Source organism: Corylus avellana, chromosome 8, assembly GCF_965113065.1.
Source record: "Corylus avellana chromosome 8, dhCorAvel1.hap1.2, whole genome shotgun sequence".
Lineage (NCBI taxonomy): Eukaryota > Viridiplantae > Streptophyta > Magnoliopsida > Fagales > Betulaceae > Corylus > Corylus avellana.
The window spans coordinates 20,815,143-20,936,184 of NC_142497.1; the positions used below are offsets into that span (position 1 = coordinate 20,815,143).

Sequence of the window (121,042 nt, forward strand, 5' to 3'; positions counted from 1 at the left end):
TTTTAAAAAAAAATGAATTTTTTTTTTTTTTTTTTTTTAAAAAAAAAAAACGAAATGTTTATAATTTTATTTTTTAAAACGAAAATTTTTATTTTTATTTTTATTTTTTAAAATGAAAAATTATTTTTTTTTTAAACGGAAATTTTTGTTTTAAAAAAATTATAGAAAAAACGAAATTTTTCAATTTTTATAAAAGAAATCAATTTTTTTTTTTTTTCAATAAGAAGGATTTAAAAAAATAAAAATAAAAAAAATAAAAAAATAAAAAAATTTGGCCACCCCTTGGAATTTGGATTTTATTTTTTTAGTTTTAGTTTTAGGGTTTTTTTAGTATTTTTTGTTTTTATTTTACTAAGGGTAGTTTTGTCATTGGGGAGAACATTGACAATGGTTTGGTAATTTGAGAGGGACATTATCAATTCACAATTGAAAGTTTGGGAAGACATTGTTAATTGGGTGGTAGTTTGAGGGGGTATGTGGACTTTCTTTTTTTCTTTTTTTTTTTTCCTCTTGACTAAAGTAGATTTTTAATGTAAAGAATCTAAAAGTTTGATTCATTAATAAAATATAATATTTAGTTAAAGTGTAGAAATATTTAAAGAGTTCAATATTTAGTGATTTTGAAAACTGGCTAGCTAAATCAACTAAATAATTAAGTTTTTTTAAAAAAAGGTCAATGTGAATGCTGTAATACCTACCTCCACCAAATTATGGGCCCTTGAAAATGTCTTGAATTAAGCATGACATGGAAATATCCCACTGCCAATAAATTGGGAGTAGGAAAGTCATGAGGAATAAATAGATCGAGGGGACAAATAGGAATTGGTAGGTGATTTACAGGACTTGACCTTAATTTCCTCTCATTAGCCCCTCAACTCCCACTTTATTCATAATCTGTACCTACCTGGAAATAAATTTTAGCTTAAGCTTCCATGCTCCTCTGTTGACTCTCATTTCTTCCCCCAACTCCAAGGCCACGTTTCTCAAAATAAATTTGTTAGACGCTGGTTGGAAACAGAGCCACCAACACTCCATATATATAGATTTCATTACCTCTTCAATTCTTAACTCTACGAGCTAGTGTCTCTTAATTACTACAGCCTCCCTCCAAATGAGAATTCCCTTCTTTTCATGGCTCTTCTTGGTGCCCATCTGCTGCACACTTTTCCACAACTTCTCTACCGTCTTTGCGGTGTCTCACCAATGTTTGGACAATCAGCAATTCCTATTGCTCGAATTGAAGAACACCCTTGTATTCGATTCTACTTGGTCCACAAAACTTGCTAAGTGGAACCAAAGTGTCGATTGCTGTTCTTGGGAAGGCGTAACCTGCAACGAGGGACGTGTTATTGGTCTCGACCTGTCCTTTGAATACATCTCGGGTGGACTTGGCAATTCAAGCAGCCTCTTCAGTTTTAAGCACCTCCAAAGCTTGAGTTTGGCTTATAATGACTTCAACAATTCTCATATTCCACCACAGTTTGGCAAGTTGGTGAATTTGAGTTATTTGAGTCTCTCATATGCCGGCTTTGCAGGGCAGATTCCTCTTGCGATTTCGCGCTTGACAAGGTTGGTCACTCTTGATTTATCTACCTCTTATTACATCCATCAACTGAAACTTGAGAATCCAAATTTAAATGTGCTCGTTCAGAAACTTTCGGAGCTTATTGAACTTTATCTTGATGGTGTATTAATATCAGCACAAGGTAATGAGTGGGGTCAAGCTTTATCATCTTCACTTCCAAATTTGAGAGTGCTGAGCTTGTCAGAGTGCAATCTTTCAGGCCCTATTGATTCCTCCTTACAAAATCTTCAGTCCCTCTCAATTATTGATTTGTCTCGTAACAATTTATCTGCTCCAGTTCCAGATTTTTTTGCAGATTTCAAAAATTTGACATTCTTGGATTTCAATTGGTGTTACCTGAATGGAAAATTTCCTGAAAAGATCTTCCAGGTTCCAACGCTACAAACGCTTAAGTTGTTCTATAACCCTCGACTTGAAGTTTCTTTCCCTGAATTTCCTCCAAATGGATCTCTTCAAACCATGGTACTTAGCTATACAAATTTTTCTGCGTCAGTACCACCCTCTATCAGTAACCTTAAAATGTTGTCAGGAATATATCTTGCACAATGCAATTTCAAAGGATCAATTCCAGACTCAATTTTGAGCCTCACACAATTGGTCGATTTGCGCTTGTCACACAACAATTTCAACGGATCAATTCCAGACTCAATTGCAAGCCTCACACAATTGGCCTATTTGGACTTGTCATACAACAATTTCAACGGATCAATTCCAGACTCAATTGCGAGCCTCACACAATTGGTCGATTTGCGCTTGTCAGGCAACAATTTCAACAGATCAATTCTAGACTCAATTGCGAGCCTCACACAATTGGTCGATTTGCGCTTGTCAGGCAACAATTTCAACGGATCAATTCCAGACTCAATTGCAAGCCTCACACAATTGGCCAATTTGGACTTGTCATACAACAATTTCAATGGATCAATTCCAAATTTCGGGATGTTCAAGAATCTGACTTTCTTACTGCTTGGTAATAATCATTTGTCTGGTCACATTACTTCCACTCAGTGGGGAGAACTTTTGAATCTAATTTATCTTGACTTGAGCGGCAATTCATTGAATGGGAATATTCCAATTTCTCTATTTTCCCTTTCATCATGGCAAGACTTAGATCTTTCGCACAACCAATTTTCTGGCTCCCTGAACCTTACTGTGATTCAAAAGTTTAAAAGTCCTTCAAAGCTTGATCTTTCATACAACAACTTCTTGGTTGAACTTAATGGTTTTAACATTTCGTTAACCTCATTCCCCCAATTTTACCACTTAGGGTTGGCTTCTTGCAAGTTGAAAGTATTTCCTGATTTCTTGAGAAACCAATCCATTTTAGAATATCTAGACCTTTCAAACAACCAGATCTATGGAGAGATACCAGCAAGCATCAGTCAATCCCTTGCCAACACTTTCTTCTTGTCTCTTTCAAGTAATAAATTATATGGAAGCATCCCTAGATCAATATGCAAAGCTACAAATCTTCAACTTCTAGATCTGTCTAATAATTCCTTCAGTGGCACAATTCCCCAATGCTTGATTAAGATGAGCCGTATACTTGGGGTGCTGAATCTAAGGACAAACAACCTCAATGGCACAATTCCTGATGCATTTCCAGATAATTGTTGGTTAAAAACTTTATATCTCAATAAAAACCAACTAGAAGGGGGGCTACCAAAATCTTTGGCCAATTGCAAACGGTTGGAGGTCTTGGACATTGGGAACAACCACATCAAGGGTACCTTCCCATTTTACTTGAAGAACACATCCATGTTGAGGGTTCTTGTTTTGCGATCTAACAAATTTTACGGGTCCATTACTCATCCAGAGCCTAATGCCACCTGGCCAATGCTTCAAATTATAGATGTGGCTTCAAACAATTTTACTGGTAACCTTCCAATAACACTTCTTTTGACTTGGATGGCAATGATGAATCGTTCACATGAGGCCCAATCAAGGCTAAGTTACCTTGAAACCCAAGTGGCTGGAATTTATTATCGAGATATGATAACAGTTACTATCAAGGGTTTAATGGTGGAGTTGAAGAATATCCTAGAAATCTTCACCACTATTGACTTTTCTTGCAATGGTTTTGATGGTCCAATACCTAAAGAAATGGGAGAACTCAAAGTGCTTCATATTCTCAACTTGTCGCATAATGCTTTCACGGGCCAAATTCCATCATCTTTGGGGAAATTGACAAATCTTGAGTCACTAGACCTGTCAAGCAACAAGCTTTCTGGTAAGATTCCTATGCAAATTGCCGATGGTCTTATTTTCCTATCAGTTCTCAACCTTTCCTTTAATCAGTTGGAGGGAAAAATTCCATTCATCAAGCAATTCGCCACATTTTTGGAAACTTCCTTTGAAGGGAATGAAAGATTATGTGGCATCCCTTTAAAATCACACTGCACATATGAGGAGCCGCAATTGTCACCTCCAACATATGAAGAAAAACATTGGAATTCTGGAATTGTGATAGAGTGGAATTACATAAGTATTGAATTGGGATTTATTTTTGGCATTGGAATTATCATTGGGCCGCTTATGTTTTGGAAGAGGTGGAGGATATGGTATTACAAACATGTTGACCACATTCTTTCCAGGATCTTCCCTCGATTATATCTTGGAAAAGAATACCATAAAAATTGGAGACACAGAAATCAGAGGCGGAGGCACTAGTCATAGTTATGCAGCACAATACCTCCAGGTTTATCATTATTAATTCTAGTCGTTTTGGTTTCGGTATTAAGCAAAAAAAAAAAAAAATCCATGTAATTCGATGCAAGTATTGTCTTATGGTATGATATTTTGTAATTGGCAAACTATATTACTCAACTATGCACTTGTTTGATATTATTTTTTTGGGGACTACTTACGAGGCGTACATGTCATGCGGAGGAAAAATTGGCCATGCTTTCACATTTGCGTGGGTCATTGCTTTCAAATTCCCCTGTCAGAAGAGAGGTATTTATAAAGTATGTGATTAGTCTAGGAAAACATAACTAATAGTGTTTCCTTTTGAAGGTTTGACTCCTTTTTTTTCACTGGCAAATTGTAATCATGTTAATTGACCAAACACTGAAATTCACTGCTTAAAGGCCAACCAACCATGTTTATGCACGAAGTCAATGCCCAATACCCTTTGCTTTCTCTCTCTTGTTTAGAGAGAGAACCTCTGGAAACCCTTAGGGTTTTTTCCTCAGCCGCCTCCTAGTGAGGTCTTTCTCTCCGCCTTGTGCGGGCTTTCCGGGGTGGAGGAAAAGGTTTTTCCTCCACTCCCCTCCCCTTCTTTGTTCCCTCTTTGCTGTATTTTTTGTTTGGATTTCTTGTGTTTTGTTCTCTTTTTCTTGTGTAGATTCGAAGACCGCCGCTGCTCTTCTCTCCCTCGTCGCTCAGCCTGTCGTTGCCCAGCCTGTCGTTGCCCAGCCTGTCGTCGTCCAGCCTCTCGCCGCCCAGCCTCTCGCCGTTCAGTCCATCCCTGTCGCCGTCCACTGCCTCGAGGAAGTTCCTGGTTGTGGATCTGGTTTTTGGGGGTTTAGATCGGGTTTTTTCAAAATCCGATCTACTCTTCCTCGCCGACCCATCCACCAATCGAGGCTTTCCACCATCTTCCCTGGCCTCCTAGCTTCCTTCTTCCGCCAGCCGATCCTCGATCAGTCCACTGCTTGCCGGTGGCCGATCTGTTCTTCGGCAGGCTACCACCGCCCCTGCCCTTGTTTTTTGGTGTTCTTTGTGCTTGTTTTTGTTGTAATTTTATTTCTGTTTTACTGTAAATTTAGTTTTAGTTTGCTGTTTGTATTGTTTTTTGTGGGTTTTTATCTCCTTGCCTTGACTTGGTTTGATTTTGAGGAGGAGATTGATGTTGGTGGTCGTCCTATGCCGGCTCATTTTTGGTTTTCTGCAGTGCCTACTTTTCAACAGCCATTTAACAGTGGTTGTTGGTTTGCCCGCAAAGATCTCTTCACGGAGTTTCTTTGCAATTTGCACCGCCTTGTGCGGTTCTGGAATAGGCCCGGCTTGCTTATGATTCTTTTGGGATCATTGGCAATTACCATTGCCTGCTGTTTGGTCCTTTTGGACTGGATCCAGTACTTGTTCTTGTATTTGCACTGTATTTTACCATTTGGGCTTTGTTGTTGGGGTGGCCTTCCCTCTTATTTTTATTTTTGTATTGTTTTAGTTTATTTTGGGTTTATTGTTGGGGAACTCACCCCTTTTTCGTTTTCAGGATCTCTCACTTTTTCTTCCGTTCGGATCAAAAGTGGAAAAGATCCTTCCCTGTAGCCCTTTCCTTATTCAATTAAAAAAAAAAAAAAAAAACCATGTTTATGCACAGGGTGGATTAGCGCCCAGCTCGATCTCTTATCAAAATTAAATAGGGTTGTTTATCTTTATCCCACATAACCTGATTCCTCTCTCCATAGAATCGGAGGAAATAAACATTTTTAGTGATGAGGCTTGATACCAGGAGAATGGGTTGGGTAAGGTTACTGTCATTTAGTGGTTTGGGTTTAAAATTTGGGATATGGGGAACCCAACAAGAGTCCCAAATTGGAAGGGGGGAATATGGGTAAATTCGTAAGCAAGCGCATGCTTCAACATGAGGTTTGGAGTTGAGAATACTTTCCCAGACCCCAAGAGCAGCCTCCTGGAATAGTTTCTGATATTTAACTTTCAGCAGGATTAGAAATAATTTTCTAGCCAAGTTTGGCAATGAGAGCATTGTTTTGACCCTTCATGGATCTGATGCCTAGCCCACCTAGGGGTCGAGGTAAACAGATGCAATACCATGACTTGAAGCAGAGATCCTCCTCCAAGGATCTCACAACCTAAAATAAAAAGGAAAAGGGATTTCCTTGCCTAAGGCCCTTGGAGGAGGAGAAGTTGCCAAAGCGAGAACTATTAATGAGGATGGAAAAGGAGGCGGATGTATTGCACTCCTTCATCCACTTGGAGCTGAAATCCCAAGTATGAAAGCCCATTCTATTCTGTCAAAAGTCTTCTTCATATCGATTTTTATGTCCATGAGCCCTCTGCCTTTTTTGTATTTCAAAGTGTAAAGCAACTTTGATAGGGTATAGATGGTGAACAGTGGAAGGGCAATGTCGCTTGGGGACTAGGGTTCAACTCTTTTAGGAATTTCCCATCCCTAAAAAAAACTTTATACTAAGTTAAGGACCTCTTGTTTCACCGTGGCCCGGTAGGATTTAAAGAAAAAGGCTGTAAAACCATCTGATCCAAGGGCTTTTGTGGAGCCTAAGTTGCAGACATGTTGTCCTCCTCAAAGATGGCAGGTTCTAAAGGGTTTATAAGGGCTTCATTTGGCAAACAACCCAAAATTTTCCTAAAACATTTTCCTAAAAGGTCAACTTCAAAACATTCTTATAATTTATATCACATCAATCACTTTTATTACTATTCAAAACACCCATTACAAAACATAACTTATTATTTTTCCTTACACAAAATTCAAAACTTATTTCTATTTTATATTACATCAATAATTTCTTATTACTAGTCAAACAAAAAATCCAATACACAATCCTTTACCAAACGGGCCAAGATTTTCAGAGAAGTCAGGGAAGGAAGAGGAGAAGAGGGTTTTGAAGTGTGATTAAGAGCAAGTTCCCACTTCTGTCTGAGAGCCAAGTTTCATTTGAGGCCTTGAGGAAGTCGATGGCATTTTGTATCCTTCTAATGATAGTTGAAGTGTGAAAGAAGTTTATATTAAGATCCTTACAGGCTAGCTAATAACACTCTCTGGAATTACTTTTCCAGAGGACTTCCTCTTTTTGAGCAGTTCATCTAGGTCAGTCTTGAGGGCCTGGTTCTGGACCGTGGGGGGCTGCTGTTGGATCTAGTCAAGTTGGTCAGTATGGGATTTGATTTTCTGGTGGATGTTCCCAAAATGAAAAAAAAAATTTCCACACCTTTAAAGCAGAATTTTTTTTTTTTTTTTTTTTTTTTTTTTTTTTTTTGTTTTAAACCTTTAAAGTAGATTTGAGTGCTTTAAGTTTTTTATGGACAGTTAAAAGGCAGTGGAGCCAGAAACCCTTCAAGTGACAATCAAAAAGAAAAATCGGTTATGGGAAGTCTGCAAATGCAGAGGTTAAGTATGAGAAAAATGGAAGCTGCATAATAATACAAAGTTCTCATGTATTGAAACGTCGGATACTTGAATAATCACATTCCAGCAACCAGAATACGGTTTGACAATTTTTCAAGCATACTTGAATAATCACATTCGCATGTCTTGGAGCATGCTACAATTATGTTTAAAAGCGTAACATTTGTATGAAAAGCTGATTAACACTTTACTCTTGGGAGACCAGAATCATGTCAAAAAGAAACATGGAGGAGAAGAAATTAAGAAAAGAAGGCAATAGAAACTCTAATTGCTTATACTAGCATTTGCTACCACGCAACATTTGCAATGCCCAGCAGTAGTACTATTGCAGGGCTTATAAATATTCATCAACTCAAACAATTTCCCCGTGGAGTCTATGATGTGTAGCCATTTACAGACCAAATGTATTTGCTCACCAAAATTTCAGTGAGAGAGCTTTGACAATCATTTTAAATCAAAATTCTGACTTTGCCACCACCCTAAATAGCAATTGGCTGCAAAATGACAAGTCACTAAGCTCCTTCTGAAGAGAGAATTTTCGGTATATATATAACTCATACCTTCAACACAGAGGAAGAGATACTAGATTTTCAACTTATGTTTGAAGGAGCTTATGATCCAGCCTTTCCATCTTCACAGCGCTTTGTTCAGAATTAGAGTAAATGCATTCTGCAAGCAAGGTGTCAACACAAGAATGATGAGAATTATTTTTGTTCGAGAGCAGAATCTGTTAAGTATGACTTGAATTAAAAGTCATGGTGGGACCCAATGTTTTGTCTCCTTCTTCAAGTAGGAGAGGTTTTTTGGTTCAACCGGTTTACTCCTTTTGGGTTTAGGAGACTTTTGTCCAAGTTTGATTTGGAGTCCTTCTCCTATGTGTAATTGGACTCCTTGTTTGACTTATAGTAGAAGTCCTAGACCAACATGTAAAAGGAGAGTTAAGCTTCTATATAAGGAACAAAGCACAAGGTGAATTTGTGTGTGCCAAAAACGTGAAGCACCAAAGGGAGGAGAAAATAGAGAGAATTTGAAAGAAGGAGGTACAAGGGCAGCAAGGGTGTTTTCTTCTTGGTGGTTTTTGGGGGAGCCAAAAACAAGTGATTAGAAGAAAAAGGGTGCTGCAGAGTGAGAGAAGAAAATAGAGATCAGCCGCCATCCGTTCCAGCAAAAGAAGAGTTTGTACATCTGTCTTTTGTATTCTATTTTGGGAATAATCTTTCTTGTGTGATAGTGAGATTTTGGGTGTATTGGGGCTTTGGGATCTGAGTGATTTTCTCTCTACTACTTTTGTACTCCATCTTTTGATAGTGGATTTTCTCCGGGTCGTCTCCGCCAGTGGATGTAGGCTTGTTAAGCCGAACCACTTAAATCTTTGTGTCGTGTGTGATTGCCTAATCTTTGTTATTCCGCATTCTTCTTATTTTTCGCATCTCACGGGTCTTGGGAAATAGGATTAATTTCCTAACAGAATCAAGTGATGACACAATATAAATTAGAATTGAAGAATAATTGTGGCAAGCCCATTACTAAGCACATGCCATTCATCATATATAGTTGTAGCTTTTCATATTAACATAAATTGAAACACACAGATGTTTCAGAAATGACCAAGTTTGCAAGACAAAGGTGGTAGCAAGAAACTCACATTAGCAAGTCTAAGGTGCAATGCACACTGCAGTGTTCACAGATTTGTTCAAGTGAAGTTTGACTTTTTGTTAAGAATTTGGAAAGAACACATTAAGGTTTCATCAACACTCATCATTGCACCAGCATTATCAAATTCGCCACAATAGTTAGGAGCAGAGAATATTGTTACAAGCTGCCTCTCAGCAAAGAATTCATACCCCTCCTCAACAACCTGGAACAATATGCATCCTGGTAAGCTACTTGAGTGCAAAAAATAGGGGCAAATAAGGGACTGTCACTAACCTGATGTGCTCGACAAACGAGGTCCATATCATTCTTCATTAAGAATTCTGACACTTTATCTGGACCAAAGGTGTAAGAGACTCCACGGTCATTCATTCCCCAGCCTTTGACATCTCTACTAGGATCCGACCAAAGTAAATCACAAAGCAAACCAGAATCTGGCACGTCAGTTGGACGAGGTAAGTTCCTGATTTGATCTAAATTTGTTAGATCAGGGGAGAGGCCACCATGCATGCACAATATTTTATTGTCTATGAGCGCGGCCACAGGAAGACAATTAAAACAATCAGCAAAGGTTTTCCAAAGTCTTACGTTGAACCGGCGTTTACATTCATCATAAAATCCATATATCCGATTAATTGAAGCACATTCATGGTTCCCTCTCAAAAGAAAAAAGTTCTCAGGGTATTTGATTTTATAGGCAAGCAAAAGGCATATTGTTTCTAAACTCTGCTTGCCACGGTCCACATAGTCCCCTAGGAATAAATAATTGGCATTAGGAGGAAAACCCCCATGCTCAAAAAGCCTCAGAAGATCAGAATATTGTCCATGAATATCACCTGGTAAAAGAAAAAAAAAAAAAAAAAAAAACAAATATTAGTATTCACTTCTTTTGGTAAGTATAAAAACTAGTGTTCGCTTGACTTGAAGGGAGATAAACGTGATACATGCAGAAGAACAATCCAAACCCCCATCATAGAAACAACAAAAGGTAGCCCAGTCAAAGGTTAAGCATTGTTTTTAATATGTTATCTAAATTAGCATGAAAACAAACAAACTTCTATATTTAGGTGATAAAAATACATCAAGATATACAGAACGCATCTGCCAAATGGCATACTCAAGTAGAGAATATTAAAAAACAATCCCAGCTCCTGGAGTTAATCCTATTAGAAACCTACTTTAAAAACACAATTTAACATTTAGCACACCCTAATTACGTATTCACTTTTTAATGGAGGCTATTTAGTAGAAAACAAAAAATTATGTAGGGTACGTCACCGTTTCAGTATTACCAGGAACTCTCTCCCTAGTAATGGATCCCATTTCCCATGCTTCCAGCTTCTAAAACTTGTGGCAAGATGTTTTGGCAACTTCAGGGATAACATGCGGTGAAATCTGGAGCTGTATTCTTTGTTTCCTACCCTTGTATCACTATAATATTTGTCATTTATGCTTTTTTTTTTAAGTACTAATGTTATAGAAATGAAAAACTAACACAGCCCTCATACACAAAATGTATGCAAGGTAGACAACCATCAAAGGTGTCCAAAATCTAAAAAATTTACAAGGTTTAAAAAGATTCAAAAATGAGGAAGAAGGACCATAGACTACAATCCAATCTAAGAGGGATCTCATAAAAGTGAATTTTAAAGTGTTGGGTTTTGAATTGCCAAATTCAGTGACAAAATACATTCATCTGCAATCCCGTCAGCAGTGCATACATACGAGGTCTTGTGTCAAGAGAAGACCTAGAAGATGTGGTTAAGCTTAACCAATCATAATAGAAGACCTATATGATATGGTTAAGTTTAATCAAATCGGAATTCTTTAATTAGAGTTAAAATAGGATTTGATTAAATTTCGTATCCTGCACATGTATTAGTATTCGGACCATAACTTTCGGCTCACGAATCGGATTGAGATGAAACCAGCGACATTGGAAAGCTAACACAAAATTCTACAAATCTTTGTGAAATAAGATTTTCAAAATTCGAAAGTTAGCTATGCCAAAATCATCTCGCAAGATAAGAAAGAAAATTTGGATGAATCCTATTCCAACTAGAACCAGTTTTTCTTCCCATTTCAACTAGTACTAGGTTTTCTTGTAGTCTATATATAGAGAGCTGTTATGCACGAAATTGTAAGGAATTCCATATAAGAATTCCATGTGCTAAGAGAGCGTTTAAGATATTGAGTGTTAGGGTTAGTCTCTCTTAGAGTTAAAGGTTGTGTCTTCATCACAAATCATATACAACCGAAGTCTACCGGAGTTCCGGTAAAGGAGATCAAGTAGAAGGATTGTGCCAGATGTTCTGGAAAGGGCTACTGCGGTAGAAGTCAAGTGGGTCGCTTGTCTTATGCAAGGAAGTGTCAATTGCAAAGGTTTTGTAAGTGTGAACTTCTTGTAATCCTTATTCTTTTATAGTTGATTGATTTCCTGGGTTTGGCTGCCCCGGAGAGGTTTTACATTTTAGAGAGTTCTCTAAATGGTTTCCTCTTCGTAACCAAAATATTTGTGTCTTTGTGATCTATTGTTCTACATATTTTGGTTGTATGATTATTTAATTTTTAATTCTGCGTATTATTTGCATACACCTATTCAACCCCCTTATTGGTGTCGTTTGGAGTCGTATTTAGAATTTTCAATTGGTATCAGAGCGGGTTCACTCTGTCAAAGGATTAAATTCCTGAGTATGATCCTATATACTTTCTAGATGTCCCAAACTCTTGATTGTTTTGAAACTATTATGTCTTCTGATAAACAGTATTATTCTGATTATGATTCTGATAATGAAATTGATCTTCAGGAGACTTATAATTTGTTGTTTGTGAAATTCTCTGAGTTACAAGTTATTAATTCCAAGAATCTAAAGAAACTCAAAGAGGCTGAACATGATAAAGATGAGCTAATTGGTGAATTGAGTGATTCTCTTGATTTGTGTAAAACATTGAAATCTGAAAATCATGATCTTGCTAATAAAGTTGAGTCATTAGAGAATGAATTAAAGGAGTCCAAAACTCTATTGGAAAAATTCTCTAATGATAATCTTGACAAAATTTTGCATACCCAAAAATCTACTTGTGATAAACCTGGGATTGATTTTGACAAGATTATTGCTCATTCTTCTAACCTTGCTTCTTCTTCCAAGAAAGTTTTTGTTGAAACAGAAAACTTGGAAGAGCCATTGGATAAAGATAAGCTAGTTGTTGTTCACTCTTCAAGAAGAAGAGGAAAAGAAGTCTTAAAGAAAAAGAAGAAAACAACTACTGCGACCTCAAGAGGTAAGAAGGGTAAGAAAGGTAAGTACTCTCGTGTTGAGCACTTTTTACCTAGAAGCAACTCCAACTTTGTTTACCTTGCAAGGAACCAACCTTCTCAAAGGTTCATTCCTACATGCCACCATTGTGGGATTATTGGTCATATTAGACCAAATTGTTCTAAGTTGAAATCCCAAAGACCTTGGAATAAAAAGGTTGCTCCTAAGAAAGAAAAAGGTGGTGTAGAGTCATGTTTGTCTAGATCTAAGTATATGTATATCCCTCTTCATATGAGATAAGCTTCTCCGAAATTTGTCCCTACCTGCCATCATTGTAGAAAAGTTGGTCATATTCGACCTAACTGTTTTAAGTTGAGACCTCGTGAGCATAAGAGTGAGAATTCATATTCTAGGAAAGGTTTTGAGGGGCTATGCATAATGATGAAGGGAGTGTTATCTAGGTTAGATGAGTTTGACAAGAGTCACAAATCTGTACCTAGGGTTAAGAAGGTTTGGGTTAGGAAGGTCGATACCATTCACCCTTTGAGGGGGAGTGGTAGTGAACTCACCTAAAGTAAGGTGGTCCATAACATGCTTAGGATTGGTTGTCTTGCATATTTCTTCATATCCTAGAGCATGTAGCATTCATTGCATTGCATTGCATTTATTATTATTTTTTTTTTTTGTTTTTGTTTGTTTTTTTTTAATTTTCAGTTTTGCATATATATGCATTGCATTAATTTTGTGCATTTTATTTTAAAAAAAAAAAAATCAAAAATTCAAAAAGACAAAAATATAGTTTTTAGGTTGTCTCCTTATTTTTGTCATATGCACCTTGATAGTCCATAAATTTCTCATGTATACTTCATGGATCCAATTCCTTATATCTCAAAATGTGCTTACTATACATGGGATGAATATTTATTAATGGACTGATTTTTTTTTTGGCCTAAGCTTATGCTTCTATGGTACATTTTACCTATGCTTGAACTCTTATGCACATTTAAGCTTAAATTGAGTATGATTTTGGCCTTAAGGGTGAGTTATGTTAGGCAACCATATGAAGAAGATTGACTAGTTGTGTCTATCAAATTGACCAAATGCTAGTTGAACCTAGGACCTAAAAATTCCAGCATTCCTCTAATTTGGTTTAAGCACTAAATTATTAAAGACACATTCTCAAAGAGAAAAATAGTGAAACAAGAAAACAAATGAACATATTCCAAAAGGAATCTATTTCACTATGTCTTATTTGTGCTCAACTTGTCCCTATAGAAATAGTCGTGACCATATTCATTGTGGAAAGAGACGGTCACTACCGGACAATGTTTGAGTATGTACTATTACTACATGGGAAGTGTATTGGATGAGGGTGACACGGCCCTAGCAAGGTTTGACTTTTGTTTAGATATACATGTCAATCTTCCCATGAGGTAATTTACGTTTTTACTTGCTAGCCTATCCCCTCACCGTATGAGTTCTTAATCTTACTTGATGGTTAGCTTTCACACACAACACACAAGCATGGGTTGAGTGGAACATGTTGCTTTGCTTATGTTGAAGAAACTTTTGTTTCATATCTTTTTATTCTCATGCATATTTTGGACATTATGAGATATTACCGGATAATCACTGCTTAATATATGAGTCTTTTATGTTTTATCATGTGTGTATTTGGCATTTTTCTTATGTCATACATTGAGGGGGAGAATTTTTTTTATCATAATCTTGCATTTCACTCATTATGCATTCATAGTTTTGATCATGTTTATGTTTCTCTGACTTTTCTTGGGCTTATTGGTGTTTTACTGCCCTTTGTCCATTCATGACAAAAAGGGGGAGAGAAAGTTTTAGAGAGTGCAGACTGGGAATAGATAGAACACCATAGATGATTTTGATTTTGATATACTTGTTGCATCTATGAAAGATTTTTGTTTTGTTTTTTAACAGATTTGGTGAGCTATTCATGATTATATTCTATTCAAATCTGTTATTTTATTGGTACATTGGGTATTTTTATTCCACATACGTTTAATATGTTTTGTGAGTGTTTCAGGAAACAGGAGTTATCTATTCAGATGTATCTTGTAAATTTTGTCACAGAATTGTCAAAGGGGGAGTTTGTTGGGTTTTGAATTGCCAAATTCAGTGACAAAATACATTCATCTGCAATCCCGTCAGCAGTGCATACATACGAGGTCTTGTGTCAAGAGAAGACCTAGAAGATGTGGTTAAGCTTAACCAATCATAATAGAAGACCTATATGATATGGTTAAGTTTAATCAAATCGGAATTCTTTAATTAGAGTTAAAATAGGATTTGATTAAATTTCGTATCCTGCACATGTATTAGTATTCGGACCATAACTTTCGGCTCACGAATCGGATTGAGATGAAACCAGCGACATTGGAAAGCTAACACAAAATTCTACAAATCTTTGTGAAATAAGATTTTCAAAATTCGAAAGTTAGCTATGCCAAAATCATCTCGCAAGATAAGAAAGAAAATTTGGATGAATCCTATTCCAACTAGAACCAGTTTTTCTTCCCATTTCAACTAGTACTAGGTTTTCTTGTAGTCTATATATAGAGAGCTGTTATGCACGAAATTGTAAGGAATTCCATATAAGAATTCCATGTGCTAAGAGAGCGTTTAAGATATTGAGTGTTAGGGTTAGTCTCTCTTAGAGTTAAAGGTTGTGTCTTCATCACAAATCATATACAACCGAAGTCTACCGGAGTTCCGGTAAAGGAGATCAAGTAGAAGGATTGTGCCAGATGTTCTGGAAAGGGCTACTGCGGTAGAAGTCAAGTGGGTCGCTTGTCTTATGCAAGGAAGTGTCAATTGCAAAGGTTTTGTAAGTGTGAACTTCTTGTAATCCTTATTCTTTTATAGTTGATTGATTTCCTGGGTTTGGCTGCCCCGGAGAGGTTTTACATTTTAGAGAGTTCTCTAAATGATTTCCTCTTCGTAACCAAAATATTTGTGTCTCTGTGATCTATTGTTCTACATATTTTGGTTGTATGATTATTTAATTTTTAATTCTGCGTATTATTTGCATACACCTATTCAACCCCCTTATTGGTGTCGTTTGGAGTCGTATTTAGAATTTTCATAAAGAAAGCACGAAGGTCTCGCAATCCTCAAAGTGGAGACGATTCCTTTCTCTCAAATGTTTCACATTAAGAACGAAGGAATAAATTTATCATTTATGCTTAAAATATTACATAATAGTGTAACACAATATCCAATTTAATTTATGCCTTTTAAGATCTACTCATATGAATAATCGCCCAAAGACATTTCCCACATTTCTTCATGTCAAGTGTCAACCTTCCCAGTCCATGACTTCTGTCTCCACTGAAGTCACCTATACACCTCAAGTAGGTTATCACACTGATCAATTTCAACGTGTCTGCTATAAGCACAACCCAATAAACATGGAACCTTGACAAATAGAAGCATATTGCCTAACTTCAACCATAGTTAACCACCTACTCTCACGACCTTTATATAATAGCGTATGTGTTTTGAGACTTAATTTCATCATAACCATGGTCTATCAAGCACACTAAGTCCAACGTAACCCACAGGCCCACTTTAACAGAATGAACCAGAGCATCAATATATGGAACAACAATGTCAATTATGGCAAACAATATCAGATGAGACCATCTAAAACCAACCACTACCTCTCCGAGAATTTCGGTTAAAGAATCGTTTCTATTTGGTATAAAGGAATCCAAATGATGATTTTGATACATCGTAGGGAAATAAAATAAATAATAATCAACTTTCACTTTTTTATATGTAGTAAAAGTTGTAAAAGCAAACTCTGTTTCACAATTTTGGCAAATATCACCAGAAACTCATGTATTGTAGTCAACACATTCAAGACAGGAAAAAGCAATCTGTTTTAAGAAATAAGGTCGAAACATAGCATGTTTCTATTGAGCTGTTGATGGTATATATGCTTCGCTCTTAGAAGCAACTAGTTTTTGCTTCTACATAAAAGCAGGTTTCTGCCTTATGATTTCAGAAAATTACTCTTTACAGTGCATAGTCAACTGGAAAAGGAGAAAGTACATTTTCAAGCGCTAATCATATGATACCTTAATGTGCTGTATCAAAAATCTCGACGATTTTTTCAACCAAACTCTATATTTTTCATTATGTAATCACTTCCATGCTATGAGATAAACATGTCATAATTCCGAAGACCCTCATTACAACCTCATCTGCACCTCCAAAGAAGATCAAAATTCTGGCAAAGAACATCCTCAAAGAAAAATCAGCCTCAGTTCTCTCTTCTTCACTTCATAGATTTGAAGGCTCTTCTAGCAAACTTAATAAAATAGACCTGGTTCACCACAACCACCTCATTGATGATAGAAGACTCTCTTGTACGTGGGTACCATAAATGTGATATAGCTTCTCTCTTTCTTCCTCTATGCAGTTGCCTTTCGACAAAACTTTCTCTAAAGCAGATTAAGACTCTGAACACTTTACACTTACATGTAGCATCCTCCATCTCCTCAAGTCCCCATTCTTTTCATGGCTCTTCTTGGTGCCCATCTGCACACTTCTCCACAACTTCTCTACAGTCTTTGCTGTGTCTCACCAATGTTTGGGCAATCAGCAGTTGTTGTTGCTCGAATTGAAGAACACCCTTATATTCAATTCTACTACGTCTACAAAACTGGCTAAGTGGAACCAAAGTGTCGATTGTTGTTCTTGGGAAGGCATAACCTGCAACGAGGGACGTGTTATTGGTCTCGACCTGTCCTTTGAATACATCTCGGGTGGACTTAACAATTCAAGTAGCCTCTTCAGTCTCTAGCATCTTCAAAACCTGAGTTTGGCTTATAACGACGTCAACTATTCTCATGAGATTCCATCAGAGTTTGACAGGTTGGTGAATTTGAGTTATTTGGATCTCTCAGCTGCTGGCTTTGCAGGGCAGATTCCTATTGCGATTTCGCGCTTGACAAGGTTGGTTACTCTTCATTTATCTACCAATTACATCTATCAACTGAAACTTGAGAATCCAAATTTAAATGTGCTTGTTCAAAACCTTTCGGAGCTTATGGAACTTGATCTTAATGGTGTATCAATATCAACACAAGATACTGAGTGGTGTCAAGCTTTATCATCTTCATTGCCTAATTTGAGAGCGATGAGCTTGCCATACTGCAATCTTTCGAGCACTATTGATTCCTCCTTAAGGAATCTTCATTCCCTCTCTATTATTAGTTTGTATGGAAACAATTTGTCTACTCCAGTTCCATAATTTTTTGCAGATTTCAAAAATTTGACATCCTTGGATTTCTCTTCTTGTGAGTTGAATGGAAAATTTCCGGAAAAGATCTTCCAGGTTCCAACGCTACAAACGCTTGTCTTGTCATATAACTCTCAACTTGAAGTTTCTTTGCCAGAATTTCTCCCAAATGGATCTGTTCGATACATGGAGCTTAGCTATACAAATTTTTCTGGGTCATTACCACCTTCTATCGGTAACCTTAAAATGTTGTCAACATTATATCTTGACCGAAGCAATTTCAACGGACCAATTCCAACCTCAATTGCGAGCCTCATACAATTGGCCTCTTTGGACTTGTCAAACAATAATTTCAATGGATCAATTCTAGGCTCAATTGCGAGCCTCACACAATTGGCCTATTTGAACTTGTCACACAACAATTTCAATGGATAAATTCCAAATTTCGGGATGTTCAAGAATCTGAGTTCCTTATATCTTTATAATAATCATCTGTTTGGTCAAAATAATTCCACTCAATGGGAAGAATTTTTGAATCTACAATATCTTGACATGAGGGGCAATTCATTGAATGGGAGTATTCTAGTTTCTCTACTTTCCCTTCCATCATTGCGAGAGTTAGATCTTTCACACAACCAATTTTCTGGCTCCTTGGACCTTAGTGTGATTCAAAAGTTTGAAAGTCCTTTAAAGCTTGATCTTTCATACAACAACTTGTTGGTTGAATTTAGTGGCTTTAACATTTCATTAATCTCATTTCCCCAATTTTCCTACTTAGGGTTGGCTTCTTGCAAGTTAAAAGTATTTTCTGATTTCTTGAGAAACCAATCTAGTTTAAGATATCTAGACCTTTCATACAATCAGATCTATGGAGAGATTCCAGCAAGCATCAGTCAATCCCTTGCCACCACTAGCTTATTGTCTCTTTCAAGTAATAAATTATATGGGAGCATCCCTAGACCAATATGCAATGCTATATATCTTGGAGCTCTAGATCTGTCTAATAATTCCTTTAGTGGCACAATTCCCCAATGCTTGATTGAGATGAGCGGTACACTTGAAGTGCTTAATCTAAAGACAAACAATCTCAATGACACAATTCCTAATGCATTTCGAGTTAATTGTGGTTTACATACTTTATTTCTCAATAAAAACCAACTAGAAGGAGGGTTACCAAAATCATTGGTCAATTGCATTGGGTTGGAGGTCTTGGACATTGGAAACAGCCACATCGAGGGTACCTTCCCATTTTACTTGAAGAACACATCCTCGTTGAGGGTTCTTGTTTTGCGAGCTAACAAATTTTACGGGCCAATTACTCATCCAGGGCCTAATGCCACTTGGCTGATGCTTCAAATTATAGATGTGACTTCAAACAATTTTATTGGTAACCTTCCAATAATACTTATTTCCACTTGGATGACAATGGTGAATAAGGTCCAATTATAGCTCAATTACCTCCAAATTGAAATGGGTAGTTTGTACTATCAAGATACGGTAAGAATTATTAGCAAGGGTTCAGAGGTGGAGCTGGTGAAGATCCTAACAATCTTCACCACTATTGACTTTTCTTGCAACAGTTTCGACGGTCCTATACCTGAAGAAATTGGAGAACTCAAAGTTTTATATAATCTCAACTTGTCGCATAATACTTTCACGGGCCAAATTCCATCATCTTTGTGGAAATTGAGGAATCTTGAGTCACTAGACCTGTCAAGCAACAATCTTTCTGATAAGATTCATATGCAACTTGCCGATGGTCTTATTTTTCTATCAATTCTCAACCTTTCCTTCAATCAGTTGGAGGGGCAAATTCCATTCATCAAGCAATTTGCCACATTTTTGGAAACTTCATTTGAAGGGAACGAAAGATTATGTGGCATTCCTTTAAAATCACACTGCACATATGAGGAGCCGCGATTGTCACCTCCAACATATGAAGAAAAACATTAGAATTCTGGAATTGTGATCGAGTGGAATTACATAAGTATTAAATTGTGATTTATTTTTGGCATTGGAATTGTCATTGGGCTTCTTAAGTTCTGGAAGAGGTGGAGGATATGGTATTACAAACATGTTAATGACATTCTTTTCAAGATCTTCCCTCGATTGTATCTTGGAAAAGAATACCATAAAAGGTACAGACATAGAAATCAGAGGCCAAGGCACCAGTCATAGTTATGCAACGCAATACCTCCAAGTTTATCATTATTAACTCTAGTTGTTTCGATTCGCAATTATGCAAAAAAAATAAAAATAAAAAACAATCCATTTAATTTGATGCAAGTATTGTCTTTATGGTATGATATTTGTAATTGGCAAACTTATATTACTCAACTACGTACTTGTTTGATATTATTTTTTCGGACTACTTATGAGGCGTACATGTTCTGTTTTTGGTTTTTCTCTCTCGTTTTGAGAGTTCGGTTTGTTGGTGTTGTAGTTGCTTCTGCAACTTGAGTTCTTGTGACTTCTTTGGGTATGTTTGGTTCTTTAATTTAATATTTTCAGGTAATATAAGACTTTTTTTTTTCCCCCAGTTTAATGGTTGGAACATGGTACGTATTTTATCAATTGATATCATTCTCACTTTTCCAAAAAAATAAATAAATAATATCCCCTGTAAGAGAGGTATTTAGAAAGTATATATGTGATTAGTCTAAGAAAACACAATTAATTAGGCACTTTAGCATAAGCACAATAGTGTTTCCTTTTGAAATCCGAGAAAATAAATATTTAAGAAGGATATGCTCTATTCTCCAAAGCAGAAGCTTGAATCTGTCATTGAGATTAAGCTTCCTGAGAGCTTTCCAATTTGAGAAGGTCTCTTTGGTTAATTTGGAGGTGGTAGGCTGATTTAGTGGAAAAGTTTCCAGGTGAGTTATGGACCCAAATGAGCTTGTCAGGGATGGCAAGGTGGGAATTCTGAGGTTAAGAATGTTTTGAGCACTCTTGGGGTTCAAAAAGGGAGTTGACTAAAGAGGGGAGCAGGTCTTTGTGGAGGGGTTGATGAGGCTTGATACCAGGAGATTGGGTTTGGTTAGGTTACTGTCATTTAGTGGTTTGAGATCCTCCTCCAAGGATCTCATAACCCAAAATAAAAAGGAAAGGGGAAAGGGGATCTCCTTGCCTAAGGGATAAAAGCTGATTGGTTGGGGGCAATGATTTTGGGAAGGATAACTTTAAAGCCGTTGCCCAAAATTTTTTGTGATGGTTTTGTCACTTTTGTGGATCACATTGGCAGAGGAGAAGGATCCTCTCCATTTCACTTGAAAGTCCATTTAGTGTATTTAGGAGGGTATAATTGTCCTAAAAAATTTGTTTAAAAACTAAATGGACAACTATGCTCCTCTAAATACACTAAATGGACCATCTCCATTTCAAGTGAAATGGAGAGGATCTATTTCCCATTGCAGAGACTGATAGGTATAGATGGTGAACAGTGGAAGGGCCATCTTGCTTGGGGACTAGGGTTCAACTCTTTTAGGAGTTTCCCATCCCTAAAACAACTTTATACCAAGTTAAGGACCTCTTGTTTCACCGTGGTCCGGTAGGATTTAATGAAAGAGGCTGGAAAACCATCTGATCCACAAGGGCTTTTGTGGAGCCTAATTAGTTCCAGACATGCAGCTTGGTGAATTTCTTCTTCAGATGGGATGGCACATAGGAGAAAGTTATCCTCCTCAAAGATGGCAGGTTCTAAGGGGTTTATAAGGGCTTCATTTGGCAAACAACCCAAAATTGTCCAAAAACATTTTTCTAAAAAGTCAACTTCAAAACATTCTTACGTGCTATATCACATCAATCACTTTTATTATTATTCAAACAAAAAACTCACTACAAAACATAACTTTCTATTTTTCCTTACACAAAATTCAAAACTTATTTCTACTTTATATTATATCAATCACTTCTTATTACTAGTCATACAAAAAATCCAATACACGATCCTTTACCAAACAGAGCCAAGATTTTCGGAGAGGTCAGGGAAGGAAGAGGTGAAGAGGGCTTTGAAGTGTGATTAAAAGTAAAACTCCCACTTCTGTTTAAGAGCCAAGTTTCATTTGAGGCCTTGAGGAAGTCGATGGAATTTTGTATCCTTCTAATAATAATGGAATTTTGCTACCACCCAAGTAATGAACTTTTCCACAAGAAGCCATGCGAGCAAGGCATCTTTTGAAATGCCAACACCTCTGTCATTGCATGTGAGAAATGTGAGTGGTATTCCAACATTTCCAATGCTCAGCAGTAATACTAATGCAGGGCTTATAAATGTTCATCAACTCAAAACAATTTCCCCGTGGAGTCTATGACGTGCAGTCATTTACAGAACCAAATGTATTTGCTCACCACAATTTCGGTGATCAGAGAGCTTTGACAATCATTTTAAATCAAAATTCTGACTTTGCCACCACCCTAAATAGCAATTGGCTGCAAAATGACAAGTCACAAAGCTCCTTCTGAAGACAATATTTTCGGTATATAACTCATACCTTCAACACAGAGGAAGAGATGCTAGATTTTCAACTTATGTTTGAAGGAGCTTATGATCCAGCCTTTCCATCTTCACATGCTCTTTGTTCAGAATTAGAGGAAAGACATTCTGCAAGCAAGGTGTCAACATAAGAATGATGAGAATTGTTTTTATTAGAGAGCAGAATCAAGAGATGAAACAATATAAAATAGAATTGAAGAATGATTGTGGCAAGCCCATTACTAAGCACATGCCATTCATCGTAGTTGTAGCTTTTCATATTAACATAAATTGAAACACAGATGTTTCAGAAATGACCAAGTTTACAAGACAAAGGTGTTTAGCAAGAAACTCACATTAGCAAGTCTAAGGTGCAATGCACATTGCAGTGTTCACAGATTTGTTCAGATGTAGTTTGACCTTTTGTCTCCTGGCTTAGAATTTGGAAAGAACACATTAAGGTTTCATCAACACTCATCATTGCACCAGAATTATCAAATTCGCCACAATAGTAATTAGGAGCAGAGAATATTGTTACAAGCTGCCTCTCAGCAAAGAATTCATACCCCTCCTCAGCAACCTGGAACAATATGCATCTTGGTAATCTACTTGAGTACAACAAATAGGGGCAAATAAGGGAATGTCAGTAACTTGATGTCCTCGACAAAAAATAATCCTATTGGTTTGAAGTAATTCATTTGAAACACTAGTATTATGACATTATTAAAATATTTAATTGCTCCCAAAAAAAAAAAATTGTAATCAGGCAAGCAATTGTTGATTCCAAAACTTGGCTCGAGCAAGAAACCTAATTACCTAAATAGGCATTTGGGTAGACCTACTCAAACAGGTGAGTCTTATGAAAAGCCTTATAAAATATTAGTGACAGTAACTAAAGGCCACATCTTTTTGAAATAATGAGCTTTTTAATCCTATATTCAGAATCACTAACCTTCTCAATTCAATTTATCATGATGGTGGCAGTCCAGGAAACAGAGCCAAATGCCAAAATGGTCATCTTTGGGGGACTTTACCCACCTCAACACACACCATAAATTCCCTTATTTTTTAGGGCTCTTCTCGGTGCCCTTGTGCACACTTTTCCTCAACTTCTATGTTTTTATGGTGTCTAGACAATGCTTTGAAGGTTCTTAACCATAATTTCCTCCAAATAGATCTCTTAAAATGATGTCAACAATAGATCTTGTGGGATGCAACACAATTGGAATATTTGGACATGTCACATAACAGTTTCAGTGGATCAATTCCAATTTTCAAAATGTGTAAGAATCTGGCTCTAGTAAAGCTTTATGATAATCATCTGTTTGGTCAAATTGCTTCCACTCAGTGGGAAGAATATCATTTCCCCTGTATAGAGAGCTATTTACAAAGTATGCGATGATCAGTCTAGCTAGGAAAGCATAATTAGCATAAGAGCAATATTTTTTCCTTTTGAAAGTTTGAGACTTCTTTTCACTGGATAATTTAATCATGTTAATTGACCAAATTAGAATTCTGACTTTGCCACCGCCCTAAAAAGCAATTGGCTGCAAAATGACAAGTTACAAAGCTCCTTCTCAAGACAATATTTTCGGTATATATATAACTCATACCTTCAACATAAACACCAGCCAGAGAAATTCATAAATAAATGCGAAAATAAAATAAAATAGACAAATGATTTTTACGTGGTTCGGTCTATAATTTACATCCATACATAAAGTCTTAAGGGCTATATTATGCTCTTCTCTTCAATGAATATCTTTTACAATATATGGTGCTCCTATTGAAAGGAGAATTGAGGTATATAAATTTGGTAATCAAATCAAAGTAATTTGATTACCATCAAATCTAATTACAATAAAATCAATCAGATTTTATGATACAACAAATTTGATTATAGGAGATTACAATCAATTACAATAAAATCAAATTAAACTATTCAATTATTTTGTAAAGCGCCAAAAAAAAAAAAAAAAAAAAAAAAATTCCACCAATCAAAAACATAACATATATATATATGTCGTTTTTGAATTAGTTTGTTTAATGCTATTTTACTATTTTATGAGTTTCATATTGTTGGACCATTTTCCCTTATGAGAATTGCTATATTTCTTTTTTACTTTCTGAACAACATGCACGGTTATTGGTTAGGAATGTTGACCTCTTTATACAATAAAAAAGAAATTTTATTTGAAGATGAGTTCCAGGCTGGATCTTTGATGTTGTATATCCAAAGAAAAATAGATTCGAGGTTTACTACAGATTCATTCATAGCTGATTTTTGGGATATAAAAAAATGTTGGGTTCCATTTTAATAGGAGTTTGCGTTAAAAATTGAAATATATTAAGAGAAAATTATTTAGAGTCTCCTCTATCTTAATAAATTTTTTATTCATGCTTTTGCCTCATAAGAAGTTTTAGTTTGCCCTCCTTAAACGCAAAGAATCCCTTGTAGCTTTGAAATCTTTGCCTGCTTGATAATTCTAATGGTGTGAACAAAATCAATGGTGAAAAATATATATGGTCGTAGAAAATATTATCCTATTGGGTAGAAGGAATTAATTTGAAACAGTACTAATTTTAAATTATTATAATAATTAATTATACGAAATGAACAGTTAGCGGCAAGTTCTTTAATGTTAAATGAGTGCTTATTAACATAGCAAAATATTGTTCGGTTGTTGTAGTTAGTTAGACCTGATCGAGGAATTAGTTTGTCAATTGTGAGTTGTTTTAAAATCTTAATAAATTGAAGCATACGTATTGTATCTTTAAAAAAAAAAAAAAAAAAGCATATTGTAGTAGGGCTGTCAATTTTTTATATGACCCGCAAACTCGACATAAACTCAATATTAAATTAAAGGGTTAGGCTTGAAGAGTCTGACTCGTTTAATTAAATGGGTCTCGTTATGGTTAACTTATATATTCTTATACCTATATCTCGACACAATCCGAATTCAACACTCGACATAAAGGCTGACACTTTTTTATATAACCCACAAACCCAACACAAACTCACTACAAAATTAAAGAGTTATGATTGACCTATATAGTCTTATAACTTATGACTTGACACAACTCCAATCCGATACGCGAACATGAATTGTCACCTTTAATTATAGAAGTCATTAAATTTCAATCGAAAATTCTATCTCAACAAGTTACATGACCCCTAGGTGGAAATTAAGCTTGAGTAATAAAACTTTAGTTATGCCTTGAGAGAAGGAGTAAGGACTTTTTGAGTAGTCACTCTTGGCTGACTAACTGATAATAAATGCAACAAAGACAATAAAAAGTCATGTTTGGTATGCTGATCCGTCTACTTTGGGTTTTAAATCTTATCTCAATTCAAAAGCGATAGACTAAGAGAAATAAATTTTATCTCCATGCAAAGACTGTAAGCTTTGAGTCTCGATCATACATGTAAATTGGCTTTTAAGTTGGATAGGGCCCATGATGTCAATTATTTGTGACTAATAAATAAGGATGGCTTAAAGTCAATCATTATATAAATTCTCACAAAACCAAATTAGGCGACAAATACTGGTGAGTGGTGACCTAAATTATTTGGATAGATGTGGAAAACTTTCCATAAGAAGCATGGGGTAATAATATAAAAAGGATTAGAGTTTTCTTAAAGTCATCTCAAATGTGATGAGGCATTTAAAATCGCCAATAGATTAAAATTCAGTAATGATCATCTCAAATTCAATGGTGATTTTAAATGCTACATCACATTTTGGATAACTCTAAGATGACTCTAGTCCTTCTTATATCATTACTTAAAAACATGATATCGAGTAGTCTTTATAACTCTCATCCGGACGCCTGTAGCATATAAAACAAGCAATGAAACATCAATACAAAAACATTGGAAAATATTAGGATATCTAACGGAGGCTTTTTTTTATCACATTTTGGTAGTTTACTTTATTAAACGATCACCTCTATCACTTTATGAGATTTTATTGAAATTGGCTACTTGAGAGTTTTTTTTTTTTTTTTTTTTTAATTTATATTTTTTCCATAATTAATTAGCTGCAAGTTCTTTACTTGTAATTGTAAATGAGTGCTTGTTACATAGCCAGAGGAATTAATTTGTCAATTGAGTTGTAGTTGCCAAATCTCTATAAGAAGGCACTGCAGCATTTTGTACAAGTGGAAGAAAATAACAAACCCTTTTCTTCGAGGTTTCAAGTAGAAAGCCGTTTTCTCATTATTTCCCTTCCATTTTTATACCTTAAAGATCAACAATCACATTACAATTCTATGCATACTCACAAAATTAAGTACTAATTTTGAAGCACTTAATTACTAAAGAAATTATTCTTATAATCTTGATTTTGTGAAAAAAAAAAAAAAAAAATTAAGTGGTTGATTAAATAGTAAAAGTTTCATATGAGATAATATTAGATAAATGAATAATGAATTTAATATCATTCAATTCAAACCAACCAAATCAACTTCAACTTAGAATTCTATCTCAATAGTTATGGTATCCTTTCATAGAAAGCCCAAGTCGTAATACTTTATTGATGTTGTGACGGAAGAAAACGAGTAAAGACTTTGTGAGTCTACTCTTAACTGACTGATAATAAATCCAAAGACAAAAAATATAAGGTCACATTTAATATGTTGGTACATGCACTTTGGGTTTTGAAGCTTATCTCAATGCAAAAACGATAGACCATGAGAAATAAATTTGATGTCCATGCAAAGACTCCATGCTCAAGTCTCGACCATACATATAAATTGCCGTGTTAGTTCGATAGGGCCCCATGATGTCAATTAGTTGCGACAAATAATCAAGAAGATTTTATTTATTTATTTTTTATTTTTTATTTTTTACATGTCCACACGAGGGAAGGAGGATGAGGGATTCGAACTAGTAACCTCCACTTCATGAGGCGTGCTCTACAACCGATTGAGCTACTCCTTGAGGACATCAAGAAAGCTTTTATAAGGATGATATAAAGTCAATTCTTATATTGCTTTAGCCAAAAATTCAAGGTTTTTCAATATTTTTCTTTTTATTAAACAAGAAGGAAATGTAGGAGTGTTACGGAAGTAGAATTAACGGTAGGCAAACAACGTTGGCACGACACGAGATCACTTACAAGCACTTATCTTATGAAGCTCATGAAGTTATCTTAAAGTTATCTTTGCAATAGCTTAATTAAATATCCTAGAGTAATAATAGTTTAATTAAGGGGAAACTTCACTGAAGACCCCTGAATTTGTACTCGATTTGACAAACCCCCCCATAAACATCAAAATCTCTCAATTTAGTCCATTGAACTTTCAATTGCTCTTAATTTGAACCCTTCCGTCAAATTTAGCCGTTACAAATACCAAAAAAGACCAAAATATTCATGATTTTCATTTTTTTAAATAAAAAAGTTTTGAAATTAAGGGTAAAGTTGAAACTTTATAAAAAAATTCAAGGGTATAACCGTCAAATCTGATGGAGTGGTCCAAATTGATTGCAATTGAAAGTTCAGGGGACTAAATTGAGAGATTTTAAAGTTTAAGAGGGTTTGTCAAATCATGTAGAAGTTCAGAAGTTTTCAGTGAAGTTACCCCTTTAATTAAATAATGAGAGTTATCTTCAGTTGTTATCTATTAGTTAGTGTTTCGACTTTCAATTAATAAAGATGGAAACGGAATTAATCTCAAACCTTGTATTTGCAAAATATCTAAAGTCTCTCAAAATATAAGGTTGAGGAAATTCTTCCAAAACATCGGGGAATTTATCTTCATAGAAATATCTCTTATTAGTGGAGTCCAATTAGTTTAGTTTCGTATATAAGAGCATTCACATTGAGGTCTTTACTTTTCGCTTTTCTATAAAATTCTAACAAAACCCACAAAACATGTTATTTAACAAACTCTTCACTCAATGTTAAATTTAACTTCATGTTTTAATACTCTTCAAATACAGAGATCCCAAAAGTGACAATTATTCATTTTTTTACTGTTCTTTCTCTTTCATACTTTTTTCTTTCTTTAAATAATAAAATTTGTTTCATTAACAAAATATAATATTTAGTTGAAGTAAAGAAATATTTTGAGAGTTTGATGTTTACTATTTTGAAATCCGGCAAGCTAAATCAACTAAATAAATTTAAAAATGAAAAATGAAAAAGGTCAATGTGAATGTGAATGCCGTAATACCTCCACCATATCATGGCCCTTGAAAATGTCTTGAATTAAACTTGACATCGAAATCTCCCACCGGCAATAAATTGGGAGTAGGAAAGTCATGAGGAATAAATATAGGGGACAGATAGGAAGCATGGTAGGTGATTTACAGGACTTGACCTTTCCTCTGATTAACCCTTCAGCTCCCCCCACATTCATCGATAATCTTCAAATAAATTTTAAGGGTAATTTTATTAAAGATCTTTAGACCTTTATTTGATTTGATAAATACTTTCAAATTTTAAAATCTCTTAATTTAGTCCCATAAACTTTTAATTACAATCTATTTGGACCCCTCCGTTAGATTTTAAACATTAAATGACGTTTATACCCTGACTTTTTTATAAAATTCCAACTTTACCCTTAATTCCAAAACATTTTTTTTTTATTTAAAAAAAAAAAGAAGAAAGAAAGCGAAAAGCAGTGATATTTTGGTCTTTTTTGGTATTTCTAATGGCTAAATTTGACGGAGAAGTTCAAATTGAAAGCAATTGAAAGTTCAGATGACTAAATTGAGAGATTTTGAAGTTTAGGAAGAGTTTGTCAAATCAGGTGAAAGTTCAGGGGTCTTCAGTGAAATTACCCCTAAATTTTATTTGAAGATGAGTTCTTGGTTGGTTCTTTGATGTTGTATATCTAAAGAAAAATTGCTGCGAAGTTTACTACATATTCATTCATACATAGTTGATTTTTGGAATATAGAAAAATGTTGGGTTCCATTTTGATAGGTACTTTCGTTAAAAATTGAAATATATCAAGAAACAATTAGTTAGAGTCTCCTCTGTTTAAATAAATTGTTCCCATAAGAAGTTTTAGTTTGCAGTCCTTAAATGCAAAGAATCCCTTGTAGCTTCTAAATCTTTGCCTACCTTGATAGTTGATAATTCTAATTGCGTGAACAAAATCATTGGTGACAAATATGGTCGTAGAAAATATTATCCTATTGGCTAGAAGGAATTTATTTGAAACAGTACTAATTTTAATTATTATAATAATTAATTACTCAAAAAAATAAGTAATTATACGAAATGAACAGTTAGCGGCAAGTTCTTTAGAGGAATTAGTTTGTCAATTGATCGAGTTGTTTTAAAATCTGTATAAATTGAAGCGTATTGTATCTTTAATATATATATATATATATACTGTAGCCGGGCAGTAAATTTTTGATATATTCCGCAAACTCTACACAAACTCAACATGAAAATTTAAGAGTTAGGCTTGAAGAGTCTGACCCGTTTAATTAAATGGGTCTAGTTATGGTTAACTTATATATTCTTATACCTATACCTCGACACAACCCGAACCCAGCACGCGACATAAAGGCTGACAATTTTTTATATAACCTACAAACTCAACACAAACTTACTATAAAATTAAAAGGTTATAGTTTACCTATATTGTCTTATAACCTATGACTTGACGCGACTCGATTTTGACACACGAACACAAATTGTCACCCCTAATTGTAGAAGTTATTAAATTTCAATTGAAAATTCTATCTTAACAAGTTATGGTACCCCTAGGTAGAAAGCTTGAGTAAATTGAAAATTCTATCTCAACAAGTTATGGTACCCCTAGGTAGAAAGCTTGAGTAAAACTAATTTAGTCTATTAGGTGGTTTTGAGCCTCTCTCAACCCTAAAAGCTAGTTCAAGAGGTGGGGTTTTCCCTCACACTTATCAAGTGACCACGAGCCCCTTCCACAACCGATGTGAGATAAGCCCAACAATTTCTCCTCACACATCGGACCCTAGGTCAGAGTAGAGACAACCCGTTTCTCCCGTAAATTGTTGGGTCGAGGCTTGTTGGTTGAACCTAGGCTCTAATACTAATGTTGGGTGGTCTTAGGCCTCCCTCAATCTCAAAAAGTAGCTCAAGATATGAGGTTTTCTTTCATACTTATAAACTGACCATCAGTTTCTTCCACAACCGATGTTGAATAATCCCAACATAGTTGAGAATAATAGTAAGAACTTTTTGAGTAGTCACTCTTAACTAACTGACTGAAAATAAATCCAAAGACAATAAAAAGTCAAGTTTGGTATGCTGATCTGTCTACTTTGAGTTTTAAATCTTATCTCAATGCAAAAGTGACAGACTATGAGAAATAAATTTTATCTCCATTCAAAACCTCTAAGCTTAGAGTCTTGATCATACATGTAAATTGCCTTTTAAGTTCGATAGGGGCCATGATGTCAATCATTTGCGATTAATAATCAATAAATTAAGCTTATATAAGAATGACATATAGTCAATCCTTATATAAATTCTCGCAATAGCAAATTAAGCGACAAATACAGTTGGCCTAAATAATTTGGATCGATGTGGAAAAATTTTCCACAAGAAGCATGATACCGGATCGTCTTTGTGGCTCCATCCGGACGCCTGTAGCATTTAAAACAAGCAACGAAACATCAATAAAAAACTTAGGAAAATATTAGGGATATCTAACATACGCCTTTTTTTTATCACATTTTGGTAGTTTGATGTATTAAACGGCCACGTCTTATTACTGTATGAGATTTTATTGAAATTGGCTACTTGAGAGTTTTTTTTTTATTATTATTATTATATTTTTTCCATAATTAATTAGCGGCAAGTTCTTTAGCTAGAGGAATTAATATGTTAATTGAGTTGTAGTTGTCAAATCTGTACAAGAAGGCACTGAAGCGTATTGTACAAGTCAGTCATTGGAAGAAAATAACAAACCCTTTTCTTCGAGTTTCAAGTAGAAGGCCGTTTTCTCATTATTTCCCTTCCATTTTTATTCCTTAAAAATCAACAATCACATTACAATTCTTACAATTCCATCCATACTCACAAAATTAAGCACTAATTTTGAAGAACCTACTAAAGAGTTTATTCTTATAATCTTGATTTTGTGAAAAAACAAAAATTGATAATTAAGTAGTTGATTAAATAGTAAAAGTTTCACATAAGATAATATTAGATAAATGATAATGAATTTAATATCATTCAATTCAAACCAACTAAATCAATTTCAACTTAAAATTCTATCCCAACACGCTAATGTTATGGTATCATTTCATAGAAAACCTGAGTCATAATACTTTATTGATGTTGTGACATGAGAAAATGAGTAAAGACTTTTTGAATACACACTCTTAACTGACTGAGAATAAATCCAAAGAAAGAAAATAAAAATCACATTTAATACGTTGGTCCGTGCACTTTGGGTTTTGAAGTTTTATCTAATTAATGCAAAAACGATAGAACATAAGAAATAAATTTGATCTCCATGCAAAGACTCCATGCTTGAGTCTCGACCATACATGTAAATTGCCTTGTTACTTCCATAGGGCTCCATGATGTCAATTATTTGCGACAAATAATCAAGAAAGCTTTTATAAGGATGACATGAAGTTAATCCTTATATTGCTTTAGCCAAAAATTGAAGGTTTTTCAATATTTTCCTTTTCATTAAACAAAAAGGAAATGTAGGAGTGTTATGGAAGTAGAATTAACAGTAGGTAGACGACATTGACATGACACGAGATCACTTACAAGTACTTAACCTGTGAAATCTTGTGTTTGTAAGTAAAAGATTTAAATTCTCTCGTAATATAAGGTCGAGGAAATTCTTCTAAACCATCGGGAAATTTATCTTCATAGAAATATCTCTTAGTAGAGTCCAATTAATTTAGTTTACTATATAGGAGCATTGAGGTTTTTATTTTTGGCTTTTCTCTAAAATTCTAACAAAACTCACAAAAAATGTTATTTAACAAACTCTTCACTTAATGTTAAATTTAACTTCATGTTCAAATACATAGAGCCAAAAAGTTAAAAGTTACATACCTCCTCAAACTATCACCTAATTGACAATGTTCTCCCCAAACTTTCAACTGTGACAATGTTCCCTCAAAACTACCAAAACATCATCAATGCCTCCCCCAAGGTTAACAAAAAAATAAAAATGCCCCTATATATTTTCCAATAAGACAAATATATCCCTATAAATTCGAAGAAAAAAAAATAATAATTTTTTTCTTTAAATGAAAATTTTAATTTTAAAAAAAAAAAAACGATTTTTTTAATTTTTTAAAAAAAAAACGAAATTTTTGTAATTTTATTTTTTAAAACGAAGATTTTAATTTTTTTTAAATTCTTTTTAAAAGGAAAATTTTTTTAAAAAAAAAGTTATAGAAAAAACAAAAAATTTCAATTTTTATAAAAGAAATCAATTTTTTTTTAATAAGAGGATTAAAAGTTTGGCTTGGATTTTATTTTTTTATTTTTTATTTTAGGGTTTGTTTTTTTTTTTTTTTTTTTAGAATTTTTAGTATTTTTTGTTTTTATTTTACTAAGAGTATGGTTTGATAGTTTGAGGGAGACATTGTCACAATTGAAAGTTTGGGGGTACATTGTCAATTGGGTGATAGTTTGAGGGGTATGTGAACTTTCCTTTTTAATGTAAAGAATCCAAAAGTTTGATTCATTAATAAAATATAATATTTAGTTAAAGTGTAGAAATATTTAAAGAGTTCAATATTTTGTGATTTTGAAAACTGGGTAGCTAAATCAACTAAATAATTTAAAAAATAAAAAATAATAATAGAAAAAAGGTCAATGTGAATGCTGTAATACCTACCTCCACCAAATTATGGGCCCTTGAAAATGTCTTGAATTAAACATGACATGGAAATATCCCACTGCCAATAAATTGGGAGTAGGAAAGTCATGAGGAATAAATAGATCGAGGGGACAAATAGGAATTGTTAGGTGATTTACACGACTTGACCTTAATTTCCTCTCATTAGCCCCTCAAATCCCACTTTATTCATAATCTGTACCTACCTCGAAATAAATTTTAGCTTAAGCTTCCATGCTCCTCAGTTGACTCTCATTTTCATAATACACTTTTCAGAGTCTTCCCCCAACTCCAAGGCCACGTTTCTCGAAATAAATTTGTTAGACACTGGCTGGAAACAGAGTCACCAACTCACCATATTTATATATATATATAGAGAGAGAGAGAGAGAGAGAGTGTCTCTTAATTACTACAGCCTCCCTCCAAATGAGAATTCCCTTCTTTTCATGGCTCTTCTTGGTGCCCATGTGCACACTTTTCCTCAATTTCTCTACTGTCTTTGTGGTGTCTCACCAATGTTTGGACAATCAGCAATTCCTGTTGCTCGAATTGAAGAACACCCTTATATTCGAATCTACTTTGTCTGCAAAACTAGCTAAGTGGAACCAAAGTGTCGATTGCTGTTCTTGGGAAGGCGTAACCTGCAACGAGGGACGTGTTATTGGCCTTGACCTGAGCAGTGAATCCATCTTGGGTGGACTTGGCAATTCAAGCAGCCTCTTCAGTTTTAAGCACCTCCAAAGCTTGAGTTTGGCTTATAATGAATTCAACAATTCTCATATTCCACCACAGTTTGGCAAGTTGGTGAATTTGAGTTATTTGAATCTCTCAAATGCTGGCTTTGCAGGGCAGATTCCTCTTGCGATTTCGCGCTTGACAAGGTTGGTCACTCTTGATTTATCTACCTCTAATTACATCTATCAACTGGAACTGAAACTTGAGAATCCAAATTTAAATGCGCTCGTTCAGAAACTTTCGGAGCTTATTGAACTTTATCTTGATGGTGTATTAATATCAGCACAAGGTAATGAGTGGGGTCAAGCTTTATCATCTTCAGTTCCAAATTTGAGAGCATTGCACTTGTCCAGTTGCAATCTTTCTGGCCCTATTGATTCCTCCTTACAAAATCTTCAGTCCCTCTCAATTATTGATTTGTCTCGTAACAATTTATCTGCTCCAGTTCCAGATTTTTTTGCAGATTTCAAAAATTTGACATCCTTGGATTTCAGTTTTTGTTACCTGAATGGAAAATTTCCTGAAAAGATCTTCCAGGTTCCAACGCTACAAACGCTTGACTTGCTCTATAACCCTCGACTTGAAGTTTCTTTCCCTAAATTTCCTCCAAATGGATCTCTTCAAACCATGGTACTTAGCTATACAAATTTTTCTGCGTCAGTACCACCTTCTATCAGTAACCTTAAAATGTTGTCAGGAATATATCTTGCACAATGCAATTTCAAAGGATCAATTCCAGACTCAATTTTGAGCCTCACACAATTAGTCAGTTTGCACTTGTCACGCAACAGTTTCACCGGATCAATTCCAGGCTCAATTGCAAGCCTCACACAATTGGTCCATTTGGGCTTGTCATTCAACAATTTCAACGGATCAATTCCAGATTCAATTGCGAGCCTCACACAATTGGTCTATTTGGGCTTGTCATTCAACAATTTCAACGGATCAATTCCAGATTCAATTGCGAGCCTCACACAATTGGTCAATTTGGCCTTGTCAGGAAACAATTTCAACGGATCAATTCCAGATTCAATTGCGAGCCTCACACAATTGGTCTATTTGGGCTTGTCAGGCAACAATTTCAATGGATCAATTCCAAATTTCGGGATGTTCAAGAATCTGACTTCCATATGGCTTGATAATAATCATCTGTCTGGTCAAATTAACTCCACTCAGTGGGAAGAACTTTTGAATCTGGAATCTCTTGACTTGAGCGGCAATTCATTGAATGGGAGTATTCCAGTTTCTATACTTTCCCTTCCATCATTGCAAGAGTTAGATCTTTCACACAACCAATTTTCTGGCTCAGTGGACCTTAGTGTGATTCAAAATTTTCAAAGTCCTTCAAAGCTTGATCTTTCGTACAACAACTTGTTGATTGAATTTAATGGTTTTAACATTTCGTTAACCTCATTCCCCCAATTTTACCACTTAGGGTTGGCTTCTTGCAAGTTGAAAGTATTTCCTGATTTCTTGAGAAACCAATCCAGTTTAGATTATCTAGACCTTTCAAACAACCAGATCTATGGAGAGATACCAGCAAGCATCAGTCAATCCCTTGCCTACACTTTCTTCTTGTCTCTTTCAAGTAATAAATTATATGGGAGCATCCCTAGATCAATATGCAAAGCTACAAATCTTCAACTTCTAGATCTGTCTAATAATTCCTTCAGTGGCACAATTCCCCAATGCTTGATTGAGATGAGCCGTACACTTTGGGTGCTGAATCTTAGGACAAACAACCTCAATGGCACAATTCCTGAAGCATTTCTAGATAATTGTGATTTACAAACTTTATCTCTCAATAAAAACCAACTAGAAGGGGGGCTACCAAAATCTTTGGCCAATTGCAAACAGTTGGAGGTCTTGGACATTGGGAACAACCACATCGAGGATACCTTCCCATTTTACTTAAAGAACACATCCATGTTGAGGGTTCTTGTTTTGCGATCTAACAAATTTTACGGGTCCATTACTCATCCAGAGCCTAATGCCACCTGGCCAATGCTTCAAATTATAGATGTGGCTTCAAACAATTTTATTGGTAATCTTCCAATAACACTTCTTTTGACTTGGATGGCAATGATGAATCGTTCACCTGAGGCCCAATCAAGGCTAAGTTACCTCGAAACTTATGTGGATGGAATTTATTATCGAGATATGATAACAGTTACTATCAAGGGTTTAATGGTGGACTTGAAGAATATCCTAGAAATCTTCACCACTATTGACTTTTCTTGCAATGGTTTTGATGGTCCAATACCTAAAGAAATGGGAGAACTCAAAGTGCTTCATATTCTCAATTTGTCGCATAATGCTTTCACGGGCCAAATTCCATCATCTTTGGGGAAATTGAGGAATCTTGAGTCACTAGACCTGTCAAGCAACAAGCTTTCTGGTAAGATTTCTATGCAAATTGCTGATGGTCTTATTTTCCTATCAGTTCTCAACCTTTCCTTTAATCAGTTGGAGGGAAAAATTCCATTCATCAAGCAATTTGCCACATTTTTGGAAACTTCCTTTGAAGGGAATGAAAGATTATGTGGCATCCCTTTGAAATCACACTGCACATATGAGGAGCCGCGATTGTCACCTCCAACATATGAAGAAAAACACTGGAATTCTGGAATTGTGAAAGAGTGGAATTACATAAGCATTGAATTGGGATTTATTTTTGGCATTGGAATTATCATTGGGCCGCTTATGTTTTGGAAGAGGTGGAGGATATGGTATTACAAACATGTTGACCACATTCTTTCCAGGATCTTCCCTCGATTATATCTTGGAAAAGAATACCATAAAAATTGCAGACACAGAAATCAGAGGCGGAGGCACTAGTCATAGTTATGCAGCACAATACCTCCAGGTTTATCATTATTAATTCTAGTCGTTTTGGTTTCGGTATTAAGCAAAAAAAAAAAAAAATCCATGTAATTCGATGCAAGTATTGTCTTATGGTATGATATTTTGTAATTGGCAAACTATATTACTCAACTATGCACTTGTTTGATATTATTTTTTTGGGGACTACTTACGAGGCGTACATGTCATGCGGAGGAAAAATTGGCCATGCTTTCACATTTGCGTGGGTCATTGCTTTCAAATTCCCCTGTCAGAAGAGAGGTATTTATAAAGTATGTGATTAGTCTTGGAAAACATAACTAATAGTGTTTCCTTTTGAAGGTTTGACTCCTTTTTTTTCACTGGCAAATTGTAATCATGTTAATTGACCAAACACTGAAATTCACTGCTTAAAGGCCAACCAACCATGTTTATGCACAGGGTGGATTAGCGCCCAGCTCGATCTCTTATCAAAATTAAATAGGGTTGTTTATCTTTATCCCACATAACCTGATTCCTCTCTCCATAGAATCGGAGGAAATAAACATTTTTAGTGATGAGGCTTGATACCAGGAGAATGGGTTGGGTAAGGTCACTGTCATTTAGTGGTTTGGGTTTAAAATTTGGGATATGGGGAACCCAAGAAGAGTCCCAAATTGGAATGGGGGAATATGGGTAAATTCGTAAGCAAGCTCATGCTTCAACAAGAGGTTTGGAGTTGAGAATACTTTCCCAGACCCCAAGAGCAGCCTCCTGGAATAGTTTCTGATATTTAACTTTCAGCAGGATTGGAAATAATTTTCTAGCCAAGTTTGGCAATGAGAGCATTGTTTTGACCCTTCATGGATCTGATGCCTAGCCCACTTAGGGGTCGAGGTAAACAGATGCAATACCATGACTTGAAGCTGAGATCGAAGCAGAGATCCTCCTCCAAGGATCTCACAACCCAAAATAAAAAGGAAAGGGGATTTCCTTGCCTAAGGCCCTTGGAGGAGGAGAAGTTGCCAAAGGGAGAACTATTAATGAGGATGGAAAAGGAGGCGGATGCATTGCACTCCTTCATCCACTTGGAGCTGAAATCCCAAGTATGAAAGCCCATTCTATTCTGTCAAAAGTCTTCTTCATATCGATTTTTATGTCCATGAGCCCTCTGCCTTTTTTGTATTTCAAAGTGTAAAGCAACTTTGCTAGGGTATAGATGGTGAACAGTGGAAGGGCAATGTCGCTTGGGGACTAGGGTTCAACTCTTTTAGGAATTTCCCATTCCTAAAAAAAACTTTATACTAAGTTAAGGACCTCTTGTTTCACCGTGGCCCGGTAGGATTTAATGAAAAAGGCTGTAAAACCATCTGATCCAAGGGCTTTTGTGGAGCCTAAGTTGCAGACATGTTGTCCTCCTCAAAGATGGCAGGTTCTAAAGGGTTTATAAGGGCTTCATTTGGCAAACAACCCAAAATTTTCCTAAAACATTTTCCTAAAAGGTCAACTTCAAAACATTCTTATAATTTATATCACATCAATCACTTTTATTACTATTCAAAACACCCACTACAAAACATAACTTATTATTTTTCCTTACACAAAATTCAAAACTTATTTCTACTTTATATTACATCAATAATTTCTTATTACTAGTCAAACAAAAAATCCAATACACAATCCTTTACCAAACGGGCCAAGATTTTCAGAGAAGTCAGGGAAGGAAGAGGAGAAGAGGGTTTTAAAGTGTGATTAAGAGCAAGTTCCCACTTCTGTCTGAGAGCCAAGTTTCATTTGAGGCCTTGAGGAAGTCGATGGCATTTTTGTATCCTTCTAATGATAGTTGAAGTGTGAAAGAAGTTTATATTAAGATCCTTACAGGCTAGCTAATAACACTCTCTGGAATTACTTTTCCAGAGGACTTCCTCTTTTTGAGCGTTCATCTAGGTCAGTCTTGAGGGCCTGGTTCTGGACCGTGGGGGGGCTGCTGTTGGATCTAGTCAAGTTGGTCAGTATGGGATTTGATTTTCTGGTGGATGTTCCCAAAATGAAAAAAAAAATTTCCACACCTTTAAAGCAGAATTTTTTTTTTTTTTTTTTTTTTGTTTTAAACCTTTAAAGTAGATTTGAGTGCTTTAAGTTTTTTATGGACAGTTAAAAGGCAGTGGAGCCAGAAACCCTTCAAGTGACAATCAAAAAGAAAAATCGATTATGGGAAGTCTGCAAATGCAAAGGTTAAGTCTGAGAAAAATGGAAGCTGCATAATAATAATACAAAGTTCTCATATATTGAAACGTCGGATACTTGAATAATCACGTTCCAGCAACCAGAATACAGTTTGACAATTTTACAAGCATACTCGAATAATCACATTCGCATGTCTTAGAGCATGCTACAATTACGTTTAAAAGCATAACATTTGTATGAAAAGCTGATTAACACTTTACTCTTGGGAGACCAGAATCATGTCAAAAAGAAACATGGAGGAGAAGAAATTTAGAAAAGAAGGCAATAGAAACTCTAATTGCTTATACTAACATTTGCTACCACCCATTTCCAATGCCCAGCAGTAGTACTATTGCAAGGCGTATAAATATTCATCAACTCAAACAATTTCCCCGTGCAGTCTATGACGTGCAGCCATTTACAGACCAAATGTATTTGCTCACCAAAATTTCAGTGAGAGAGCTTTGACAACCATTTTAAATCAAAATTCTGCAATTGGCTGCAAAATGACAAGTCACAAAGCTCCTTCTGAAGACAGAATTTTCGGTATATATGTAACTCATACCTTCAACACAGAGGAAGAAATACTAGATTTTCAACTTATGTTTGAAGGAGCTTATGATCCAGCCTTTCCATCTTCACTGCGCTTTGTTCAGAATTAGAGGAAAGGCATTCTGCAGGCAAGGTGTCAACACAAGAATGATGAGAATTATTTTTATTAGAGAGCAGAATCAAGTGATGACACAATATAAATTAGAATTGAAGAATAATTGTCGCAAGCCCATTACTAAGCACATGCCATTCATCATATATAGTTGTAGCTTTTCATATTAACATAAATTGAAACACACAGATGTTTCAGAAATGACCAAGTTTGCAAGACAAAGGTGGTAGCAGGAAACTCACATTAGCAAGTCTAAGGTGCAATGCACACTGCAGTGTTCACAGATTTGTTCAAATGAAGTTTGACTTTTTGTCTCCTGGTTTAAGAATTTGGAAAGAACACATTAGGGTTTCATCAACACTCATCATTGCACCAGCGTTATCAAATTCGCCACATAGTTAGGAGCAGAGAATATTGTTACAAGCTGCCTCTCAGCAAAGGTTTTCCAAAGTCTTACATTGAACCGGTGTTTACATTCATCATAAAATCCATATTCGATTAATTGAAGCACATTCATGGTTCCCTCTCAAAAGAAAAAAGTTCTCAGGGTATTTGATTTTATAGGCAAGCAAAAGGCATATTGTTTCCAAACTCTGCTTGCCACGATCCACATAGTCCCCTAGGAATAAATAATTGGCATTAGGAGGAAAACCCCCATACTCAAAAAGCCTCAGAAGATCAGAATATTGTGCATGAATATCGCCTGGTAAAAGAAAAAAAAAATATTGGTATTCACTTCTTTTGGTAAGTGTTCGCTTGACATGAAGGGAGATAAACAAGATACACGCTGAAGAACAATCCAAACCCCCATCATAGAAACAACAAAAGGTAGTCCAGTCAAAGGTCATTAATGAAAATTCTAAAACGACTCCAATTATCACCTACTCACACGTCTAGGAGTTTTACCGAAAATATCCAGAAAACAGATCTAACTTAGCAGTTAAAAAATCAACCAAATACTGATATGAAATATGCAATCAAGAACACAGAAATTTGGTTACGAAGAGGAAACCATTTAGAGAACTCTCTAAATGTAAAACCTCTCCGGGGCAGCCAAACCCAGGAAATCAATTCACTATATAGAAGAATAAGGAATACAAGAAGAATAACAAAGCCTTTGACTCTTCCTTGCACACGACAAGTGACCCACTTGACTTCTACCTCAGTAGCCCTTTCCAGAACATCTGGCACGATTCTTCTAAAAGATTTCCTTTCACCGGAACTCCGATTGGCTTCACGTATTTTCTCTTCAACAATAATCTAGAACGAATTCTCTCTCTCTAAGCACCCAGATATTTGCTCAATAAAATACATCCTTGTAAATGTAGCAAAATCGGGTTTAAATAGAAAATAACCCTAATAAGTCAGCCAGGTCCGGACCCTGCAGATCTGAGGTCCGGACAGGCCTCATAAAATGCACTTTCGGGAAATGGGGTCCGGACCCGGATTCTGGAGGTCCGGACCCGGACTGTCCAGTCTTCATCAACAACTCCGATCGATGGGCGTTTGTGGTCCGATTGAGCTGAAATTTTGCAGGGACGTTCATAACACATGAATCTACATTATGAACGGTGGAGATTGGATTCTGAGCATTCTATATCAGTGTTTGAGCCGTGAACAGTAGCATCTGCATTTTGGAACTGAATTAAGTCAACACAAGAACTAACAATTAAGTATTAGCACGAGTATTAGCCTCTTCCACAACAGATGTGGGATAACCCCAACAATCTCCAACTCACATATCGGGCCCTGGGTCGGAGCAGCGACAACCCGTTTCTCTAGTGGACTGTTGAGCCGGACTTGTTAGTAAACTTGGCTATGATACCATGTCAAATACTCAAGGTGAACAGAATCAAAGGAAAACAGAGACTATGCTATATGGAAGAAGAACAGAGTAGGAGAAAAGAAGAAGCAAGTAGATGCAGAAGAAGAGAAATTCTTCATTAGCAAATAATCTCGTGAGGTTACAAGTAATGGAAAGAAAGCTTATTTACAAGCTTCTAATCAAGCAACTGAAACTGTATATCAGCTTAACAACTTGAACTAATAACTAACTCTGAGCTAACTAAACTAACTAACTTACAAACTGAAAAAGTTAGTTTATTTAGTTTATACAGGTGCTAATATTAAGCATCGTTTTTAATAAGTTATCTAAATTAGCATGAAAACAAACAAACTTCTATATTTCGGTGATAAAAATTTATCAAGATATACAGAAGAACACATCTGCCAAATGGCGTACTCAAGTAGAGAATATTAACAAAAATTCCAGCTCCTGGAGTTAATCCTATCAAAAACCTACTTTAAAATTACAAATTAGCATTTAGCACACCCTAATTATGTATTCACTTTTTAATCAAGGCTCTTTAGTAGAAAACAAAAAATTATGTAGGGTTAGTCACCGTTTCAGTATTACCAGGAACTCTCTCCCTAGTATGGATCCCATTTCCCATGCTTCTAGCTTCTAAAACTTGTGGCAAGATGTTTTGAGGGAATGTTATCAATTGAGTGGTAGTTTGAGGAGAAGTATGTGAACTTTTCCCGTTTATTCAAATATTTGAAAGTTGATAGTGCAAATGGTAAAAATTTCGTATATAATAATATTAGATAAATGAATAATACATTTAATATTATTCAATTCAAAACAACTAACTCAATTTCAAGACAAAAATCTATCTCAACACAATCTGGTATTCGTTCGGAAAAAGCCTAAGCTATAATACTTTATTAATGTGGTGATATAAGAAAATGAATAAGGACTTTCTAAGTACCCCTTCTGAGTTACTACGATAAATCGAAAGAAAGACAATAAGAAGTCACATTTGGTATGCTGGTCTGTCCACTTCAAGTCATGAAGCTTATCTCAATGTAAAGACAACAAACCATGAGAAACTCAGCAAAGACTCCATTCTTTGAGTCTCCATGGTCTTCCATGATGTCAATTGTTTTCAACTAATAATCAAGAATGCTTTTATAAGAATGACATGAAGTCGATCTTTACATAAATTTCACAAATTAGGCGGCAAATGTTAGTGACGATATATATATATAAGTTAAGACTAATATCTTTTCTCCTCATCAAAATCAACCGACAGCAGCAATATCCAAAAGATATGAGAAAACTTCTACAGCACAATGCAGCAGTACGCCATCTTGTCACAGCCAACCGACATGTGTAATATCAAAAGAAAAATTACAGCAAGGATAGGATTTGTTTGTCAATTTCTAATATTGTACAGAGAGGATAAGATATGTTTCTCGATTTCTGATGTAAAAATATTGTTATAAATACTACAGCCTTTCCCTCGTTTGAGATAGGGGCAAAACACCACAAATCCTTGAACTCTTACAATATATATACACTTTCAGAGTCTTCCACCAAGCCCACATTTCTTGAAATAAATTTGTTAGACAGTGGCTGGAAACAGATCCATCAAGTCTTCCTGGGACCTTTCTGGGACACACACACCCCCCCCCCCCGACGAAACACTATGAATGTCACACCTCTTCAATTCATTAATCAACGAGTGTCTCTATAGCCTCGAAATGAGAATTCCCTTCTTTACATGGCTCTTCTTGGTTCCCATCTGCACACTTTTCCTCACTTCTCTACTGTCTTTGCAGTGTCTCACCAATGTTTGGACAATCAGCAATTCATATTGCTTGAATTGAACAACACCCTTATATTCAATTCTACCATGTCCACAAAGCTTGCTAAGTGGAATCAAAGTGTCGATTGCTGTTATTGGGAAGGCATAACCTGCAACGAGGGGCGTGTTATTGGTCTCGACCTGACCAATGAATCCATTTTGGGTGGATTTAACAATTTAAGAAGCATCTCGAAAACCTGAGTTTGGCTTATAACTACTTCAACAATTCTCAGATTCCATCAAAGTTTGACAAGCTGGCAAATTTGAGTAATTTGGATCTATCATACGTTGGCTTTGCAGGGCAGATTCCTAATGCAATTTCACGCCTGACAAGGTTTGTTACTCTCAAGTTATCTTCCAATTAATATTCACTGAAACTTGAGAATCCAAATTTAAATGAGCTCGTTCAGAACCTTTCGGAGCTTATGGAACTTTATCTTAATGGTGTATTAATATTCGCACAAGGTATGAGTGTTGTCCAGCTTTATCATCTTTACTGCCAAATTTGAGAACGTTGAAATTGTCAAAGTGCAATCTTCCGAGCCCTATTGACTCCTCCTTATGGAATTTCAATGGATCAATTACACACTCAATTGTGAGCTTCACACAATTGGTATATTTGGACTTGTCAAACAACAATTTCAAAGGATCAATTCTAGACTCAATTGCGTGCCTCACACAATTAATTGATTTGGACTTGTCGAACAACAGTTTCAACAGATCAATTCCAGACTCAATTGCGAACCTCACACAATTGGTCTATTTGAACTTGTCATACAACTGGAGCAATTCCGGACTCAATTGCGAGCCTTACACAATTGGTCCATTTGGGCTTGTCATACAACAATTTCAAGGGATCAATTCCACACTCAATTGCCAGCCTCAAACAATTGGCCCATTTGGGCTTGTCATTCAACAATTTCAAGGGATCAATTCTAGACTCAATTGCAAGCCTCACACAATTGGTCCGTTCGAGCTTGTCATTCAACAATTTCAACGGATCAATTCCAAACTCAATTGCAAGCCTCACACAATTAGTCTATTTGGACTTGTCCAACAATAATTTGAAAGGATCAATTCCATACTTAATTGCCAGCCTCACACAATTGGTCCATCTGGACTTGTCAAACAACAATTTCAAAGGATCAATTCCAAATTCAATTGCCAGCCTCACACAATTGGTCCATTTGGGCTTGTCAAACAACAATTTCAAGGGATCAATTCCAGACTCAGTTGCCAGCCTCACACAATTGGTCTGTTTGCCAGCCTCACACAATTGGTCTGTTTGGGCTTGTCATACAACAATTTCAAGGGATCAATTCCAGACTCAATTGCGAGCCTCACACAATTGGTCTATTTGAACTTGTCATACAACAATTTTAACAGATCAATTCCAGACTCAATTGCGAGCCTAACACAATTGATTGTTTTGGACTTGTATTGCGAGCCTCACACAATTGGCCTATTTGGGCTTGTCATATAACAATTTCAGCGGATCAATTCTAGACTCAATTGTAAGCCTCACACGATTGGTCTATTTGGGCTTGTCAAACAACAATTTCAATGGATCAAGTAAAAAATTCTATGGGAGCATCCCTAGATCAATATGCAATGATACAAATCTTGAACTTCTAGATTTGTCTAATAATTCCTTGAGTGGAACAATTCCCCAATGCTTGATTGAGAGAAGTGGTTCACTTGAGGTGCTAAATCTAAGGACAAACAACCTCAATGGCCCAATTCCTAATCAATTTCCAGATAATTGTAGTTTACAAACTTTATCTCTCAATAAAAACCAAGTATAAGGAGGGTTACGGAAATCATTGGCCAATTGCATTAGGTTGGAGATCTTGGATATTGGAAACAACCACATCGAGGGTACCTTCCCATTTTACTTGAAGAACACATCCATGTTGAGGGCTCTTGTTTTGCGATCTAACAAATTTTATAGGCCCATTACTCATCCAGAGCCTAATACTACCTGGCCGATGCTTCAAATTATAGACGTGGCTTTAAACAATTTTATTGGTAACCTTCCAATAATACTTCTTTCCACTTGGATGACAATAGTGAATCCTTCAACTAAGGCTGGGTTAAGTTACCTCCAAACCCATGTGGGTGGAATTTATTATCAAGATATGATAACAATTACTACCAAGGGGTTTAATGGTGGAGTTGAAGAATATCTAGGAAATCTTCACCGCTATTGACTTTTCTTGCAATGGTTTTGATGGTCTTATACCTAAAGAAATGGGAGAACTCAAAGTGCTTCATATTCTCAACTTGTCAAATAATGCTTTCACGGGCCAAATTTCGTCATCTTTGGGGAAATTGAAGAATCTTGAGTCATTAGACCTGTCAAGCAACAAGCTTTCTGGTAAGATTTCTATGCAACTTGCTGATGGTCTTATTTTTCTATCGGTTATGAATCTTTCCTTCAATCAATTGGTAGGGCAAATTCCATCGATTAAACAATTTGCAACATTTTCGGAAACTTCCTATGGAGGGAATCAAGGATTATGTGGCTTCCCTTTGAAATCACATTGCACATATGAGAAGCCACTATTGTCACATACAATATATGAAGAAAAACATTGGAATTATAGGACAGTGATTGAGTGGAATTACATAAGTGCTGAATTGAGATTTGTTTTTTGCTTTGGAATTGTCATTGGGCATCTTATGTTTTGGAAGAAGTGGAGGATATGGTATTATAGACATATTGACAACATTCTTTTCAGGATCTTCCCCAAATTGCATCTTGAAAAAGAATATCATCACATGCGCAAATTTAGATATCAGAGGTCAAGGCACTAGTCATAATTATGAAGCGCAATGCCTCTTGGTTTATCATACATGATTAACTCTTGTCGTTTTGGTTTCACTATTAAGCAAAACAAAAAAAAGTGGATCCATGTAATTGGATGTAAATATTGTCTTTAAGGTATGCTATTTGTAATTGGCAAACTATATTACTTAAGTGCTTGTTTGATATTATTTTTTTGGGGCTACTCATGTGGAGCAAAAATTGGCCATGTATCACATTTGCGTCGGTCAGTGTTTCAGATGTGCACACAACATCGTTAGAGGACTGCAAGATGACTTGTACATATGAATTGCATGACCATCCCTTTGACACCTGAAGTTCGTAAACTGTTGGTACTGTTTGAATACCATCGTTGTTTGATCATCAGCTAAATTGAGGATTTTTTTTTTCTTCCTAACTCACAGGTATGTTTGGTTCTTTAATTTAATATTTTTCAGTTTAATGTTTGAAACTTGTTCTGTCGATTCATATAATTCTCACCTTTCCAAAAGAAGAAATATCATTTCCCCTGTAAGAGAGCTATTTGGAAAGGATGTTATTAGTCTAAGAAAACATAATCAATTATTCACTAAGCATTTTCATGCATCAAGTAGATTAAAGTCCCGCTCTTAACATAAAAAATAGGCCAGGGTTGTTTATCCCACAAAACCCGATTCATCTTAGCCTGACATATACAATCCCACTTGTCATTGACGACAAGCAGGTTGCCCCATAAAATGTGATTGCTAATTAAGAAATCCATTCTCCCATTGTCCTGATCATAAATCTTACTTCTTATTCTTAGGCTTCGGCGTAAAATAATTTCGACAAAATGTGGAATGCTTTGCTTCTTATGATCAACTGAAAGGGCATCTCTCAATTTTCTCATCTTTATCATACTTGGATTTATCGAACGATAATTTACATTCCTTTATACCAGCAACCATCCGGCAGTCCCTCGCCTCCATTAAATACTTGATTCTTTCAAGTAATAAATTCAATGGGACCATCCTTTGATCAATATGCAATACTTCAATTCTTGAAGCTCTAGATCTGTATAATAATTCCGTTCGTGGCACATTTCCCCAATGTTTGATTGAGATGAGTGGTTCACTTGAGGTGCTAAATTTAAGGACAAACAACTTCAATGGCACAATTACTTATGCATTTTCAGATAATTGTGGTTTACAAATTTATATTTCAATAAAAACCAACTAGAATGAGGGTTACCAAAATTATTTACCACCGCCCAAACTTCGTGGGGACTCGACCGGGACATTGATTGCACCCGATCGGGACATTATCGAAATTTAAAGTTTAATATAATTAAATGAAAAAATATTAAAAAAAAAATTGAGATTTTTTGTATCAAACACTCAAGAAAATGTTTTCGCTAAAAACTTTTTATTTCGAGCAAACAAAGTGTCAACACAAAGTTAGAGGAGAGGCATTCTGCAAGCAAGCTTTATAACCTTGTAACATTGTTAATTATTTCGCATGCTTTAACAGCCAAATCATATTTTCTGGTTGCTTCAAGTTTGGCAATGTTAAAAGATGGGGGCATGAGCCGGTCGGGGCCACAACCCCATCTATATATTTAGTCAGACATAAAACAAATTAGGCCTCAACCCACCATCTTAATTTATGCTACTCATTCACAAAGGAAATAAGGCGCCACCTTCTGGAAATAATGAGCTTTTTAATCCTCTAGTCACAGTCACTAACTATGTTTAATTTGTGGGACTTTACCCACCTCATTCTCAACACACAAGTACGCCATAAATTCCCTTATTTTTACTTTAACAACATGCACAACTATTATGTCTTTACGGTTTGATTGACACAATAGCGCATGATCAATGTGCGAATGCCTTAACACCGTGGCAATGTTTCTGCCTTAATTAAAACCTTTTTTTAGATAATATAATTTTTCTACTTTGGTGTGTTTGGGGTGGCTAAAAATTAAATTCAAAAAAATATATTTGGTTGGCCAAGGCAAACAAGTTGGCTAATGGGGTGTATTAATATAAGTCACCTGAAAAATAAAAAATCTTCAAAGTGAGGTGGTCGGAAATAACATTAATTATGAGTTGATCATCACTAACTGGTTGGAACAAGATCCTCTCTAGTCCATTTTGGACTGAAGAATATTCAGTTAATGGCTAAATCTCTCTAGAGAGATCATGAGGCCATAAATGAGACATCTATACCATGAATAAAAAAATATTATATATATTTTAAAAATAATTAAAAAATAAAATAATAGTTTTTTTTTTTTTTTTAAAAAAAAAAAAAAAAAAACATAATTTCCCGGACAAGCCATTGGGGGTGGCTTCAACCACCCCATGGCCCATGGGGGTGGATCGGCCACCCACAAGTGCCAAATCTTTTTTTTTTTTTTTTTTGATTTGGTCCTTCGGGGTAGCCAGACCACCTTCAAGGACGAAATCAATATCTACATTTTTTTTTTTAATTTGGGCCTTGGGGTGACCGGACCACCCAAGGGCCATGGGGTTACCCTTTTATTTTTTATTATTTTATTTTATAATAATATATATTATTTTATTATTATTTTTATTAATGAAACAGATGTTGATTTTATGATTGTTTTATGCAGCTTGTCATTATGCCTTTGTCACGAAATTAAAGCTGGAACTTAATTAAGAGGCATGTTGCGTGCATATGCATTTTATTAGGGGTGCAAAGGCGGTTACAGTTAGCGATTATTGTCAATAACTTCTAACCGTAACCGCCTTAGCGGTTAGTAGATTTCACTAACCGCAACCGCTTTAGCGAAATAGATAACCACTCGCTAACCGCTTTTTTAAAATTGAGATTTTTTTTGGTGCTTTTTGGGCTTATTTTTTTGGGCTTTTTTTTACCCTCATTTTTTTTTCTTGTATTTTTAATATCTTCTTGGGCCCAATTAATATAAAAAGAGCCCATATTGAAAAATCAAAAATATTTGACCCAAAATTTACATTTACTTATACTTTAAAAAAATTTCCTTAAATATTAAATCATAACCGGTTAACTTTTTTTTAAAAAAAAAAAAAAAATTCAACACAACATACAAAAAAAAGTTTAGAATTCAGACAACTGTCACAACATATAAAAAAAAATATAAAAAAAGTTCAACACAAAGCATATAAAATAAGTTCAAATAAAACATTAAATGATACAAATAAATACATTAATACTTCAATTGTGATTATAAGTAACACATTGTTAAATCTAATGTCGATTACTTAATTTGATATTATATAATCATATAGTCTCATTAAATTTTATCATATGATTCATATGATTAATTATTTAAATTTTTATCATATTTACTTATAATCTTTTTTCTTTGAATTGAACTTAATATCTAATGGTAAATGGTAATGTTCAAACTCCTAAATCCTAAATTTCTAAAGTATCTAATAATGCTTTAATTAAATTGTAGACTTGTAGTTATAAGTAATATATTGTTTAATTCAATTGAATCAATTGTGATTATCATTGTACATGAATCATATGATTAACTTGTAGACTTATGACTTATGAGTTATGTCATATTATATATGTATTATTTATTATTGTATAATCATATGATTTAATGATCAAGTCATCATGTGATATAATCATATCAATTATAGTGATAATATATAAATTACTAAAATTATAATGATAATACATTAATACTTAAATTGTGTTTATAACACATTAGTCATTGTTTAATCCAATATCAATTACTTAATTTGATATTATACGAATCATATCATCATTGTACATTAATAATATGATTCACTTGAAGTCTTGAATAAAATATTTGAATTGTCATTGAATCATATGATTAAGTATTGATATTATACATTTATATTATTCATATGCATATGTAGAGTTATATAGACTTATAACATATATAGACTTATAAGTTTATAATATACATTGGAAATAAGTCTCTAGATATTTAATTGTTGTATTAGTATGAATTGGTATACTTATGAGTTATGTCATATTATATATGTATAATTTGTTATTATATAATCAAATGATTTAATAATCAATCTCATGTGATATAATCATATAAATTATAGTGATAATATATTAATACTCAAATTGTGATTTAATTATCTTTTTAAAAAATTTTGATTTAATGATCAAGTGATTATGTTATATGTATAAATATTTTTATAATTATAATTATAAAAATATATTATATAAAAAGGCGGTTAGCGGTTAGCGGTTACGGTTAGTAAACCCAATAACCGCTAACCACTAGGCGGTTATAGCGGTTAGGCGGTTAGCGGTTAATACGGTTAGAGCGGTTAGCGGTTAAGTTCTTTACTTGTAAATATTATAAATGAGTGCTTATTACATAGCCAGAGGAATTAATTTGTCAATTGAGTTGCAGTTGTAAAACCTGACGTATAAGAAGGCACTGAAGCGTATTGGATAAGTCATTCATTGGAAGAAAATTACAAAACCCTTTTCTTCGAGGTTTCAAGTAGAAGGTCATTTTTCTCTTTGTTTTCCTTCCATTTTTATTCCTTAAAAAAAAATAATCACATTACAATTCATAAAATTCCACCCATACTCACAAAATTAAGTACAAACTTTGAAGCACCTACTAAAGAATTTATTCTTATAATCTTGATTTAGTGAAAAAAATAATAATTAATTAAGTGGTTGATTAAATAGTAAATGTTTCATATAAGATAATATTAGATAAACCAACTAACTCATTTTCATCTTAGAATTCTATCTCAACACGTTATGATATCCTTTCATAGAAAGCATGAGCCATAGTACTTAATTTATTGATGTTGTGACGAGTAACAAGGAGTAAGAAATTTTTGAGTACCCACTTTTAACTGACCGAAAATAAATTCAAACAAATAAAAAAATAAAAGGTCACATTTAATATGTTGGTCCATGCACCTTGAGTTTTGAAGCTTATCTCAATGCAAAATCGATAGACCATGAAAAGTAAATTTGATCTTCATGCAATGCTTAAGTCTCGACTAAACATGTAAATTGCCCTGTTAGTTCGATAGGGCCCATGATGTCAATTATTTGCAATTAATAATCACGAAAGCTTTTATAAGGATGACCTGAAGTCAAGCTTTAGCCAAAAATTGAAGGTTTTTCAATATTTTCCTTTTCATTAAACAAAAAGGAAATGTGGGAGTGTTATCCACGTAGAACTAACACGAGATCACTCACAAGCACGTATCTCATGAAGGTCATGGAGTTATCTTAAAGTTATCTTTGCAGTAGCTTAATTATCTTAAAGCAGTAGTAGTTTCATTAAATAAAGAGAGTTATCTTCAATTGTTATCAATTAATTAGCTGTATCGTTTTGTATCTTTAACTTTTCATTGTATTATTATTTAAGGACGTTCAATTAATAAAGATGGAAGCGTAATTGATCTCAAATCTTGTGTTCGTAAAATATCTAAATTCTCTCACAATATAAGGTGGAGAAAATTCTTCCCAACCATAGGGGAATTTATCTTCATAGAAATATCTCTTAGGGCTTGTTTGGGTGTGCCTTTAAGAGGCCTAAAAGTGCGTTTAACACTTGTAGTGGTGAAAAGGCGGGCGGTTATTAACCGCACTAATCGTTAACTGCTAACTACTTTTGAAGGCGGTTATGGCATTACGGTTAGTCGTTTAAGGTTTTTTCAAAACCACTAACGGTTAACCACTAACCGCCTATATATATATATATATATATATATATATATATATATATATATATATTTGGAAAAAATATAAAAAAGCCCCCCAAACTACCAACCGTTTTCGATTTAGCCCCCTAATATTTCAAAAGTAATAAAGTAGCCCCAAAACTACCAAACTATTGCATTTTGGCCACTCCATTAGTCAAAACCGTCAGTTTGGACGGAAACTGCAAAACGACGTCGTTTTGTTATGGGTAAGTAACTACAATGCCCTTTTATGAAAAAAAAAAAAAAAAAAAAAAAAAAAAAAAAAAAAATTGGAAAAAATATAAAAAAGCCCCCCAAATTACAAGCTGTTTTCATTTTAGCCCCCTAATGTTCAGAAAATGATAAAGTAGCCCCCCAACAAAACGACGTTGTTTTAAATTTCCGTCCAAACTGACGGTTTTGACTAACGGAGTGGCCAAAATGCAATAGTTTGGTAGTTTGGGGGCTACTTTATCACTTTTGAAACATTAAGGGGTTAAATCGAAAACGGCTAGTAGTTTAGGGGGCTTTTTTATATTTTTCCATATATATATATATATATAATACATGAAACGATCTCTTTTTCGTGTTTAAAATTTTAAATGAGTGCTTATTTCATAGCAAAGTATTGTTCTTTGTTGTAGTTAGTTAGGCTTAAGGAATTAGTTTGTCAATTGAGTTTTAGTTGTAAAATTTGTATAAGTAGGCATTGAAGCGTATTGTACCTTAAAAAAAAAAAATAAAATAAAATAAAATTGTAGTAGGAATATCGATTTTTGATATAACCTGGAAACCTGACATGAACTGAACATGAAATTAAAAGGTTAAACTTGACGAGTTTGGCCCATTTAATTAAATGAGTCAGGTTATGGTTAATTTATATATTCTTATACTTATGCATTGACATATTCGACACGACACAAACCAAACACGCTACATAAGGGCTAGCAATTTTTTATGTAACTTATGAGCCCGACACAAACTCAATACAAAATTAAAAAGATTAGGGTTGACTTGTATAGTCTTATAACTTATGATTTAACACGACTCAAATTCGATATGCGAACACGAATTACCACCCCTAATTGTAAGAGTCATTAAATTTCAATTGAAAATTCTATCTAAACACATTATGATACCCCTCGGTAGAAAGCTTAAAGTAATATTACTATAGTCATGCCGTGACGAGAAAAAAGGGGTGAGGATTTTTTGAGTAATGACGCTTGACTGACTGACCAAAGAAAAACAATAAAAGTCGGCAACCCCATTGCTATGAAAAGGGAGCTCAAAAGACTTGGGTTTTCCGCTCTTCCTCCCTCCTTAAAGTAATATTACTTTTGTCAGGCCGTGACGAGAAAAAAGGGATGAGGATTTTTTGAGTAGTGACGCTTGACTGACTGACTAAAGAAAAACAATAAAAGTCGGCAACCCCATTGCTATGAAAAGGGAGCTCAGAAGACTTGGGTTTTCCACTCTTCCTCCCTCCTTAAAGTAATATTACTTAGTCATGCCGTGACGAGAAAAAAGGGGTGAGGATTTTTTGAGTAATGACGCTTGACTGACTGACCAAAGAAAAACAATAAAAGTCGGCAACCCCATTGCTATGAAAAGGGAGCTCAGAAGACTTGGGTTTTCCACTCTTTCCCCCTCTTTAAAGTAATATTACTTTTGTCATGCCGTGACGAGAAAAAAGGGGTGAGGATTTTTTGAGTAATGACGCTTGACTGACTGACCAAAGAAAAACAATAAAAGTCGGCAACCCCATTGCTATGAAAAGGGAGCTCAGAAGACTTGGGTCTCCCACTCTTCCTCCCTCCTCTGTGGACTTTCATTTTCATAATACACTTTTCAGAGTCTCCCATGACTCCATTGGTAGTTTTTTGTAAAAGTTGTGTTGGTTTATAATTTTTTTTTAAAAAAAAAAAAAAAAAAAAAATCATTCATCCAAAAATAAATAAATTCATTCACCTTCAACATATGAGAATTTAAAAAAAAAAAAAAAAAAAAAAAAAAAAAAAAAACTCAGGTATGTTTGGTTCTTTAATTTAATATTTTCAGGAAATTTAACACTTTTTCAGTCTAATGGTTGTAAGATATGGGTCTCGATCAATGATCATACATGTAAATTGCATGTTAAGTTGGATAGGGGCCCATGATGTCAATTATTTCCAACTAATAATCAATAAAGCTTTTATAAGGATGACATAAACTTAATCCTTATATAAATTTTATAAAAGCAAATTAAGCGAGAAATACTATTTGGATCGATGTGGAAAATTTGCAGAGAGAAAAAGGTTACCTATGAGAAAAAGGCATGCTATGAAAGGAAGCTCAGAAGACTTGGGCCTTCCACTCTTCCTCCCTCCTCTGTTCACTCTCATTTTCATAATACACTTTTCAGAGTCTTCTACCAAGGCCAGGGCTTGTCGGCCATTTCACCAAATAAATTGGGTGTTGATAAATCAACACAAATTAGACTTATTGACCATACCTTTTTAGCCTTGTGTACAAGGCAAAGTGTCCCTTTTCACTGTTCAATTTAGATAAATTTACAGACCGATCATGTAAATTAATCACTTTAATTACTTTAGTTTCTTTCTAATTACTTGGAGCATGGCTTATGATACCCATAAAATTAGTGTATATAGACAGAAAATGGTCATTCGGAACTTTATGCAAAGGATGTTTCAATTGATCTGGGCGTCCACATGATTACCATCTCCTGTGTTTTTTTTTTCTTTGTTGAGACTTTAAATACTTATCCACGAACTTTTGCTTATTGGTTTTGTTACTTTTACTATTTCATCAGTCTCTCGTAGAAAATAAACAAGCAAGAACTATAGCACAAATAAAAGCAAGTAAAAGGTAATGGAGGTACAAAAAGGTAATTAGAGTGACTACTATGTCTAGACGTAATTATGATAACATTTTTCTGTTGGAAACTACATATGAGGGATCTAAATAATGAGAACCGCAGATGATTAATCAAATTCACTTGAGTTATTGTCTAACCCAGTATGATCAAGACATCAATAAGACCTAAAACGACTCATATTAATCAGTTTAAAAAGTACTCATTACGAGAGTTGAATATGTTTTTATCTTGTTCAAATGAATAGTATTATATTTATTTTTTTTTTATCTATATTTTTTTATGGTTATATAAATGGAATATTATCAATAAAATTCAAAGTGGACATGAGCAAGTCATGTGATCAATTTTTCATCCAAACTTACACGGATATTAACATAGTGGCTTTTTTGTCACATTTTGGTAGTTTGATGTATCAAACATCACGTCTATCACTTTATGAGATTCTATTGAAATCAAGTAGTTGAGGCTTTTATATATATATATATATATATATTAATTAGCGGCAATTTCTTTTCTTGTAATTGTAAATGAGTGCTTATTACATAGGCAGAGGAATTAATTTGTTTATAGTTGTAAAATCCGTATAAGAAGGCACTGGAGCGTACGTTTTGTACAAGTCATTCATTGGAACAAAATAACACAGAGAACAGATCCTGTTCAAGTAGAAGGTCGTTTTCTCATTATTTCCCTTCCATTTTTATTCCTTAAAAATCAACGATCACATTACAATTCTTACAATTCCATCCATACTCACAAAATTAAGCACTAATTTTGAAGAACTTACTAAAGAATTTATTCTTATAATCTTGACTTTGTGGAAAAAATTAATAATTAAGTGGTTGATTAAATAGTAAAACTTTCATATAAGATAATATTAGATAAATAATAATGAATTTAATATTATTCAATTCAAACCAACTAAATCAATTTCAACTTAGAATTCTATTTCAACACATTATGGTATCCTTTCATAGAAAGCCTGAGTCATAATACTTTATTGATGTTAAGATGCGAGAAAATGAGTAAGGACTTTTTGAGTTTCCACTCTTAATTAACTAAGAATAAATCTAAAGAAAGAAAATAAATGACCACATTTAATATGTTGGTCCGTGCACTTTGGGTTTTGAAGCTTTATCTCATTAATTAATGCAAAAACGATAGACCATGAGAAATAAATTTGATCTCCATGCAAAGACTCCATACTCGAGTGAGTCTCGATCATACATGTAAATTGCCCTGTTACTTCTTCCATAGGGCCCCATGATGTCAATTATTTGCGATAAATAATCAAGAAAGCTTTTATAAGGATGGCATGAAGTCAATCCTTATAATATTGCTTTAGCCAAAAATAAAAGGTTTTTCAATATTTTTCTTTTTATTAAACAAAAAGGAAATATAGGAGTGTTATGCAAGTAGAATTAACAGTAGGTAGCTAGACGACGTTGGCATGACATGAGATCACTTACAAGTACTTATCCTATGAAATTTTGTGTTTGTAAAAGATTTAAATTCTCTCATAATATAAGGTATTCTTCCAAACCATCGGAAAATTGATATTCATAGAAATATCTCTTAGTAGAGTACAATTAGTTTAGTTTCTTATATAAGAGCATTCACATTGAGGTTTTTATTTTTGGCTTTTTCTCTAAAATTCTAACAAAACTCACAAAATATGTTATTTAACAAACTCTTCACTCAATGTCAAATTTAGTATTCTTCACTCAATGTCCCCCCAAGGTTAGGAAAAAGATAAAAATGCCCTTATATATATTTTTTTCTAATAAGACAAAAACACCCCTATAAATTCAAAAAAAAAATTATTCTTAATTTTTTTTAAAAAAATGAAATTTTTAATTTTTTTTTTTTAAAAAAAAAAACGAAATGTTTATAATTTTATTTTTTAAAACGAAAATTTTTATTTTTATTTTTATTTTTTTAAATGGAAAATTATTTTTTTTAAACCGAAATTTTTGTTTTAAAAAAATTATAGAAAAAACGAAATTTTTCAATTTTTATAAAAGAAATCAATTTTTTTTTTTTTCAATAAGAAGGATTTAAAAAAATAAAAATAAAAAAAATAAAAAAATTTGGCCACCCCTTGGAATTTGGATTTTATTTTTTTAGTTTTAGTTTTAGGGTTTTTTTAGTATTTTTTGTTTTTATTTTACTAAGGGTAGTTTTGTCATTGGGGAGAACATTGACAATGGTTTGGTAATTTGAGGGGGACATTATCAATTCACAATTGAAAGTTTGGGAAGACATTGTTAATTGGGTGGTAGTTTGAGGGGGTATGTGGACTTTCCCTTTTTTTTTATCTTATTTTTTTCTTTTATCTTATTTTCTTTCCTCTTGACTAAAGTAGATTTTTAATGTAAAGAATCCAAAAGTTTGATTCATTAATAAAATATAATATTTAGTTAAAGTGTAGAAATATTTAAAGAGTTCAATATTTAGTGATTTTGAAAACTGGCTAGCTAAATCAACTAAATAATTAAGTTTTTTTTAAAAAAGGTCAATGTGAATGCTGTAATACCTACCTCCACCAAATTATGGGCCCTTGAAAATGTCTTGAATTAAACATGACATGGAAATATCCCACTGCCAATAAATTGGGAGTAGGAAAGTCATGAGGAATAAATAGATCGAGGGGACAAATAGGAATTGGTAGGTGATTTACACGACTTGACCTTAATTTCCTCTCATTAGCCCCTCAACTCCCACTTTATTCATAATCTGTACCTACCTGGAAATAAATTTTAGTTTAAGCTTCCATGCTCCTCTGTTGACTCTCATTTTCATAATACACTTTTCAGAGTCTTCCCCCAACTCCAGGGCCACGTTTCTCGAAATAAATTTGTTAGACGCTGGCTGGAATTACTACAGCCGCCAACAACACACCATATATATATATATATATATATATATATATATAGATTTCATTACCTCTTCAATTCTTAACTCTACGAGCTAGTGTCTCTTAATTACTACAGCCTCCCTCCAAATGAGAATTCCCTTCCTTTCATGGCTCTTCTTGGTGCCCATCTGCACACTTTTCCTCAACTTGTCTACTGTCTTTGCGGTGTCTCACCAATGTCTGAGCGATCAGCAGTTGTTGTTGCTCGAATTGAAGAACACTCTTATATTCAATTCTACTTTGTCCACAAAACTTGCTCGGTGGAACCAAAGTGTCGATTGCTGTTCTTGGGAAGGCGTAACCTGCAACGAGGGACGTGTTATTGGTCTCGACCTGTCCAGTGAATACATCTCGGGTGAACTTAACAATTCAAGCAGCCTCTTCAGTCTTCAGCATCTTCAAAACCTGAGTTTAGCTTATAACGACTTCAACTACTCTCAAATTCCATCAGAGTTTGGCAGGTTGGTGAATTTGAGTTATTTGGACTTGTCATACAACTATTTCAATGGATCAATTCCAGGATCAATTGCGAACCTCACACAATTGGCCTATTTGAACTTGGCAGTCAACAAGTTCAACGGACCAATTTCAGACTCAATTTCGAGCCTCACACAATTGGCCCTTTTGAACTTGTCATACAACAATTTCAATGGACCAATTTCAGACTCAATTCCGAGCCTCACACAATTGGCCCATTTGGACTTGTCATACAACAATTTCAACGGACCAATTCCAGACTCAATTGCGAGCCTCACACAATTGGCCCATTTGAACTTGGCATCCAACAATTTCAACGGACCAATTTCAGACTCAATTCCGAGCCTCACACAATTGGCCCATTTGGACTTGTCATACAACAATTTCAATGGACCAATTTCAGACTCAATTGCGAGCCTCACACAATTGTCTCATTTGTCTTTGTCAGAAAACAATTTCCACGGATCAATTCTAGACTCAATTGCGAGCCTCACACAATTGGCCCTTTTGGACTTGTCATACAACAATTTCAATGGATCAATTCCAAGATCAATTGCGAACCTCACACAATTGGCCTATTTGATCTTGGAATTCAACAATTTCAACGGACCAATTCCAACCTCAATTGCGAGCCTCACACAATTGTCTTATTTGTTTTTGCCATTCAACAATTTCAATGGATCAATTCCAGACTCAATTGCGAGCCTCACACAATTGTCTCATTTGTCTTTGTCAGGCAACAATTTCCACGGATCAATTCCAGACTCAATTGCGAGCCTCACACAATTGTCTCATTTGTCTTTGTCAGGCAACAATTTCCACGGATCAATTCTAGACTCAATTGCGAGCCTTACACAATTGTCTTATTTGTCTTTGTCATACAACAATTTCAATGGATCAATTCCAAATTTCGGAATGTTCAAGAATCTAAGTTATTTACAGCTTGATAATAATCATCTGTCTGGTCAAATTAATTCCACTCAGTGGGAAGAACTTTTGTATCTGGATTCTCTTGACCTGAGCGGCAATTCATTGAATGGGAATATTCCAGTTTCTCTACTTTCCCTTCCATCATTGCAATTCTTAGAACTTTCACACAACCAATTTTCTGGCTCCTTGGACCTTAGTGTTTTTCAAAAGTTTGAAAGTCCTTTAATGCTTGATCTTTCATACAACAACTTGTTGGTTGAACTTAATGGTTTCAACATTTCGTTAACCTCATTCCCCCAATTTTCCTCCTTAGGGTTGGCTTCTTGCAAGTTGAAAGTATTTCCTAATTTCTTGAGAAACCAATCCAGTTTAGACTATCTAGACCTTTCAAACAACCAGATCTATGGAGAGATACCAGCAAGCATCAGTCAATCCCTTGCCACCACTACCTTCTTGTCTCTTTCAAGTAATAAATTGAATGGGAGCATCCCTAGATCAATATGCAAAGCTACAAATCTTCAACTTCTAGATCTGTCTAATAATTCCTTCAGTGGCACAATTCCCCAATGCTTGATTAAGATGAGCCGTATACTTGGGGTGCTGAATCTAAGGACAAACAACCTCAATGGCACAATTCCTGATGCATTTCCAGATAATTGTGGTTTACATACTTTATATCTCAATAAAAACCAACTAGAAGGGGGGCTACCAAAATCTTTGGCCAATTGCAAATGGTTGGAGGTCTTGGACATTGGGAACAACCACATCAAGGGTACCTTCCCATTTTACTTGAAGAACACATCCATGTTGAGGGTTCTTGTTTTGCGATCTAACAAATTTTACGGGTCCATTACTCATCCAGAGCCTAATGCCACCTGGCCAATGCTTCAAATTATAGATGTGGCTTCAAACAATTTTACTGGTAACCTTCCAATAACACTTCTTTTGACTTGGATGGCAATGATGAATCGTTCACATGAGGCCCAATCAAGGCTAAGTTACCTTGAAACCCAAGTGGCTGGAATTTATTATCGAGATATGATAACAGTTACTATCAAGGGTTTAATGGTGGAGTTGAAGAATATCCTAGGAATCTTCACCACTATTGACTTTTCTTGCAATGGTTTTGATGGTCCAATACCTAAAGAAATGGGAGAACTCAAAGTGCTTCATATTCTCAACTTGTCGCATAATGCTTTCACGGGCCAAATTCCATCATCTTTGGGGAAATTGACAAATCTTGAGTCACTAGACCTGTCAAGCAACAAGCTTTCTGGTAAGATTCCTATGCAAATTGCCGATAGTCTTATTTTCCTATCAGTTCTCAACCTTTCCTTTAATCAGTTGGAGGGAAAAATTCCATTCATCAAGCAATTTGCCACATTTTTGGAAACTTCCTTTGAAGGGAATGAAAGATTATGTGGCATCCCTTTAAAATCACACTGCACATATGAGGAGCCGCAATTGTCACCTCCAACATATGAAGAAAAACATTGGAATTCTGGAATTGTGATAGAGTGGAATTACATAAGTATTGAATTGGGATTTATTTTTGGCATTGGAATTATCATTGGGCCGCTTATGTTTTGGAAGAGGTGGAGGATATGGTATTACAAACATGTTGACCACATTCTTTCCAGGATCTTCCCTCGATTATATCTTGGAAAAGAATACCATAAAAATTGCAGACACAGAAATCAGAGGCGGAGGCACTAGTCATAGTTATGCAGCGCAATACCTCCAGGTTTATCATTATTAATTCTAGTCGTTTTGGTTTCGGTATTAAGCAAAAAAAAAAAAAATCCATGTAATTCGATGCAAGTATTGTCTTATGGTATGATATTTTGTAATTGGCAAACTATATTACTCAACTATGCACTTGTTTGATATTATTTTTTTGGGGACTACTTACGAGGCGTACATGTCATGCGGAGGAAAAATTGGCCATGCTTTCACATTTGCGTGGGTCATTGCTTTCAAATTCCTCTGTCAGAAGAGAGGTATTTATAAAGTATGTGATTAGTCTAGGAAAACATAACTAATAGTGTTTCCTTTTGAAGGTTTGACTCCTTTTTTTTCACTGGCAAATTGTAATCATGTTAATTGACCAAACACCGAAATTCACTGCTTAAAGGCCAACCAACCATGTTTATGCACAGGGTGGATTAGCGCCCAGCTCGATCTCTTATCAAAATTAAATAGGGTTGTTTATCTTTATCCCTCATAACCTGATTCCTCTCTCCATAGAATCGGAGGAAATAAACATTTTTAGTGATGAGGCTTGATACCAGGAGAATGGGTTGGGTAAGGTTACTGTCATTTAGTGGTTTGGGTTTAAAATTTGGGATATGGGGAACCCAAGAAGAGTCCCAAATTGGAAGGGGGGAATATGGGTAAATTCGTAAGCAAGCGCATGCTTCAACATGAGGTTTGGAGTTGAGAATACTTTCCCAGACCCCAAGAGCAGCCTCCTGGAATAGTTTCTGATATTTAACTTTCAGCAGGATTGGAAATAATTTTCTAGCCAAGTTTGGCAATGAGAGCATTGTTTTGACCCTTCATGGATCTGATGCCTAGCCCACCTAGGGGTCGAGGTAAACAGATGCAATACCATGACTTGAAGCTGAGATCCTCCTCCAAGGATCTCACAACCTAAAATAAAAAGGAAAAGGGATTTCCTTGCCTAAGGCCCTTGGAGGAGGAGAAGTTGCCAAAGGGAGAACTATTAATGAGGATGGAAAAGGAGGCGGATGTATTGCACTCCTTCATCCACTTGGAGCTGAAATCCCAAGTATGAAAGCCCATTCTATTCTGTCAAAAGTCTTCTTCATATCGATTTTTATGTCCATGAGCCCTCTGCCTTTTTTGTATTTCAAAGTGTAAAGCAACTTTGATAGGGTATAGATGGTGAACAGTGGAAGGGCAATGTCGCTTGGGGACTAGGGTTCAACTCTTTTAGGAATTTCCCATCCCTAAAAAAAACTTTATACTAAGTTAAGGACCTCTTGTTTCACCGTGGCCCGGTAGGATTTAATGAAAAAGGCTGTAAAACCATCTGATCCAAGGGCTTTTGTGGAGCCTAAGTTGCAGACATGTTGTCCTCCTCAAAGATGGCAGGTTCTAAAGGGTTTATAAGGGCTTCATTTGGCAAACAACCCAAAATTTTCCTAAAACATTTTCCTAAAAGGTCAACTTCAAAACATTCTTATAATTTATATCACATGAATCACTTTTATTACTATTCAAAACACCCACTACAAAACATAACTTATTATTTTTCCTTACACAAAATTCAAAACTTATTTCTCCTTTATATTACATCAATAATTTCTTATTACTAGTCAAACAAAAAATCCAATACACAATCCTTTACCAAACGGGCCAAGATTTTCAGAGAAGTCAGGGAAGGAAGAGGAGAAGAGGGTTTTGAAGTGTGATTAAGAGCAAGTTCCCACTTCGTCTGAGAGCCAAGTTTCATTTGAGGCCTTGAGGAAGTCGATGGCATTTTGTATCCTTCTAATGATAGTTGAAGTGTGAAAGAAGTTTATATTAAGATCCTTACAGGCTAGCTAATAACACTCTCTGGAATTACTTTTCCAGAGGACTTCCTCTTTTTGAGCAGTTCATCTAGGTCAGTCTTGAGGGCCTGGTTCTGGACTGTGGGGGGCTGCTGTTGGATCTAGTCAAGTTGGTCAGTATGGGATTTGATTTTCTGGTGGATGTTCCCAAAATGAAAAAAAAAAAATTTCCACACCTTTAAAGCAGAATTTTTTTTTTTTTTTTTTTTTTTAAACCTTTAAAGTAGATTTGAGTGCTTTAAGTTTTTTATGGACAGTTAAAAGGCAGTGGAGCCAGAAACCCTTCAAGTGACAATCAAAAAGAAAAATCGGTTATGGGAAGTCTGCAAATGCAGAGGGTAAGTATGAGAAAAATGGAAGCTGCATAATAATACAAAGTTCTCATGTATTGAAACGTCGGATACTTGAATAATCACATTCCAGCAACCAGAATACAGTTTGACAATTTTTCAAGCATACTTGAATAATCACATTCGCATGTCTTGGAGCATGCTACAATTACGTTTAAAAGCGTAACATTTGTATGAAAAGCTGATTAACACTTTACTCTTGGGAGACCAGAATCATGTCAAAAAGAAACATGGAGGAGAAGAAATTAAGAAAAGAAGGCAATAGAAACTCTAATTGCTTATACTAGCATTTGCTACCACGCAACATTTGCAATGCCCAGCAGTAGTACTATTGCAGGGCTTATAAATATTCATCAACTCAAACAATTTCCCCGTGGAGTCTATGATGTGTAGCCATTTACAGACCAAATGTATTTGCTCACCAAAATTTCAGTGAGAGAGCTTTGACAATCATTTTAAATCAAAATTCTGACTTTGCCATCACCCTAAATAGCAATTGGCTGCAAAATGACAAGTCACAAAGCTCCTTCTGAAGAGAGAATTTTCGGTATATATATAACTCATACCTTCAACACAGAGGAAGAGATACTAGATTTTCAACTTATGTTTGAAGGAGCTTATGATCCAGCCTTTCCATCTTCACAGCGCTTTGTTCAGAATTAGAGTAAATGCATTCTGCAAGCAAGGTGTCAACACAAGAATGATGAGAATTATTTTTGTTAGAGAGCAGAATCAAGTGATGACACAATATAAATTAGAATTGAAGAATAATTGTGGCAAGCCCATTACTAAGCACATGCCATTCATCATATATAGTTGTAGCTTTTCATATTAACATAAATTGAAACACAGATGTTTCAGAAATGACCAAGTTTGCAAGACAAAGGTGGTAGCAAGAAACTCACATTAGCAAGTCTAAGGTGCAATGCACACTGCAGTGTTCACAGATTTGTTCAAATGAAGTTTGACTTTTTGTTAAGAATTTGGAAAGAACACATTAAGGTTTCATCAACACTCATCATTGCACCAGCATTATCAAATTCGCCACAATAGTTAGGAGCAGAGAATATTGTTACAAGCTGCCTCTCAGCAAAGAATTCATACCCCTCCTCAACAACCTGGAACAATATGCATCCTGGTAAGCTACTTGAGTACAAAAAATAGGGGCAAATAAGGGACTGTCACTAACCTGATGTGCTCGACAAACAAGGTCCATATCATTCTTCATTAAGAATTCTGACACTTTATCTGGACCAAAGGTGTAAGAGACTCCACGGTCATTCATTCCCCAGCCTTTGACATCTCTACTAGGATCCGACCAAAGTAAATCACAAAGCAAACCAGAATCTGGCACGTCAGTTGGACGAGGTAAGTTCCTGATTTGATCTAAATTTGTTAGATCAGGGGAGAGGCCACCATGCATGCACAATATTTTATTGTCTATGAGCGCGGCCACAGGAACACAATTAAAACAATCAGCAAAGGTTTTCCAAAGTCTTACATTGAACCGGCGTTTACATTCATCATAAAATCCATATATCCGATTAATTGAAGCACATTCATGGTTCCCTCTCAAAAGAAAAAAGTTCTCAGGGTATTTGATTTTATAGGCAAGCAAAAGGCATATTGTTTCTAAACTCTGCTTGCCACGGTCCACATAGTCCCCTAGGAATAAATAATTGGCATTAGGAGGAAAACCCCCATGCTCAAAAAGCCTCAGAAGATCAGAATATTGTCCATGAATATCACCTGGTAAAAGAAAAAAAAAAAAAAAAAAAAAAAAAACGAATATTAGTATTCACTTCTTTTGGTAAGTATAAAAACTAGTGTTCGCTTGACTTGAAGGGAGATAAACGTGATACATGCAGAAGAACAATCCAAACCCCCATCATAGAAACAACAAAAGGTAGCCCAGTCAAAGGTTAAGCATTGTTTTTAATATGTTATCTAAATTAACATGAAAACAAACAAACTTCTATATTTAGGTGATAAAAATACATCAAGATATACAGAACACATCTGCCAAATGGCATACTCAAGTAGAGAATATTAAAAAAAAAATCCCAGCTCCTGGAGTTAATCCTATTAGAAACCTACATTAAACACACAATTTAGCATTTAGCACACCCTAATTACGTATTCACTTTTTAATCAAGGCTATTTAGTTGAAAACAAAAAATTATGTAGGGTACGTCACCATTTCAGTATTACCAGGAACTCTCTCCCTAGTAATGGATCCCATTTCCCATGCTTCCAGCTTCTAAAACTTGTGGCAAGATGTTTTGGCAACTTTAGGGATAACATGCTTCCAGTATCGGGGGTGAGGTGAAATCTGGAGCCGTATTCTTTGTTTCCTACACTTGTATCACTATAATATTTATCATTTATGCTTTTTTTTATAAGTACTAATTTTATAGAAATGAAAAACTAACACAGCCCTCATACACAAAATGTATACAAGGTAGACAACCATCAAAGGTGTCCAAAATCTAAAAAATTTACAAGGTTTAAAAAGATTCAAAAATGAGGAAGAAGGACCATAGACTACAACCCAATCTAAGAGGGATCTCATAAAAGTGAATTTTAAAGAAAGTACGAAGATCTTGCAATCCTCAAAGTGGAGACGATTCCTTTCTCTCAAATGTTTCACATTAAGAACGAAGGAATAAATTTATCATTTATGCTTAAAAATATTACATAATAGTGTAACACAATATCCAATTTAATTTAGGCCTTTTAAGATCTACTCATACGAATAATCGCCCAAAGACATTTCCCACATTACTTCATGTCAACCTTCCCAGTCCATGACTTCTGTCTCCACTGAAGTCACCTATACACCCCAAGTAGGTTATCACACTGATCAATTTCAACGTGTCTGCTATAAGCACAACCCAATAAACATGGAACCTTGACAAATAGAAGCATATTGCCTAACTTCAACCATAGTTAACCCCCTACTCTCACGACCTTTATATAATAGCGTATGTGTTTTGAGATTTAATTTCATCATAACCATGGTCTATCAAGCACACTAAGTCCAACGTAACCCACAGGCCCTTCCCACTTTAACAGCATGAACCAGAGCATCAATATATGGTACAACAATGTCAATTAGTTATGGCAAACAATATCAGATGAGACCATCTAAAACCAACCACTACCTGTCTGAGAATTTCGGTTAAAGAATCGTTTCTATTTGGTATAAAGGAATCCAAATGATGATTTTGATACATCATAGCGAAATAAAATAAATAATAATCAACTTTCACTTTTTTATATGTAGTAAAAGTTGTAAAAGCAAAACTATGTTTCACAATTTTGGCAAATATCACCAGAAACTCATGTATTGTAGTCAACAAATTCAAGACAGGAAAAAGCAATCTGTTTTAAGAAATAAGGTCGAAACATAGCATGTTTCTATTGAGCTGTTGATGGTATATATGCTTCACTCTTAAAAGCAACTAGTTTTTACTTCTACATAAAAGCAGGTTTTTGCCTTATGATTTCATAAAATTACTCTTTACAGTGCATAGTCAACTGGAAAAGGAGAAGGTACATTTTCAAGCGCTAATCATATGATACCTTAATGTGCTGTACCTAAAATCTCGACGATTATTTCAACCAAACTCTATATTTTTCATTATGTAATCACTTCCATGCTATGAGATAAACATGTCATAACTCCAAAGACTCTCATGACAACCTCATCTGCACCTCCAAAGAAGATCAAAATTCTGGCAAAAAACATCCTCAAAGAAAAATCGGCCTCAGTTCTCTCTTCTTCACTTCATAGATTTGAAGGCTCTTCTAGACAACTTCATAAAGTAGACCTGGTTCACCCCAACCACCTCATTGATGATAGAAGACCCTCTTGTATGTGGGTACCATAAATGTGATATAGCTTCTCTCTTTCTTCCTCTATGCCGTTGCCTTTCTACAAAACTTTCTCTAAAGCAGATTAAGACTCTGAACAATTTACACTTACATGTAGCATCCTCCATCCCCTCAAGTCCCCATTCTTCCCTATGATTGAAGTAGAGGGGAATGGAAAAGACTAACCCATCACAACAGCACGTAGATATCTTGAATACTATCAGATACTAACTACTAAACCTCAAGAAACACCAAGTTTTTTACTTTGAGATTACCAATCACATATACCGCAAATCCCCAAGAGTTGGTAAAAATTTTACTTTGTGTAAAAGTTGGGTTTTTTGGGATGCGAATGATGTAAGAGTTGATAAATTCTCCAACAGTGCAAAAACCAATAACAAAAAAAAAACTACTTTTTTACACAAGCTTCCAAGATTGAAACAAAAGCTAAACGTTGACCCAAGAGAGAACGCACCACAGATCTTGATGGGGGCCTCGATCTCAAGAAGATTAGGCTGCTGGAGGAAGATTTCTCTGGAAACAGAGCAGAGCTGGCGGATCTCGGTCTCCATCAACTGTACCTGCTTCCCCGCCCGCACCTGCCGATACTCCAATAGCCTGTTGATAATGTCATCCAGTACCGCAGGGTCCATAGTCCCCCCTTCCCCCCCCAAAAAATCCCACCAACGGTAAGAATCTGAAAAACGAGACACAAAGCCCTCTGGTCTTCGCCTTTAGTCTCCCTCCTTTACTTGTTTCTTCTTTTGGGCTCTGTTTGCTCTGCTGTTTTTAATACATTTATGGAGCGGGCTCTTTTTGAAATGTGGTTTGGTGGGTAGAGCTGGGTGGGGTATGCTTTGAAACAAGAGCAAGTGGAGAATGTGACTTTTCTTTCTTAATAAATTTAATTTGATTTGTTATTTACTATGTAATGTTGCATTACAAATAGTTTACTAAGATTAATTGTCTTTTGTTCGATGTCTTGTGCATACACGACACAAAAGATAAATCGATATTAACACGTCTGCATAGTAAAATAGTTGTGGATTCGGGTTGTGATATATAGGTACGATTCTAGACGTGTCGTATTATTTTTTTTAAGTAATAACAAATATGGCCAACAATCATAGAGTGAGCCGTTTCTTTTGTTTATTTGTTTCTTTAAAATGTAATATTTATTTGTGATCACCATCATGCTGATGACTGTAATGATATATTAGTATTATTATGATCATTGTTGCTATTAATTTTTTCGAATGATTCATTGCAAGCAAAGGCAGGTTATTGGGTATTGAAAGTACTCCCTAAATGAAGTAATGAACAAGTCCTTTGAAGGTACATTTCCCCACACCCATAAAACCCAAAATGGTTCTTTCTTTCTTTTTTGTTCTCTCTCTCTGTCTCTCTTAGGATTGGGGTACAACTTGGATAGTGATACTCAGAAAGAATGAATTTCAAAGGCAGGTTATTGGGGCAGCTAAACTTACACCCATTTCTCTATATTTATAGGTAATTTTTAAAATTATCATTAAATATGAGATGAATATTTATTAAATTTTAATTTGACGATAATTTAAAAAGCCACTGTGAAAAAATTGGTATAAAAAAGTGAAAGTAAATGTAGTATCATTTTTTAAATTGTGCTTGTTGTATATAAGAGAAAAATTACTTTAATGGTCCTTGAAGCTTAACATTTTATCAAATTTAAATTACTCTTTAAGATTTAAAAGTCATCAAATCAATCTTTAGAGTTTAAAGTGTTATCAAATTACTCTCTATTTCCTTTTGTTAAATTCTTAACGGCCTGAGTGGTATGTGACCGTAATGCCCCATCATACGTCGGCACATGACTAAAAACTTGTACACAACAATAACCACAACAAAAATCCATGGAAGAGGGTAGATGTGCAATCACGCATTTGTTGTGGAAGGGGGTGGCAGAGCAGCCGCTCCCGAGATGGTGGCCTTTCTCTTTGGTGGCACCCTCTTCAACCTCACAACCGATAAAAAAAAAATGAGCTCTACTATACTTTCTTTCTTTTTTTCATTTTTTTTTTTTCTTCTAATTGATGAAATGGAAAAGGCTAGAAGAGAAGCTCTACTATACTTCTTGGTATCTCTTACAACATCCTGTCACCTAGATTGGACGATTCGATCTTGCATTGTGAATATTCTTCAGACTTTCTTCAAATTTAGATTCTGTCAAAGTGTGCTTCGCCTTTAAAAGCCAATATGTATATAATTGGAGCAGCACTACAAAGCGGCACTATTTTCGAAAGGATAGAGTTTTACTTTAAATTGGGTTGGAAGAATTTCTTTCAATTTAGTATATAAAAGTGACATGTGTCTATAACGTGTGAGATGCACATGAATTTTTAATAAAATTTATTCTAGCTTTGTCACTGCTATTAAAAAAGCATGTGCTTTTCACATGATCAAATGACACGTGTCACTTTTATAAACTAGATTGAAAAAAAATTATTCCAACCCAATTTAAAAGAAAACTCTTTCCTTTCTGAAATTCATCTAGAAATATAGTGTTGTTTAATGGCACATTTGTAATTTACAATTATATTTGGATGAATTCTAAAAAAAAAAAAAAAAAAAAAAAAAAATGTGCTATATATCCTCTTCCGATTCTTCTCATATTTTTTACTTTTAAAATTATAATTGGATTTATGAGATTCATGTTGTGTGAGATTCAATTGTAAATTTGAAAAGTGAAAGAACAGGAGAAGAATTCGGAGAGAAAAATATAGATTTTAAAAAGTGAACAAATGAGAGAAGAATCGGGAAAATATATATATATATATATATATATATATATATATATATATAGCATTTTCCTTCCGAAAAGGATACTTCTCCTAAGCATTAGCCATGTGATTGGGCTTTCTTCTTTTTGTCCTAAAAATTAAATTAAATTTTTAACATTATTAATCTTAATGTATCTTTTAAGGATTTGGCTTACATGCTGTTATTTTAATAACAGCATGTATGTTGTAGTTTAATCAACGATCAAGATTGAATTTTTCAAAATTTATCTTCATTTTCTCTCTCCTATTAAATCCTTATAAAAGTATGTCAACTTTAAGATTCAATCTTAACCGTTGATTAAACTACAGCATACATACTGTTATTAAAATAACAGCATGTAAGCCGGATCCATCTTTTAAATACTTAAAAACGATGTTATTTTAATTTTTAAATGTGTTGAAAAAAATTTCGTCCAGACTAATTTGTCGGAAATTTCTGCGGGCAACATCTATTTAGTATTTAAGAGCATTCCCAGCAGCTACCCGATCATTTTCCCTAAATTTAAGGATTCAAATAATTTTTTAATTCTATGTGTCAATATACATCTCAATAGCTTTCTTAAATGCTTCCTTATATTATTAAAATATTATTTTTTTATTTTACCTTTTTTATATTTTATTCCTTTAATTTATTCTTTCTCTCTCTCCCTCTTATTTTCTTCTTCTTTCTTCCGACAGTAGCCATTTCTTATTCCCTGTGATTTCTCTCTTTTCTTCTCAAATGGTTCAAGTTTGTGTCTTCTATTTCTTCTCCGATTTGTGTCTGCGATTTCTTCTCCGATCTGCGATTTCTTCTCTGATTTGCGTCAAGTTTGAGGACTCAGAGCGGTACGTTTATGGATGAAAATCTGATCGTGAACAAGGACGGGGTTCAGATCGTCTCTCAGACCGAAGTTGAAGCAGTAAGATTTGATGTTTTGGTTTCAGTCTCTGATTTGCGATTTGCAATTTCTCCTCTGATTCACCATGTTCATTCCCTCTCTTCTCCTCTGAAACCTCAAGAAACCCTCCACCTTCTTTGATATTGTTGCTGGCCATTGGAAATGAGTTGACAAAATCAGAGGTCTCTTTGAGATTAAGCTTGCAAAGTGGGCCAGGGAAGGCCTTTCTTCTCTTTCTGTGTTTGCTTGAACGGAGAAAAAGAACAGAAAATGCTGGGGAAAGAAGGGGAAGACGAAGAGAGGAGAGAGGCAGTTTAATCAATATAATATTCATTCGGATTGCTACAGTGAAGCCCAAAACATTGGTTCAATTGTAGCGGCCGATGATTTAAGAAAGCATATAGGGAGTTTACTATAGGTGATTTTTTGTAATTTTTTTTGACATTTTTCCTAAATTTAGGGAATCCTGTAATTTTTTTTTGACATTTTTCCTAAATTTAGGAACAGACCCAGTCTGTTGGGAGTGCTCAACAGTTTTGTCAAGCGCTGAACAGCGCGTGGGCGTTGAACTCCTCAACGTTCGTCTTTTTCTCTTTATTTTCTTTTGTTTTGTATTCTGCGTCTAAATCCACGAGAGGCATCGATGATCTTCGGACAACTTGGTTGGTAAAGCAGAATGTCGAATCCAGCCGAGTTTAGGGTCAATGGGTCATGCTGAAAATGTTTTTCGGTTAAAGTTGGTGGCTCTGGAACGTGAGGAACACGTTTAAGGGAGAGAGAGGGGCTCCAACAACAAGGCCAGAGCTTTGAAGCTCATGACCTGCTCGTGTTAGGAAAAAGATTTCTCTTTTAGGCGTTAAGAAGAACTGAAGCATTGATCATGCGGAAACCCAACATGGGAATCGTGGAAAGATGGTCTGTGTTTTGTGTGTTTCCATGTGTGTCCTCTGCCAATTGTTCTTCTCTTTTAACAGGCGTGCTTCTTGCCAATTGAATCCGTTTGATTCTTTCCCTATTTATTGATCCATTGAAATCCTAAGAGTGTGCCCCATACGAGCTTCCTCTTTGCTCTTCTCTGTTTCTGAGGTACATCTATCACTCCCCTTTGATCCCTAGTTTTTGTTTTGATTTACAGTTCTTAGGAATTATTTGCTGTGATTCTTAAATGGGTATGTCGAATTTTGTTTTTTTCTTCTTCTTTTTTTTGTGATTTATGTTGAATTTCATACTTTGCTTTATTAAGAATCATGGTTGGCCATGATGATGAACATTTCTTTATTTTTTGGTGAGGGGGTGTTGCAGTGTTTGGTGCTTTTCCTGTTACAATTATGCCTACTCAAATCAACTAAGCCTTGCCTTAATCCAATCGAATTGTTGTTAGCTATGGATCCTCATCTATGAATTTTGCAAATACCTATTATTGCATGTTCAAGTTTTCATCAGTTTTATTGACCCAGACTGGGCTGGATGGTTGCATCTTTTGAATTGTCAACTGACCCCTGTTTTAAGTTTTCATAGTATTGGCAAAGCAATCTGTAGTTCTGTACTGTAAAATAGTGCTGAAGAAACAATCAATTTTTGGGTTAAATGAGTAGTTGATAAAGTCATCAGCTAGGTTGCTTAGAGAAATCACTCTAGGTTTTTGCTTCAATTTAAAGTTTCTTGCTTTTTAGTGTCATTTACTGGCTGCCTCTCAGCCTTTTTATTGCATGCCTTCATTTGATTGTTTTTATAACTTAGGAACGTAAAATGCTTTTGCAAGTATTCTCCTTGAAAATTTCCGAGGAAAACATTTTACGGTGTTTGGCGCGTATGGAAAATCACAATTTTTTTTAATATATATTTTAATTCAATCATATTAAATTTTAAATTACGAAAATGTCACGGCTTGATTCCGTGTTGGGTCCTGACCGACTCATGGCGGTGTCCTAATCGGGTCCCTAGTGGTCCTTTTCTTTTCCTCATTTATTTAAATGCCTTTTGAAGTCATATTGTTGGTGACATTACGTATGACATACAGCTTATTTTTTAAGCCAAAGAATCGTATTATTGAGTCTATCTGTTTTGTATTTGCTATATTTCTTTCACGAAATGAATCCATCAGTTTGTTGAAGCAGATGGTGCAAGAGGAAGAACCCATGTTGGGAACAAGTCCCAATCTGGAAATTGAGACTGGAGTAGTCCCTGAAAAAATTGATGTTCATGCCATGCCGTTGAAGTTATCTTGCAAATCTCTTTGTGCTTTCTCCAAACAAGAAATTAGTACTTTGGAGTCAGAACAACGATCAAAGTCGGCAATAAAACTATGTGGACTAATAATTTTCTATTCCCTAGTCATGGGAGTAGAGATTGTTGGTGGTTTTAAAGCGAACAGCCTTGCAGTTATCACAGATGCAGCCCACTTACTCTCTGATGTTGCTGGTTTCTCTATCTCTCTCTTCACGGTATGGGCTTCTGGTTGGGAGGCAACGTCTCGCCAGTCTTTTGGATACAATCGTCTTGAGGTTTTGGGCGCCCTTCTATCCGTGCAGCTCATATGGCTAATCTCTGGAATCTTAATTTACGAAGCCATCGACAGAATTTTTCACAAACGCGCAAAGGTGGATGGGAAACTCATGTTTGTGGTTGCAGCATTCGGATTTATTGTTAACTGTCTGATGGTTGCATGGCTTGGTCACAATCATGACCACCACCACCATCACCAACACCACAAGCATCATGCCTGTGGACATGTGGATCATGATCATGAAAGAGAGGAGGTATCTGCAACAACTGAAGAGAAGACTAGTTTGGTGTCATATTCTCCCGAAAAGGCGAAATTTTTTAACATAAATCTTCAAGGGGCTTACCTTCATGTCATGACTGATTTGATTCAGTCTGTAGGGGTGATGATTGCTGGAGCCATCATATGGGCAAAACCAAAATGGTTAGTGGTTGATCTGATCTGCACTCTTATATTTGCTGTTCTTGCTTTAAGCACTACTCTGCCCATGCTTAGAGATATATATGGCATATTGATGGAGAAGACTCCAAGTGAGATTGATATTCAAGAGCTGGAAAATAGCCTCAGGTGTATAAAAGGAGTTCAGGAGATTCATGACCTACATGTTTGGGCCTTAACGGTAGGGAAAATTGTATTATCTTGCCATGTTACAGCTGAACCTCTAGTCTGCTCTAGTGATTTAATTTGCAAGATCAAAGATTTCTGTGAAAAAACATATGGAATACATCATGTAACTGTACAAATTGAGTAGAATATTCATAGTGCTGCTTAATCAGTCAGGCTATCTTTCTTTTTGTGCATTTTTCTTTTTTTGGGTGGGATTTTAAGCCCTATCCCAAGCCCTGAATGTGTTAGGGAGTTGAAAAAGGAATGGAATCAAATGAAAATGATGAATTGAGAAGTAGTGGATGGAGATATTTATTATCTTTACAATTTGAATGCTTTTAGCATAAAGAGAAAATTGAAAGGATTTGACTATTAAATCTTTTGTTTTTAATCAAATTCCCTATTGATTCTACCCACTTTGGGTGGAACTCAGAAAAAGGAATTCCACCATTTTCCTTTCATTTGAAAACAACTTTCAAACAAGAGAATGATGGGTTCACACTTCTCACCATTCCTTTTTATTTCATTTCTCCCCATATGCTTCCCATCCAAATGGCCTGGGCCCTCACCCCACCAGAAGTATATTCAATTTGGACAAATTAAACGTTATATTTTAGAAATTTAAAAGTTAAAGAAATAGGACCAGCCAAAGTTTTAGTTTTAGTTTGTTTGTTTTTTTTTTTTTTTTGGGGTGGCTAGACAGAATGCTAAAATGGGAGTAGAAGGAGTTGTATCCAACTCAGCAATTTGGATAAACATTTGGTGAACAGTTACGGTACTCACTAAATTTGGTGGACACCGTTTACTTACCAAAGGTATAAACAAAGCATTTTTTTTTTTAAAAAAAATTTATATCATTTTCTCTCCTCAAGAATAAAGAAATTGTAGAAAAATAATATTTAAATAAAATAGTAAAATTAAAAAAAAGAAAAACGCATTCTAGAAAACATTAACAATGGAGGCTCTTTAAGAAAATGGATGGCCAATGCTAGGTATTTGGACCAAAGCGTGCAATGCTACCACCAAAAGATTTTCAGAAATGGACAGGCAGCAAGGAAAGGAAAGAAAAGAAAATGCAAGAGGGATGGCGTAGAAGAAAAGAATTTTAAGGAAATGTCAAAAAGGTAACAAGCTTTTCATTACAAGTTAGGAAGTAACTCAACAAGCAAACTCCAAAAGAAAAACTAAACTTACAAAGCCTGTTCTACCCCACTATTTCCAAGATCAACACAACACCCCGAATTTCAGTGAGTTTCAATTTTGAAAGCATCGTAAAAGAATAGAGCAAAGGAAAGCAGATCCTCCAAAAGAACTAACGGCTCTGTTGTTTTCAACGTTCACAATTCCCTTATCACAACTCAGTTGAAGTAAAAATATACTCTACACATGTCTCTCTCTCTCTCACCAAAAAAAAAAAAAAAAAAAGAAGATAAAGGGAAATTTATAGGATATGAAAATGGCCTGTCTGACTGCAAATCTTTTCCTCCTGCCATAAAATGTCGCTTCAAGTAGAACAGCAACTTTTCTTCACATTCCCTGATGATTCAGAAACATTAATAGTGGTTCCTTGACCAGGAACAGTTGTACTGGCGGTTGCTTCCTGAGCTGCTAATGCTTTTTTGCTTATGATTTGGTAGATCTCTGTCAAAATGGTCTGGAATGCCTTTTCAATGTTTGTTGCTTCTAAAGCTGATGTCTCAAGAAATGAGAGCCCTTCCCTCTCAGCCAAGGCCTGACCATCTTCCTCTGAAACAGCTCTAAGATGATTCAAGTCAGACTTATTTCCCACCATCATGATGACAATATTAGAATCTGCATGGTCCCTCAATTCCCGGAGCCACCTCTGGACATTGTCAAAAGTTTGCCTCTTGGTTATGTCAAAGACGAGCAGCGCCCCAACAGCTCCTCTATAGTAAGCGCTAGTGATAGCACGGTAGCGCTCCTGACCGGCTGTATCCCAGATCTGTGCCTTGACCGTCTTTCCCTCCACCTATATCTCAAAATGTAGACCATACGTATGAGCGTTAAGTCGAAAACCAACTGTCCATAAAAGTGCCCCAAAGTGTCAAAGTAAAATGACCATTCAAAAACAAAAGTATTGATCTATGTGATATACAAGAAAGAACAAATATAAAAGTAGATTTGAAACCCATGGAATTTTTCCAACAGATGTACAGCCATCTACTTTATATCACAAAACCCATAAAGCAAGGTGTAAATTATACCCAGACTACCAAAGTTTTCTACTGAGAGGATGACGGTATATGCCATTCAAATTACAATAGGAACTTTGTCCTCAATTATTTAAGTTGCCACCAAGGGTAGGCATAAGATTTGAATACACAACCAGAAATTGACCAATGTTAGTCGGTTTCCAACATCCCGAGGGTTAGTGCCATTCCATGTTAAAAAACTGACAGCACCAGTCAGCCGTCGATACTCGGGATGGTCGCACAACTGCACTTCACCAAACCCATCTACACCCAAATCCACCACACAACTAACCAACACCATCGCCCTCTAAACACCTCCATCTCCAACGCCAGGAACCAACACAAACACCAACCCCTCCATCAACAATCAAAAAGGCTGAAAAGGAAGACGTGAGAAAGATTTTGGAATACATAACCATGAGCTGCATCCTTAACCAACCAATAGTCTCTATATCAGAATACTCAAAAAGTGGAGAAGTGACCGTTAAGCTAGCTTGAAGCACTCAGTAGGTACTTTTCTCAAAGAATAATCTTTTGATTACAAAACTCAATATTAAAATAGAAAAGTTCCTTTTTCAGCACAGTATGACCAAAAAAGAAAAAAAACTAAGTCTTTGGTATATTTCAACATGTACACGGGTTGCATATCATTGTGGCGCTCAGTAATGAAATTTTGTAACTCATTACACAAAAAACTAAAACACAGATATGCATATTTGGTGGTCTTTACAAATACTTCAACAATATAAACAAGTATGTGACTCAAAAAAGAAGCTCAAAATGTCAAACAGAGCTTAGTGCTTATAACCAACATGATCTCAATAATTTCACAAACAGTAGATGCATCTCTCAATTAACCAAAACCCCTCTTTCTCGAATTCCACAAACCACCATCTAACTACAGGATCGAGATCTCTCCTTCCTCATAGATTATGATATTTTTGCCATAAAAAATCCCATCCACAGCAACTGCCATCAAAACGTATTCGTAGAAACAATGTTTCCAATGAACAGACTCACACCCCTCGAATTGCTAATCATGTTCCTATCTTTTGAAAAATCAATTTCTGAATCTTCCTACGAACAATTGTAAAACAAAAATTACTACTAAAATCCAATTTCTTATCATAAAACAAAAATCACGTCTGCATCATGAAAGAACAATATGACATAAAACATATTTGAACGGTTGAAACACAGATCGAACCGACAAATGGCACTAATTTTGAGCGAAAACCAAAAAGCTCGATGATAAAGCAAAAAAGAGGCGCTTGCCTGGAGAGTTCTGGTGGCGAACTCGACGCCGATGGTGGACTTGGACTCCAAGCAGAACTCGTTGCGCGTGAACCTGGAGAGAATGTTGGACTTGCCTACGCCTGAGTCTCCGATCAACACGATCTTGAAGAGGTAGTCGTACTCGTGGTCCACTCTATGCGCCATCTCCTCCTCCTCTATCTCTCAGACCCTATTTCACATCCACATACATCCATACACATACATACATGCATACACACAGAGAAAACATACATACACACGCTCAATTGCACAGAGATCTGACGAGTCTTACCCGAAGACAGATAGATCCGAGAAGAGATTGAGAATTGAGATCCCAAGAGTTTGCGCGAGTCTCCGATTGAGCTTCTGAATTATGAAACGAACGTTTTTCTTTTTCTTTTTAAATATTTTCGGTAATGATTGTAAAAGGAAACGGAGTAACCGATACGAGAGCTTCCGAAACGTCCATTTATTTGTATATATATAGCTATATATTTTATTCTTTTATTCTTTTTTTTTTTAAAAAAAAAAAAGAATTATTTTCGAATATTTTTTAATGGACAATTTTTTTTTTTTTTTTTTCCTTTCTTTCTTAATTCAGCTCTAAACCTTGCAGTATTTAAGAACCTTGGGATTCCGATTTTATAAAAATAATTTACATTTTTAAAAGATATCGTAAAATATAAGGCGTTTGACATTATGATTTAAAAAGTACTTAATTTAAAATAGGAAAAAAAATCTGTAATTTTTATAAACAGACTAGGAGGTACTTATTTGAAAAAGCGTCAATTAAAACCAAAATCACGATTTCTCATAACAAATATTTAATAAAAAAAAAATTTTTAACATATTTTACCAAACACATTTACGATTTTTAAAAATAATGATTTCAAAAATAAAATTTTTAAAAATCATACTTATTAAAATTACAATTCCAAATATCCGGTCAACAAATTTACTCTTTATTTTAATTAAATAAATCATAATTTTTTATTTTAATTATCAACTTTTTCAAACAGCTCTAGCTATAGAGAACTCTTTATTTTATTTATCTACTTCTTTTACCGTTCTATTTAAGTAAACATCATGCTCACTAATTGTATCTCAAAATTATTGAGCGACTTTATACACTTTGGGGGAATGAAACTGATTTGATGATAGCAAGTTAAAACGCATAGTTTTACTAAATATGGGTTCATACCACATCTATTGCCGAGACTTATGGTCTGTTTGGGGTTACAATTTTAATAAGTGCGATTTTAAAAATTGCGTTTTTAAAAATTATGTTTTTTAAATCGCTACTTTAAAAAATCATATAGGCGTTGGTAAAACATGTTAAAAACTACTTTTTTTTTTTTTTATCAAATATGCGAAATCATAATTTTGGTTTAAATTCTTGCGTTTTTAAATAAGCACCCCCTTAGCATGTTTATTAAAATCGCAAATTTTTTTTCCTATATTTAGATTACGTGCTTTTTAAATTAGAATGCCGAACACTTTATATTTTGCGATATCTTTTAAAAACACAAATTATTCTTACGAAATCGCAACCTTAAATGCACTCTTACATATTCTAGACAACCTAAAATACAAGGCGTATTTGCTTGAGAGAGATAAGCCTCGTAACCTTTCTGTTAAACTGCATGAATTTTTATAAAATTTTAACCAGTCTAATAATAGAGAATTCCAGTCCATTTAAACAGATGTAAATTTAAGAGATGGTGTTTGGCAGGGAAAACGACGTCGTGTTTAAGGGGGAAACTGTCGAATCTGGGAGATGGCGTTGGCATTGACAATGACAGGCTGACAGGTGTGGTATGCAGTGGATGACTGGACGTTGTGTTGGCTCGTGTTATTTTATGTCGTGGTGTGTGTGATCCCACGAATCCACGCCCCTTATTCTATTCTGCCTTTCTTTTGTTTGTATGCTTTTGGCAGTTGGATCTCTCCCTCAAGAGTCAAACACGCCCACCACACCACACCACTATGTTCTTCCTTTGTTCTTACACAAAAGTTTCGGTACAAAACGTGTATCATCATCTTTTGGAGATAATTTTTTCTTATGATGATGAAGAATCCGCCAACCTTTTTATTTTTGGGTTTTTGTCTTTTGTTTATAGTTGGTTCCATGATTGAATGATTGATATTATAGGTAGGTTCATGTTATCATGTATATAATCCACCCCATTTGAAGTATGTATTATTTTCAATAATAATTAGCAAAAACACAATGATTGAAAGTCTTGAATATCTTTCATAAGTTTAATAAGAGGTGCCCGGACTCGACAAACACATCATTACAGTGCAAGATTTCGTTGCGTTTTTTGTTCAAATTAACCAGTGAACGGAGCAAAATATAAATATTTAAGCGGTTTGTGAATGTATGTTATTACTTTTTAAAGTTTAAAGTAATCGTAAATTATGTGTTAATTTGAAAAGGGATAGATATAATTTTTCTTTATATTCAATTTCAAGTTACCAATTGCATTTACATTTTTTTTTTTATTAAAAAAAAGGTTATGAATAGGGTAAAATTTACATAAGTGTCAAACTGTCAATACAACAATGCATAGCATAATCCAATGGCGCAAAACGTAAAGAATAGCCCAATTTTGAATAATAGTCAAATTTGATTATTACGTGTGCTTTTTCATCTCCAGCAAAATAGGTAACTTAACTTTTTTTTATCTAACGTAAATAGTAAATATGGTGATTAGCCTATTCACTATTTATACTATAAACTTTGTTTATTATTTTTTTTCACTTTTTTTTTTCTCTCTCTTTCATCCTCTTTCTTTCATACTCTTTCCCACATAAAATGATATTAAAAAAAAAATGAAGTGTAGGATAAAGAATTTATTGGAGTGTGTATGAAAAAAATAAAAAGTAAAAGTAAAAATTTGTATTTTTTCAGTAATTATTTTACCTATTTCTACTGGAGATACTCTAAGATCGATAATAGATAGTTCCGTCCCCAAATAGGACGCCCCGTTTACCAAACAGACGATTTGGAGCGTGAAACACGCGCGAGACGAAGGTTGTTCGTTGTCTGCCCAAACAGCAATCTATCTCCTCAGACCACATCATTATCTAACGACACGTACTTTAGAAGCGAAGAAATAAAAAAATAAATAAAAAATAAAAAAAAGCAACAAAATTCGTATCTCCTTTTGTCATTCGCATCGGTTCAACCGCGCACACGGCAGCACGTTCGCAGAGAGAGAGAGAGAGAGAAGAGAGAGAAGCTCAAGTGCTTGGTTTTCTGGCATGAGCGAAAGGATGAAGAAGGAGGACATGGTGAAGCTGATCAGCTCCGAGGGCTTCGAGTTCGTGATCGACAAGGACGCCGCAATGGTTTCCCAGACCATCTACAACATGCTCACCTCCCCAGGTCTCTCTCACCGCATCAATTTAGGGTTTCTTCTAATCCGTTTCGCTCCTGTAAAGCTAACTCATTGTCTTGCATTATATGCTAGTTTAATTTTTTTTTAGAAAATTTCTGCGTTTTTCTGACGAAAATTTTGTGATTGATGGAGGGGATTTATTCAATTTAGTTTTTGATTAATTTGTGATAGGGAGCTTCTCGGAAACGCAGCATGGAGAGGTGACTTTCCCTGAGATCAGCACAACCATTTTAGAGAAGATCTGCAAGTATTTCTACTGGCATCTTCAATTCGCCAGGTTCTGATTTTTCCTGATTTTTATTTTTTATTTTTTTATTTTTCTGCTTCTTTCGACAATTAGCTTTGTGTTTCTTTTGTGGCATTTTCTGGTGAACATATTGTGTACTCAGGGATTTTTATATTATCAATATGCGTGGATGTTATTCTGATATCAGAATATGTTTCAATACTTGGGTTACCTCTGGATGCACCATGATTGCGGTGTCAATATGCTATTCTGATATCAGAATATGTATCAAAAGAACTCCTCATTCTTTTGAATGGAAGTGGTATGTTACCTCTGGATACTCCAATATAAATAATGGATACACCATGGTTGCTGTATCAATATGTTTCAAAGTATGAATGTCTTTGCGGTATAACCCAAGTATTAGAAAGCATGTTTTGTATGTTCTTAGTTGCAGTGTTGGGTCTGTGTGTATCTTTTCCAATTTCATGGAAAATTTTACTTTTATTCAGCTGTTTTCTTGATGCTTTTGTCATATGAAAAGAGGCAGAAAGAACTTTGATCACTTATTCCTACATTTTCAAGTTGAAATTATCTTATTATCTATATGGTTTGACCCTTAGCAAAGCAAGCATCAACTGCATTCTTGAGTAACATTACATATTTTGTTCTGTTCTTCAATATCAAAGCTTTTAGGGAATACTGATGCAACCTGTTGAGGTAAAGCTCTGTCATTATCCTATAAGGTTCAGTTATCAGGCAAGGGTTACGATGATTTTTGAGGAAGAATGAGATCCCTTGACATCTCCTCCCACCCTTTGCTTGAATTATTTGGGTTCACTTTGTCCAACACTCCATTGGTGTTTATCAACGATTGTTATTAATTATATACAGTTTGAAGATGTAGCTTTGTTTTGCTTTTTACTCTGTGCTTAACTGTTTGACCTTGACAATTCCCTCTTTAGGCTTTTAGTTTCTTGTTTTTCTCTTTAAAATAAATAACTAATACTGACCACTACTATAGGATTTGCCTAACTGTCTGAAGATGGGATAAACTTTCTTGGTTTGGAAAAAACTGAATGAAGAGGTTTATATTAGGTTGATTTGGAAGTTGATTGCTTTTTTTGTTGTGAAGTGGGTTATTGAGAAGTTGGGTTTTGGAACTCATTCTTTTGAATGGAAGTGGTATGTTACTTCTGAAGACATTTACTGTTATTTATGTTGGGTGCTAAAACTCGCGCTTTTGGCGGTTGACCTTTTACCAAATTGAATTTTGCTTTCCCTCTTTAGAAATTTGGTTGGAGACAATGGTTTCTCATTTTAGTCCATATTGTGTATCAAATATCCACCCTAACCATGGTGTATCCATGATTTATATTGGAGTATCCAAGGTGTTTCAGATATGCTTTGAAAGTCAAAACGTTTCATGTTTTAGATTGTTGGTTTTATTATGAATATATATCAGATGCATTGTCAATACAGATAGAATGTAGGACAGGGTTTGAAGTAGCCATGTTATGAGGTGAACATATGGCTGCTTTACCTAGTAATGTTTTCGACATTTGCATGCAGGTTTAGGCAAACCAGTGTCAGTTGTGCTGGTAATGTAGATTCTTTGATGTATTTCTCAGCACTTGTTTATTATAATTGATTAATACGCTTGTAGTTGAATTTTTAGGTAAAAATACAGATAGGTCCTACTTTTTCCTAAAAGGACGATTAAGTTGCAAAACATTTTTATAGGGCCAATAAGTCCTATGTTTAGTATATAAGATAATCGAGCACATCATGCATGAGATATATATAAAGTTACATATATGTCCACATGTTCTGGAGTTTTTAAATATTTTGCAATAATTTTTCTCTAGAAGCATCCCTAGCTATACATTTGCTATAATAGACGTTTTCAACTCTTCCTATACTTCTACTTACAAATATCCTTATTCTATGTCTAAGAATGTCATTCCCAACTTTCGTGGTGTATCTGATAGATATCCTGCTCAGTATTTTCTAACATCTACCTATCCATTATTTATATTGGAGTATCCAGGATGTTTCAGATATACTTCCAATCATGTTTTAGATATTTGTTTTATTATGAACATCATGTTTTGTATTACATGAGAACTAAATTGTATCCAATACATATATAATCTGTGGGTGGGGGGTTTAAAGTAGGCCATTTTACTAGGTAAAGTAATGGTTGCTTTGCCTAGTAATGCTTCTGACATTTGAGTGAAGTTCTGAAATATTTTTTACAAGCCTAATAAGTCATATTTTCATATTTCTTTCCAAACAAGCCCATCCAATAATATATCTCTTCTATCACTCTTTTAATTTTTTAACTTTTTTTTTTTATTATTATAAGTTTAAATATGTTAACCACATCAAAATGTTTAAAATCAATTACTCAATCAATTAAAGAAGAGGGCCCAATTAGCCAAAATTGAACTCTATAATGGGGTCAAGATCACATAAGAAATACACATGTAGGTGGATGGACTTGCTTTTAAAGAAAAATGTAAAAATAGGAGTCCTGTATAGATGTGTTAAGACCTAACAGTCATTTTCAAGTAAAAGTCGGACTTATCCGTAACTTTTCCTTGTTTTTATTCTGTTACTTTTTCAGAGTACTTGGATACTTTGATTATAAAATTAAGTATCTCTCTGCCTGTAATGATTTAAATTAATTTAAAATATTTAAGGGTTAACTGTTAAGTATCTCTTACTTGGTTTCCTGTTGTATTTTGTCACTATTGTTATTATGATACTTTCGTCGAGTCAGGCACCATGTCTTTTAATTATGTTCTGTATATTGTTTGTTGTTATTGTTAAGAAGATGAATCATTGGCTGGCATTGTCAAACTATATCACAGAGAATTTAAATGCACCAATATCTATAAATTTATGTCCTACATATTCATGAAAGCTAGAATTGGCTCTTATATTGTTTGTTGGATTGATCCAGAGCCTTGATCAAAAATCCCTTTACCCCCACCCTTATCACATTATACTGATGTGAAAATGTTCCCCCCTTCCAGCGGAAAGGAGACTGAGTTTCACATTGAACCTGAATTGACTCTGGAGCTGTTGATGGCTGCCAATTATCTTCATACTTGAATGATCACCTCTTTGCCTTTTGGGTGGCAAATCCTGCTTAACGTTGTAAGCATTTTTTATTCCATTTCCGAGTAAAATGAATTGCATTTTGATTTTCTTTTTGAGTGGTTAACCTAACCAACTTGTGTTTGGAACCTTCATCCAGTGATATGATCCAATAAGGAAGCTCAAGGAAGACATTATTGCCCAAGAAGGTTTAAAAACTATATTGAATTGTGTATGTGGCATGTAGCGGGACTCGCTCTTCACTGCAATGTACTAATGTAGTATAAAAGATTTAAGTGATATGTGATTGTTACACTTAGAAACAGCTGTAGAAAAATTCAGTCAAGTGCTAATTGGATGATGTAAAGTTGCTATTGTAGACTAACTAACTAGAATGGCATGTCTTAATAAGCAAGACATGGTTAAATGATATGGTTTTTGTGAAGTTGTACTTGTTAGCTGGTCTATTTTTGATAATTGTCTAGGATATTGTTGGTCTTCAAGGTTGAATACTACAAAATTGACTATTAAGTATATCTATGCCCCAAATACAAATATAAGATTCGCATATTAACATTCAATGTTGTGAATTATTTTTGTTAATAAGTGATATTATTAACGTTAAATATTTTAGAGTAATGCTACATGACCTTTCACTCTTAAACTTTGAAGTGCTTACTTCCTAATGTTGTAGTTGCGGAGAGAGCAGGTGTGATTAAAAAATGTTGCAGTGGAAAGTTGATGTGGTAACTACGAAATTAGGAAGTAAGCACTTGAAAGTGTAAAATTGGGAGTTCGTGTACCATTTCTCAATATTTTATATCGAAATTTGTCATATCATCATAGATAAGATTGATAACAACGCTTTTTAGTGCATATTTGTTACTAAATCAAAAATGTATCAAGTGTATATGTTCATCTAAATCTCAGCGCAGATCTTGTTGTGTTGTGATTTTTTTAACCGCATGCAAGCCGTATCCTATAGAAGGAGCGTAACAACTAACAACCTATCTAAGTTGAGATTTCTTTTTTTTTGTTTGTTTGGGAGGGAGGAACTACATTTATTCCTCAAACTCTCTCTTTACAAGGTCTCTCGTAATGTAGGAAGCTATTCTACCAAGCCCTTTAAATTACCCAATCGGTTAAGTATTTTTGTAAAAAACCAAAATATCTCTTTCTTAAAATAAAAAATTCACAAAAAGAAAAAGAGGAACAGGGCCCATGGCCAGGTCGGGCCCTCGACTCCCAAAAGTTTTCTTTTGGTTTTACCCCCCCGAACATGAAAGCAGCTTCTTCTTTTAGACATGCCCCCAGCGTGTTTTGAATGGCTATATGCTTATAGCTTTATAGGTTTGCCCCCACTGACAGCACAGATTATTCTTATCTTGTCAACGATTTTCCCCTGTTTTTTTCTTGGTTATGCAACCTTCTCAATTGCAGTGGTAGCACGATAATGTTGACCGGTGTACATTTGCTTTTGGAATGTTTAGGATGGTTGGCTGGCCACATGTAACATGTTCGGGCCATGCAATACATTATTTCTTGAGACTTCAACTCCTTTGGTCCATCTTTCAGTTGTGAAAAATGTAAAATAGCAAACATGCTTCTTGTGGAAGCGTATGCAGACCTTCCTTGTTATATCAGGGGCTAGCTGTTCATCTGCTTCCTCCAATCAAATGTGGGCTAATTGGAATGATCTTTACATTTGGCAAAATTTGTAGCAAAAGGCCATTCCTAGAACCCTAAACATATGGTTGCCTTTGTAAACTACCCTATATCCTGGATCCTAAAGCCTAACCATGTAAATGGGCTATATATTGGTGTTTGGTGGTAGCTGGGGGACTGCAGTAGCTGCTGCTGCTTTTGAGTTCCAGAGAGGCAGAGAAGCCAAATTGAAGGCAAATTGACACCTTCGACCAATTACTGCATTTTCTGTAACGACTTAAGGATTAGTTGCAATTGGGGTTTCCCAAAATAGCTTATAAAGTTCAATCTTACTTAATAAGGAACTAATGTGGAACTTGCACCCAAGAGTTCCTTTATAATCCACAAATTTTATATGCATATCACACCAAAATTGCAAGATAGCAAAGCCCAAGATCTCTTCCAATATCAGCTAGTTAATGTTCTCCTTATGGAGGTTGGCTCAAAGCAATCTTCTTGTTAGAATATTAATTAAATGATAAAATTTAGCATTTCCTAAAATTTTAAGCTTTTTGAAATAAGCAGTGATTGGTATCAGAGTATATGTACTAAGTTTGAACCCTATCTCTGTAATTCATCTTCCATTTTAATTAAATATTTCACGTGTTGGGCCTCACTTATTAAAAAAGAATTTTATCCCACAAGCAAAAGAAAGTATTAGACTATTAATTAAAATGATTAAATTTGTGGACAATTTCCTAACAAGTTAGGACCATCCTTAATGGATCCAAGTAATAACAGCAAGCTGTTATTCCAAAGATGCATTTGACACCAAGGAAAGTAAATCTGAATGTGTAATAAAGAAGAAATTCTAAATCCTTCATACTGTTATGAAGTACTTCTATTCACCACTCTTCAGTTTTCACAATTGAAAAAATGGCTAATCATGGATCCCTTCTGTTTTGTTACATATCTCCCATTCTCATGCTCACCATAAGCTTATTGTGCAGAGCCACCAATGAAGATAGAAAGGAAAGTGTTATCTTTGTTGCTAAACAATTTATATTATCTATTGTCTAATCAATACTAAAACTACAATGATGTCCAATTTTATATTGATAAATACATTAAAGTGACATTTTATGCTAAAACTGCTGCTGGCTGCTGCTGATGATGATTATGGTGATGATACAGGTCTATATTGTCTACATGGGATCACTTCCTAAAGGGGAATACTCACCCTTGTCTAACCACCTAAGTATACTACAAGAAATTGTTGGGGGCAAGTAATATTTCTAGCTACGGTCCCTATTTCCTTTTCTTTTTCCCCTTAAATCATCATATCTCTCTAGTTTTGCAGAAAATCCCTGGATTAGAAGTTACAAAAGGAGTTTCAATGGATTTGCTGCCAATCTCACTGATAGTGAAAGTCAAAAGCTTGCAAGGGAGTGCTGCACAAGACACTTTCTTATATCATTTCTTATAAGAGTGATATAAGTTGCTGAGTCATAAGATTCATAGTATAAATTTCCATACTTGATATGCAGATAGGAAGGAAGTAGTCTCTGTTTTCAGAAGCACAACTTTCCAACTTCACACAACAAGATCTTGGGACTTCATTGGTTTCCCTCAGACAAGCAAAAGGAATCCTGCTGCTGAGAGTGATGTCATAGTTGGCGTTATTGACAGTGGAATCTGGCTTGAATCAGAGAGTTTTGGTGATGAAGGTTTTGGTCCTGCCCCCAAGAAGTGGAAGGGTGCTTGTAGAGGTGGCAAAAATTTCACTTGCAATAAGTAATGTTTTGCTCTCAGTTTATCCTTTGTGCATTAAACAAAGTGTTATACTATATGATATGGTTCCATGACAGGATAATTACCTTTTAAAGGATTGATTGTAATCAGATTAATGATTTGATTACCATACTTAGCTTTACCTACTCCAATTCTCATATAAATAAGAGTCTTTTGTATTGTACATTTTATCAAGAATAAGAACAAGATGCAACCCTTTTCGGCTCTTTCTTAGTGGAGGATAAAGGTGTGTAACACCTAACTACGCGTTTTCTCTCAGTCTTCCATTTTTCTATTGCATTATAAGTTTCTTCAACAAGTTGCTCATGTATAAAAAAGATGGAGATGCTTCTAAAGTTCTTTCATTCTCTTCACGTGGGTCGAACGCCATTGCCCCAGACATCATGAAGGTATGTGCTTATATGGTTTTGGAACCTACAACTTTTTGGTCTTTTATAGATTTTATTACATTGGATTTGGCTTATACTAGGCTCAAATGTGTCGCAGCCAGATGTAAGTGCCCCAGGGGCAGATATCTTGGCTGCATATTCGCCTATTGTTTCACCCTCAAATAGCCCTCATGACAAGATGAGAGTTAAGTACAGTATATTATCTGGAACCTCCATGGCTTGCCCCCATGCTTCTGGTGCAGCTGCATATGTCAAAACGTTTCACCCCAATTGGTCTCCTTCAGCCATCAAATCTGCTCTTATGACCACTGGTAATCTTTGTATCATCACCTAATGCTTCAAAAGGCCGTCTTCCTCGGTCGGTTTCACCTTAAGTTTTATGTTTCTGTTTTTTTGGATGAATGAGTGAACTTTTTATAACAACTAACAAAAATCTTTAAAGAATCTCACTTTAGCAAAAGCCGAAGTCACCAAGACACTATACAAGTATCAGACCTCACTTAAAACTTTACCCCTTTCCTACTATAGCTCCATACTAAACTAATACAACAATATTGCAGAAACAAGTGTAAAATCACAGACAAAAGAACGAACACTACACTAGAATCTCCTTGTCAATACCCCATTTACAGCATATATCTGCATTCCCTACCGTGTTTCGGAGCTTTCCTTTTACTAAAACACAAACTCGCACTACCCATTGGATCTCATTTCTATTTCTCCAAAGATTATAGATTGTTGCCCCAAAAACTAGCCTGCACAGATTAGCCAGCTAGTTTTTCCTCCTCTATTGCTGCAACCCCACAGATATTACATCATCCCAGCTTATAAGAGGATCCATCATATTGCACTTCTTCATTAAATGTCTCCTCACTCGTTTGCTGTAGCCACATTGGAAAAAAAAAAAAAAAAAAAAAAAAAATACACACACACCCCTTTAAATCCCAATTGTAACAGTTTCTCTCCAGCAGTCGGAGCATTTTTTATGGCTAGCCAAGAGATAAATGCATGTATAAGTTTTATGTTTCTGTATATGTAGCTTCCCAGATGGATTCTACCAAAAACAAAGATGCTGAATTTGCTTATGGATCAGGGCAAATCAACCCAACAAAAGCTATTAATCCAGGACTCGTGTATGAAGCTTTAGCAGAAGACTACATCAAAATGCTATGCAGCTTGGGCTACGACACCAACAAACTCAGTCTCATTTCAGGAGATGACATTGTGAAATTGATGCTATCAATGAATAAAATCTTGTCTTACTTTTAGTACGTAGTTGTTCTTTCTTTTGTTATATTCCATAGAAATTCTCAAATATTCATCTGGCTCTCAAGAAACTGGAAATAATATTATTCCTTTAAGCTTTCATGCGATTTCAATTTAATCATTCCTCCGTCAACTCAATACCATCTAATTAATTAACAATATGTCACATTAGAACAATCAATTAATGCCACATAGCTCTTGTTCGATATGTCATGTGTTAATTATATGTGCCATGTGGCAAAGTTGGCCCATCACCTCACTTTGAAAAAATGTTTTAAATTTTTTATTTAGAGTATATTTATAATTTAAAGTAATCGTGTTGCATAAAACGTATATTTAGAGTACATGATGTACCGAATAAGAGCCATGTAGCACTAATTGATTGGTCTAACGTGACATGCCATTAACTAATTAGACAATAAAAGTTGACAAAGGAACTTATTCAAACTCGTATGAAAACCTAAGTACCTAATTGTCAAAAATAAAAACCTAAGAATTAAATTGAAATTGCATGAAAACCTCGGGTTTAAATGCGATTTTCCTTTTTAAAAAACATATTTTCATTATATTTTTAATAATGAAAACTGCTAAACCAAAACGACAGACCAACCCTAATCGTCATGCCATGCATCTTTTTGGTCGTAAAGTGTATGTCGTTGATTTAGAAGTTAATGTCGTTTATTTTCTTTCTTTTTCTTTTTCTTCTCCAATGTAATGTAAGTGTCGTCTTCGTTGAGTACATTACTGTGTATCTCACTCTCCTATTTTGGTCTCATTGATCAGCTCGGTCACACTGGTGACTCGAATGGCAACCCGTGCATTTTCAAGACTAAGAAACCCAATTTTCGCTTCGATACTCCTTCGGAACCTAACCAGAACACCCATTAGAGAGTCCTCATTGCCTGCAAATCCCAAAGTTCCGGTATTAGGAGCCGATTATTGCACTCCCATTAGGCTGTACCATGATGGGAGGCCCAGAGGACCCCTCTGGAGAGGCAAGAAGTTGATTGGGAAAGAAGCGCTTTTTGTGATACTGGGATTGAAGAGGTTTAAGGATGACGAAGAGACGCTTGAGAAGTTCATCAAGACCCACGTGCGGAGGCTCTTGAAGATGGATATGATTGCTGTTCTCGGTGAGCTTGAGCGCCAGGAAGAGGTTTCTTTGGCTGTCAAGGTCTTGATTCTTAGTTTGAATTTTGCTGTCTATTTCACATTATCATTTGGGTTGCTATTAGATTAAGCTTTTGGGTTCTTGATTGGTCACCTTTTTTAGCTATCTCTGTCTCTACTGATATGGTCATTTTGTTGCACTGATATTTGAAACCGATTTTCTTGATGGGGAATTTACTTAATACAATGTGAAAAAGAGTAGTTTTTGTAGAATAGATCCTTAGAAGAGGAGTAGGGTGAATACGCCCTGCAAGTGTTCGATAAAATGCTTTTAAGGAAATGTCAGCTCTTGGAAACTTCTAATATGCTTTGATCTGATAATGTTTGAGGATCATTTTACTTAACCTGTCAAATGGAAGCTTCGTTGATAAAATCAATCCACTCAAATGATCAACTTAGCTCGAGCATATGTGGTTGCAGGGTATCCCTATGCTTTTTTAGTTGGCATTTCTATCATTGAAATACAGTCAAATGCACCTTTTTTTTATTAAAGAATAATATCTTCTTTAGTTCCATTTTTCCAGTCTTTTAATATCTAAATTTTGTTGGGTTAATGCCTAGTGTTTACTAGTTTCTGAATGAGGGTATTAAATGAATTGTTATCAATTGAAAATCAGGTAGTTTGCGTTTACATTTTGGGTTTAGTAGGCCTCTCAGTGCAGCCTTCATGTCAAATGATATCTTTTATTGTTCCCTTGCTTAAGTCTCCCTTGCCTGCCATCCTCATTCCTCAATATGAAACCATATCTGCAATTCTAATATGGCTTTATTTTGTTCAAACTTATGTTTCTTCATTATCCAGAAAAAAAAAAAAAAAAGTTTGGTTAGACTATTATCTTTGATTATAATCTGTCATATTATGCTTGATTCCATTTAATTATGATCTCATGATTAGATTTTTATGTGGTTGTTTATTGTAACTACAACTATACAGTTGGACTCACTAGCAATTCAATGTGTTTTCAGATATTTAAGGTGATACAGAAGCAAGACTGGTACAGGCCCGATGTCTTTCTTTATAAGGACCTAATTATTGCACTAGCGAGATGTAAAAAGATGGATGATGCGATGCAGTTGTGGGAAGACATGAGAAAGGAGGATTTATTCCCTGATTCTCAAACATATGCCGAAGTTATCAGGGGCTTCTTGAGGCATGGATCTCCTGCAGATGCAATGAACATATTTGAAGACATGAAGAAGTCTCCAGATCCACCGGAGGAGTTGCCATTCAGGATTTTGTTGAAGGGACTTCTGCCACACCCTCTTTTAAGAAACAGAGTCAAGCAAGATTTTGAAGAGCTCTTTCCCGAGCGGCATGTGTATGATCCTCCAGAAGAGATATTTGGTTTACGCTGAGGTTAACATTCGGTGCTTTTATTTCTTGGTGCTTTTTATTTATAATGTGATGTGAAAACCCATTCCTTTACTTGTATTGTCCTGACACTGACAATGTCTTTTGTGAGGATATACATTAGCATATTGAGATGAAATGGTGTTAAAATCCTTTAGAAACAACATTTGTGTCAGGAAACCACTATCCTGATTAGGTTATCGAAAAAACAGTTTAATGATGTCAGGAAATAATGTAAGCCAAAGATTGGGTGAAAGTTGTATCCTCCTTTTGAGTTATTAGGAGCAATTACATGACCAAATCTGTTACTATTTGAAGTTGGATCTTGTTTCCCGATACAAAGTAGACCTTTAATTAACATCATGATAAATGAGATGAATTTGCTCCTTCAAATAATGATATATGGTGTGCCGATGTTGGTTTAGACCTGAAGCAACTTTTTATTGGCCTTTGAATGAATCACACTTATCAGCTTGATTTGGAAGATAGTAGTGTAAATTAGTGCTTTTCATGTAGACTGGTTTCATCATTAAATGAAGCCAGAGCTTTCCTATTCCAGTTACTGTGTGCATACTTCAGCGTGTTTGTATGTTACATATTCTGTTGTTTCATTACTGAGAGCTAAGCTTCAGCAGTCTTGCGTCTATGCTATTCACCAGAGCTTGGATTATCAGATTGAGTTGGCTTCATTTAGTTTGCGGTATTGATTTCTTCGTTTATGGGGACATTACCAAAATAGATTTGAACATAATTTAGTTGCTTTCTTCTTCCTACGGACTTCATTTGGTTTCGGGACGTAAAATTAGCCCTCATATTATTGAAGAACATGGTCATATCTCAACCAGTTAATGGTGAGAGTTTGGCAGGCCATAACCGCAATTTTCTGAAGAAAAAAAGAAAAGGGAAGCAAGAGATGGGTTCTCTTTGGAGTTGAATGGCGAGAGATGAAACACTGCCATCTTTTAAAGCTCCGATATCTGTAAAAAAGATATATTGAAAAGCATTGAAGTTCTCTGAACATAAACTGTAATGTATTACATGAGCTCTTTCGTTTCTATGAGTAAAGAGCTGCTTCACATTTCGGGAGGATGTCTTCTTTTTTTCCTTCTTTCGTTAGGTGCATTCAACCCACATAGCTTCTTGTAGGCGTGAGTTATGGGGGTAAATTTGTGTATATATATATGTGCATGTTGATGAATGTTGGCGATGGTGGTGGTCCTTTCCCCAAATAGGGGTGGCTCTGCGCCTTGTTAGCAAGTTAAATTTCATCATTAGTGAGTGTTTTTCTAATAAGAGTACAAAGAAGAACTGAGGGAGTCCTTTCCATTCTCGACCCAAATTGACAAAGTGAGGAGATAGAAACGCTTCCTAAAATGGATCGGAACCCAACCCATTTCGCCATATTGTGGGCACAAAAGTTGATATTTCGGTGAACTTTCATAACTTTCTGGACTGAGGAGGTAGAAATGGAGGTGAGGACAAGGGGATGGGAATGCAGTGAGTTGTTATTGTAAGATTTAAACAATACCACGTGTGTGTCTTCTCGTTTATGACTTCTTTTCTTTTCTCTTTTTAGTAATATGTTTTGGATGTCTTTTTTTTTTTTTTTTTTTTTTTTTTTTTTTTTTTTTTTCTAATTAAAAATTATAGGTTAGGGAGACCAATTGTGGCTATCATACCTGAGCGTGACCATAATATAACATCTACCCGCTGGGAGCCGCACATGAGGGGTCTAGACGGTGAAAACTGCATGCGCTCCCTCAAGTTTGTCTGAGTCATAACCTAACTTATCCCCATCAGGGCATCAATGAGATCCAAGACAACTAATATAAATTAGGCATGCATATGTGGGGATTCTCCATTGCGGATATTCGAACCTACGCCCTAGTACATGCTCTGAGTCCTGACCACTTAGGAATTTCCTTGGACCATTGAACTACCACCCTTGATGGTTTTTTGGTTAATTTACCATAACAAAGTTAGTCTTAGACTCTTAGTCTTGGTGATCTTTAAGGTTTCTAGATGAAAAAAATAAAAAATAAAATAAATAAAAGACATAAATTTCCTTCAAATTAGGCTAGGAAAATTTACTCATATTCAATCTATAAAATTTTCACATGTCTCTTAGCATGCAAAAATCACATAATTTTTAAATATAACTATTAAAAAAGCATATACATGCTCAAGAAATATGACAATTTTATAGATTGAATCGAAGAAAATTCTTTTAATCTCGAATAAAATATATAAGTTATCTCAGTTCTGTTAATTTCAATTATTTATTCCAATGATCTTTTCGGTTCCCAATAGAAAATAATATATGCACAAAATTTCGTATCCCCATAATTACATTTACATCACACAACTTAATTATTTTTGGATTCTTTTAGCCAAACTCTAGATACACAATTGGGTAATCCTCACTTCTTTTTTGTAAACCTCTCATCCTTGGTATGAGATAAGAGTATATTCAAAAAAACTCACATTCTTAAAAAGTTTTAAATTATGCCTCAATTTTTTTTTTTATTTTGGCTTGAAAATTTCAAATTTTGAAACCCTACTTTGTTGTAAAAATGCAGATGTAATGAAAAGTGTTGGAATTCAAAATCTGTATATAAAATAATAAATTAATTAATTAAAAAAAAAAAAATTCTGTATATGTTAATAGTTACGTATATATATATATTTGTTTCAGACTAACGTACATGAAGTGGACGTGCCGGAGTGGTTATCGGGCATGACTAGAAATCATGTGGGCTTTGCCCGCGCAGGTTCGAATCCTGCCGTCCACGTTTTATTCTTTCTTTTTGGCTTTTCGTCCATAGTTTGGCTGGTATGTCAATTTTTTCTTCCTTTCTTTTTATTTTGGGCTTCATTTCCTTCTCCCTTCCTTTTTCCTTTTCACTGATACATTTCTCAGATTTTCATCTCAGTAATTTATTGTTAGAATTGCTAATAATCCTAACAATAAATATGAAAAAGATTATATGGAGACTTACCTGCAATAAGTTGGCCAATAACTGTTCAGACAAATGAGTCTCATATGAGTTCTCTCACATTCATTACTAGAAGTGATAATAGTTCAGACAACAATATTGCTGGAGATCTCTATCTTTCTCGAAAGGCAGATAATAGATTCTATTGCTGGAGATCTCTATCTTTCTCGAAAGGCAGATAATAGATTCTAAAACCGTTCTCATTGGCTATGACAAAAGTTGAACCGAACCAATGAATCTTGCACATGGTGAAAACTTCCTGTTTATGTCTGGTCCAAAGTGTCCCTACTAGTATGACCTCCAAAAGACTGAGGAGAAGAACAATTCGAATACCTCAACCAGATAATGGAATGCATGTGTATTGTGTTAGTAACTGCCAAGCACTAGGGATTTCATAGCGGTTTCTTATTTGCTCTTAAAATTTCATGTGTATTGAATTATCATACATAAAGTTTTTTTTTTTTTTTTTTGGTATTATTCAAAGGGTTGATTTTCATTGTCACGCTATCTAATTATCTTATAATTATACACAAATCTATTAAATAACATTGCTCGTAAAAAAAAAAAAAATAAAGGCTTGAAAAGATAATGCAAGAAGATAGCATTCGTCCATTTAAAAAGCAACCAGCCAGCCACGTTGTGAGTCCGATGTTTGATCCTCAACAAAGGAGATGGGGAGCCACCATGTGAGGCAGAATTATTTTTGGGGGGTTGGGGGGGAGGCAGACTAAAAATCAAAACTAAGAAAATGTTTTATTACGTGTAAGTAAAGAAATGATGTGGACGTGACCCAAAAACAAAAAATAGGAAGGAATGTGAAGAAGAAAGGACAAACCCAAAGATATCAGGCAGAAGTGACCAAGAGCAGGTAGGATTCACAAATCCCATACTACTATATCAGTTTCTCTAGGAATAGGATAAATCCACCAAATGTCGCATCACAAAAAAAAATAAAAATAATTATTAGATAGGTCCCCTTGATGGCATATAGGCTATAGGTATAAGATTAGGGTGAAATAGGTTTAATAGTTAAGTCAAATGGAATTCCAATTCATTAGGATTAGATTATTAAAGCTAGTATTAAAGTTTGATTATTGAAGTGTTATCATTTTAGGTATTATTATCCAATTGTAGTCTATTTAAAAACTCTTTCAATATAAATAAAGTAATCAAAAAAAATATTTATGATTCTGTTTGAACAATATGTCAAAGAAAAATTTATCGTTCAGACGATATAAAGTAACTCTTTAAACGGTGAAAAACCTTAGCATTCGAATGGCACGAGCACTGTTCTAACGATGACAAATTGCATGCAATTTAGACAAGGATTCAATGTGGCATTTAACAATTTCTGTAAAAAATTTAAGATAGGAATTGGGTGGAGGGTCTATTTGAGCTAATTTGCAAGTTGATGAAGCTATATAAAAGAACTGATTTTGCAATTCTCTCTATTTTTTAATTCGTGTTCATGTGGTGGTGACCCAAGGAAAAAAAGAAAAAGGACAAAAAAAAAAAAAAAAATACAGAATCATGTAGACGTGACCATGCAAATGAGTGCGCGGGAATATCTAGTCAAGCGTAGGCGAGGAGTGGAGGCAGAAGCCAATTACTTGAGTAAAGCAAGCTCATCAACCTCTAAATTAAGGATTAAAAACTTATTTAAAACAATAATTGTACTCTCTGTGCTCTTACTAAGATGGGATTTTCACTCCAATCCAAGAACAGCCCCCTCAGAGGCTCAGAGTAAAAAAATATTACAAATATTTAGATCCTCCAGAATATGTTATAGCAACAAATGGGTATAGGAGAAGTTTGATGTTGTCCAGATTTCATAAACAAAACCCTTTTTTTTTCTTTCTAAAACTTGCCAACATCTGAATTTCATCCCAAGATGAATAATTTCTTAAAGTTTATTGCAGTGATAATTGGGCTGCATACAATTTTACTCTCAATCAATTTTCTTTTTAATGGAATGATACTTATTCTCATCCTGTTCAGTTCATCTTCCTCGGAAATCACATGGTATGTGAGATTTCCTAGTATCAGAAGGCTGACATACAGAGTATTTGGTACATGGTTTATAGACATCATAGAATCTACTTTGATATTTAAGAATAGGATCAACTATTTCGGACAGTAGAGACGATGATGATTGATGGCATATCCGAATAAGGTTGAGTGGGAAAAACAATCTTATCTTGTTATCTTCTTGAGGGATCAAGAAACACTCAGATTTCTTTCACTTTCTCACCCTCTCAAAGGCCTTGGGAGCCAATATCCGAGAAAATCACTCCGGAAAAGACCCATTGGCTAGGAGAAGGAAAATGGGGTCCGATAATATGGACACCAAGTTCTGTGATTCCCAGAGCTCGAGCAATGGAGAGGGGTTGCAATTGTCCGCTGGGGACACATGGCGATAAATTCTAAGCCCACGTGGGGACCATCCATGGACCCCGCGTGGCACTTATCCGTTATTTTTCGTGGAAAATAAGATGATATGATATTATATTGTGCAGAGAAGAGAAAGTGGGAGCGGTAGAGAGTGAGGAAATTTCGGGCTTTGAGATAGAATGAGTACGAAATCTTGTAAAATACTGTAAGAGGAAGCCACCTTTCTCTTTTTGGTGATGATGGCACATGGGCGGCACAGTTCAGTGCCGTCTTCTGTGAGGCTGTCACTATAAATATGAGGGTTTGTGAAGCAATTTAGGTTCACCTCACCTACCGTGATCTTCTACTGGGGCTTTCTTTTTCTGCAAGTCTTTTCCTTGTCTTTCATCTGGGTCTTTCTTTGTTTCAACTTCTTGTTTTTTTTTTTTTTTTTCGGAGTTAATGGAGGGTACTAAGAAGCAGCAGGGGTCTTCACCTTCCTCATTCACTGCTGATCTTTTTGGTGCCAAGGAGTCGCCGCCATCATCGGCGGCGGGAACTTTTGCGTCCATTTTTCCGCCTCCACCAGCGGTATAATCTTACTGTGTTCAATTTCATGTATTGGGTTTCGGTTATTTTGTTGTTGTGTTGGTCAGGATTTGGATTATCTCTTTTGCTGAAGTTCTTCCTCTTCTTTTTTCTTTTTGTTTATTATAATAGATTTTCCTTATTGCAAATTATGCATACTTTGTTTTTATATTGAAGCATAGTATTGGAGAAAGGCAGGGAAGAGATTGATTTGGTCTGATTTGGAAATTCTTTTCAGAATTCAAGTGATGTGTTGTTGTTAGTGTTGCTTTGGTTACTTTTGTGGACTTTATTACATGGCCACAAAACTTGAAGTGAAGAAAGAAAATAGTCCATATTTTAATTGGGAACTTGCATCACAACCTGAAAAGGTAATCTTGGTTTGATCATATAGAATGGTAATAGGCCTAATTTAATTAGTTTGTTTGTGCTCCAGAAATTGTGGAGAAGAGCCCATTTCCTGGCCAAACATTCCCTGCTTGTTCATTTTTTTAATGTTTGGTTGAGGAACCTTTGACAAAACCAAGAGACTTGAGAAAATTTACTTTAGTTTGGCTTCAAAAATATGAGGATTTTTTTTCTCCCCTGCTTGTTCATGTTTTGAATGTTTGGTTGAGGAACTTTTGACAAAACCAAGAGACTTGAGAAAAATTACTTGATATTTGGCTATAAATATGAGGATGTTTTCTCCCATGAATGTAGTTCTTGCATTTTATTATTTGGCTCTTTACTATACTTATTGTTTGTTTTTAAATCCAAGAGATCACCCAAGTTAAGTGTATAAATGGCAAAAATAGGATTTATGCAGCCAGGATCAGATGGATAGGAGGAGTTGAGTGTACAATTCCAGCTCTTTCTTCATGGGAAGACGTCAGCTTTTCCAGGGGATTTCTGTGCGCCATTAATTCCTAAACTCTTCATTTTGTGATTTCAGGTGGTTGAGAAGAACTCCTCGAGCGCTGAGGTAACAGGATCTTGGCAAAAACAAAATCCAGAAATTCAAACATGGAACATGAAACAAGGGACTCCAGGTTCATGATCAAGGCTCTTTTAGTTCCTTTTGCTCTTCCTCCATGCTCCTTTCTCCACATCAAGAATAAGGCTTATTTAGTTCCTTTTTCTGTTCCTCCATACTTCTTTTCGCCAAATCAAGAATATGACTTATTTAGTTCCTTTTGCTGTTCCTCTATACTTCTTTCGCCACATCAAGAATATAATGGACCTTATTGCAGAGGAAAATTTTTCTTCCAGAATACCTATTGCTTAAGTGCATGCCATTTATGCTCAATTCTAGCACCTACATTCAGAAGAGCTAAAATTATTTGAACCTTCATTTACTGATAGTAAGGATGCATTTTTCACATTCTGCAAACTTCTAGTTATAGGTTATGCTTCCCTGAAATCTCCAGAATTATCATCTGCTTGTAACAAAGTTATGAGTAGTTCCTTTAATGCAAAAACTTTGTTTGGAGAATATTGCCTCAAAACTTTGCGTTTTTCTCAAACTATATAGCTATCAGTAGCGGGGGTGCGCGCTGTAGCATACCCAACAAGGACAGGAGTTCAATTTTCCAAGAAGAAAGAGTGGAACCATGTCATCTAAGTTCATCTCTTTATTATGGTGGGCAAGACATCTATTCCCAGTCCCCAAGTACCCAAACCTCTGGATACCCTCTAGTGAGTCTTGATCAGTTGATAATTGATACATATATATATATATATATATATATATATATATATATATATATATATATATATATGATTCTGTGATATTGTCCACCTGATTTTGTTCATGATATGATATGTGAGACTGATTGTGAGTCATATCTTTGTGATGAGCTAGTTCAAGGAAAATGGGGCAGAAGATGAAAATGGAAACAGTGCGTCTCGAGGAAATTGGTGGCAAGGTAATGATGCTGTAGATAAAAGATTTTGGTTGCAAATTAAAGAAAAGATTGTATGCTAATATATGCTTACTGTTTGTCATTTCTGTAGGTTCACTTTATTATTAGGGCCTTGCCTTAGTAGGCATAAGAATTCTCCATCTGTTTTCCAGGTACGTAAATGGAAAAATTTGTATAGAGTAGGAGGTAGGTTGATCCTTCTTACTGTATCAAACACCTCCATAAATTCACCAAGAATTTGGAAACAATGTATGGCGACAACTTATATAAAGTAAAGGCTTTTGTTTGTTAATGTGTTTTTAGGGGTGTTTTTTCTTTTTTGTTTAAAAATATTCTGATGTGACATGTTGGTAAAAACTGGTTTTGTGTTTCTAAGAGTATTTTGTATTTTGGCTATCTGTTGAGATTTTTGTTTTGAGAAGAGAAAACAAAAAACACCATAGGCAAAAATTTTAACTACTTGTTTCTGAAGCTCCTTCTCTGTTTTTTTTTTTTCTTTTGACTTCTTGTGGGGAATGGGTAAGAAAAGATGGATTCCCTGCTTTATGGCTTCTTTTGTGGGAAAGTAGAAAGAATATGAGAAACGTGGCGTGGAAAATAGTGGGGGAGATGACTTCATGTTAACTGCTTGCGGAATTCTTATAGATGTTTGAAAATTATGTAATTGTTTTGCCATGCTTGCATAACGACAACTTTTACTTTTTTAAAAAACAAAAAAAACTAAAAATCAGTCGGGTTAAATTCACAATTTTCTTTTTCCTTGAGCTTTCGAGATAACAAGTTACTTAATATGGTATTAGAGTAAACATTTTGAGTTCGAATCTTGTATCATAATCTATAATTTCTCTCTTATTTCAATTGAATATTTCATGTGTCTTCCTACTTAACAACGTGTATTTCCCTGCAGGAGTTCGTGGCGCCTGGGTGATATGCTGGCAGATATGCAGTATAAATAAGAAGCGAATGTAGTAAAAAAAAGAAAAAGAGTAGCCAATGTAGTTGAACAATGTTTATGTGCTCTTTTTAAGCTGTAATTATGAAAATAGCTGGAGAAGAGGGCCCTGAGTTGCTCCACATATATATATGCCAATATAAATGCTTCATGGTTCATCCATGAATTTTTATGCCTAATAATATCCAGTGCCTGATATCTTTCAATTTGCGTTTTATAACTGATGAAAATTTAAAATGAAAAAAGAAAATAAACAAAAATAACCAAGCTTACCTCCATTAGAGTCAAGCTTGGCTTCTGGCTCACTTTCTTCACATTAAAGTCGCATCCATTAGAGACATCCATCTTTCTTATCTTTGTGATACATGAACTTCATGAGAGGTTCCATATCTTTATGCTATACCCTTTCCTCTTCCTCCAATCCAAACTTCCCTGATAGAATATTGCAAAAGCCTCCTATCCACCAATGACAAGAAGGGGTTAGACGGGTCTATCAAGGTGGGAGATTCGCATACGCTTTCTCAAACCGACTAAGCCTTAATTCCAGCTCATGAGTACATTGAGTAGGACCATCATAATAACAAAAAAACATCATGCTGTCGCTCGCCCCTAGATTCGATCCTTTGACTACTGGGGTCATAAGCTTTTACCACTAGACACCGCCATTGGTGGTGTGCTCCCATTTTAATTGAGTGGAGAGTGGTATTGACAATAATGGTCACTTTTGTTCCCACCATCCGAAATGCAAAGGAATAGTCTCTCATATGCAGCAGCCATCTTGGTGGCAGTGAATAACTCCAAACCTCTCTGAAAAGCAACCTGACCCTTCTTCTGCAGAACTCCTCTGCCATCAAGCCAAGCTCTATAAATGGTCTCTTTTAATGAAGATACTGTTGGAGCAAATGTATAGCCAATTTCTGTGCCAACAATCACAGACCCTGTAATGCTGGCCAGCCTTGTAGCCATTGCCGGCTTACCAGAAAGCATGGCTTCCAACAGAGTATGATCCGACCCCTGAGCTCGAAGAGTTGGGTTTACAAAAATATCAATGGCATTATAAAACCTTGCCAGTTGAGCTTGTTCCAGCGGCCCCAGAACCAGAACATTTACCCCAAGATCTCTGTATCTTGCGGCCCAAGGACCATCGCCGGCAACCAGAACAGCGCTGGTTTCCCGGAATGTTTCATTTTCCTTGAACATTTCCCTCAGAGCTTCAAACATTAACGGGTGTCCTTTGTCCTTCACCAACCTCCCTGCCATTCCCAGAACTAATAACTTAGAAACCGGAATGCCAAACTTCTGCTTAAATTCATTTCCCTTGGCAACATCTGGCTTGAAAATCTCCTCATCTACACCATTGAGAATGATATGAACTCTTTCTTCTGGGATCATGTAGATTCTTTTCAAGACATCTCCAGCATGATCACTTGTAGCAACATGGTGGGCATACCTGAAGAAATTCATAATGTGATGGAAAATTAAATATAATAATACAAGAGAATATCAAATCAGATTTGAATACAATCAGATTAAATACCTTGGGAAGAAATTCACCTCTTCCACAACCTTCATAGCTCTTTCAGTCAATGCGTGTGCCTGCTGTTCTTTAGGAGGTCGCAAAAGTTCTTGAATGATGTCAGAGTGAATGGTTTCATATGCAATCCCATGCCAAGAAACAGCTAAGTTGGTCAGATACCGCGATCTTGTATGCCTGAGACCAACACTCTCTGTGTGGACGACATCAAAAGCCCTTCCGGATGAATTTTGAGTCTGAAATTGCTTCCATACAGAAGCTTGATCCAGATAACCCGCAGCTGTTGTTTTTGAGAGGTGAAAATATAAATTCCTCATTGGGTATCTCGGGAAGGAGGAGTTTGAGGGAAATGTGGTGAAAATATGAAGCTCATGGCCTCTTTTGGAAAGGGCAAGGTGTAGGGTCAAGGCGTGTCGTTCAAGCCCCCCTGCATGAGATTTATCAGGCCATTTCTTGACAAAGAGTGCAATCTTAAGCAGTTTTGCAGGCGGTTCTGAGGAAAAGGAAAGATGATTCCATGCAGAAGGGAATGTAAGGAGGTTAATAGGTTGATTCAGATTCTGCTTTTGCTCAGTTGCTTGGTAACGAGAATAGCATGGCACTGAATCAGAGCAGTGGCACCAATAGAGGAATGAGATGAATGAGAAGGCACAGAGGATGAAGATGATGAAACAGAGTGAACGGAAACTCAAAATATTATTATGATTATTTGCCATGGAAGGCAACTCTACCAAGTTTTTCCTTGAAGAACCCAGTTAAAGAAATGGAAGAGAAATTCAGTTTCAGATATCAAAAATAGATCTTGGACAAGATTGCAATAGCTTATGTAAGACGAAGTTGCACTGACTTTTATAATGTTTTATTTTTTCCTCTGTTTCTGGTCTGGAAGGCATTTGCACGTGGTTTCTGCTAGTATAAGTAAGCGTATCCTGGAATGAAGGCTTCTACCATTTGACTGCTTCATAGAAGATGATGAACTTTGGTTGAGAAGCAACATCGTTTGCCTGCCCCAGTTATCTCCCTCCTTCAGAATATAGCTAGAAGACAAATTTGACTCCATTGTCACCATGTAAATTTTGGTGTTTTTTATTTTTTATTTTTTATTAGGGTGTGTCTTGGTTTTACCTATAGGCTAGACAGTATCCCGGCCCTGCCCTACTTTGCGTGTTAACTGCGAACCAAGCGTAGATCCACCAGATTAATCCCTGGTCCAATACTCCGCACCACTCAAACCATTGAACAGATCCACCAAATTAATTCCTGGTCTAATACTCCGCGCCAGTCAAACCATTAAACATTGAGTCGCGAGCTTCACCCAAATGGCTAGCCTCAAAAGGCCGGTAAGACTTACGAAGTTTTGAACTTGAGACCTCAAGGGGTAATATTCTTAGAAGACGCAAGCCTCCACTGCTAGGCTAACCCCTTGAGATTTTGTTTTTTTGTGTATGATTGTTTTGTTTTGTTTACTGTAGTTGTGATCTTTTGTACAACTACATTTTTTTTTTATTAGTATATTAGATTGCCTGATATAGACTGAAAATGTTACTTATAGGCCATATATATAAATATACAGTGAATCCCATGATAAGAATCAGATTATGACATGATTACGTTATCAGATTTTGATATCATCTAATAAAGAAATGGTTAGTACAAAAAGAAATCCAATGAATTCTAATATAATTGAAAGCAATTGAAACTCCTCTCAATGTCCATCGGCCTCTTGGAGATTTTGTTGAAGATGATGATGACGTATTTAAGGGATGATCACACCATATCAAGTGTGGTTATCCCACACTCAATTATCTCTCCATGGAGGTTCAGGAGAAAATGTGCAACTTTTCATGAAGAGCTGCTTGATTGTCTATAAATGGACGGGATTAGAGAACACAATTTACTTTGAGGAGAAACTTTACTTACCCTTGCTTAACTTTCGGCGCTTTTGCGATATCTCTTTAGACTTAAAACTTTTAATTTAATATTATATTTGTAGAGAGAGAGAGAGAGAGAGAGATTGCTTGGTAAGGAGGTATAGGTAGTGCAATCCAAAGCTGTCTCACCAGGGCCGGCTCGATACATTTTGGGGCCTAAGGCGAGATATTTAAGTGAGGCTCTTTTCTTAAATTTAAATATTAATTAAATAATATTTATTTTTTATTTAAAAATTATTCTTCTCGCTTTTTGGGATTATAAATTACTTATTAAGATTTTATGTCCATTTTTTTCTAACATCTCCTTTTTTTTATTTAATCACTGATAAGATATGAAATGATTTTAAGAATTTGAACAATTAGTTGTTGGAAAACAATAAAATTGGAGACGAAAAGAAGAATTAAAATTTGAATAAGACTTTAATAGAGAAATAAAGGGAAAAATTGTTCAAAAAAGAAGAAGAAAGAAATGGAGAGAAAAAAAAAAAGTAGAAACTTATAAATGAGTTTGTAAGTTTATTGCTGATTATCTGTATTGTAAATTAGGATGAGAATCTTTGGCTGCTCATCACAAAACTCAAAATATCTCTACCTTCAACATGAGAATTTTATTTAAAAATGACTTTGATATTAATATATTATTTGATTTCCTTATTTAATGCTATCAATTTTATAAATTTGTACTGGATCTGGTTTCACTACCGCATAAGTGTTGTTGGCCAAAACGCTATCGTTTAGCTTTAGTAAAATTAGGCAACAAGTGAATTTTATGCCATTATCAAAACAGCCGTCACAGCAAAGAGAAAGAAACCAACGGTGGGTCTAGGATGTCGTCACCGCCGATGTGCATGCTTCAATGCTTTACTATGACGGCCGTTTTAATAACGGTGTAAAATTCACGTGCTGCTTAATTTTTTCTAAAGCTAAACGATAGCGTTTTGGCCTACAGTATCTATACTACCACATAGAAGCCAAATCTAGTCATCTATATTAAAATTCTTCTCTTCAACTCTTTTCTTCTAGACAACACCAAGAAGAACTTTAAGAGGATGGAAGTTTTAGATCTAACTTCCTTCTTCTCTTTTCACGGTAGCAGTGCTCAGTGTCTTCTCTGTAGGCTTCACCGGTCTTTGTTTCTTAAGAGTTGCTTTAGATTTAGTTGGTAGATCTAATCTAGATCCAGATCTAGTCTTTTCAACTTTATATCTGATTGTCTTTCTGAAGGAATGTTTACAATGTCGTGCTCCTCTGCTGCTGCTTGTGGGGTTTTTATTTTTTGTTTTTTATTTTGTTTGTCCTAGCTTTTAGGTTGAGGATGGAGTAGATCGGTGTGGGGGTTAACTCTTATGGCCGGATTTTTAGTTTCTAATTGTTTTTTATTTTTGTTTCATATTTGGGCTACCTATGTCCTAAATCTAGTCTATACGAAGCAAATCTGTTCCTTAAATGTAATTGTATATGGGTTAGCGGAAGCTAGAAGTCATTTTTATGATTTTATAATCTTCATAGCTTTTGGCTATGATTTTTTAAAGCTGTATGCTTTATGGACTATGGTATAAGAGCTTTATCCTTATAAAATTTCATTAATTGAAGTTCTATATTTTTCAGAAAAAAAAAAAAAAAAGAAAAGCCAAATCCAGTCCTATTTGTTTCAAGAATGGAATGTTTTAAGAGAATCAAACGATATTAATGTCTTTCTTCGTTTGATTCTCTTAAAATCTCGAACATTAATATTGATATTAATATCTTTCTCAATTACTTACTTACCATAATTTGAGACCTTAATTAAATAATATTAACAATAATTAAGGCCTTAAATTTTTTTATGAAAAAAAATCTTCATTAATATCTATTAATTGAGGAGTTTATTTAATTGGGGGCCATATATAGGAGGCCGCCTAAGGCTCCAGGCTCCAGCCGACCCTGTGTCTCACCATCACCAAGATTGCAAGAGACTTCAAAATCAAATCCCATCTCTGTCAAGTTTTTTCCTTCTTATTCAGCTTTGCTGTCCTTTGTAAATAAGTTTTTGCTTCAGTTCGCCTACTTGAGAGAGAAAGTGCAACAGTCGATCGAGGTTTCTTAACTATTCTTGAAAATATTAGCTAAAACTACAGTTAGAATGCATCCGCCTTCAAAACGACTGCCGGATAGCAACATTTTCTTTTGCGTACGTTCACATTAAGATCAACGGTTGAGAAAGCTACATGCCAACAATATATATCGCTTCATGCTTCAATCTTTACGGAAGTTTGAAAATATGAATTACCTCATACTATATAGGATGTTCTATTTGTTCATCATGTTTGATTTTCAACTTACTCTTAAAAGGCTTTCTAATTATGAATTAAAATTAAAATTTTAAAGTTGGTGTTAAATAAAGCACCTATTGCACATGTTGCACAATCTTCAGGAAAAGGGATGATTTAAAATGTTATTAGAACCGAGATTAGTTCGAACTTATACTTTACACCTTATCCTTATTTTCAATTAAAAGATTTCGTGTATAGGTGTTATTTGGTTTGACCTCCTATTAGCTTATCCTTTTAGGATAAATAAGTCGTTGCTAATTATGGAAATATGTCAAAATGTTGGAGAGCAACCTTTAAAAGGAATTAAATATCAAATTTTTGAGAGTATGCATTAAATGAATACTCTCAGTTTTATTTGAAATAGAAAAAATTCGTTTCTGATGCAAAGGTGAGCATTAAAACTGAATGACAGCATTAAATGAAGTGTTGGAGCACTAAAATCAAAACTAGGTGAGCATTAAAATTAAGAATAATGGCATTCATTAAGGGGTTGTGTAGTTGTTCTTTAGAATTTGAATGGTATGTCTCCAAGGAGTAGCTTAATCGGTGTGAATCACGCCTTATGAAGTGGAGGTTACTAATTTAAATTCTCCTTCTTCATTCCCTTGTTTGGACATGTCAAAAAAAAAAAAAAAAAAAGAATTTGAATGGTACAGTTAATATTACATTTAGTATATCCTAATTCTAGTATCCAAGGCATAGACATCATCTTAAATGGAACTGTCGAGAGCTTGGAATGATCGCCATCTGGTCCATCTCTAATCAATTTAAAATACTCATAGAATTCATTTAATACTCTGAATTGTTTAATTTTAGAATGCCAACCGATGTTCAAGTGAGTGAAAAACCAAGTACTTTAGAATGCCAAAGCGGGAAAATGAATTAAAAAAAAAAAAAAAAAAAAAAAAGCATAAAAAATTATATAACTTTTACTTTTTGACTCTTGACACATAGAGAGAGTGAATCTAACATTAATAGTTAAATTTGAAGTAACTTAGGAGCCTGTTAGAGTTTTTAGAGAAAAGTTAAATGTAAAGATCAAGCCTCTAAACATCCTAGGACTATTACTTTGTAGGAAGGGAAATGTTTGACTTCAACAGAACGTATGTCAAAGGAAATTGATTGTCTTTGAAACCACTCTATAGTTTTTTCTAACAACTGGCTGGCCCTTCTAAAAAATACCCATTTAATATATATCTTCTGAATCTCTTCTGTCTAAACTTGCCAAGTTAATCTCCATCACCTACTTGACGAAACATTTTCTCGCACCTATATAAGTAGCCACAAAGGGTAGCTTTGTTCAGCACAAAAACACACTCAAGCAGCAGCTTTTAGGTTCACCAATTATCTTTCAAAGAGAGAAAGAGAGAGAGGAAAATGGGTGTTTTTCTTCCTTCATCGCCAGCATTTCCAGGAGTCTTTCTATTCTTGTTCATTACACTGTGTCTCATCCCTGAGCTTGCACTCGCAGGCATAACCAGGCACTACAAGTTTGACGTATGTTTTTGCATGCCTCTCAGCACATAAATTTGATTGATTTTTTTTTTCTTTATTTATTTATTGTTGTTGGAACTTTTTCTTTCTGCTAACAGTTTTGAATTATTTTCTGCAGATTGTATTGCAAAATGTGACGCGATTGTGCCACAGAAAGAGCATTGTGACAGTAAACGGACAGTTTCCTGGGCCTCGCATTGTAGCTAGGGAGGGAGACCGCCTTCTTATCAAGGTGGTCAACCATGTCCACAACAATATCTCCATCCATTGGTAATTAACATGCTTCCTTTTTTACTCTGATATATTATATTAAATTTTATTTATTTTAAAAATTATTTAAGTATTTAATAAATATTTTAACCATTTTAATGAAATTTTCTTTAAAACAGGCATGGCATTCGACAGCTTCAAACTGGGTGGGCTGATGGGCCAGCATATGTAACACAATGTCCCATTCAAACTGGCCAGAGCTATGTGTACAACTTCACAATTGCAGGCCAAAGAGGCACTCTTTGGTGGCATGCACACATATCTTGGCTAAGATCAACCGTGTACGGTCCTTTTATCATTCTTCCCAAGCGTGGCGTTCCTTACCCATTTTTCAAACCTTACAAAGAAGTTCCCCTCATCTTTGGTACTCTCAACTATATGATTAGCTACACGTAACTTAGTCTTACATATTTTTCCCTTGATTATCTATATAACAATAACAACTTCAATGCAAAAAAAAAACATTTCAGGAGAGTGGTGGAACGTAGATACCGAGGCTGTAATTAGCCAAGCCCTACAAACAGGAGGGGGCCCAAATGTCTCTGATGCTTATACAATTAATGGACTTCCAGGGCCACTGTATAACTGTTCTGCCAAAGGTAAATTTTTGGAATAAGTAGTAATTTAATAATAAATTTGAACATTGCCTTCATAATTCACTTCCTAATTTGGCAGACACATTCAAACTGAAAGTGAAGGCCGGGAAGACATATCTTCTACGTCTAATCAATTCTGCACTCAATGACGAGCTTTTCTTCAGCATTGCGAACCACAGCCTCACAGTTGTTGAAGTCGATGCTGTTTATGTCAAACCTTTTGAGACCAACACACTTGTCATAGCCCCAGGACAGACAACAAATGTTGTTCTAAACACCAAAGCCAAATTCCCAAACGCCACATTCTTCATGGCCGCTAGACCATATGTGACTGGCCTAGGCACTTTCGACAACTCCACTGTCGCAGGAATCCTAGAATATGAATCTGATGAATTTCCCCACAAAACCCTATCCATTAGAAAGCTTCCACTCTTCAAACCCCTTCTTCCTCCTCTCAATGACACTTCCTCTGCAACAAATTTCACAAGCAAACTCCGTAGCTTAGCAAGTGCGCAATTCCCAGCAAATGTCCCTCAAAAAGTCGACAAACGCTTCTTCTTCACAGTAGGCCTTGGAACAATCCCCTGCCAACACAACAATCAAACATGCCAAGGGCCAAATGGAACAATGTTCTCAGCTTCTATTAATAACATATCTTTTGCACTCCCATCCACAGCCCTCCTCCAAGCCCACTTCTTTGGGCAATCCAAAGGAGTTTATTCTCCTGACTTTCCAACCAGTCCCATATTTCCCTTTAACTATACAGGCACCCCACCAAACAACACAATGGTGAGCAATGGGACAAAGCTAGTTGTCCTGCCCTTTAACACTAGCGTGGAGCTTGTGATTCAGGACACAAGCATTCTTGGCGCTGAGAGCCACCCTCTCCACCTGCATGGCTTTAATTTCTTTGTGGTCGGGCAAGGTTTTGGGAACTTTGATCCCAATAACGACCCTGCAAAGTTCAATCTTGTTGACCCTGTTGAAAGAAACACCGTGGGTATTCCTTCCGGGGGTTGGGTGGCTATTCGGTTTCTAGCAGATAACCCAGGTGAGTAAGGAAAACCATAATAATATCATTATACATTTCATTACATTTTGACTTGAGAAAAATGTTCAATTTTTTAAAATTATTTTATCAATTATGGACTATCATATCCGCTTGTAAAAGATTTAGGGTTAATTATTTTTTAAGTACTTAAGTTTTCACTTTTTTATTTTTTATTTTTTCACGTAGAAATTTTTATTTGTATCACATATGGTACTTAACTTATGAGTAAAAACCAATTTAATAACTCCATTACTATTCCGTCAACTAAACTAACGAACTGCAATGGGGTGGTTTCGGCCACACCACCCCCATGTAGCCGGTATAAGGGTGATTCGACCACTCCAGCCACCTCCAATGCCTTTGGCAGTGGTTTTGGCCACCCCAAACCACCCCAAGGGCCTTAGAAGTGGTTCGGCCACTCTCAGACGGGCTGTAGGGGATGGCTGAAACCACTTCCATGGCAGTCTGTTACTTTGGTTGACAGAATAGAGTCAGAGGTATTAAATTAGTATTTACTCATAAGTGAGGTACCATCAGTGATACGAATTAAAACCCAGATAGAAAAAATTAAAAAAGTAAAAACCTAGGTACTAAAAAAAAATAATTAACCCAAAGATTTATAATTAAAATTGTAATTATATACATGGCAACAGGGGTTTGGTTCATGCATTGCCACCTGGAGGTCCACACCAGCTGGGGTTTGAGGATGGCTTGGGTTGTCCTAGATGGAAAGCTACCGAATCAGAAGCTGCTTCCTCCACCGGCAGATCTTCCCAAGTGTTGATCTTTTGACTCACTAATTGTTTCACTCCAACCAGAAACTGTGCCAACGTTTTTGACCCATTCTTTGGCATTTGACATGGGTTGATTATATTGTATTCAATAATTGCTTGATTTGAGCTAGGGAAAGATAAAAGAGTGGACAATTTTTGTAACATTCAGATTTCTAATGTCGATCCAGAAGACCTTAATCAATAATATATTTTCTCTCCAATTTCAATTTTCTTACACAATCTCAACCCCATCTCTCCATTTTTACTTCAAAAAGCAGAGAATTATAAATTTCCCATAACATTTCAATTGCAACACTTTAGATTTGAGTGGATTGTGAAATCATTGTGCAACAAACGTTGAGTTCAACATGTTTCATACACAAACTTGGATTGAAAGGCCTAGCGAGCAAAAGCGTAGAGCACAAGAAAGACATAAATAACGAGTGCCAGAGGAACCAAAATAACCAGAGGACCAATTGCTGCGAAAGTATACCAACTCCCACAACCCAATACCCCCAGCTTGATCTGAACCAAGTCAACCAGTGCCATCATCAAGAACCCACACCCGAAAACCGACCCGAATGCAGAAACGAGTATGCCGGCCCGCAACGTGGCCGTGTTAAGATGCCCCTTGGTGACACTGAACACCTGATCACCACCACGGCCACCGATCCTAACTTCATGGCCGCTTTTGCTAATCTTGATGGCCTGCTTGAGAGCCAAGGCGATGAGGCTGGAGAAGAGGAAGGAGCTGAAGGAGTAGACGTGGAAGGCCACGAGGTCTTCTGCGATGGCGGTGCTGGCTATGCACGCGCCGCCGACGAGGGTGGAGCTGGGGTCGTTGGTGGGGTACCACGAGAGGCCGAGGAAGAGCGCGAAGGTGAAAAGCGAGTTGACGTTGAAGATGCCGTCCAAGGCCATGATGTGGATGGCCGTTGACGTTAGTTTCCGGCGTGAGAGTGACACGTCGGACATCGGTGGCCGTGGTGTGGCGGATGACATGGAAGCCAAGGAAGAGACATTTTTTTTGTCTTTCTTAAAACCGAATTTGGGAGTGGTTTGGTTTTTGTCGCGTACAGTTGAGAAGTGGCGTTAAAGTTAGAAGTTCTGGAATCCGAAGGTGGCGTGTCTTCTCCGGCAAGGCAAGAGTCGCAGAGGAAACATAACATGTGTCAGAGTTTTACAAAAACACGAAAAAGAAAAATACGCCGTTGCCGGGGATCGAACCCGGGTCACCCGCGTGACAGGCGGGAATACTTACCACTATACTACAACGACCTCCTGTTGACCTACAGTCTCACACATTTGAATATATTTGTTTTTTCTTGGCCAAGGCAAGACTCAACAAAAACGCCGTTGCCGGGGATCGAACCCGGGTCACCCGCGTGACAGGCGGGAATACTTACCACTATACTACAACGACTTGTTGATAAAAATGAACCTTAAGAATTTTTAATTATATCAATTACTTTTGGTAAAACCTTCCCACTTTTTACAAATATCTCAAAATATTTAAAACTATTTTTTAACTTTTATATCAAATCATAATACCTTTTTTTCACAAAAAAAAAAAAAAAAAAATCTAAAATGCATTAACAAATGGATCTCTTTTTTATATGTATGGGGATTATAGTAGATCCTTGTCCATTTAGTTCCATTGTCTAAATTGATATTTATGTGACTTTTTCTCACGACCATCCATAGATTGAAATGGTTTTGAAAGAATAGCCAATTCATATTTTTGGGATCTACTTAAGGCCAAAAAATGAATCCTTTCTAGTAGATGAGCCATTCAGGCAAAAATGTGTAAAAATTAGGATAAAATTGTCCTCATCTTTTAAAATTGAGATAATTTTGTCTCACTCTTTTCCCTAACAAGCTCCTCTCCATTTCGTTGAAATGAAAAAGATCCGTTTCCATTTCCGTTGAGGCCCGATTGTTAAAATGAAGGACATTAAACCTAGAAGAGATTAGATTAATTATTCCCGCTAATCATCTTAAAAATAATTCAAAGTAGGTGATTAGCTTGTACAAAGTTTTTCTTCAATCTAAGTTGGAAAATTTTTTATCACTTCAATTTATTAAATTGACATGTATCTAAAATTGTAATATATTCTAAACACATATTAGTTTAATAAAATGCATTAAAGAAAATTCATCTTAACTCTATTATGGATGTAACGCCCCAAGTTCTAGAGGTAGAGCGATTGGGAGCAATTGTAACATATTCATATTTAAACAAAATAAAAATAAAAATTCTCCTGTCACCAGAGTACTATAATTTTTCGTTTATAAAATCACAAACACATAATGTGCAAGTATTCAATAATCTCATAAACAATAAAATTACACCGTCTATGCTTAGCCCAAGCCTTCTAGTCTATAGAATGGAGTCCCAGACACTTCTACTGCTACTGCTCCTGCTAGTCCATAAAGCAGCGATAGGATCTTTAACAACTAAGAGGCCCACTGGTACCCATGTCTTCAATTATTACGATATACATATAGAGCAATCTGAAAAAGATGTATAGGGAGAAGGGATGAGTTCGACAACTCAGTAAGTAGCCACAAAACCAAGATGCTATAAAATATGCAATGCAGATGTTATGCTATAATATCAATTATGCACAATTAATAAAATAAATGACAATTAATTCAAGAATATTAGGTGACTTATGAGATGTACAAGCACTTCATTTTTCTTTCTTTCAAAACTGTTGTTTTACCCTTTTGACCCGACGCCACAATTTTTACCGTGAGTAGCGCACGTTGGCTTGTCCCGAAGGACCTATATGCTCAGCCTATCGTCACAAGGGAGAGCTACCAGGTTGGGAACTTCCCTAGGTGAAGGCCACCTGGCCGGTAGCACACACCTTCTCGTAACTGTCCTTCGGTGTGCTTGCCCTGCTACCCTATGCGGTACCGATCGTCACTATAATCGTGTCTCGGGTTAAACATTTAAAACCATGAATGCACATATAACATTTCATATGATCTGTAAGCTCATCTGTAACTGTATGCTATGCCATGAAAGTAAATATAACATTTCATATGATCTGTAAACTCATCTGTAACTGTATACTGTGCTATAAATGCACATATAACATTTCATATAATCTGTAAACTCATTTGTGCCACGAACTTTGAGAACTCTTTTCATTCATAATTGCAGTCATGTATAAATCATGAAATATGGTAACTGTATCAAACTTCTTAAACAATGACATATGAATAAATAAAACTTGTCATTAAAATATGGAAGAAAGTGCAATTGAAAATCATATAAGTGGATTCTTTATAAAATCCCCAACATTTTTCAAAAGATTTATAATAAAAATTTATTGGGGTTTTTGGTGTTGTGTCCCCTTACCTGGCATTGCATGCCCTTATTTTGAATCCGCATCCAACTCACAATTCCTTTGAGAGTTCTCAAATTTTTTATTTCTTCATCCTCTTCTCTTTTTTTTTTTTTTTTTTTTTTCTTCTCTCTTCTCTCTTTTCTTTCTTTTCTTCTCTTTTCCCTTCTCTCTTCCTTTTCTCCTCTCTTTCCTTTCTTTTCCTTCTTCCGGATCTCACGCTCACTTGAGCTGTGAGCAATTGAGAGGATTTGCTCTCCTTAAATACCCACTGTATGTGGGACATTTTCCCTTGAGAGCTTGCCACATGTTTGTTCCACATGCATCAAATTCCTTCTAAACCACAAAACAAGTGTCCACCAAGTGTCCCACATACATTCAATTTCCTCTAACCACAAGACAAGTGTCCAGGAATGTATTAAGAAGATGACACCTTAGAACCCCAGGTGTTCACCGAGAAGGCAAGGGCAACATGCTATATAACACCTGTACCTTTAGGTGTCAACCAAGCAACTTCTCATGCAAAGCCACGTGTAATTTTGACCTTGGTAACTTGTCAAGCTTTAAAATCCTCATGCATTTACATTAAAAAGTGATCATAAAAATCTACAATTAATCCTTAATGAACCTAAACCTTTTGACTAACACATACCAAAAAATCGTGGCTTACAGACATCATTAACCCATCCAATTAATTTCCCAAATCGCAGGTACTTCAACTACTCCGCAGCTTGACCTATTAAACTTGGGAAAATCATAACTCTTTCAATTTAACTCCAAATGACACAAACTTTGGCTTGAAATTTTCCTCATTCAAAGATGCACAACATATCCAAAAATCATAACCCATAACTGTTTGGTACCTCAAAAGTCCCACGAAATTCGGTGCCTCTGTTTGACTGAAATTCCTGTTTTGACACTTGCATCTTCTAAAAATCATAACTCCTTCTACAAACATCCAAAAATCATGAAACCACTTTTAAAATCTTTCTTTCTCATCATTCTATAATGTCTTAAAACAGTTTTATTTAAGGTCACTCATAGAATTTTTGGTGTCCAAAACAATGTGACTTTTCTTTCAATAACCACTAAAATTATAACTAGCAATTTTCCATCATCTTTCACATTAAGTCTATTTACCTAACTCCATATAAATCTTAATAAAAGTACAAATCCCCCTTATTCTTGATATTAAGATCACCTTTATTCTAGGTATAAATTTCGGGGTATTACAATGGACACATGAAGAGCTAGGGAAATATTAGTCAATGGCATCAGCAAGTGGGTCACTTATCAAGAAAGAGCCATATGACAATTATAAAGACTAAAATAACAAAGATTTGGATGGCCGGGCAAGTTACCACCACAAGAATGTTAGGTAATTTTAGACTTTTAGAACTTTCACTGTAAATTGACTAGACTCTTAATTAACATTATCTATAAGAGGCACCAAGCTTACAGGGTAAAGACATAGATATCAGTTCTGAGCATCAATTGATCTGATCAAGTGCAGAAACCACCATGGTTGAGGAAGTGAAGCTGTTGGGCATGTGGGCAAGCAATTTTAGTCGCAGAATTGAGCTAGCTTTGAAACTGAAAGGAATACAATATGAATACATAGAAGAAGACTTGAAAAACAAGAGTCCTTTGCTTCTAAAGTACAACCCAGTTCATAGAAAAGTCCCTGTTCTTGTACACAATGGAAAACCAGTAGCAGAGTCGCTTGTCATTCTTGAATACATCGATGAGACCTGGAAAGACAATCCTCTCTTGCCTCAAGATCCTGGAGACAGAGCCTCAGCACGCTTTTGGGCGAGGTTCATTGATGAAAAGGTAAAAAATAATACTATTTAGTTGACTATTATAAAACTGCCATGCAAATATGATGACGCGACTGTAAATCAACATTTTCACATCATTCCTACTATATATTAGTCGTATAACAATTTATTAAATAGCATTTTTTAAAGGTAAATTGAACGCTATAGTTGATAATGCATTAAAACCTGTGCAGTTCATTCAAATTCATTTATATATGTGCAGCTCTCCGCAGCAGTAAGGAAGGTTATCATGGGCGAAGAAAGGGAAAAGGCCCTAGAAGAATATTTTCAGCTGCTGAAAATGCTGGAGAATGAGCTCAAGAAGGACTTCTTTGGAGGTGAAAGTCTGGGATACCTAGACATCGCAGCAATGACAGTAGCCTTTTGGTTTGTAAATGTGCAAGAAGTGGTGGGAGTAGAGCCGCTTACTGAAGAGAAATTTCCCATCTTAGACGAATGGATTTGTAAGCTCCAAGATATGGATGTTGTCAACGAATGCCGCCCTCCAAAAGAGAAACTTCTTCCCCATATGAGAGCTCATGTGGAAGCCTCACAAAGTGCTCCCAAGTAGAGAGTTTGTGGTTCACTCGATTGGATTATCGGCCTTTTATGTTTTGTGGATATGTATTTTCTATGATTGCATTTTGTGTGTGAATCCTTGTCCGTCTTCGTATTTGATCATGGTACATTGATAGCAGAAGTTAATAGAATAATAGGTATTTGAATGCAGCTGCCAAGAACATTTTCGTTATTAAATAATTCTCTATGATCTCCACAAAATTGGCAGAACCTTAGAGAAGACTCTAGTACAGTTTAATCTTAGAGTAACCATGGATGCTTGGACACTTAATGATGATCACAGACTCACAGGCCTAGTTCTATGAATGAATCAACCACCAAGGTTTTGCTTGATAATTAACTACTGATTATTGATTAATCTCCGAGCTTAACTTCTTAATCAATCACACATATCACTGATTAATCATCAACTTCCTGTATCTTGATTGAAGAGAGAGTGAGGTGATCTAATAGAGAAGAGAAGTTGGGGGAGAAAAGGAAAGTGTGTTTCTCATTCTCTGGTATGTGTTAGCTGCACAGTGAAAGTTTCTGGCCTTCTGTTCTTACAGAAGCACATGTCCTGTAGTATACAACAACTACAAACAAGCAACTCCTGTATACTCTAGTTTTTATCTACACATTAATGTTTAATTTACTTAATTTCTGAAAGATCTATCATCATGTATACAAAGCTTAATTAATCCTTTCTTCACTTGCTGAATATACGAGCGAAAAAGAAAAATCTATCAAGCCTTGAATGCATATGGAGATTTATTTTTTTGGGTAAGTGCATATGAGGAGATGTCATTAAGCACATTGTTGTTAGTTATGCAGCATCTGATCCTGCCTCAAAATCCCTATAACAGAGACATGGCACACTTTTAGGTAAGTTCATAGATGAAAAGGTAAAATGACAAACATAAAAGATCTTCATCATGTTACATTTAGTTGGCAAACAGTGAGCAGAATTCCCGTGACCCTTGCTTGCAGCTCCTGTTAGCAGCCTGCAGCCTGCAGCCTGCAGCCTGTTTGTTTTTTTTTTTTTAATCCAGCAAGGTGCGGGGACGAGAGAAGTCCGCTGAAGAAGTTTCTAAGCATCCGAAAGCACTTGAAAGAGAGATGGTGGACAAGAATTTCTTTGGAGTTGATAGCAGTGGATATTTAGGCAGTGATCAAAAGTTGAAGTGAATTAGAGCTTGGAGTTATTTTAGTGTCAAGCTGCTCAATGAAGAGGATATTCCCTGCTCTATGCTGCTTTTGCTCATCGAGTTTACGGCAACATTCAAAGAAAAGCCTCTTCTTTTGTCTAAATGATAATCATTAACCAACATGAAACTAGTTTTAAGGTAGATTTGCTAGCAAGTGGTAACATGGCACTTCTTAAATACTGTATGATATATCTAATAAAACCTTTTATCTAATAAATCACAAGAAGTAATACAAAACATACTAGATCTCTCTTTAGCATTTCTGACATTTATGGTTTACAAATAGTGAAACTGACCACAATACAAGCAAAAGTCAGACACATTAATCCATGTAAGCCATATAAACATGTACAAACGATGTATACAGATCTTAAATTAGGCATAAAATCTATGAACACCCTGAAATTTTTGAAATTGCTCACACACCTCCAAATTCAACCAGTACCCTTTATTAAGATGAGCTTGTCTAAGTATATCATCGCTTTGTGCAGGCAAAGGCATACAGAGACAGAGCACCATTATTTCAAACAACACAACCCCTTGCAAATTTCACATTTACCAAATCAATGGCCAGGAGCAATTGGATCCTTGATCACGGTCACCGGGCACGCCGCATTCGATACAACATAGCTGGTCACACTACCCAGGAGCACCCTATATTCAAACAATTGAAATATGAACACTAGAGTATTATGAATCAGTTGTTCAAATCATTCACCTTTTTTTTTTCTGGGTGTGTAAATCATTCACCTGCCAAACAAGTTTTAACTCTTACCAGATTTTAGTTTGATAGAAATTAATTAGTTCTTTTTTGGCTGTTCTCTTAACTTGGACATGAAGAAACAAAAAAGATTTGAATACCTCTGGATGTTACCAAGGCCTCTGCTACCCATGACCAAACAGTCAAGCTTTAATTCTCCAACAGCCCCACAGAGTTTGTCTCTTGCATCACCCCAGTAAATCTTTGCCACCACTGTCACCTGCACAATACAGCACAGAATGAACTAAACCTACCAATAAATCATGACAAAAGAAAATACACAGGCACACAGAGTCCACAGTCACTCCAATCAAGATGTTAATTCACCATTATTCCATTTAATTGAAATGGAAGGTGAATAATGTAAAAGGGTTTCAATTAAATCAGTTTAAGCTTATAGAAATGATTAAATTTAATCATTTTATTGAAAAGGGTACCTGTTTTTGCCTAGAAACAGAGTCAAGCAAGTCCAAAACTTCAGGATCAAGGTCAAGCTCGTACTTTCGCACAACCTCCTGTTCACGGAACTCTGCCAATGGAATCAGAGCTGCATCCAAGCTCAACAAAACCCATATCAATACATCAGAATCATCATCCAGTAGATTAGAAAAAGAAATTAAATCACAAATTTTGAATGAAAAAAAGAAGAAAAAAGAACAAAGTAAAGAGCTTTACGTGAACCGGAGGCAGACCAAAGGTTATTGCGAGACTCGGCGCCTTGAGAGGGCTTGATGTGGATCACAAAGAGAGTGTCACCCCCATCGAGCAGATTATCAACGGCCCATTTCAGAGCAAGCTTGCTGCCCTTTGAGAAATCCAAGGCCACCCCTATCTTCCTATCTTTGGTCATGATCTTCTCCTCCTTTCTTTAGAGTTCAATCAAAGAAAAGTTATCAAAACAAGAATAGAATCGCAATGATGAGCGTTTGAAGCTTGAGCAAGTGGCACTAATAGGAAGGAAAGAGACGAAAACTGTGGGCGATCCGTTGAATATTAGTTAGGCATTTCACGGGTCGGTGCTTGCTTTTTCTGTACAACATGCATTTATTAAATGAATCAAGCTCTCCGAACAGATCACCCCGGTTCAAATGAATGATTAAATATTACTTGAGGATAAAAATATTCTTTAATTATAGCTAGCTAACTAGATATTATTCAATTCAAATGAAATAAGATTATCTTCATTCATGAGCCGGCTTTTAAGATATTTGCTGCCTTTTTATATCATTTTACAAGGTGAGACTTACAAGCTTTCTCCCCAGTTAACTTTGTCCATATTTATTTAGAGACTTTATTCCAATTCTATTTTATTGGGTTGATCTCATAGCATTCATTGGCTCTTGCTCTTGAATTTTTCTTTTATTTAAAAATAGCCGATTTATTGGCCGATGGACGCTACCACTTAAAACAAATGGAAATGAGAGGTATGGCATGTACTAGCCTTTTATTTAACCTGTTAGACTTTTTAATTAAGGTTGATAGATATGATAATTGATTATTATATCTTTGAGAAGAAAGTGAAATGAATAGGATAATATTCAAATAATTATATTCAAAGATTATTTTTATCTTATTAAAATATGAAAAGACAAAAATAACCCTCGAATATATTTGGTCATGTTTGGGTAGGAGTGGCCTTGAGGTGAGTTCAACTATCAATGACAATAACAAGTATAAGCAATAAACTATATATTTAAGGAGAGCACTTGGAAGCAAACAAAGAAAGAGTTCTTAAAGTAATCCTTTCCTTAATTGATAAGTTGTGACTTGTAATCCTTATCTTCTTCAAAAAGATGGAGCCACACTCCTCTCCCATGTGCTTCACCTTCACTTTCATGAGACTGCTAAGTTCCAGCAAACAGTCAATTCAAATAGTACACTACTTAAAATTTGCAAATGATTGTGCCCACCCAGGATTTTCCTTTTAAAAAAATAAATAAATAAATAAACATATAATAATACATTTTAACGAATAATGGACAAAGAGTTGATGACGTATTTCTCAAAGAAATATTAAGAAAATTACCGGATTAAAATCTTATTTTATTAATTAAAAATGGTAGGAGAGGGCGATCAATTGTAGCTATTTTACTTGGACGTGACTATAATAACACATATCTGCTTAGAATTGCTCAAAAATAGCTTAGATGGCGAAGAACCGAAAGTGTTCCCCAAAATTAATAGGGGCCTCTTTACATGTCAAAGAGATATAGCAATGACAGTTCACGGGATCGGTTCGATTAATTTTGAGGTTTGAAGCAATCATATCATTCTTTAGAATATTAAGACACGTAAATTGTGCTTCACTTTCAGTGGGTGCACAAGTTATAACTTTCATTCAGGATTCAAATATTTTATCACATTGGACGTGCACCATATGCCCTCTGGTGACACTATTTCATATCATGTTTGAGAAGGAGAAAGGAGATGAGCAGTTGGGGAGAGACTTTTGGACTCTTTTATGTGTTTGAGGGAGAAATTTTCGACGTTAGAAATAAATGAGTTGACGGTGGAAACTCTATTAAATATTTAAAAAAATATGTGTATCTCACACGTTAGAGTGACACATATCAATTATTAGAGATTTTTTTTTTTTCAATTTAATTTGGAGAAAATTTCTTTAGAAGCCTTTTCCTCTTCTTTCTTTGAAGAGAGGACTCCTCTCAAGACGTACTATCCGAAGCAATTTTTCAAAAGACTCGATGGACTCGTCTACAAGTACAATCCTCCTAATAGCCTCTTCCCCGGCAGCCCCTTTCTAGGGGGATTTGGTTTTCTTTGATCTAGGATTAGCGATCGGAACTTGCTCTTCGAGAACCTTGAGGATAACGACCAGACCCAGCACCTTTATAAAAGGAGTTTGCTCTAGTGTCGAAATGGCCCCCCAACTATCTTTCCATTCTCCTTTCAGTGGACCTATCTTTTTAACGTTTTAGCGGTTATTTGTGACTGACCACACTGGCACTCCAAATACACCTCAAGGCGAGATTAAAATAAAAAAAAAAAAAATAGTGTGTAGCCTCTAAATTCATGATATAACGGGAAAATGTAGGTGGAAAAGTGAGAACAAAGCTATCTTAGTTAGGGTGTAACTTGTGATATTATGGGTTGCAAAGACAAATAACAAG

The 121,042-nt window shown here is 35.4% G+C and overlaps 17 protein-coding genes, 3 non-coding genes and 2 pseudogenes across 31 annotated transcripts; 14 read left to right on the forward strand and 8 right to left on the reverse strand.

The window, feature by feature from the left end:
• The first annotated feature begins 1,088 nt into the window (after positions 1 to 1,088).
• Positions 1,089 to 4,439, forward strand: LOC132163104 (receptor-like protein 54). Its single transcript, XM_059573302.2, has one exon. It carries the CDS (start codon positions 1,112 to 1,114, stop codon positions 4,253 to 4,255), a length of 3,144 nt encoding a protein of 1,047 aa, XP_059429285.2. The 5' UTR covers positions 1,089 to 1,111; the 3' UTR covers positions 4,256 to 4,439.
• Positions 4,440 to 7,845: 3,406 nt separating this feature from the next.
• Positions 7,846 to 10,205, reverse strand: LOC148584260 (serine/threonine-protein phosphatase PP1 isozyme 1; the record flags this gene model as incomplete). Its single annotated transcript, XM_088518824.1, has 3 exons — positions 7,846 to 8,372; positions 9,349 to 9,561; positions 9,633 to 10,205. Coding segments are annotated over 2 exons (738 nt in total), but the record flags the coding sequence as incomplete, so codon positions are not given.
• A 3,758-nt stretch (positions 10,206 to 13,963) lies between these two features.
• Positions 13,964 to 19,340, forward strand: LOC132165045 (receptor like protein 27-like; annotated as a pseudogene).
• A 21-nt stretch (positions 19,341 to 19,361) lies between these two features.
• Positions 19,362 to 19,844, forward strand: LOC148584261 (receptor like protein 26-like). The gene has a single exon (XM_088518825.1). The coding sequence runs from the start codon at positions 19,362 to 19,364 to the stop codon at positions 19,842 to 19,844; it is 483 nt and encodes a 160-aa protein (XP_088374951.1).
• A 13,741-nt stretch (positions 19,845 to 33,585) lies between these two features.
• On the forward strand, positions 33,586 to 36,937 carry LOC132163103 (receptor-like protein 54). Of its 11 annotated transcripts, XM_088519144.1 has the most exons (3): positions 33,588 to 34,339; positions 34,502 to 34,699; positions 34,988 to 36,937. In XM_088519144.1, the coding sequence occupies exons 1-3, from the start codon at positions 33,607 to 33,609 to the stop codon at positions 36,751 to 36,753; spliced, it is 2,697 nt and encodes an 898-aa protein (XP_088375270.1). In that variant the 5' UTR covers positions 33,588 to 33,606; the 3' UTR covers positions 36,754 to 36,937. The 11 variants fall into 11 exon arrangements, with proteins under 11 accessions (XP_088375272.1, XP_088375270.1, XP_088375263.1 ...); XM_088519146.1 differs by having other exon boundaries at positions 33,586 to 34,726; positions 34,943 to 36,937; XM_088519137.1 differs by having other exon boundaries at positions 33,588 to 34,968; positions 35,092 to 36,937.
• Positions 36,938 to 43,171: 6,234 nt separating this feature from the next.
• LOC148584262 (uncharacterized) lies at positions 43,172 to 46,092 on the forward strand (annotated as a pseudogene).
• An 11,511-nt stretch (positions 46,093 to 57,603) lies between these two features.
• On the forward strand, positions 57,604 to 60,839 carry LOC132163293 (receptor like protein 24-like). Its single transcript, XM_059573525.2, has one exon. It carries the CDS (start codon positions 57,657 to 57,659, stop codon positions 60,690 to 60,692), a length of 3,036 nt encoding a protein of 1,011 aa, XP_059429508.2. The 5' UTR covers positions 57,604 to 57,656; the 3' UTR covers positions 60,693 to 60,839.
• A 2,213-nt stretch (positions 60,840 to 63,052) lies between these two features.
• LOC132163295 (serine/threonine-protein phosphatase PP1 isozyme 2) lies at positions 63,053 to 67,590 on the reverse strand. Of its 2 annotated transcripts, XM_059573527.2 has the most exons (4): positions 67,256 to 67,590; positions 64,094 to 64,653; positions 63,810 to 64,022; positions 63,053 to 63,579 (listed from the first exon to the last, which is right to left on the reverse strand). In XM_059573527.2, the coding sequence occupies exons 1-3, from the start codon at positions 67,431 to 67,433 to the stop codon at positions 63,858 to 63,860; spliced, it is 903 nt and encodes a 300-aa protein (XP_059429510.2). In that variant the 5' UTR covers positions 67,434 to 67,590; the 3' UTR covers positions 63,053 to 63,579; positions 63,810 to 63,857. The 2 variants fall into 2 exon arrangements, with proteins under 2 accessions (XP_059429510.2, XP_059429511.2); XM_059573528.2 differs by lacking the exon at positions 63,810 to 64,022.
• Positions 67,591 to 70,264: 2,674 nt separating this feature from the next.
• MTPB1 (metal tolerance protein B1) lies at positions 70,265 to 73,755 on the forward strand. The gene is made up of 2 exons (XM_059573526.2): positions 70,265 to 71,563; positions 72,595 to 73,755. Exon 2 carries the CDS (start codon positions 72,595 to 72,597, stop codon positions 73,729 to 73,731), a length of 1,137 nt encoding a protein of 378 aa, XP_059429509.1. The 5' UTR covers positions 70,265 to 71,563; the 3' UTR covers positions 73,732 to 73,755.
• Positions 73,756 to 74,678: 923 nt separating this feature from the next.
• LOC132163535 (ras-related protein Rab11C) lies at positions 74,679 to 77,504 on the reverse strand. Its single transcript, XM_059573853.2, has 3 exons — positions 77,367 to 77,504; positions 77,075 to 77,264; positions 74,679 to 75,576 (listed from the first exon to the last, which is right to left on the reverse strand). The coding sequence occupies exons 2-3, from the start codon at positions 77,237 to 77,239 to the stop codon at positions 75,091 to 75,093; spliced, it is 651 nt and encodes a 216-aa protein (XP_059429836.1). The 5' UTR covers positions 77,240 to 77,264; positions 77,367 to 77,504; the 3' UTR covers positions 74,679 to 75,090.
• Positions 77,505 to 80,247: 2,743 nt separating this feature from the next.
• LOC132163934 (BTB/POZ domain-containing protein) lies at positions 80,248 to 84,254 on the forward strand. Its single transcript, XM_059574315.2, has 4 exons — positions 80,248 to 80,465; positions 80,650 to 80,755; positions 83,746 to 83,869; positions 83,970 to 84,254. The coding sequence occupies exons 1-3, from the start codon at positions 80,342 to 80,344 to the stop codon at positions 83,822 to 83,824; spliced, it is 309 nt and encodes a 102-aa protein (XP_059430298.2). The 5' UTR covers positions 80,248 to 80,341; the 3' UTR covers positions 83,825 to 83,869; positions 83,970 to 84,254.
• A 1,360-nt stretch (positions 84,255 to 85,614) lies between these two features.
• LOC132163105 (subtilisin-like protease SBT4.3) lies at positions 85,615 to 88,923 on the forward strand. The gene is made up of 6 exons (XM_059573303.2): positions 85,615 to 85,707; positions 86,648 to 86,735; positions 87,001 to 87,247; positions 87,552 to 87,654; positions 87,752 to 87,965; positions 88,694 to 88,923. Exons 1-6 carry the CDS (start codon positions 85,615 to 85,617, stop codon positions 88,921 to 88,923), a joined length of 975 nt encoding a protein of 324 aa, XP_059429286.2.
• Positions 88,924 to 89,714: 791 nt separating this feature from the next.
• Positions 89,715 to 91,838, forward strand: LOC132164236 (Pentatricopeptide repeat (PPR) superfamily protein). Its single transcript, XM_059574702.2, has 2 exons — positions 89,715 to 90,094; positions 91,057 to 91,838. The coding sequence occupies exons 1-2, from the start codon at positions 89,726 to 89,728 to the stop codon at positions 91,444 to 91,446; spliced, it is 759 nt and encodes a 252-aa protein (XP_059430685.2). The 5' UTR covers positions 89,715 to 89,725; the 3' UTR covers positions 91,447 to 91,838.
• A 2,313-nt stretch (positions 91,839 to 94,151) lies between these two features.
• TRNAS-AGA (transfer RNA serine (anticodon AGA)) lies at positions 94,152 to 94,233 on the forward strand. The gene has a single exon. It is a non-coding gene; the product is annotated as a tRNA-Ser (tRNA).
• Positions 94,234 to 96,714: 2,481 nt separating this feature from the next.
• LOC132164117 (uncharacterized) lies at positions 96,715 to 100,457 on the forward strand. The gene is made up of 6 exons (XM_059574541.2): positions 96,715 to 97,398; positions 98,330 to 98,426; positions 98,909 to 99,072; positions 99,239 to 99,302; positions 99,391 to 99,451; positions 100,207 to 100,457. Exons 1-5 carry the CDS (start codon positions 97,270 to 97,272, stop codon positions 99,405 to 99,407), a joined length of 471 nt encoding a protein of 156 aa, XP_059430524.2. The 5' UTR covers positions 96,715 to 97,269; the 3' UTR covers positions 99,408 to 99,451; positions 100,207 to 100,457.
• Positions 100,458 to 100,935: 478 nt separating this feature from the next.
• On the reverse strand, positions 100,936 to 102,501 carry LOC132163106 (UDP-Glycosyltransferase superfamily protein). The gene is made up of 2 exons (XM_059573304.2): positions 101,789 to 102,501; positions 100,936 to 101,701 (listed from the first exon to the last, which is right to left on the reverse strand). Exons 1-2 carry the CDS (start codon positions 102,499 to 102,501, stop codon positions 100,936 to 100,938), a joined length of 1,479 nt encoding a protein of 492 aa, XP_059429287.2.
• Positions 102,502 to 107,353: 4,852 nt separating this feature from the next.
• LOC132163256 (laccase-17) lies at positions 107,354 to 110,443 on the forward strand. The gene is made up of 6 exons (XM_059573468.2): positions 107,354 to 107,525; positions 107,641 to 107,792; positions 107,912 to 108,156; positions 108,263 to 108,391; positions 108,468 to 109,439; positions 110,093 to 110,443. Exons 1-6 carry the CDS (start codon positions 107,406 to 107,408, stop codon positions 110,221 to 110,223), a joined length of 1,749 nt encoding a protein of 582 aa, XP_059429451.2. The 5' UTR covers positions 107,354 to 107,405; the 3' UTR covers positions 110,224 to 110,443.
• Positions 110,444 to 110,525: 82 nt separating this feature from the next.
• LOC148584263 (uncharacterized) lies at positions 110,526 to 111,387 on the reverse strand. The gene has a single exon (XM_088518907.1). The coding sequence runs from the start codon at positions 111,212 to 111,214 to the stop codon at positions 110,612 to 110,614; it is 603 nt and encodes a 200-aa protein (XP_088375033.1). The 5' UTR covers positions 111,215 to 111,387; the 3' UTR covers positions 110,526 to 110,611.
• A 31-nt stretch (positions 111,388 to 111,418) lies between these two features.
• Positions 111,419 to 111,490, reverse strand: TRNAD-GUC (transfer RNA aspartic acid (anticodon GUC)). The gene has a single exon. It is a non-coding gene; the product is annotated as a tRNA-Asp (tRNA).
• A 73-nt stretch (positions 111,491 to 111,563) lies between these two features.
• TRNAD-GUC (transfer RNA aspartic acid (anticodon GUC)) lies at positions 111,564 to 111,635 on the reverse strand. Its single transcript has one exon. It is a non-coding gene; the product is annotated as a tRNA-Asp (tRNA).
• Positions 111,636 to 114,950: 3,315 nt separating this feature from the next.
• On the forward strand, positions 114,951 to 117,297 carry LOC132163257 (glutathione S-transferase U7). Its single transcript, XM_059573469.2, has 2 exons — positions 114,951 to 115,401; positions 115,612 to 117,297. The coding sequence occupies exons 1-2, from the start codon at positions 115,090 to 115,092 to the stop codon at positions 115,957 to 115,959; spliced, it is 660 nt and encodes a 219-aa protein (XP_059429452.2). The 5' UTR covers positions 114,951 to 115,089; the 3' UTR covers positions 115,960 to 117,297.
• Positions 117,298 to 117,381: 84 nt separating this feature from the next.
• Positions 117,382 to 119,012, reverse strand: LOC132163258 (universal stress protein PHOS32). The gene is made up of 4 exons (XM_059573470.2): positions 118,590 to 119,012; positions 118,352 to 118,461; positions 118,016 to 118,134; positions 117,382 to 117,808 (listed from the first exon to the last, which is right to left on the reverse strand). The coding sequence occupies exons 1-4, from the start codon at positions 118,762 to 118,764 to the stop codon at positions 117,718 to 117,720; spliced, it is 495 nt and encodes a 164-aa protein (XP_059429453.1). The 5' UTR covers positions 118,765 to 119,012; the 3' UTR covers positions 117,382 to 117,717.
• Between the last annotated feature and the right edge of the window lie 2,030 nt (positions 119,013 to 121,042).

Coding starts and splice junctions, on each gene's coding strand:
- LOC132163105 (XM_059573303.2), top strand. CDS start 85,615: ATGGGCTATATATTGGTGTTTGGTGGTAGCTGGGGGACTGCAGTAGCT. Junction 85,708..86,647: donor GCAGAGAAGCCAAATTGAAG/GCAAATTGACAC, acceptor GTGATGATACAG/GTCTATATTGTCTACATGGG. Junction 87,966..88,693: donor ATCTGCTCTTATGACCACTG/GTAATCTTTGTA, acceptor CTGTATATGTAG/CTTCCCAGATGGATTCTACC.
- LOC132164117 (XM_059574541.2), top strand. CDS start 97,270: ATGGAGGGTACTAAGAAGCAGCAGGGGTCTTCACCTTCCTCATTCACT. Junction 97,399..98,329: donor TTTTTCCGCCTCCACCAGCG/GTATAATCTTAC, acceptor TTGTGATTTCAG/GTGGTTGAGAAGAACTCCTC. Junction 98,427..98,908: donor CATGAAACAAGGGACTCCAG/GTTCATGATCAA, acceptor CAAACTATATAG/CTATCAGTAGCGGGGGTGCG.
- LOC132163934 (XM_059574315.2), top strand. CDS start 80,342: ATGAGCGAAAGGATGAAGAAGGAGGACATGGTGAAGCTGATCAGCTCC. Junction 80,466..80,649: donor CAACATGCTCACCTCCCCAG/GTCTCTCTCACC, acceptor AATTTGTGATAG/GGAGCTTCTCGGAAACGCAG. Junction 80,756..83,745: donor TGGCATCTTCAATTCGCCAG/GTTCTGATTTTT, acceptor CCCCCCTTCCAG/CGGAAAGGAGACTGAGTTTC.
- LOC132163103 (XM_088519137.1), top strand. CDS start 33,607: ATGAGAATTCCCTTCTTTTCATGGCTCTTCTTGGTGCCCATGTGCACA. Junction 34,969..35,091: donor TTGCGAGCCTCACACAATTG/GTCTATTTGGGC, acceptor AACTCCACTCAG/TGGGAAGAACTTTTGAATCT.
- LOC132163293 (XM_059573525.2), top strand. CDS start 57,657: ATGAGAATTCCCTTCCTTTCATGGCTCTTCTTGGTGCCCATCTGCACA.
- LOC132163104 (XM_059573302.2), top strand. CDS start 1,112: ATGAGAATTCCCTTCTTTTCATGGCTCTTCTTGGTGCCCATCTGCTGC.
- LOC132163257 (XM_059573469.2), top strand. CDS start 115,090: ATGGTTGAGGAAGTGAAGCTGTTGGGCATGTGGGCAAGCAATTTTAGT. Junction 115,402..115,611: donor CGAGGTTCATTGATGAAAAG/GTAAAAAATAAT, acceptor ATATATGTGCAG/CTCTCCGCAGCAGTAAGGAA.
- LOC132163106 (XM_059573304.2), bottom strand. CDS start 102,501: ATGGCAAATAATCATAATAATATTTTGAGTTTCCGTTCACTCTGTTTC. Junction 101,702..101,788: donor GAGGTGAATTTCTTCCCAAG/GTATTTAATCTG, acceptor GAATTTCTTCAG/GTATGCCCACCATGTTGCTA.
- LOC132163256 (XM_059573468.2), top strand. CDS start 107,406: ATGGGTGTTTTTCTTCCTTCATCGCCAGCATTTCCAGGAGTCTTTCTA. Junction 107,526..107,640: donor CCAGGCACTACAAGTTTGAC/GTATGTTTTTGC, acceptor TATTTTCTGCAG/ATTGTATTGCAAAATGTGAC. Junction 107,793..107,911: donor AACAATATCTCCATCCATTG/GTAATTAACATG, acceptor TCTTTAAAACAG/GCATGGCATTCGACAGCTTC.
- LOC132163295 (XM_059573527.2), bottom strand. CDS start 67,433: ATGGACCCTGCGGTACTGGATGACATTATCAACAGGCTATTGGAGTAT. Junction 64,654..67,255: donor GGCCCCCATCAAGATCTGTG/GTGCGTTCTCTC, acceptor TTCTTTTACCAG/GTGATATTCATGGACAATAT. Junction 64,023..64,093: donor TTGTTTGTCGAGCACATCAG/GTTAGTGACAGT, acceptor ATATTGTTCCAG/GTTGTTGAGGAGGGGTATGA.
- LOC132164236 (XM_059574702.2), top strand. CDS start 89,726: ATGGCAACCCGTGCATTTTCAAGACTAAGAAACCCAATTTTCGCTTCG. Junction 90,095..91,056: donor AGGTTTCTTTGGCTGTCAAG/GTCTTGATTCTT, acceptor ATGTGTTTTCAG/ATATTTAAGGTGATACAGAA.
- LOC132163535 (XM_059573853.2), bottom strand. CDS start 77,239: ATGGCGCATAGAGTGGACCACGAGTACGACTACCTCTTCAAGATCGTG. Junction 75,577..77,074: donor TCGCCACCAGAACTCTCCAG/GCAAGCGCCTCT, acceptor TTTGAGATATAG/GTGGAGGGAAAGACGGTCAA.
- LOC132163258 (XM_059573470.2), bottom strand. CDS start 118,764: ATGACCAAAGATAGGAAGATAGGGGTGGCCTTGGATTTCTCAAAGGGC. Junction 118,462..118,589: donor TTGGTCTGCCTCCGGTTCAC/GTAAAGCTCTTT, acceptor GCTTGGATGCAG/CTCTGATTCCATTGGCAGAG. Junction 117,809..118,015: donor GGCCTTGGTAACATCCAGAG/GTATTCAAATCT, acceptor GTTTGAATATAG/GGTGCTCCTGGGTAGTGTGA.
- MTPB1 (XM_059573526.2), top strand. CDS start 72,595: ATGGTGCAAGAGGAAGAACCCATGTTGGGAACAAGTCCCAATCTGGAA.
- LOC148584263 (XM_088518907.1), bottom strand. CDS start 111,214: ATGTCATCCGCCACACCACGGCCACCGATGTCCGACGTGTCACTCTCA.
- LOC148584261 (XM_088518825.1), top strand. CDS start 19,362: ATGGGTAGTTTGTACTATCAAGATACGGTAAGAATTATTAGCAAGGGT.